Source organism: Corythoichthys intestinalis, chromosome 19, assembly GCF_030265065.1.
Source record: "Corythoichthys intestinalis isolate RoL2023-P3 chromosome 19, ASM3026506v1, whole genome shotgun sequence".
NCBI classification, from domain to species: Eukaryota; Metazoa; Chordata; class Actinopteri; order Syngnathiformes; family Syngnathidae; genus Corythoichthys; species Corythoichthys intestinalis.
The window spans coordinates 336,270-459,742 of record NC_080413.1 but is presented as its reverse complement, the minus strand read 5'-3'; the positions used below and the strand labels follow the sequence as shown (position 1 = coordinate 459,742).

At 43.9% G+C, this 123,473-nt stretch overlaps 3 protein-coding genes across 21 annotated transcripts; 1 reads left to right on the top strand and 2 right to left on the bottom strand.

Moving 5' to 3' along the window:
- Positions 1-16,237: 16,237 nt before the first annotated feature.
- On the bottom strand, positions 16,238-27,411 carry rfx6 (regulatory factor X, 6). Of its 7 annotated transcripts, none has more exons than XM_057822222.1 (22): positions 27,326-27,411; positions 26,992-27,023; positions 26,804-26,923; positions 26,585-26,703; positions 25,745-25,895; positions 25,548-25,671; positions 24,946-25,007; positions 24,797-24,874; positions 24,699-24,726; positions 24,313-24,420; positions 24,081-24,158; positions 23,904-24,017; positions 22,548-22,597; positions 22,333-22,492; positions 21,518-21,826; positions 20,723-20,840; positions 18,231-18,353; positions 18,028-18,165; positions 17,745-17,958; positions 17,236-17,450; positions 16,700-16,831; positions 16,238-16,638 (listed from the first exon to the last, which is right to left on the bottom strand). In XM_057822222.1, the coding sequence occupies exons 4-22, from the start codon at positions 26,700-26,702 to the stop codon at positions 16,493-16,495; spliced, it is 2,466 nt and encodes an 821-aa protein (XP_057678205.1). In that variant the 5' UTR covers position 26,703; positions 26,804-26,923; positions 26,992-27,023; positions 27,326-27,411; the 3' UTR covers positions 16,238-16,492. The 7 variants fall into 7 exon arrangements, with proteins under 7 accessions (XP_057678205.1, XP_057678204.1, XP_057678208.1 ...); XM_057822221.1 differs by having other exon boundaries at positions 26,992-27,070; positions 27,326-27,364; XM_057822225.1 differs by lacking the exon at positions 24,313-24,420 and having other exon boundaries at positions 21,518-21,627; positions 21,700-21,826; positions 26,992-27,070; positions 27,326-27,364.
- Positions 27,400-36,474, top strand: tdrd15 (tudor domain containing 15). The gene is made up of 5 exons (XM_057822219.1): positions 27,400-27,534; positions 27,957-28,026; positions 31,086-35,798; positions 35,866-35,969; positions 36,329-36,474. The coding sequence occupies exons 2-5, from the start codon at positions 27,995-27,997 to the stop codon at positions 36,340-36,342; spliced, it is 4,863 nt and encodes a 1,620-aa protein (XP_057678202.1). The 5' UTR covers positions 27,400-27,534; positions 27,957-27,994; the 3' UTR covers positions 36,343-36,474.
- A 5,832-nt stretch (positions 36,475-42,306) lies between these two features.
- afdna (afadin, adherens junction formation factor a) lies at positions 42,307-109,632 on the bottom strand. Of its 13 annotated transcripts, none has more exons than XM_057822206.1 (38): positions 109,282-109,632; positions 93,629-93,824; positions 89,712-89,824; positions 89,478-89,635; positions 89,257-89,417; positions 89,041-89,198; positions 86,607-86,691; positions 86,232-86,369; positions 83,693-83,737; positions 82,493-82,587; positions 82,170-82,420; positions 81,733-81,802; positions 81,536-81,665; positions 71,962-72,167; positions 71,541-71,570; positions 67,371-67,516; positions 67,202-67,296; positions 66,426-66,691; positions 66,173-66,316; positions 65,907-66,105; positions 65,438-65,544; positions 61,382-61,462; positions 55,791-55,856; positions 55,648-55,721; positions 55,368-55,486; positions 55,099-55,299; positions 54,946-55,037; positions 54,303-54,485; positions 54,109-54,235; positions 53,511-53,871; positions 53,227-53,444; positions 51,934-52,172; positions 51,693-51,872; positions 50,469-50,507; positions 49,256-49,393; positions 47,138-47,654; positions 44,083-44,167; positions 42,307-43,041 (listed from the first exon to the last, which is right to left on the bottom strand). In XM_057822206.1, exons 1-38 carry the CDS (start codon positions 109,381-109,383, stop codon positions 42,867-42,869), a joined length of 5,790 nt encoding a protein of 1,929 aa, XP_057678189.1. In that variant the 5' UTR covers positions 109,384-109,632; the 3' UTR covers positions 42,307-42,866. The 13 variants fall into 13 exon arrangements, with proteins under 13 accessions (XP_057678189.1, XP_057678195.1, XP_057678197.1 ...); XM_057822212.1 differs by having other exon boundaries at positions 47,351-47,654; XM_057822214.1 differs by having other exon boundaries at positions 47,555-47,654.
- Positions 109,633-123,473: the final 13,841 nt, after the last annotated feature.

The window sequence follows — 123,473 nt, the reverse complement described above, 5'->3', positions numbered from 1 at the left end:
CTCTCGCCGCGTTTGTTGGCGCTCGCCGCAAATATTCATTAAAGGATCTAATTAAACGCTTTGAATGGTATTGAGGACATTTTATGGAGTGGTGTTGACTCCTTGTAAGCGTTAATTGTACTCAACTATGTGGCTATGTGATGACGCCAGGGGACAGCCCGCCCGCCGTAACCGAACGGGAAAGACGAGCAGGGGTTCCGTGGGAGTCAGAGACTATTATTATTAGAGCTGGGAATCTTTGGGCACCTAACGATTCGATTACGATTACGATTCAGAGGCTCCGATTCGATTATTAAAACGATTATTGATGCACCCCCCTCCTTTTTTAAAAAAAAATGTTTTGTACATTAGTTCCAAAATTGTTCAAAAATACTCTCAGGCTAAACCAAACTACTATTTCAGTATCCAGTTAACATATAGCAGTAAACAAATATACAAAAATAACAGTAAATAAAAATCTCCAGTCCCCATTCTGTATCAGCAGCTTTAAACTACATTCAATTAATTTAACGTTGTGAATCAACCGTTAAAGTTGTTAAAATTGCTCCCGTTATTCCATAATTTCCCTTTTGTCTACTTTCGACATGTGAAAGTTTTAAAACTATTTTAAAGATAGATTCAAGTCAATATTTTACCGATTTAGGAGTATTTTAGATAAAAAGTTAATTAGGTTTGTTTGGAAGGTTCGCTCAATAGCCATGCAGGGAAGTGTACTGCTTTAAGATGGCGGCCGCTTACTAACGCCCGCATCTAGCTTTTTGTAGGTGTGCTGCTAACGCTACCGAATCTGTATTGCATCTAGTCCTATATAAATGATATCTACCGTACCATTATGTGGATGTACTTTGTAGCAGCTTTTCGGCAGCAGTCAGGTATGTTGTTGTGTGTTTTTTTATCTCGTGGCATGAGTTGAGCTAGAGCCGTGAGTTGAGCATTGGCATTATCCAAGGGGCCGGGTAACGAGAAGCATGATGTTTAGCTACTCTCGCTCCGTTCCTCATTGACCGAGCGGCGCGCTGAGTGTGTTGTACTTCCGCTTTACTTGGCATATTTCAATAATCGGAATTTGGATGTTTGTGAATCGTTCTCGAATCTTCCACGGCCGAATCGCGAATAATCTAAGATTTGGAAATTTTGCACATCTCTAATTATTATTATTCTGTGTTTGGGACTCGCTGGCTCTTTCTAGCTACGCTTAGCAAGGATACACCAGGTGGGAGTGGCATAGAACAACAATAGTTCAGATTGGGGGGTTAGAGGGCAGGGTGAGTGCGCAAGCTATGTTTATGATGTACAGTGGTAAAAGCAGTATTAAAGGGTGTTGCCCCCAAATGTCACTTGCATGCGCATTTAATCACGCTACGACGTAGTCATTCTTGGTTAAAAACACAGCTTTTCTTCAGCCTGCCCATGCGCTCAGAAGTACCTAACTCTCTTTCCCTACCTCCTCCTCTGCTGTGATGTGCGCCACAATGCTGTGAATTGATCACTAGGGCCTGGCAGCTGTTGTCACGATACTCAAATGGTCAACTCCATATCCATACTAAAAAAAAAAAAAAACAAAACTTTTTGATACTACGTGCATTAAAAAAAAAAAAAATCAAATGAATGAGTTTTTTTTTAAACTCTTTCTGTGCTTCTCCATTGGCTGTCGTTATTTTTGACAACAGTTCCTGGAATTGGACAAAATGGACAGCAAGTGACTCGCAAATGACCCTAAATAAACAGGAAGTCACACTATAACGTAGTACCTCATTATGAACAAGATGTGACCCAAAAAGAACTGGCATGCGAGTACCACGGACGACGTTCGTTCATTCGCCTGCTCCGGTCAAAATAATAATAATTATTATTATAATACATTTTATTTAAAGGCACCTTTCTGGCACTCAAGGTCGCCGTACAATCATTTAAAAATATTAAAAGTGAGAAAATGAAAGTATCTAACGTATAAGGAAGTTTAAAATACTAAAAGTGATATAGGGGCAGTTAAAAAGGCAAAGAACTAAGTGATTATTGTGTATAGGCTAGTCAACAGGTGAGTTTTGTTTGAAAAAGGGGGAGGGAATCTGTGTTCCTGAGGTCGGGTGGGAGTGAATTCCCAAGTCGATGCTAAGGCGAGCAGGGAGGGGGGGGCAGACAGTTGTATGGAGGAGGAGGATCTAAGGGCACAGGAGGGAGTAGTAACATGAATGAGATCGGACAGGTATGGAGGGGCGAGGTTATGGATGGCCTTGAATGTGAGGAGGAGAACTTTGAACTGAATTCGAAAGTGGGGTCCGGGTAATGTTATTGATGTGCGATTGAAAGGAAAGTGTGTTGTCGAGGATTACTCCTAGGCTCTTGACTTCGGGGGAGGGTGAAACAGTGGAGTTGTCGATGGTAATGGATATGTTATGGTGAATTTAGAGCCAATGAGGAGCACCTCAGTTTTATTACTGTTAAGTTTTAGGAAATAGTGGCTAAACCAGATATTTATTTCGGTGATGCAATCAGTCAGAGATGAGGGCGGGAGAGAGGAGGAGGGTTCAGAAGTGAGGTAGAGTTGGGTGTCGTTGACATAGTGAAAGTGGATGTTGAATTTACGAAAAATTTTGCCAAGGGGAAGTAGGTATATGATGAAGAGTAGGGGCCCCAGGACAGAGCCCTGAGGCACACCGGAGGTAACGGGAGGGTGTGAATTTAAATGACTTTAGTTGGATATTTTGGCTGCGCTCAGAAAGATAGGAAGAAAACCAGTTCAACGAGGTGCAGGTGATGCCAATAGTGGAAAGCCGGTGGAGGAGTGTGGTGTGACTAATTGTAATTGTAATTGCTGCAGATAAGTCTAGGAAGATGAGGATTGAGAACAGGCCAGAATCAGCTGCCAAAATGAATTAGACGTCAATGGCGGCAATGCGGAAAATGCCAATATATCCTCGGACCAAATCAAATTGTATCGCTACTTTTGCGATTAAAACGGCACGACAATTCAACAGGGATAATTTTGCCGACCCTAGAACGTTGGCTCTCTTCCGACGGATCAGCCGAGTTAGCGCAAGCCGACGCCGACCGAACGGCGCTCGCTTTCCGGCAGCTGGCGGACCCTGAATCCTCTTTGAAGAGGAGTGAATAAGAAAATTGTAAAGTGCATATTGCGAACGCCTTTGAGCCGCGCGCTGCCCTTGCGTTAGCGTGCACTCGCTCGCTGATAATAAGCTTGAGCTGAGGCCAAATTAAATGTGAAAAGTGACACACACAAAAAAAAAAAAAAGTCCTCCACTGACTTTGACCTTCCTTTTCTGAAAAGTTGCCTCTTTGTGAGCTGCGCAAGTGTTGCTATTATAAAGCCTGGAAGCCATTTTTGTTTTAATTAAATGACGGCACGCTCGCTTTTCCAGCACTTGGGGGGGAAAAAAAGACCCGCCTGACCTTTTGTGTTGCTTTTTCACATTGGCTTTTCTTCTTATTTGTGCTCTTTGCGAATTCTTTTTCTTCTTTTTATCTTTAGAAGGGAAAAGAAAGCCTTTCAAATCTTTAAAAGAATCAAAATGAAAGAGAACGCCAGCACTGTTTCTCCCCGTTTTTAATTCAAAATACATAAATGAAAACAAATATTTTAGAAAATTGAAAAAGTGTTCTTTGTTGTTTTAATGAATTTTTTTTTTTTTTTTAAAGCAGCATTTTTCTTTTTTTTTTAAAAAGGAACATTTTGAAGGACATAGTACCTTTTCTCATAGTCACCGTCTGTTTGTATTATTCTAACACACTTAATATATAATCAATCAGGGAATAGTATCTTTTCTCGTATTTACCGTTCGACTGTTTGTATTACTCCAACACATCCAATATAAAATAAATAGCACTTGTACTATAGTTTAAGGAACGCAAGCAGAATATAGGGCAGGGGTGGGCAAACCGGTCCTCGAGGGCCGCAGTGGGTCCTGGTCTTTGTTCCAACTGACACAGCACAGATAGTTTAACCAATGCGGTTTCAGCAGAAATGAGAAGCACCTGACTGCAATCGACTGATTGCACGTGTAAAACAGCAGATTGGTGAAAAGGTGTCCTCTTAATGGGTTGCAACAAAAACCCGCACCCACAGCAGCCCTTTGTGGAATAGTTTGCCCACCGCTGATATAGGGCATACGAGATACATGACGCTTTCTTAGCACGGAATCCTACGTGTGCCCCATACAACTGACTGAGCAAGATTGACGATGACAAGCCCACGTCTGCACCACCAACTCTTGCAATCAGTTCTCCCGGACAGGTCAGAACAAATGGCGGGATGCCCAGTCCCAACACGAGGAACCCTGGAGAACGCCCGATATCCAACTGATAACACGACTTCTAAGAGTCCAAGAGCCCCTTTCACGCTGAGGTGGCAAAATCCACAACCCTCGTTGCCCTGACAACAGTAACTCCCGAATCCTCCTGTCCAATCCAGAAACAGACTAATCCTAAACAACGCCCAAGCACACCCTTCTTCTGCACACGGCCCGCCCCGCGAGAGCCTTCCAAAAATGGAATGTTTCAACTAATCGTGGCCATTTTTTTCCTCGGGAACCTTTTGTTGACTTGTGATATGATGACATTGGATCCTCACCTGGGTCCCTCTGTGCTGTCGACTCAGAATAAATTGTCAACTTGTGTTTCGAAGCCTTTTTTCAGCTTTTAAAATGGAGTCAGTACAAAGGGTTAAGACTAAGGTGAACGCGCGGAGCTTGGCCTTTTGGCCGGGTTACCGGAGTCTCGCGGGCCCGGGTTGCTGGAGCTGCGGCAGCACCGGTCAAGCGGTTCAGCTGGCGTGATTCAGGCAATCTGGCTAGAGGGTCAGATTCCTTCAATTGGATTATTCATTCATTCATTCATTCCACGCCGCTTTTCCTCACATATATATATATATTTTTAAGTAAAAATCAAAGAGGAGAATATTGGATTATTTTCCCTTTCTTTTAATCAGTGTTGTTTTTGGCAGCCCTTTTAGATTTTGTCTTAGTATTTGGGACCAAAATAATTTTAAGTCTTAGTCATTTCCAAATGGTTTTGTCTTGTTTTGGTCAATGAGATCTCATTCAAATTTTGTTAGTTTGAGTTTGTCAAAATATTTTCGTCTGTAAAATTCAATGTTTTAGTTCATGAATAAATAAAACAATTTGCAATGAAAATGGATACAACCGTACATATTGTAGTGTCTACAAGGACAACGCCACCTTGGTGATGATAATACACAACAAGCAGGAAAAGCACTGCATCATGTTCGATTAAACCCACTTGTAAGCCACAAACTGTATTGTAATTGTCCAAGCATTTAACGCTGGGAAGTCTGGGATTATTTTTATTTTTTGCCGTTCTAGCAAGAATTTGCAAGCAATCGGTATTTCCCAGTCATTGCTCAGTTACCAAACAAAACCGCTGAAGTGTCTTTTGGCCAACTGGCTCTCCTCTAGATTTACTGACCATAAAAGCCAAGTGGCTCGGCTTTAGACTGTACAGTCTCTTATGAGGATGCTCCCTCGCCATCTGAAGCTAATGCGAAGAGTTACATTTAACCAAGGGCGTAGGTTTGCATAGGGACGGGAGGGACAAAACACTAGCAAATTTTCAGGATGCTCAAATTGTCCCACCAACTTTTAAGCAACCTTATTTGCGTTACATAGTGACTTTTGTCATTTAGCTTGTCTTCCCATAAGTTTTCATTTTTGTAATTGACCTCACCGTTATTAAGTGAATTATTTTCATTATGTTCAGACTTACATGTACCTCTTTTCACTTGCTGAACGTGCCAGTCCATTTTCCCCTCCTGAACGCTTATTTGATTGTTGGGGGCATCAAGTCATCAGCCAAACAAACACACACATTAGATATCGCGGATATTAGAAGTTTTTTTTCCCAGCCAGTAGCAGCCACTGTAAGAAATGCAAAAAGACATCAATGTTGTGGAAGTGGGGAACACACCACTAATTTTGCTACTGAAAGTCTGACCTGCATCAGAGTTGGCATAAAATTAAACTGTTTGAACTTGCTAACCTGCAAAACTCGAGTAGGAAGCTGCTTAGAGACAAGGGTCTTCTTGCATATGTTTTCTACTGTTAACGTTACATTAACTCTGAGAAATGTAGTGAACTGAGGTCTACCCCCTTCTCCCCAAATTTACTTTTCAAACATTTTTTAAAAAAAATTTATGTGGTCTTAAAGCAGCCCACAGGTGCTTCCATTTTTTTTTGCTTGTGGACAAAAGCAGTACTGTTTTAGCTGAAGGACAGATCCATTTTTATTGTATTTTTTGTTATTCCCTGACAAAGAAGTTTTTTCAGTTATATTTCATTTCTTTATTCAGACAATGTTGAGTGGTCTTAAGACGAATGTTGTTATTAAATTCCTGGATCGTTAAGAGATAATTAACAAGCTTGTATTTATTTTGTATTTGAATATATTTTATGTTCAAATAATGCTATTTAAATTTGCTCTTAAAATCCGGACATTTTTTCTGGAAGATTTCAAAATGTTTCTTTAGTAGTTTTTGAAAAAGGTTTGAATTGAACAGTGTAGGCTGAAACAATACACATGAACGTTGGTATGAATCAGTACAGATTTATTTTGCATTGATCATTATAAATGTCCCGTCCCCAGCAAAAAGTGTATATGCAGGTTATATGGTCCCTACCATTGTTGAGACCAAACCTACGCCCTTGCATTTAACATCTGATGATCACTCAGCACCGACCTGTAAAGGCTAAAGCAGCCGTGTGTCCTAACAAGCAAGATGGAGCGCAGGCAGCCTCATCCTAAACTTGATCCGGTTTTACCCCTCTTTAATTTAAAATGAAGATACAGTATATATTTTGAAAACAAAAAAGAGAATAGTTATTTTCTCATTCAGTTCAAAATATCAATACAAACTTCCTGCGGTCACTTCCTTCTTTTTTTTTCTTCTTGTTTTTGGGCAACGCATCCATTTTTGTGCTTTGTCACATAAAGCTTCTTTCTCGCTCTCGAAATTAAAAGATAATGAAAAGACGCAGCCTGTTAATGAAGGAGCTCGCTCCTCTTCAAGGCGAGCGCAAATGTTCCCTCCCGGGCGACCCGTCCCGAGGTCGGCCGGCCGGCGCTCGCTCGGCAACCGGAATGCCACGCCGCTCTCTTTGGCTTTTATCCTCGCCGTCCATTCGACCGAACTGAACAAAACATCCGGTGCCGCATAGAGACATTTCTTAATTAAAAACGGCATCTAAAGATTCTGCCAATAAAAAGATAACGTTTGGTCAATCAAGTCTCGACGACGATCGCCCTCTCTGCCCAAATAGAATCTTGATCGGAACAACGATGAGCGTAACTAAAATACTTTGTCGACTAACGAAACCCGATTTTCTGAAAATGACGCGATCGGGCCCGATTTCCGATCGGATCGGGGACATCCCTATCTGTGACCGTCCATTCCGCGGACCCGGGATAACTCCATTTGCTCAGTTATAAAATAACTATTTTAAAATTTGGATGGGGTTCAAGTATATTTACGTGCTCCGCGGAATCCGTAATAGCGAGGCGATCGATGCGTACGGCCGTCTCCTTTTGGCTGACCTTCTATTATGAGTTGCTTAGAGACTCTGGGAAGCGCCGTCCCTCAATGTGCCTTAGCGCCGGGCCCTTCTTTTATTCCTCCCGCGTATTCGCCGCACGGTCTCGCCGCCTTCGTGCCGGCGCGATTTCGGCGGTGTCAGGGAAACGGGGTACACGCGCACCTTTATTCACCGCCTTTTCATTGTCCCCTCTTCATTCATTCATCCGCGTCTTTGGCCTTGGGACGGATACGTCTCCGTTCATTGTGTTCCGGCGCGTACCCCCCGCCCCCCGTCGATCGCGGCGAGCTGACAAAACGGCGTATCGATCGGGCGAGCCCGGGCCCTCATGCGCGCTTGTGTTTTTTTGTTTTGTTTTTAGGTGAGCGCTTTAGCTAGCCGTTGAACGCGGTGACGCCTCGCTCCTAACGAGCCAATTTGTCGGGTGGCGGCGAGGTCCTCTGAGGGTCTTTTCATCGCGGCGTTGAGGAGAGGGGAATAGGGGGGAGGAGATGTGACAAACGCACAGCTGTCAGACACCATTTCTGTCCTCATTAGGGTGGCGGAGGCAGAGGCGGGTAGTAACGCGTTACATTGACTTGAATAACTTTTGGAGTAAAATGTACTTCTAAGATGCCACTTTTCACTTTTATTTGAGTAGATTTGTAAAGAAAACGCCGGGACTACAGTCATTACATATTAGATTTGCCAGTTTCACAACAATCATCCCGTGACTCCATGATAGCCGATCGGACCTAACGATACTGCCACGTGACCGCACGCAAGCTTGCCGCCGGAGGTCCTACGACGTCTAACCCTAACCCTTTGACAGGAGGATTCGGGAGTTACTGTTGTCAGGGCAACGAGGGTTGTGGATTTTGCCACCTCAGCGTCAAAGGGGCTCTTGGAGTCTTAGCAGTCGTGTTATCAGTTGGATATCGGGCGTTCTCCAGGGTTCCTTGGGTTGGGACAGGGCGTCCCGCCCTGTTGTTCTGGACTGTCCGGGAGAACGGATTGCAAGAGTTTGTGGTGCAGAAGTGGGCTCGTCAGCGCCAATCTTGCTCAGTCGGTTGCATGACGCACACATTGGGCTTCCGTGACAAGAAAACGTCATTTCTTACGTCCTATGTCAAATACATTTTGGTTGTTTTCCTTAAATTGTGATATACAGTGCCCTCCATAATTATTGGCACCCCTGAAAAAGATGTGTTTTTTTTTTTTATTCAAGTCATATGGGACCTTAATGGAAGAAAAAAAAAAAAAAAGAGAAAAATCCAACCGTCAATACAAGTGCATTCATTCAGTGGGGAAAAAAATCCCACATAAAGAAAAAATTTGACATCAAATAATGTGTGTCACAATTATTAGCACTCCTGGTGTTAATACTTTGTACAACCCCCTTTTGCCAACAAAACAAGGTCTGGGGACTGAGATGGCCATGGGAGGAGCTTGATTTTTTGTCTGGTGAACCATTCCTGTCTAGATTTGGCCATATGTTTAAGGTCATTGTCTTGCTGAAAGGCCCAGTGACGACCCATCTTCAGCTTTCGGGCAACAGATTTTGATTTAAAATGTCCTGGTATTTCAAAGCATTCATGATGCCATTCACCCTAACAAGGTTCCTAGAGCCTTTGGAAGCGAAACAGCCCCACAGCATCACTGACCCACCCCCATACTTCACAGTGGGTATGAGGTGCCTTTCAGCATGCGCATCTTTCGTGGCACGCCAGACCCACTTAGCGTTTGTTTCCAAAAAGCTCAATCTTGGTCTCATCTGACCAAAGCACACGGTCCCAGGCTTCAACTAAACATATGGTCAAATCTACTCAGAAATGGTTCACCAGACACAAAATCAAGCTCCTCCCATGGCCATCTCAGTCCCCAGACCTTGTTTTGTTGGCAAAAGGGGGTTGATGTCAATGCACATGTATTGAAGGTTGGATTTTTCTCATTTTTTCCATTAAGGTCCCATAATATTTGAATTAAAAAAAAATATTAGAAGCTAAAAAACACATCTTTTTCAGGGGTGCCAATAATTATGGAGGGCACTGTAAGTGCTATCTATTTTATATCGGGTGTGTTAGAGTAATACAAACAGTAAATACAAGAAAACATACTATTCCCTGATTGATTGTATTAAGTGTGTTAGAGTAATACAGTCGATTGGTAAATACGAGAAAAGATACTATTCCCTTAAACGTGCAATTCACTTAAAGCAGAGCGAGGAGCTTGGAAATGGGAAAAATGGCACCCTCGTCTGAAATGATGAAAACAGTGCAACTTATAGTCCAGAAAAAACAGAAGACTTTTTGAACTCTCTCCTCTCTTGCATGATGGGGCGTTTGTCAAGGCAGATCTTTTGTGGCCTTTGAATGAGAAGACGACGACGAAGAGGCGTTGGAACGCTTTAGCGCGACGGTAAACAGCAACAAGGACAAGGATCCACAATAGAGGCCAGGAAGGCAGCAGGCAGGGAATGTTGCCACTCTTTTCAAACGTATTCATAATCATCTTTCTACGACACTTGTTATTGAATAATTTGTTCAAAGACGCACTCGAGAGGCTTGTTTAAAAATGAACGGCAAGGCCGAACGAGCGACTCCGCTCGAGTGGGCGGGGCTTCGGCGGGGCGCGGAATGCTTTTGTCGCCGTTTGTGTCAAAAGAGCCAAAGGGAAAAGAAAGAAGCGGGGAAATGTTTTACCAAGGCCTTTGAATCAAAGTATTGTCGCCAAAAGTCACATTTTCATTTGCCCCCAAACAATGTCGAAAAAAATACAATTGTGTCTCCCAATTCTTATCATATGTACACACATACATATAGGTGTTATATACTTGTTTTAACTAAACAAGCATTAGTCATTTAAAAAAAAAGCATTTTTTTTTTTACCACATTACCATGAACCATAGACTTCATAATACTTGACTGGACACGGGAAACAGGGCCGATCCGTAGGGGGCCCATTTTCAAGAACTTCAAATATTTTAAAAACCAAAACTGCTACCGACCTAAAACCAAAATAGGCACCTACCTTAGCCATATGGGAGTGTCCATGAGCAGCGGCATACATTTTTTAAAAGTCGTTCCCTTATAAAATCCTGATTATTTTTTATATAAGTATAACAAAACTTTAAATTCTCTGATTTTTCACTGGATGTACAAAAATCACCAAATGGAGAGCAATATTTTCAGGATCAAGAGCAATATATAACACGTTTTTGACCAAAATATCAACTTTTTTTTTTTTTTTAATTTACTGCAAGTTTTCAACAGCTAATAAATCACTCAATTTAACATCAGAAACTTGAGGAAAACATGCAGAATCAATTATAAATATGATGTAAATAGATTATGAATAAATTCTATATGCAATCACAACTTATTATACAATAGAAAAGCCCTTTATTATCATTATACAGTTATATAATGAAATTGTGGGGCATCCCTTTACAGTGCAGGGAAAGTTTAAATCACAAAAGTGACGTGCAAGTATGAAATCTTAAACATAAATACAAAATGCGTATGAGATAGTCCCATAATTCAGGCTGTGCAAACAATCGATGTGGTGTTACCAGGATCTTTCAGCAATCACATAGCCGTTTTCTATGCCTTGTCCCCGTTCCTCGCAGTCTCCTTTCTGCCCTACTCGACTCCGCTCCTTTTCCTGCCGGCCGGCCAGTCCGAGGCCGTGTTCTTCCTCGCTTCTGAAGTCACATCCTTGGAGAAGTTAACACCAAAACAGATGAAGAAGGACCACCGGGAACTCCAGCAGGTGATCTTGTGCTTCCTGCACATCAGGGAGTCCCACAGCGACATTCCGAAGGACGCCATGTGGGCCACGGGGAGAGATCTCCAGGTCTCCCTTGTCCTCCGGAACATCTCTGGGATGTCGGCCCCGTATGTCCCCGTGTTCCCCCTTGCCCGTGCGACCGTGTTAGGATTGACGACCGCCACGATGAGCCTGACGCTCTGCTTCTCGACCGAAGAGCGTGTCAGCACCTTCTGGGTCAACTTGTGCCGGCCTTGAGAGACTTTTAGTTCTCCCACCTGGCGAGCACCTTCCGGCTCGAAAACATTGGGACGTCCTCATCCTCTCGGGCTCCTAAAAAACATGTTTTAGAAAGATGGTGTTTGGATTCATCTTTTTAATAAAGTGAATAATGCTGGCCACTTACTTCTGCCCCAGGACAGCACCATACAGCCGTTGTTGTGGAAGCAGCTGTAGATGTTCTTCCAAAGGTGGACGGGGGTCAAAGTAGACAGATCTGCTTGCAGCCATTGGCGTAGGGGTTGGTGTAGGACCATGGTGTTTCACTGAAAGTTATTAGATTGGAATATTACATAAAATAAAACACGTAAAAGCTGATTGTTTTAATATGGATGCAGAAATGTCTAAAATAAAATCTAGAGATAATAAAATCCAACATGGCCGCCGTAGCAAAACAATGAGCTTTTTCCGTTGAAAATTGTTGTGAATAAATGCTTAAATCCCTGAATTTTTTAATAGATATGGACGTAAAACATTCTCGATTCCTACGTTAAAAGCAAAAAACAAACAAACAAACAAAAAAAACGTGCAGGTTGCATTTATTTTACGTAAATATGGTGAATGTGCAGCTCATCTTTAAGATCACTGTGGCACCGCCTTACCCCAATTCTACAACAAGGAGCTTTTTCCGTTGAAAATTCTTGTGAATAAATGCTTCAATAACTGAATTCTTTATAGATGTGGACATAAAAAAGTCTCGATTCTTGGTCAAAAGCACAAACCGGTCAGTTGGCAGTTATTTTACGTAAATATTGCGAGGTATGGAGCGGCTAATTTTTCCAATGGATTTTTTTCACGTTTCAAAATGCATGCACGGTACCAAAAATATAAGACTTACCTTGAATCCTCGACCAAATCACTCCTGAGAATCCTTCTTGTTAGTATGCGGTCCAGATTTCGTACTTTTTGAATGTGAACCCGGCAATGTGCTCAAAAGCACTTGTAAGAGTTTCACTCCCACCGTTATCTAATCAATAAAGCTGAGTCACACAGCCCCCTACGGGCAGGCGGGCGCAGAGAATGACGAAAGCTACCAGTCAAGTATCTTGATGTCTATGCATGAACATATTTTGGTGCCAGTGACAGCAAGAGACATCCATTTTGAGTTGGAAAAAAAAAAAAAGTTTAGTTCTGGAAGCACAGAGCTGCCAATGTTGGTAAAATATTTTTACCACGGCTTTCTGATTTCAACGTATTATTAATGTCTCACTTTAACGTAGTCTCAACCTAGTTTCAATGTATTGGAAACCTGGTTTCAGTGACTAGTTGGTGGCGAAGGCGAAAAATGACGACTGAGGTAAATAGTACACACTGTAAACTGCCTTCTATAGTTACATCCTCGCGGAAAGTCTATTAAAAAAATATTGAAGCTAATCCCTGTGTGAGGAAAAAAAAAAAAAAAGGACTCTGCAAGAAACTTCAATTTAACTTCATTATTGTGTCATCAATATGTCGACTTCAGCGCCATTTTGTCTCGAGTTAAATTGACCTTCTTCGGATGCAGCGTGCTTATGACAATGGGACGGAGAGGAGCTTCTGTGGCCGACTACAACTGCGTATACCTAAAGCTTGAGGAACTATGGGAAAAGGTCATTTTTTTCCTGCAGTATTTAGCTTTGGACACTCACTAGTCATTGAAACAACTTAGCAAATAGGAGGTTGGCATTACGTTAAAACGAGTTGCCAATACATTATAACGAGAAAGCCCTGGTAGAAATGATTCACTAAGACAGGCAGCTCTTTGCTTAGTTTTAGTAGTTTTCTTCCCTTAGAGACAACCACTTAAGTATTTGCCACCCTTTTAAATGACAACTTTAAAAAACATGATCATTCTAATATATTTTCTTAACAAGCATTACCATGAAGCAAGGACGTAGGTTTGGTCTTAATACTGGTAGGGATGATATAACCTGCATGTACACTTTTTGCTGGTGATGGAGACCAAACATATTTGGTGAATGTGGGTCAGGGCTACATTTCTCACCAATATGAACCTAATTCATTGATAGGCTAAATGATTCATGCAAAATAAATCTGTTTTGACCTATATTAACTTTCACACTGCAAATTTATAACATCTTAATCTGATCATTTTTGTTCAATTTAGTCAAATAATTTTCTCCATCTTTATTTGAGTGTTAAAGGCTAATTAACAGATTAATGCGTCAGATTCTTCCACTTACTTTAAGTAAATATTACTATTAGTTTGTATTGAGCCCATACATCTAAAAGTGTTTCATTTTTCACCTAAATCAAGAAAAAAATTCTTTCAAATTATGTTTTGAACAATATTCTTGAATGAAGAACATTTCTGACGAACACATTTTTTTTAAAGAATAATTTTCAGCTAGCTGTTTTTATTTCAAGAAATTTCCGGGTAAAATCGACTTGAAGTGCTGTAGCAGTAGCGAAATTAGTGAGTGTTCCACACCTCCACAACATTGACGTCTTTTTAAATGACAAACAGTGGCTGCAGCTGGCAGAAAAAAAAACTTCTAATAGCCCTCGTCTTTAGAGGGGGGCGGGGAAGGCGGCATGTTGTATTTCTGTCGGGCTGTGAATGGGTGTGTGTGTACAATTCATCAGCCAATCAAACGTGCGTTGTAGGGGAAAAAAATGGACTGGCACATTCAGCGAGTGAAAAGGGGTCAGTGTAAGTCTGAACATAACAAAAGTACTGCAATTCACTTTATAATGGTAGGATCAATTCTATCCTTACAACATATAGGAAGATGGGAAGGATAGATAGGAAGAAATGACCTATATACAGTAACTGAAGTCATTATATAATGCAAATACCTGTAAGGTTGCTTAAAAGTTGTTGGGGATAATATGAACACCCTGAAAAGTTGCTAGTGTTATGTCCCTACCGTCCCTATGCAAAGCTACGCCCTTGCCATGAAGATATTTTGCGCCACTGACAGCAATCCAATTTCAATCGGAAGGCTGGAAGTGAATGGGAAAAAAAAATGAATTACTGTAGTACGATGATGAGCTTTTGTTATTTTGATTGCTATCAGCAGTAACTTCAAAAGTAAAAATGAATCATTTGGAAAAAAAGCTGCAATAAGGGAGGAAAAGTCATGTTAATGAGTTTCATGAAGGCCAAGTTGACTTTCTTGAAATCAGTCGATGAGCGAGCCACGTGTTACTTTTCTTCTTTGAACGATTTCTCACTTTGCAACCTTGAAGTACTTTTCTTTTCCCTATCGTCCAACTCGTTAGAACCGGGAGGGCCCGAGTCGACGTGTGCCCAAATGTCGTATCCGGATAAGATACGCGACGGTCGATACGCCGTTACACATTTGTTTTTGCATTAGCGCAGGCCACGTACGTACGTTCGTTCGCTCGCTGTCCCCCTCCCCACTTCAAACTGATTGGACGTCTACTTACAGAGGAACGATTGGAAAGCTATTCCCGTCAATGGCACCGAAAGGGTTATTGGAGACATTTAGATCCAAACCGGTCCTCAAGGGCCGTGGCACGTCCTGGCTTTTGTTCCTACCGATCGAGCGCATACAGTTATGTTATGTGTGTACTTATGAGGTTTCTGCAGCACCTGACCGCAATCAACTGATGGCACCAAATTGGTGAAAAGGTGTGGTCTTGTTTTGTTGGAATGAAATCCTGCACCAACTGCCCACGGCCCTATGTGCAATAGTTTGGAGAAGCCAGTTTTAGATGAGAGGAGCGTTCCTGACGAACTGACGGATGGGAATAGCACTTTGACGACCCCTGGTGGCAAAGAGCAGCAGTTGTAAACTTCAATATCTTGACCAACATTTCACCTTTTTATCCCCTCCAAATAAAAAAAGATTAAATAACCAATGAATTTACATTTAGTCTTGCAACCCAAAGCCAACAATAGCCATTTTTATATACATTTGACCACATTAAAAAATCAAATTCGTTTTTTTGTTTTGTTTCGTTTTTAACAAGACTTCATTTAAAGGATGAAAAGAGCCGCACGATTGGACGTTCGTCATCGTCGACGGCGCCGAAGCGAGAGCTGCGGCCATTTTGCGGTTAAACATTGTCCCAAAGTTTGTCTTGGGCCTTCTGTTGTTTTCACGCCGGCCAATCGCGGCCGTTGTTGACCGTGGAAATAAAAGTACTTTGAGATGTAACGCACGCGCCACCATCTGTCGCCTCCAAAGACGATAAGATTATTTGGCTTCGTCGATGCAGTTCAGAGTTAGGAAAAAATACAGAGAAAATGTCAAATTGCACTAATAGCGGATTCAATTTTCAAGCTGTGCTTTTGCGCGGTAACAATTTGAGTCACTCAAAGTGTTGATGTGAAAATGCAATCATTTCCTTTTTTATTTTTACTTTTTAGTTTGTATGTAACCTCATCGACAATGTTCAATCCATTTGGAAAGGTGAAACAAGTGATTGTTTTGCACAGCTATTTAAAAATAAATAAAAGCACGACTAAAATTGCCAAAAATATCTAATTTTTTAGAAGAAAAAACATTATAATATCAATTTCAATTCCGGTGCCATTGACATCCAATCCATTTAGACTGGGAGGGTCATACAGTATTCATATGCCATTTAAAAAAACAAAACAAAAAAATCAAAATGGTTCAAGAAAATGTCTGCATTTTAATTTTTGAAGAAATTGAAATGTTTCAGTGCCAGTGAATGATCATGTTTCAATGCCATTTTATGAATTAGTATTACAAAATTCTTAGAATTCAAAAAAAAAAGCAATTTTATGGACAAATATGACATCTATTAAAAATCTGAAGTCATCATCATCATGATTTTATTCTATTTCCAAGCGCATCTACTGCTTGGTTTAGGTGCTTCCAGCCAGTCTGCCAAAACTTGACCTTTATTTTGAAAGGCCCACCGCCAAAAAGTCAAAATGTCGCGTACGCCCGGCCTACCTCCGAGCGTCACGGAACCCCCGGGGCGCCCGTGAAGACGGTGTGGATGGGAGGCAGCGAAGAAACGTTGTCCCGCCGCCGGCAGGGCGAAGCGTCCCGCGGCGAGAACGGCCAAGACGAGCCGCCGCCGCCGCCATACATGCAGGCGGACGAACCTGCCGGACCGCACGTTGACGTACTAGAACGCGGGAAGGCGGTTCGGCGGGAGAGTCTGACCAGCCGCGTGTTGGACGTCGCTGAAGAAGGTACCGCTTTTCCTGCCGGGTCTGTCCAGGATGTCCAATGGGTCGCGCACGTCCGAGTACGGCGAGCGCTCATCTGTCGCGTAGGCCACGTTTCCGAAGTAGGCTAAGGCAAAAAAACCCAAAAAGAACATTTTTTTCCAACCATTTTAAAAAGTATGCATTTTTTAAAATTTCTCAAATAAAGGATTTGTGAATGAATTCCTCCTTTGTAGTTTTATTATGATTTTTTTTAATTGCGGATTTTCCCCATTTTCATCTGTATTTTTCAATACGTTTTTGTTTTATATTTGTTTTTTTTTAATGACAATTTATGTACTTATACCCCCAAGGCTTTTTGATGTGCAGTGAATGTACTGGCATCAGGGGTTCATACAACTTATTTATTGTGGTATTAAAGTCCATATGTTTTTGGGTTTCTGTAAAGTACTCATCTTAAAATAAAAAATGGAAGACAAGATTTTAATGATTTAAAAAAGTAAGCGAGTCAGTGTTTTTCCTCGCGCTTACCGCTTTGTCCAGCAGCAGAAAACGTTTGTCCCTCGCCCCCGCGCTCGTGTTCAAAGGAAAATCCGTCGGCGGCGTCCAGAATCGGAGCCTGCGAGAAGGGATGGGCTTCGGCGTAGAAGACGTCCTTGGCGGACGGCGGACGCCGCTCCTCGGGGGCGGCGTAACGGCACAGCTGGTAGGCGGACGGAGACGAAAAGGCGCCGTCCGCCTCGGACCTGCGCGGGCAAAAAATACCACAACGTCTTATCAACGACCATATGACAATGTAACCCCGATCATATTTTTTTAAATTGAGGCAAAGGAAAAAAAAATACATCATATATGATCAGCTCTAAATTATCTGAAAATTTTATCAAAAGAAAAATAATTCCTAAAATTAAATATTTCTTTGAAAAAAAAAAAAGGGGAAAAAAACCCTGTAAATGTCAGCCCTAAAAGATTATCATTAAAAAGTATACTGTATATGTATTTAAAAAAAAAAAACTGTAAATAAATATTGTCAGGTCTACCTCAGCGCAGGCTGGTAGGCGGAGGATGGCGTCGGGAAGTACGGCGAGCACGGGTATAAGGTCTCCTGGAAGAGATCGGGCTGGTAGGAAGAGGACGAGGAGAAACTAGTCGGGGCCCGGGGCCCCTGGTTGATGACGGAGCCTCGGTGCGCCAGCTCCGCCGGGGAAACCGGCGGCGTCATGACGGAAGCGCAAAAGTCACCGCCGCCGCCGCCTGTAACGACAACATCGGAAGAATCCGTACATCGGGTTTTTCCAAAGCGGAGCGCGGCGGCGATATTACCGGAGCCCGCGGAATCGCCCGTCTCCACCTCTCGCCGTCCCGAGGACTCGCTCTTCACCGACGGGTCGACCGCGGCCTTGTTGCGATTGGCTAGGAAGCAGGAACTGGGAGACGCGGAAAAGGCCGCTTTACTGGCACCTGACGGCTCAAAAGTGGATTTTATTCAGACGGAATAAAATGAGCCATTTCCCCCCCTCACCTACCGGCTTTTTTCATATGTTTGTCCAGGAGATTCTGCAGCTCTCGCTCTTTGTCGTTGTTGAACTGCGTCTCCAGCGCTAGCAAAATGTACTCATCCAGAAGCATGCGGATTAGATGGAAGGAGCCTACACACACACACACACACACGCACGTTCCTTTGTCAAATGATTCACATGTATTACAAAGTAAAAAAAATAAATAAAAAAATCAAAATATTAATTTCATATCAATTCATAAAAAAGTCAAAATATTACTTTTCCAATTAAAATGATAACATTATGGTGTAAAATAGGTCATAAAAAGTGAAAAATAACAACATTCAAAAGGAAATGACAAAATAATGCAATTCCAATTCATAAAAAGTACAACTATGAAAAATGGTTATAAAACTAAATCGACACAGTCTGAAATAATGATTTATACATATGGCAGAAAACACAGACAAGACTGAAAAAGCAGTTTCTGCTCTTGCACTTGTCTTTCAAAGCAACTGCTGTATTTTAAGCCAAAAGAACTGTTGTGTTTGATAGAACAATATGTCTATATGCTGCCATAGCAGATTCATGGCGCATGAAGCCCCCGAACTATTTTGAATTTGTCCGTTTTACCCTGGAAACCCCCATTTACAGACGTCGCACAACCGTTTTTGTTTCAACCCAGCCATGAAAACAAGGTAATTATATTTATTATTGAAAATGTCTGTCATTTTTAGCTTAGAATCATTCATTGATGTCTAATATTTCATTAAAAAAAAAAAAAAAAAAAAAAAAATTATTCACTCGCATATTTTAACCAAATTACGTCACAATGAAAAAAAAAGATGATAAATAATCGATCCAAACAAATAAAATTTGGGGGGGAAAAAAAAAAGTTTAAAAGGGTAAATATTTGAAAAATATCTCCTCGATGTCTGCGATTTCTGCATCGCGACTCTTGTTATATTACCATGTTTCAGCCATAAACTCCCCAAAAAATCCAGCTGCGGCCATTCACATCTGTGTCTTGACACTCGATGATACGTGCTATATGGAGTTTTTGGATTGAAACGAGGTACGTACGCGATAATATCTCGTTAAAGTCGTGGCATCTTTAATTCTGCTCTTTCATGCTCTCGCCTCCAGATAGGGTTTTGCTGTCTAAAAATAAATAAATAAATAAAAATGCCCTCCTGTTCAAAATGTTTATTTCCCCAGAAAATTTAGATTTTAAGTAGGGCTGTCAAACAATTACAATTTTTAATCGAGTTAATTACAGCTTAAAAATTAATCGTAATTAATGGCAATTCAAATCATCTTTAAAATATGCCATATTTTTCTGTAAATTATTGTTGGAATGGAAAGTTAAGACACAAGATGGATATATACATTTAACATACAGTACACAAGTACTGTATTTGTTTATTATAACAATAAATCAACAAGATGGCATTAACATTATTAACATTCTCTTAAAGCGATCCATGGATAGAAAGACTTGTAGTTCTTAAAAGATAAATGTTAGTACAAGTTAACGAAATTTTATATCAGAATCCCTCTTAATGTTTTCGTTTTATTAAAATTTGTAAAATTGTCAATCAAAAAATAAACTAGTAGCTCGCCATTGTTGATGTCAGTAATTACACCATGCTCACTCATTGTGCTGAAAACCCATAAAATCATTTGGGCCCAAGCGCCAGCAGACGGCGCCAAACACCAAAAAACAAGTAACAAGCGGACATTACACTGCTGTCATTTTAATTTGTTTGAGCAGGGCATGTGCATTAATTGCGTCAAATATTTTAACGTGATTAATTTTAAAAAATTAACTACCGCCCGTTAACGTGATAATTTTGACAGCCCTAATTTTAAGCTTTCCAATGATGTATCACACACGCATATAGGACAATTTTGAAATTTGGGCCAAACTGGGGGTCTCAGAGTGAAACTTTTGGTCACCTGAGTGTTTTCCACCATGTATATTTTGGTGAACAAGAAAGAATACATTTAAACCCATTACCATATAGGGAAAAAAAATTATACAGAAATGAAGTCTCATGTGACGATGTACCCGACTTTATGACGCCGGAGTCTCATCTGCCATTTTGTCTCCAGTCTTTTCTTTTTGTTGATTTAGGGGTAGATAAAGCATTCATTTCAATTTACGCGGAAATTCAGATGACGTCGCCAGCGTAGGAACGTTATTCGTTCGTAACCCGGAGCCTACATAGTTTCCGACAAAAAATCATCCGTCTCCCACGCCATTGACGCCCAATCCATTTGGACCGGGAGGGGCTAGTCCAAAACGGATTGGATATCTATCGCCGTCAATGAGTCGATTCCATACCAAAAACTGCTGGACAGAGAAGAAAATGTCGACTGTGTTTGAAGAGCCAGCGCCTCCGGATAAGACTGTGTAATGATTACTATTTATGGCTCCATTGTCGGTGTGAAGAAGTGCACGGGCACAAAACAGAAAGATGGAAGCCGCGGCCGCCATCTTGCACGCGGCTTCTCACCAAAGCTGGCGGCGTTGTTAAGCGTCAGGTTGTGCATGACTCGGGCGCCCAAGAAGCTCCAGCGTAGCAGGAAGTCCTGGGCTCGTTTCTTCAGCGAGCGACCACTCTGCTTGCTGGCCTGACAGAAAAAACCCAAAAAACTAATAAGAGTCTTTGCCCACAGTGTTGGCAAGAAAATCATGTCAACCTCTCTCATAAAAAGACTCTCACCAAAAAACGTACACATGACAAAAACACAGATTTTTTCATTCTCATGCAAAAAAAAAAAAAAAAAAAAGACTCCCCAGGAATATGATCAAAAACACAATAAAAAATATACTCCTGGAAAACACAATCTAAAAAAAAACACACCAAAACCTTTTCTCAAACATATTCATTCACATAAAACACAAACATACCAAATAGGCTACAACATACATGTACTAAAAATAAATTACAAAATAAAAAAAAAACTGTCATACACCCCAAAATCTCACACATTGCAAAAAAAAAAAAAAAAACACTGAAAGATTGTAGTTTGTAATGGTAAAACTGACCCAAAACTCTCAAACCCTAAACAGGACATGCTCAAAAACTTGATACTACCAAAAACTCACATGCAATACAAGTAACACACAGCAAAAACATCTCCTGAAAAACATGCACAATTAAAAAATGTAAAAACTTGTTGCAAAAAAAAAAAAGTCTCTATAAATACAAAAAAGCACCTCACCGGAAAGAAAAAAAGCCACATACCAAAAACCAAAAAATAAAGGTCTCTCACACTAAAAACTGATTGGGTGTCAAGACAAAGACCTGGATGACTTTGCGCTCGACGACAGTGTCCAGCCACTCGACGAAGGACTCCACCGTCGCGTTCTTCCTCAGAAGTTCCTTCAGCTCCCGGAAGACGGCCGCCGCCTCGCCTGCGGGAAAAAGCGCGGAGGCGGTAGGGCAAACCGAGCCGCCGCCGCGGACGACGTCGAACGGCCGCTCACGGTCGGAGTACGGGTCGGCGGCCGCGCCGAGCGGCGAGCGCAGGCCGATGCCGTTCAGGTCCACGTCGTCCATGTCGCTCACCATGTCGCTCACCACGCTTTGGTCGAACAGCGCCGGACGGGCGATCTGCGAACAACGGCCCGGCCGGTTAGCCAGTGGTTAGCCACTGTCGGCCATTTGTTACGTGGCAGATCTGAACGCTAAACTATACTAAACCAAAGCACGCTCACTTGAATGCTAAGTCATTGCTATGACAGGCACCACTTTAACCAGTCATCTGCCACCGATGGCGCTAGACGTCCGATGCATTTCAAGTGGGAGGGGTGGCGACAAATCAACCAACATTTATTCGCTGCCACCCTCGCAGTTATAATGGATCGGACGTCTACTAGCGATAAACTTACTGATATTAACAGCTGACGGTGACCGGAACCTAGATCTCGAAGAGTACATACCGTATTGTGCAGTATCGGCACGTTCGTACCTTCCGCTTGTTTTAATGCCGTATCAGAACGCGTACTTATCGGGGCAACACTAGTGCATACACGGTGGCGCGGAACCTTTTTAGGAAGGTAGATTCTTATCTTGTTCGGAACGTGAAAGACAAACCTCGGCGGAGGCCGTCACGTTACCTGCGCCAGGTGCAAGAAGGACGTCTGCCGCTTGAGGGAGGACACGAAGCGGCGCGCGATGGGGAGCTTTTTGGCCGCCAGGCATTGCGGGAGATTGTCCAGGGAGGAGGCCAGCCACAGCTCCCAGTGCTTGGCGAAGCAACGGATATCCGCCAGCAGACTGCCGAGTGTCAAGTTAGCAAATGCCTGCGCCTATGGTCAAAATGTTTGCTCACCTGTCGGGCATCTCTTGCATGGTGGCGGGAATGAGAACATCAGTCAAAACCTGAACAAACAAGACAAAAGCACCTAAAGCAGGGGCGTCAAACTCATTTTGGTTGGTTAGCGGGCAACCCCATCTCATGTAGGCCCGGCTATTTGTTTTTGGCCAAATATGACATCCGCCCCATTTGAATTGGAATCAACGTAAGCAGTCCTTCCAGTATAAGTGAATTGGACGTCCATCGTTGTCAATGGCCGGCAGTTTTGTGTCACTCCCATGTCATTTTAAGATAGTTACGGGTACTTCCTCTCAATTTTGGTCATTTCCTACCGACTTCTGGACTGCTTCCTGTCAATTCTTTCCGTTTGGTTTTGGGTCACTTCCTTGTTAACTCATTAGCTGCCACCGACGGACGCCGCTAGACGTCCAATCCATTTTGAAACGGAGGTGGCGGATCGACCCATGTAACAGCGGACACCACAGCGAGCCGGCGATGTGCCGAAAAATGCACCCCCTCATTTGTACAGCGATTAGACTCGAAATTCTTTCGAACCAATGAAGCTACCGGTAATTAGTTCTATGATTGCCACCATTGTTTGGATTGTTATCGAGCATGTACAGAAATGATAATAAACCGGACCTGTTATAATAAGCGACCCGTCAGGCACCGCCGAGCTACAGGACAGATGTTAAACTGGCAGCCCTGGGGCCAGATCTGACCCGACGCGTCGTTTTGTGCGGTCCGCGAAAGTACCGTATTGGCCCAAATATAAGACGGTGTTTTTTGCATTGAAATAAGACTGAAAAAGTGCGGGTCGTCTTATGTTCCCGTCTAGACATTATACCCATTCACGATTCACTAGATGGCGCCAGATATCATTGAAGCGATTTTCTGTCATGACAGATTTCAGCTACTCTCAAGTTTAACCAGTTTGCATTATTTTATTGCAGTGTTTTTCCTTATTCAGATTTGTTTCAAGACTACAGTTACAGTTAAACCTCACTTTGATGGTTAATGCAGTTATTGCAATTTTGTTGTTTGGTTTATTTACATTTCAAAAACCAGAAGCCATTCATATACAAATGTGATTGCACTTTAGTTTGCATATTTAAACGTTCAGATCTGAATGAGGCAAAATAACATGCTTTTTCTCTCAAATATGTTGTTATAATCATTTGTTTCAGATGTACTGTAATTATTTTCTGTATAAAAATGAATTTGGTGTTCAAAAGGTCTTTTTTTTAAACTTGAGTCTTGAAAAAGAGGGGGTCGTCTTATAATCAGGGCCGTCTTATCTTCGGGCCAATATGGTAAATCACGCACTCGACTCGACTTCCCGTTATCGCGGCCCGCTGGCTCGTGTCTTACCTTATACAAAATGGAGTCGCACACGCACAAGATGTCCACCAGCAAAGGGTTGTCAAGCAGGGGCAGCAGGTGGTCCGGCATGCCCTGCCAGAAGTGAAGCAGGAAGTTCTGGATCTGGAACGGCGTCACAAGAAGTTAGCGGCGCAGGACCGCCGCCGCCGAGGCGAGGGGCGTCACCTCGTCAAAGTTGACGTTGATGGCGTTGTCCAGGATGCACTGACAGTGCGTTTTGTACATCATGATCAGCGTGTCCATCTGCAATCAGAAATATTAGTAATACTGCAGTCCTAGCAGGAACGTCGCGGTTTTAAAGACACTAAAACTAGCCTAGCTAACATCTGTTTGGGTGATAGCGCCGTATTCTTATGATCAAAACGTGACGATAGAATGTCATTTTTGACACGATGACCTTTTCCCTGGAGACGTTTCCCTGCAGGAGGAGGTGCCGAGCGCTCGGGAATTCCGGGAGCAGCGTTCCAGTTTTGGAGCTGAGAGAGTATTTCCTGGTAAAGCCGCCCTGCGCGCGACATCCACGGTTAAGGTTATCCATAAACTGCTCATGAATAAATTTGAATGTCAACGCATCGACTTTGACTACCAATGTCTTTTTATGCTTCTGCCGTCAATTAAAATGACGTCCAATCCATTCGAAGCGCCTCAAATGCATTGGACGTCTAGTGCCGTCACTGGCAACCGATAAGTTCAAACTTATCGGCAGCCATTGACGGCGAAAGGCGTTAGTCTGAACAAATTGGAGCTCAATAGAAACGTGATCGTTCCTCGCTAGCCTCCTACCTCATTCTTCATCTTGCTTCCAGAAAATCTGTCAAAAAAAGCAGAAATGACACGTTTCGGTCAGTTGGTGTATGAAATTTTAGGATGCTTTCAAGTACCTGGTCAAACCTTTCCCAGAGTAGACGGAATGATAGTAAGCGCTGCTCTCTTTGATGCCGATGCCATAGTAATGATACCTGTCGTATAGTCAGAATTAATAACCGCTGTAGCAATCTTTCATTTTTGCATTCAAAAAAAAACTGCTTACTTGGAATGTCCCCTGGTTCCTAGTCTCCTTGTGGTGAGGAGAGGGAACTTCTGTCGGATGGTCTGATTGTTTCAAATAGGGGACAAAAGACAAAGTGGACAGCAAGGTCATTCAAGATCTGATTTTATGAAGAAATGTGAGTTACACTGATACTACGGTGCCGATATGGCACTATAATGACGTCATCGGTATCGGTGATGCCGTACTCTTGGGAGATTTGCTCACCAACCCTTGTCGCTTTCGTCGACGTAAACGTTTCTTGGGCGGAACGTTTTTTTTTTCAAGACGATGACGAGCTAAAAACACGTCCGGACACGAGACGATAATCGGTTCGGGCCGACGAAACAAAATCACGACAACCGCGTCTTCACAATGCGTGACATTTGCTTAGCGGAAATGCAGCGTACAATAGTTAGTCACCCAGCCCGCATCGTAGCAGCGTCCTGCGTTCGTCCTGCCACCCCGACTGCCAGGCGGTTAATTCGTTCAATACCAAAGGTGTATGTTACTCAAGCTGGGCTGCCCTCCAGGTTTGTATTTTGATGGCACTTCGTGTGTAAAATATGAGAAAGACTGATGAATGAAGATAAATGAAAAAATACTTTTCCAAAAGTGGCGGCGCAGGCGGGCTCCAGTTTGACTTTCCGGCAGAAGTCCAGGTAGTGAGCGTAGAGAATGCAGCGAGGGAGACACACGCCCTCGCACACGATGTAGTTCTCCTCCAACCTGGCACCGGTCGGAACAATCGTCGTCTTTATCGTCAGTGTCACAAACGATAGCGTGCCGTGCAGGCGCTTACCACTGCAGCGTGAGCAGCGTCTGTTTCTTCTTGTCCTTGCTCATCTTGCTGACGTTTTTCCTGGGGGAGGTCAGGTCGGCTTTGGAACTCGAGTCTTCATCCGGGTCTTGGTCTTCCTCAGAGGACGCCGTTTCGTGGCCGGCCTCCGTCTCTGTTAGTTGGTTAAAACGTCACCGCGCGACCGAGTGGATGCCAATACGGCGTCCCGATAACGCGTGACAAGACGTGCGATAGACGTCCAATCTAGTAGTTTTTTCCCCACCATTTTAGGGGGGGAAAAAAAATCAATGAAGGGGAAAAATTTGGCCGTAAAAAAAAGAAACAAAATATATTGTTTTTAATAAAAAAGGGGATAAACATTTTATGGAAAAAAAATGTCGTTTTACAGTTTGACTTTTGTCTCCGATATAGACAAAATGTGTCGTTTTTCTAATAGAATTAGTTAAATGAGGATAAAAATTTCAAGTTTATTTCGTTTTATTGTACTAGTTTTTGTTTGACATTGAATTATAAAACAAAAGTATTTTTCCCTTTTGTCAAGATTTTCCAATGAATTTGACCCCCTTTCTAACTTTGACTGCCGTCGACGGTGCTAGGTCCAATCCGTTTTTCGTCTCTTTCCGTCAAACGAAACTCGAAATTCGAATTTGAAGTACTCCCGCGGCCATTTTGTGCTTACAATGAGTTAAAATACAGGTAGGCTATCATTTTCTTGGTTGTATATTTCATTTCACAATAAGCAAAACATCCTAAAGCCTCATTCTCTGAACTAAAATGTACAGGTTTTTGCCGTGAGAGACAATGAAAATAATTGTATACGGATTTTTTAAATGTTTTTACCTGATTTGATGGCAGAATCGTCCTCTGGCGAAGCGCACACATTTTGGGCAAAAACGCCGAAAGGAAAAAGTCCGTCGGCAGCTGAAATCTCACGACTGCGTTTCATGGCCGTGGTCATGCTGAACACGGGGGACATTTGAAAAAGAAGGAGAAGAAGAAGTGGCGTCAGCGCCGAAGCATCTTTTGTGCGGTGCCCGAGTGTGCGGACATGATATTTACAGAAGAGCTTCTTAATGATTAACCGGGGAGGGAGGCCTCATCCATCTGTCTCTCCGTCCGTCCCAACACCGGCCGGCAGCACCCCCACATCACCTCCACCTCCATGCAGTCAGCTGCTACCTGAAACCCACCAAAACAAACAAAGGTTAAACTTGTGTACACAGCTTATTCTTAATGATGTGACTCACCATTTTGTGTGGATTTCTTTGCCTGTCAGTGGCTTTCAAAATGAGAAATAATTAAGGCAGGAAAAATAAATGATCATTCCTGAAATTTAAGAAATAAGTAAAATCCTTTATCGGCAGCAAAATAACTGTAAAACTAAAGAAACGCGGAATGAAGCTAAAAGGTCACAGGAAGTAGCTGACTGGTCCACGTTAAACCTAAATAACTACAATTTGAAGACTTTATATTGACAGTTTGTGCTAGTATCATTGAAATATCGTCATTTATGATGACACTAACCTGGTTTTATGTGGCTATAATTCCCCGGTGTTTGCAAAAGTATCTTTTAATACCTACCGTCACGGAGTTAAACGAAGGTGTTCACGCCGGGGGGCCAAATAACCGGGTAACAACCATTAGTACGTCCGTGTCTGATTGGTTCCTCTTCGCAACTCCAAAATTGTCGCTGACCAATGGGAAGGCGTCTTCCGTCAACACAGGCCGCCGTGATCCTCGTTACCTCTGCTAGCCACTTGTTCGTATTAGCTCATGTGACCGCTCGAAAGGTAAGAAAACGGACATAAAACGTGGGAAATTATTATGTCGCGCATGTTCAATGACAAATAAAACATACAAACAGGTAAAAGACGTAGGTGCAATTTGATTTGAAGCTCTAGTTAGCAACTGTGGCTGATAGAAATCGCTACCTAGTAGCTTTTAATTCAAGAGTGTCAAGGGTTACTTTTTTTTTTTTTTTTTCAAATGTCGGGAATTTTTAATTTCGCTCCCGGTAACGCAACTGAATCTTTTTACTAAAGTATGGCGGGTGAATAAAAGTCACAAGTATTCCTGAACTGAAGATGTCAATGAAAGTGTACAATGTAGTGCAGATTGTCCTTGGCGGAGGTCATCTCCGTGGCAGGCATGCTTGGAAATCAATGTCGGTCTCTCTCTAATTTGAATATTTTTCCATTGCTGTTTTTAATAGGTTGCCGTTGAAATATAAACATCCCTAAACCAGCAGACATGCTGTCAATGTTGAATCATCAGCCTCTCCGGTAAGAAACTGCATGGCCTGCCTATATATTATGGCTATATTTTTCCATTGTTTACATATAGTAGCTCCAATTTTTCCTTGAGAGTCAAAGTGAAACATTGACAAAATGACAGCTCATATGTCTAGAAAACTACAGTAAGACACGTGTCTCAAGGTTTTATCGTATTTTAGTTGTCTAAAGGGGCTTTCTTAAAAATAAATACATACGTAAAGAGGCTTTTTTTTGACCGTGTAACATTTACAACTGTAGTAAGGTATTTTAAAAAGGCATTTGCAACAGACGGCATGTTTAAAAAAATAAACGCCCCGCATAGAGCTGAACGATATTAGAAAAAAGAAATGGAATTGCGATCAATGTTTCCATTCACTATTTTCTTCAAATTGAGCTGTCGCGCAAAAGTCACCGTCGTATTCACAAACTGGACATTATACCACTGAAACATTGTAAGCTACGCTTTTAAAAAATTGGTAGTGAAAAGAGCTGATGTTTGCTGCCATCCATATCTGAATATTCAGTAATACTGTATGTCAAAAATATTTGGAACCAAACATAATTTCACTTTTGCCTTAACGCATGTGGTTAGAGCACACAATTGTGCGAGCGTACTTACCGTCTATTTGGTCATTGCTAACTGCATCAAACAAAGAGTGATATGGCATGAAATTCATATCATGGGATAAATGAATACTTTCACACCAATTGTGGTCATTTCTAAATGAAGCCTTTATTGAGCACTCATTTAAATGCAGGTAGTGCCCGGTTTACGGACGAGTTCTGTTCTTGCGCTGGCTATGTAACCCGGTTTTAAGTCGGAATGAACCCTTAAAAACCCCAAAACACCCTCTAAATTAAAATATCCAAAAACGTGTATTACAAGTCACAAATTAGAGAAGCATCACATGATTTTTCAAAGGGTGCCAATGCTCTTGTCCGGGCCATTTTTGTGTTTTGAGTTTTGTGTAAAATGATAATGTTTTTTTTTTTTTCTCATTCTCTTTTGTGTTTTTCATTGCAAGCAAAATAAATGAAGATAGTACTTTTGCCCAGCACTGTATCAAATATATTGTGGCTTTGCCATGTCGAAATTCTCCGTTTTAATGTAAAGTCAATTCATCTCACAGAAAGATACCTTGTTGAAAGATAGGATGCCCTTTCACACTAGCACTATTTGGACCAGAGTTCTTTTTCTCGGATTGCCCGCTTCGTTTTGTAAATGTGAACGTGCACCGAACCCTAGTTCGGACCAAACAAACAAACTTTGGTCCGCTCAAAATTCCTGGGTCTCCGTCCGCTTTAACGGTACTCTGCTTCGCTTGTGAATGCAACCGGAGCAGGGTGCGTTTTTGCTACTTTACCTGCAGCGTCGCAGCGCGGAACTGTCACACTACACGCAGTGCATCCTCGGAAGCGGGAGTACAACGCGCGCGCTATTCAAAATCAACAATGCTAAGAGGACAGACGATGGACTGTGGCCAAATGTCATTGTGCTGCAGTTGCATTTGATACACAGAATTGGCTTCCAATGGGGTGGTTGTGTTTTGCATGCTGTGAGATGAAGATGAAGAGTGGGGCGGGATATTTTTACTATGTTCTGTTGTTGTTGGCGTCACCTACGACGGACGGTATCCGTGTTGTGTTGCACAAGTTCTAAAATAAAGGATTAAACACCTGACAAAGCCGGCGACTTCCTTGTCGTTGTTACAGTATAAAAGAAACAAACGCCTGTACCAGGGGCTCCGTTTTTCCGTTGTTGTTTTTTTTTTTTTTTTCTGCAGGGATGGGATAGTTCGGTTGGCGCGGTGTGACCCTTTTCAACAAGTCAATGGCGTACCGCACGCAGGCTATTTTTAGACCGTGACGTCACATCGTAAAGCGGAAGTAAAGCCAAAGTGGGACATTATAGACCCGCCCTCGCACAGACCCAACGTAATTAGTGCTACTTTTCTCCGGTAATCTTTCAAAAACGAACATGCCGATCACGCATTGCTTTTTTGGAACTTCTAGAAACAACTGTAGACATTACGACACATGAAGGATATTTTCTTCCTACGTTTCCGGAAGCCAAAAACTCGGGAGGAAAAAATGTGAAGACCGAATCAACTTGCGCAGAGTTTAACACCAGCTCGGCGAATCCATTCACGTTTCATATGCAGTAAACATTATGTTGGGTTGGCATTGTCTTTCAGAGGACAAAGAGGTAAGCCATTTTTATATTTTTAACTTCTTTTTTTAGCGTAACGTTGTGCCGTACTGCTTCTGTCTGACAATGAATGACCTGAAAAGAATTACAATGGTATCTGACTGCCACTGTTACCGTTTATGTTATATATATATAGATAAAAAAACAACTTCAGTAAGGGCGAAGTGTAAATAAATTATAGAATTAAGATGTGTTATCAATGAAAAAATGAAAAGTGTTCGTTGGCTGTCACTGAGTAGCATTTGCGATCGCTACACAAAGCTAACTAAATTACCCCCAAGAACGGTAAGAGACGTAGGACAACCAGAGGATATATAAGAAAGACAGGGCTGATGGTAAAGGATAGCTTGTTGAAACAGCAGAATGTCATTGTCAGTCACGTCGATTAAAAAAAAGCTAAAGCTATGCTTAGGTCGGCTCGTTTTTTCGTCTTTTTCAGCCTTCGACACTAAAGCCATCTCTTTAACTGAACATTTTTATGTTCTTCCACAGCTTAGCCAGTCAATTTGGTACCAGGCACATCAGTTTCGGAGAGAATTGGTAGGTTTAGCTCTGTAAACATCTCCTTCGTACACGATTTCCAATAATTTCCTATTAGGGACAAACGGTGGCTTTTCCCTACTTAGCAACAGTAGCTAATGTCATGAATATTAATGAGCGGAAGTGACGTGTTGCTTGCGGTACGCCATTGTAAGTGTTGTTGCGAAATAGCTCTCCAACCGTACCTGGTCCTCTTGGTCTAATGTGAAAGTGCCCTTAAAACAACATTCCCCTCCCCCCGCCCCCCCAAAATAAAGCTAATGCACAAAAAGGGTTATTGTGTCAAAAACAAATGAATAATCCAAGCCTTTATCTCCAGGTCTCAGGATTGGGGTCTATTCAGGCCCGGTGCCCCCGCTAGAGTGGACCTTAAGATAACCCACCTGGAGTGGAGCCCCGAAGACACTCTGATCTCCTTCCAGGGTCAGTCCTCCACCGTATGCGAGCTGGACTACGTCATCCTGCACCAGGAAATCCAGTACACGGCCAAAACCATAGCTGAGGTGGAGGTGGGCGAGTATTGCCTGGTGGAAGATGCCCAGGCGGCCGTCTGGTACCGAGGTAGGGTGCGGCGTCGCCATGACGGCGAGTCGGAGGTGTTCCTCGTCGACCGCGGCGTCATCTTGACCGTGGACGCGGCTCGCGTATCGTCCTGTTCCGAGGAATTCTTAAACCTGCCTCCCAAGACGGTGGGCGGATTCCTCGCTAACGTGCTGCCGCTGGCCGACTCCTCCGACGTGTCGGGCTTCCTTTCCGGCCAGATCGGGAAGAAGGTCACGGGCTACCACCAAGCCTTCTCGCCGATAGGGATCCTCCTGCTGGACGTGCCCGACGTCAACGACGAGCTGGTCCGGCGCGGCTTGGGAAGGCACGTGGACAAGGACACCTTCCGTCTGTTGTTCAAGTTGCTCTCCAAGTCGCGGATCAAACAAATCGACGGCGTCCTTCCCGACCTGCTCGCCGACGAGCGAAGCGAATGTGCCTCGTCCGTCTACCAGGAAATCCCGTCTTTGCGCGAGCCCAGGTTTAACCGCGGCGCTCGGGCGAACGTCAGGGTGACGGCCGGCGTTCACGCGGGCCTCTTTTACTGTCAGATGTCGAGTCAGGAATCCGATCTTCGGGGCCTGTCGAAGACGTTGGCCGCGGTCAATGAGCGCCAGAGCAAATCTCTCCGGCAGAAGAACTTGGGTCCGCTCTGCTCGGTAAAAAGCAGAAGCGGGAAATGGTACCGAGGCTTGGCAAAGTTCCTCCCGGATAGCTCGCGGGTAAGAGTCTTGTTGGTGGATTACGGATTCTTCGAATGGATCAAAGTGGACGACGTCCACAGCTTGCCTCCCGATTTGCACTCCGCGCCCGTCGCCGCGTTCCCGTGCTCGCTTTCTTCCCTGAAGGACGAGGAGGTCACCGCTCGGCAGTTGAGCTTCCTGGAGGCGGGCTTGCTCGGCGGGGTCTTGGACGTGAAGATCGACGCTTTCGATGTCGAGCGGCGCCTCTACTTGATCACCATATTCGGCGCCGTGGAGAAACACGTCGCAGAAAAAGCGCGGCCCGTACGGGAACGAGACCAGCCGCGTTCCGCTCCGGAAGACCGAGTGAACCCCGTCTTCTGCGAGACCCTCATCGGCCGGGAGATGGTCAAAACCCTGAAAGAAGAGAAGCTGCGGCAGCACTCGGTGTTCGAGGGCTACCTCGAATACGCCCAGGATCCGGAAAACTTCTGGATCCGAAGCCAAAGCCGAAATGACGACTTCCAGAAAATGATGAGCCAAATATCCCGGCACTTTGCCGGCGCCAAGCCGGAAGACGACGTTTTGCCAGAGCCCGAGCCCGGGGCGCTCTGCTGCGCGTTGTACGAAAAAGACATGCGCTTCTATAGGGCGCGGGTCACGGACAAGCTGGAGCGCGGCGCCGAAGTTCTCTTCATCGACTTCGGCAACCGGGAGAGAACTCCCGCCGCCTTGATCAAGAAGATCCCCGAGACATTTGCCGACATTCCCGCCTTCGCCTTGCCTTGTTCTCTAGTTAACGTGGTGCCCGCGGACGAAGTCTGGACATCTTCCAATTCCGACTTCTTCAGAGCGGCGCTGTCCGACAAAGCGCTGCTCGTCCGCGTCGTGCGGATCGCCAAACGCAAGTGCCTGGTCGATCTGTACGAGGCGGAAGGCGACCGCGGTTCCGACGTCGGCGAGCTCATGGTGAAAGCCAAACAAGCCGAATACTGGAACAGGGTTCCGCTCCGGCCCTTGGGGCAAAACGGGAGAGGCCAGAAGACGGAAATAGAAATTCCGCAAAAGGACAAAGGTGAAGAAGAGCGCTCCTCCGCTCCTCTGGGCTTCAAGACGCCGGATATCCGACCGAATTGCGAGTTGGCGGTCCGGTGCTCCCGCGTCAACTCCCTGTCTGATTTTTGGTGCCAGCTGTTGGACAAAGTGCCAGATTTGGAGAATTTGATGAGCAAAATTCAGCATTATTACAGGTGGCGTGCAGTCCCGCTCCGAGGCCAAGAATTGTGTTGCGTCGCTAAGCCGCCTCAAGACAGCAGATGGTACCGAGCCTCCATCCGAGAGAAACGACAAGACCGCGTGGAGGTGCTCTTGGTGGACTACGGTATCGGCGCTCAAGTAACCTTCGACCGAGTCCAGAGAATAATACCGGAACACCTGGAACCGGAAGCCCAAGCTTTCCGATGCAGCCTCCTTCACCGGATGGAACCGCTCGGAACCGCCGAGCAGCTGTGCGGCCGTCTCAGAGGTTTTGTGGCCGACGGCCCCCTCGACCTGAGGTGTAAAATTGTGTCGCAGTCGCACGACGACGCCGGCGACGTGTTGAATTTCGTGGAGCTCCACAACGCCCTGACCCGGCAGAGCTTCCTAGACCAGCTGCTGGAGCAAAGTCTAGTCAAAGAGAGGGAGTTTGTCTACTCGCCCTTTGACCTGGCGCCAAACGACGAGGTAGAAGTCTACGTGACTCACGTCAGTAACGAATGGGACGTCTACTGTCAACTGAAGCGCAACGCCGACGCCGTCAAAGACCTGGAAACCGGCATCTCCGAGCAAATCGGGAAAATGAAGCGAGCCTGCGCGGAAGACTCTCCGTCTAAACTGTGCTTGACAAAATACTCGGACGGAAATTGGTACAGGGCCCTGGTTCGTTCCGCTCCTTCCCCGCTGCACCTGGACGTCTTCTTCGTAGATTACGGAAACGCCATGATTTGTGAGAAGTCGCGAGTCCTCTCCATTCCCGGACACTGCCACCGTTTGTTGTCGGTGCCCGCGCAAGCGTCAAAATTCCGCCTGGCTTCCGTGTCTGGGAAAGATCTGGACGCGGAAGCCAAGAAATGGTTGGATAAAGCGGTCCTCGACAAAGAGCTCAGAGCAGTCATCGTCGACGAGAATCCCGACGGTTCCTTTGACGTCGTGCTCTTCGACGGAGATCTGAACATCAACCGGGAGCTCCGGGGGCTCATTGGCAAAGTTTCGTCCGGACCCGGCTCCGCCGAAAAAGAAACTCCCGCTAAAGCCAAGGGGGGCCCGGTCGAGGTGAGACCGAAGCCGCAGAAACCTCCCCCGTCTTTGCCCGACAGGAAAGAGAAACGAGGCGATTGTTGGCCGTGTTTTGTTTCCCACGTCGACTCGGCCGACCGATTTTTCCTGCAGCGTTCGGACGACGAAGCCGCCCTCTTGAAAATCAACCAAGAAATCAACGCGACGGCCGAACGTTTCTTGAGACCCGTTTTCTGCGTGCGACTCCACCAAGTGGTGCTGGCGCGCTACGACCGAGACGCCGCTCTCTACCGCGCCGTCGTCACGGCTTACAAGAGAGAGTCCCGCTTGGCGGTCACCTTCGTGGACTACGGCAACACTGCCGTCGTCGAGAAGAAGAACCTTTACGCCCTGCCCCGGGCTTATCTTTCTCAGCCGGCGTACGCCATCCGGTGTCGGCTGGCGGACTCGGATCGCTACCGAGACGGCGATTTCGGCGACGCCGTCGCGGGGAAAATGCTCGCCGTTCAGTTTGTCCGTAAGACGGAAACATCCTGGGCGGTCGACCTGGAGATACTCCGAGACCAAGAGGAAACGGATGACCGTGTAAAACCTGCACAGAAAGTCATAGCTGAGACCACGTTAACAAACTTGACCGCCAAGTCATTCAAAAGCAAAACGAAGACATCCAACAAGATCAGGCACAGAAGGTGTAAGACTTACAAGAAAAAGTCAGTATCTGTGGTCGGGAAGAAGCCGGACTCTGCCGGCACGCCGTCGATCTCGCGGGGCGAGCGACCGCCGAGCCCGCCGCCTCCGGAAAGCCGTGATAAGGAAGTTCTCGGAGAAGCGGGCTCCTCGCCGCCGTTAGTTTCGGCGCCCGTCTCTGTCATTAAAGAGTACGCGCCTATGGCCGCCGCCGTGACATCAGAGTTCTCGCCGCTTCTCGACGACGCCGGCTCCTCGCCGCCCGTCTCTCTCGTCAAAGAGTACGCGGCTTCGGCCGCCTCCGTGACGTCGCCGTCGGAGTTCTCGCTGCTTCTCGATGACACTCTGCCCCTCCGGCGCGCGCTATTCTCCATGTTGGAGGACCTCTCTCGGTCCGAGTTACCGCTTCTTCCCGAGCGTTTGCTCTCACCCGGGACCGTCTGCTTATTCCGGTCGGATCTGGACAGTTGGCGCCGCGCCAGAGTCGTACGCCTCGACTCGACCGGGGCGGTCCTCGACCTGGTCGACGACGGCTTCCGTAAAAAAATTTCCCGCGGAGACTGCTCCGACTTGAGGAGAGTTCCGAAAGATCTGCCGGATCTTCCCGATACCTCGCGCCCCTGTGTCCTGAACGGGGTGAAGCCCGCGAAAGACGGGCGCTGGAGCCCGGAAGCCGCCGTGTGCCTGCGGGAGGTTTTGAAGCGCGACCTCAAGGCGGTCTTCCGAGGTCTTCTGTCCGAAGGACGCTGGAGCGTCGACGTTCTAGCGGACGGCGTTCACGTCGCTAAAGAGCTGGTCGACGCCGGACACGCGGAGTACACGGACGCCGTTCTGGGCCTCAGGTAAACCGTCGTCGTCCGTTCTTCCGCCGACTCGTCGGAAAGCCTGACTTTTGTCCGACGTGTTTAGATTTCAGATGCAGAGCTGCCGCCGGATCGTCGCCGACGCAGAAGAACAACAGGAAAGGGCTCGCGGGGACTCGACGGTGGAGGCGGAGTCGGGAGATGCGCGTTGTAGGAAAATTGAGCCGCCGTTTGCGGCAGCGTTGCGCCGATACCGGTCTCATTCTTATAAAATGCTCTATATTGAGGTGATTGGACCTCCCTGAGATGACCGCCGTATAAAATGGCACGGTGTCCGGTCGTCCCTCTGTTGCGAATTTTAATTGAAATGGATTAAAGTGAAAAGAATCATTTGGTTTGTCGGCTACCGACCCTCCCGCTTCAAATGGATAGGACGTCTAGCGGGAGACGATGACCAGGCCGTGATAGCAAATATTTTCGGTATCGGTGCAATGCTAGTTGTTAGCATGGGTTGATATTCAGCAATCAAGCCAAAGGTTTTGACTGTTATTTTGTCTCCTTTGGGTCAGGTGTTGTTTTGTGATGTGAGCAGCCAGGACCAGAACCAGAACCAGTACCAGGAGTGGATGTTTGGATGTCAAGAAGCTGGAATTTGTTGTTTTCCCACTACCATGTTATTAAAGTGTCTGAGTTCAACCCTTTCAATTGATTTATTGATCTCAAAAGGGAACATTAACAAAAAAAAAAAAATTGAAAACCTGGAAAAAGTTGTATTCAATTTATTTTGTGACAAATAGAAGTCAATAAATGTTCTACTTTATACACGGCGGAAAACACTCGGGTGGCTTGCGGTTCCGCTCCGAGACCGACCAATTTCAAAATTGTCATTGCATGTGTGATTCATCATCGGAAAGCCTATTTTCTAATGGAAGAAATATTTTGAGCAGGTGGGCATTTTTTGACACTTGAAAAGTAGTTCAAATCATGCCAGTTAAAAATAGGCATTGTTGAGACCTTTGAAATGTCCTTTAAGTTTTTCACTTCAAGGTTTTGAACACCCATCCTAGTACAAATGTAACAAAACTTAATTGAACCCTTAAAGACTTGACACATGAAGCAATTAGAAAATCCCAAAATTTGAAAAAAGCTTATTTTCAAATTTGTAAAAAGAATGTCAAAATGAATATGTGTAATAAGCGCTCTAATGTCTAGAACCCTAGCTAAATCCGGTTTTTCTTCTCATGGGACGTGCAGATGCTTGTGTTGACTTGCATCCATCATTTTTTCCAAAAAGAAATGTCAAAATTCTGAATGACTCAAAATCATGAAATTCTAGGTGTATCAAATGTGATACATTTGGCAATAAAGGGTTAAAGATGAATTTTTTTTTTTTTTTTTTTTTCCTCCTCCAGAGTGCCTCTCTGAGGGCCTGGGAGAGGAATTTTAATCTGTGCAAAGAAAAAACATTTCCACGGGAATTTTAGGGGTTAAATTCCAATACCGTAATATTTTAATTTTTCTAGTGGAATCCTACAACCTAGGCTTTATAATTTAAGCATCTAATTTATCGAATACATCCTATAATAAGCAATCCAAACGGCAACACGGGTCCAAAAGATCACGGCTAGCACGCTAGTAATTCAGGTTCGCGTTTGTCGGTCCTGATCCCGACTCCGCTAAGTCGAGGTGCGAGCATAATGGAAGACGCACAGATTTTATTGATATTATCGTGTACTTCCCTTGTTTTGAACCAAAAACTTAGTGTAGCATATATTACAGAGTCAGCTGTGAATGGCCAAAGCCAGGCTTTGTGTTGCTTTCAGGGCTAAACATGGTAATATAGCAAGGAACACGATGCGAAAGTCACAGGCGAGAAGGAGTCAAGATTTGTTTAAACGTTTTTCAATTTTTCTTTGTTTGGATCAATTATTTATCCTCTAAAATATCTGAGGAAATGCGATGATAACCAAAAAACAAAACAATTAAGCCATGGTTATGAGGTAGATATCCATGACCTATTTATGGACACCAATTTTATCCATTGTGACGTCATTTGTTTCAAAGTTTAAAATATGCAATTGAATAACTTCTGAGTTGTTTTTTTCTTTTTAAAACTAAATACTGGACATCAATGAACGATTCTAAGCTAAAAATGACAGATTTCAAATAATAAATACGATTACCTACCTTTTTAAAGTTGGGTTGAAACAAGCGGTTGCGCGACGTCTGTAAACGGGGGTTTCCAGGGCAAAACTAACAAATTAAAAATAGTATGGGGGCTTATTGCGCCACGAATCTCCTATGGCAGCATATAGACATATTGTTCTATCAAACACAACAGTTTTGGCTTCAAATACAGCAGTTTATTTCAAAGAGCAGAAAGTGCTTTTTTCAGCCTTGTGTGTTTTCTGCCACATATATTTAATGATTGAATTGAAAATAAAATGTTACCTTTGTTTAAATAAAGGAACTATTTGGGGGGGGGGGGGGGGGTTAGAGAAACGTCATGTAAAAACGTTTATATTTTTTCATTTAATGAAACATTCAACTCAAGGACAATTTGTTTTTAAAGATTAAAATTGTTACATTTCAATTCTGATGACGCATAATGTACTTTGGAGTAAATGACATGGAACTTCTAAATAAAATTGATTCAAACAACACAACAAACAGGTCAAACATTGCTTACTGATATTCTTAGAATAAATGAACCAATGTGCAAAAGTATCAATGCATTACTACTTTTTTACAGAAAAAAAAAAAAAAAAAACTAGCTGTGAATTAGAAGAGTTCCCCAAAAAATCGATTATAGGATGCATCGCGATTCAACACGTGACGATTCGATTACGATTCATAAAGGTTCAAAAACGAGGTTTTTCCCTCGTAACTTTATGGCAGCCGCTCGTAGCAGAACGAAATTCAAGACACATCTGCCGCCGGGCACCGTTAACAGGCGCGTGCACGTTATGATGGATGCTGCTGGTTACTGAGAGAGCGAGAGAGAGAGAGATTTACTCCTTTTTAAAAGACCGGAAAATAAATTTGTGTACGAAGTACAGAAGCGCGACTTTGTGCGCAAGTTTTTTATTTTTATTTTTTTTAGAGCAAGAGGGGAAGAGAGATTGTTCGTTGCTCCTTGTCATTGAGATGTCCAGCAGCAGTTTTAAGGCATTACAATTGAAAAATGTCCTAAGAGGTGAGTACACAAACCCTCTTGTACTGTTAGCCTTTACTGTTGTTGTTTTTGAGATGTTAATAGTTAGCGCCGAGCGCTTAGGTAATTAGCTAACATGTATTTCATATGCAGAACATGTAAAACCACTATTAAGTACAGCAGTAACACTACAAACATGCGAAATAGTACAGAATTCTGTGAAAACAAAAGATATTGGTGAAAAGAAGTTTTATTTCTTAGAGCACTTTGTTTACAGAATATGTGAAATTCATTCCACCTGTGTACATTATATTGTTGACAGTAATAAGCACTCCCTTTAAAATGGTTCATGTTTTTGCACTTTCTTGTAAAAAAATACATGTAAAAGGCAGCTTAAGGCACCATCATTCCTGTTGAATCATTAGGATATTTTAAATGAATAACGGACATAAATTTGTTTGGCTACTGTATTAAGTAGTAATGTACGATGCATCGATAACCGCGATTATCGTTTAATAAGCAGATGGTAGCACCCTGAATCGGAATTGAATACAATCGTGGGGTGCCCAAGATGGCACACCTCTACTGTGAATCATGACTAGGGTTGCCAACTCCCTGAAGGAGGGGACACCTCATTGGTAGAGACGGCCAGCGCAAAAACCTTTTTATTATTAATTATTTAATGTTGTATACGTATATATATATATAATTAATGATTTTTATTATTAGACCTTTATTTTTTTGTATGTGAAGTAATTTTTTAAAAATAAATTTTACTCAAAATGCAATGATTTGGTAGTACAGTAATATACAGTGCCTTGCAAAAGTATTCGGCCCCCTTGAATCTTGCAACCTTTCGCCACATTTCAGGCTTCAAACAAAGATATGAAATTGAATTTTTTTGTCAAGAATCAACAACAAGTGGGACACAATCGTGAAGTGGAACAACATTTATTGGATCATTTCAACTTTTTTAACAAATAAAAAACTGAAAAGTGGGGCGTGCAATATTATTCGGCCCCTTTACTTTCAGTGCAGCAAACTCACTCCAGAAGTTCAGTGAGGATCTCCGAATGATCCAATGTTTTCCTAAATGACCGATGATGATAAATAGAATCCACCTGTGTGTAATCAAGTCTCCGTATAAATGCACCTGCTCTGTGATAGTCTCAGGGTTCTGTTTAAAGTGCAGAGAGCATTATGAAACACACCAAGCAGGTCCGAGATACTGTTGTGGAGAAGTTTAAAGCCGGATTTGGATACAAAAAGATTTCCCAAACTTTAAACATCTCAAGGAGCACTGTGCAAGCCATCATATTGAAATGGAAGGAGCATCAGACCACTGCAAATCTACCAAGACCCGGCCGTCCTTCCAAACTTTCTTCTCAAACAAGGAGAAAACTGATCAGAGATGCAGCCAAGAGGCCCATGATCACTCTGGATGAACTGCAGAGATCTACAGCTGAGGTGGGAGAGTCTGTCCATAGGACAACAATCAGTCGTACACTGCACAAATCTGGCCTTTATGGAAGAGTGGCAAGAAGAAAGCCATTTCTCAAAGATATCCATAAAAAGTCTGGTTTAAAGTTTGCCACGAGACACACCAAACATGTGGAAGAAGGTGCTCTGGTCAGATGAAACCAAAATTGAACTTTTTGGCCACAATGAAAAACGACATGTTTGGCGTAAAAGCAACACAGCTCATCACCCTGAACACACCATCCCCACTGTCAAACATGGTGGTGGCAGCATCATGGTTTGGGCCTGCTTTTCTTCAGCAGGGACAGGGAAGATGGTTAAAATTGACGGGAAGATGGATGCAGCCAAATACAGGAACATTCTGGAAGAAAACCTGTTGGTATCTGCACAAGACCTGAGACTGGGACGGAGATTTATCTTCCAACAGGACAATGATCCAAAACATAAAGCCAAATCTACAATGGAATGGTTCAAAAATAAACGTATCCAGGTGTTAGAATGGGCAAGTCAAAGTCCAGACCTGAATCCAATGGAGAATCTGTGGAAAGAGCTGAAGACTGCTGTTCACAAACACTCTCCATCCAACCTCACTGAGCTGATAGTAACATACCCCAAGCGACTTGCAGCTGTAATTGGAGCAAAAGGTGGCGCTACAAAGTATTAACGCAAGGGGGCCGAATAATATTGCACGCCCCACTTTTCAGTTTTTTATTTGTTAAAAAAGTTGAAATTATCCAATAAATTTTGTTCCACTTCACGATTGTGTCCCACTTGTTGTTGATTCTTGACAAAATTTTTTTACATCTTTATTAGGTGTGAGTGTGTGCGTAAATGGTTGTGTGTCTCCTTGTGCCCTGCGATTGGCTGGCAACCAATTCAGGGTGTCCCCTGCCTACTGCCCGAAGTTAGCTGGGATAGGCTCCAGCACCTCCGCGACCCTCGTGAGGAATAAGCGGCATGGAAATGGAAATGTTTGAAGCCTGAAATGTGGCGAAAGGTTGCAAGGTTCAAGGGGGGCCGAATACTTTTGCAAGGCACTGTAAGTACATGAAAAACGATCAGCAATGTATTTTTAATACAAAAAAACCCCCCAAAAAATTAACATCTGTCAGGCCAAATTTAAATCTGTATAACTTAACCCTTATGGTCCTGAGCCTTTTTGTGTTTGGCTGTTAAAAAAAATGTAAATATGCAAACTGAAGTAGATTTTCAAAGTCCCTCAGCAATAAGTTTGGCGAATGATTACTCCTATAATGTGGAAATGCAAAAGAAATTGATAGGACACAGTAGTGTCAGTAGTACAAATAGTGAAAAAGTACACACAGAACAAATGATCATTTTGAACATGCTTTTTACTCGCACTTCACTCTTATGTCGTCTTTCAGTTTTCCTCATGGCAAGCGATCGACGAAACGAGCGGTCAGAAAGCCGGAGAGGCGGCGGGATGCTTGCCCGGTACGCCAGATTCACCGCTGTTCCAGCTATAGAGTCTGGTGACCGTTCGGCAGATCAAATTCCCAGGGCGGAGCAAGCCGCAGCAAACGGACAGCGGCGTGGACCAATCGGCCAACTAACCCGTCGAGACGGCGACAAGAAACTAGCGCAAGGGAATAAACATACAAGGAGAGCAGAGAAGTTATTTATTTTGTTATGAAATCCTGCACCCACTGCCCTATGTGGAATAGTTTGGAGAGCCCTGTTGAAAGGCACCATACTAGTATTCGTCAGTTCTACAAAGAAAACACTAGATGGATTTTCACCATCATACAAGGGATGCGCTTTGTCCCGTAAATTTAATACGGGACGAGGCTTACTTTTATATGTGAATACGGGACCGTTCCATTTTTCGAGGGACGGTCGGCAACCCTAATCCCGTGCACCAACGGCGGCCAATAATGACACCGGACGCACCGATTGTTGGAAAATCTGTATTTATTAATAACCATTTACAAAAAACAGGCTTCCGTTCTGACCGGGAAGTGATGCGCGAGTGAACGACAAAACGCTGAAAATCTTCCTTTGTCCGCAAAGAGGAAAATATATATTTTTTTTCGCGTCTCCAATGATCGGCTCCCAAAACAAAACAAAAAAACGGACTTATTAAAAACAACGTTAGTGAATGTCAAACCTTTTAATCATAATAGTTAGTGTTTTTGAGCTTGTACAGTAGTCCGAGTGAAAAGTATTTACACTTAAGTTGTGCACTTGGAGATTGAGGCTTCCTAAAACGCCCCCCCCCCCCCCCCCCAAAAAAAAACAAAAAACGAAACGGAACCAATTAAAAATGAGTCCGATAAAATATCAGTGGGTCAAAAAGAGCTAACTTAAAACCTCGCTGAGCTAAAAGCTTCCGATTGGGGGGGGGGGGGGGGACGACTCCCTCCCTTCCCGCAACAGAGACAAGAAAAATAGAATGACAAGGTTTGTACAGTGCTTGAGGGAGGGAGAGGAAAGAGGGGCGGGGCCCGCAGGAGTTACTGCTTGGTGTTGAGCTCGTTTTCCAGTTCCATCAGCTTGCGCGACGCCTTGACCTTGTTGGACACTTCCTTGCCCTGAGAGAAGAGGCGCTGGCGCTCCTTGAACGTCAAACTCTCGGGGTTGGCGCCGCCCGTTTCGCCGCCGCCACCGGGGATGTTCTCCTGCTCCTGACTGCGTGCGAGCGGAAGGAAAACAAATCACGTATTGTGACTTGCAGTCCTTTCAAATACAGCGGTACCTCGACATACGGCCGCTTCGACACGCGATCCTTTCGACGTAAAAATTTGACTCGGCATTTCTTTCTACGGCCGACGACACGCTCGAAAGATGATTTATGACGGCGCCCGCCGCAGTTACTTTGTTTTCCCGCGAGACTGACGCGCAACGGATTTTCTTGCGAGACAAATCATCACGGGTTCCGAGAATGTTCGCGTAGGTGGCAAAAAAAATAAAAAAAGGAAAAAGGCCAGGCTTCACCATGGAAACGATACAAAAATATGAGCGCGGTGGGCCGACTCGACAATACCGCCGTAGAATGTCTAGAATCTCGACGGTCGTCCGCCAGTCTTCATAAGCGTCAATTATTATTGCGGTAACGTGGCCAAAAAGTCTCCGGCTTCGTCAGGTTTTTAATCATTCATTTCAGAACTTGTGCAACACGACATGCCTATTGTCCGCCCCAGCCGATCAAAGTGAAAGTAAGCGTCCTCCCTCTGTCAATTCAGCCACGTGGTGCGTTCAGGTACACCCCATTCCTTACATTATTACAGGTATTAATACGATTATTCAGATTTTTATTCGTGATTTATTTGTTTTGCTCCGTGTCATTGCCATTTGCAGTAGTACCAGCAGCATTTGTTAAGGATTAAGTGTTGGCTGTGGAACGAATTCATGGGATGATCATGCATTCTTACGGAAAAATTCTGCTGGGCATACGACCATTTTGAGTGACAAACAAGGCCCTGGAACAAATGAACTTCGTATGCAGAGGTACCGCTGTATAAGGAAACTGGAGAGCTTAACAAACAGGAGTCAAGGGATAGACTAGAAAATAGTACAAAAGTACATGCTGGATTTGTTTCAACCCTGTTCTCAAACCATAGAAACATTTCAAAATGAAAAGAAAAATACATGAATCTTTTTCCCCATTGTTTTCGGTCATTAAAAACCATTTGCGGCAGAAATAAGAATTGAATCGCGCGCGCAACTCACCTCTTGGTCCATTTGTCTTGGGGGTCCTTATACAATTCTGCGGCTCCTACAACTCCTGCCGACTTTCCAGTGTACGAATTAAATCCTGCGGGCGAAAGCCACACCGGTCAGAAGCGGTCGGCGTCGCGGGCCGTTCTCGGCAAAGAAGCGCGAGCCGCAAGGTTAAAAGAGAGGAAGGAAGGAAGGAAGGAAGGAAGGAAAGCGCCGTCGTGATGCAAAATGGACACTTTCGTCAACTACGTTTTTGTGTCTGGTGCTCGTGTCACTTTACGTCAATAGAGCATTTGAACGTCAGAAAGATATCCATTTGTCTAATCAAGGGGTGCCCCTATCCGGCTCCCTCCTTGAACACACCTGAATCAAATGATGATTATTCGATTCAGGTGTGTTGGAGGAAGGAGCTGGATAGGACCGGTCTAATCCGGCTAAGTGTTTTGACGGACATGAAACTCCCTAGATCTTTTCCAGAAGAATGGTGGATTGGATTTGGATGAAAATGAACAACAAAATGAGATCATTTTGGAAACAAAATATTCACGTCACAACTTCTGGCTTCCCGTGAAGAAATGAATTACAACACACAAAGATGAAGACAAGAAAGAGGAGTTGGATGAGGAACAAGCAGCATCAGTAGCAGCAGCAGCAGCAGCAGCAAAAGCCCAAATTTGTTTCAAGAAAAAAAAAAAATAGCAAAAGATGTCGAGCCGATCGTGCCGTCGGCGTGCGCTCGGTAGGCCGGGGGTGGAGTTAGTGGGACGGGCCCCGCTCGGGTCCGACTACAAGCAATGTCCGGCTCCTCTTTGTTTGCTGCCGTCTTTTCCACCGCTCATTTTTTGCCTCTATATTACACGTAAGTAGTCAACCGACCCATCAAGAAATGAACATCTAAAATGGTGTCCAAAGTCACATTTGGGGAAGGAAAAATGATTTTCATTTTTTTTTCTTCAAAAATGACACCGTTCTTTCTTCTATTTCATTTCATTATTTAGGCCAGTGTTTTTCAACCAGTGTGCCGTGAGAGATCGTCAGGTGTGCTGCGAGAAATTATCCTATATCGTTTTTTTTTGTTTTTTTTAATTCGACGTGCCGAGTTGCAGTAAGAAGGAAGGATTAGATAGAAAGTTCCAGTAGTGTCCAGATAAACCAAGTATTGCCAGTGTCACGTTCAATCACTGCTCGGATTTCTAGCCATCTGCAACCTTTCCTGTCCTTTCCATTTTATCCATACGTGACGACCGTCAATCCTCCCCGTGTTTTATTCTAACACATTGCCGAGGACAGCAAAATGGCTGACGGCTAGAAATCCGAGCAGTTCTTGAACGTGACACGAGCAGCTATCCTAAATGTCATCTCCAAACGAAACATCCGTCATTTCAAAACTAGTTGATGGACTATTTTGTTGGCCTTTGTGAAAACACAGAAAAAACAGGCAACTTTTCGAGAAAAACTACACAGGTAAATGAGAAAGCCCCCAAAGCCATTTACCTTGTTGCTTAATCCAAAGTCGCACACTGTGGCAAAGACCTTAATACTACCTGGCTGAAAAGCTATTGTCAGCGAGATGCTCGGCTCTGATGCGGTTAAAGACATTGCTAAAGTCCCCCTGTCTGATCATTCTGAGCTTTTCAAGCCTAACTTCAATAAAAAATGATAACAAAGAGAGCGAGACTGAGAGCTGTTGACGATGATTCCTGCTTTGTGTTCATCTAAACAGGCACAAGTTTCACACTGAGTAAATATAAGAAATTATTTTAAAATTAAATATACTGTACAGAAATGAATTTTGGAACATTTTCGGTTTGTGGTGTGCCACAAGATTTTTTCCAATGTAAAATGTGCCGTGACTCAGAAAAGGTTGACAAACACTGATTTAGGCAACATTTTAGGTGGGGGGTTGTCACGAGCCGTCGCCAGCAGACAAAGACGAGCGCGACGGAGACGCGCGTGCCCCGAGCGGCGGTAGCGACAACACCAACAGTACTATGACGGGTCCGTCGACGGCCGGCCGGCTCGCCGTCCATCTTCCGGGAAGACGATTGGCGTGGTTATCCCTGGTTTTTTCTTGCGTTTCGGAGGAGACCAAAGTAGGAGGAAGGGAAGGGAAGGGAAGGGAAGGGAAGGGAAGGAGAAAAACCACCCTGACCGCTAAAAGAAACCATCACCGTCTATTTGATTGGCTGCCAAAGTGGGAGGAGGAACATTTCCAGCCAAGCCGACCCTACACACAAAAAAATGAACCCTTGGCTAAAGAGGACCGGGCTTTTGATTTTTTTCTTTCAAACGAAACAAATCTTTTCTTTTTCATTTTTATCCATATATACACATTTAATGAGCAAAAAGTCAGTACTTGGTGTCATTTTAAAAAAACAACTTTTTATCCATTTATTTTTAGATCAGAGGTCTCCAAACCGGTCGTCGAGGCCCGCCGTGGGTCCCGGTTTTTGGTCATACCGATCAAGCGCGGACCTTTTAACCAATGTGGTTTCTACTAAAACAAGCAGCACCTGACTGCAATCAACTGATTACACTTCTAAAACACCAGATTGGTGAAAAGGAGTGAAATCCTGCACCCACTGCCCGTGGCCCTATGTGGAATAGTTTGGAGACCACTGCTTTAGATATTTAAAAAGGGTTAGGGGGAAAATATTCTCCATTTTTTTGTCAAATACAATTATGCCATTTTAATCCAGGTATTTTATAAATAAAGAATAAAAGAGGAAATTGGTTATTTGATTTTTTTTCTTAAAAATCAAAACTCAATTTTGGAATTAAAAAAAATTAGAATTTTTTTTTTTTTTTTAAATTAAAATTTTCCATAAATTTTGTTTTAAAAAAAACTAATATCTGATCTCCAATTTTCATCGGGGACTACAAAAAAAAATTTTTTTTTTGAGGTAAGCTAGAAACACGTCACACGTGATTTACTTTGGCGGGCCCACGGGCCACCCGTTTGAGACCTGCTCACGAGAAGCTTTTGTGTGTCGGGGGCTTGTCGGGCGTTCAAAGATGAAGAAGAAGAGGAGGAGGAGCTACGAGACTAGAAGGACGCTTCTACCTTTGACCGCGCCGGGCTTGGCGGGGAGCGGGGGCGGCCCCGTACTGTTGGAGTTGTTGCGGACGGGCGGCCGGAAGGAACTAGACAGGAAGACGCCGTCCGAGAGCGGCCGGGGTTTGCGCGCGGCGGGCGGCGGCGGCCGGGCCCGGGGCGCCGCCGCCACCGCCGCTGCCGGGAGGTCGCCGTACGAGCGGCGGGCGGGCGGGGGCTGACCTGACTGCCCTCCGCCCTCCTCCTCGTCCTCCTCGTCGTCGGCGTAGGCCACGAATTTGGCCGTGTAGAGGGTGTCGGGGGAGGCCGCCTGCGTTTTGAGGTAGGAGGCGTTTCTCTGCGGGGGCGGCGGGGGGGTGTTAGTAGGGTCGTGCGAGGAAGGGGCGGGGGGCCGGTAGTCCTTGGGCAGCGGGGGCCGATACAGACCGGCCGGCTCGTCCGGCGTCAGCAGCTTGCGCTCGGCCTCCTCGTGCTGCCGGCGCCGCTCCGCCTCCAGGCGGGCGTAGTACTCTTCCTCCTGCCTCCTCTAGGGGGGGGACGACCACCACCACAACCCGTTAGCTCGCCCGCGGTGCTCACCTCCGTCACGTCGCGCGCAATTTTCAACCTCTTTGCGGCCGATTCGTTTGACGCGGGCGGGACCTTTGCGGGCGTTCCCGCTTCAAACGGAGCGGCCGTCATAAACTCATTTGATTGGACGTCGACGTATTTGCCTATCGACGACACCCAAAGGTCTGGAACTCGTGGCTCCGACGGTTACGGCTCTTCCGTCCTTTTAGGTCTGACGACTTATTTTTGGGTGCGTCATTCAAAACTGATGGGTCTATCGTACCAAGTATTAACACATAAAAAAATGCATTTTTTATTGAAAAAAAAAATAGGGGGCAGTACATTTTTTTGTTCAATTTAAAAAATATTTTAAATAAAAAACAAACGGGAAAATCTCTTTATTGACCTTAATATGTGTCATTTAAAAAAATGTTTCAAACCAAAATATCTTTTTTAGCATTTTTTTAATTGAAAAAGAAGCGAAATATATATTTTTTAAAAAATCTACTTTATAGCAGATTTGACAACCATTGCGGTCAATGGTAGCCAATGAGTTAAGTATTTTTTTATTATTATTAAAAAGTAATAGAGGGATTTGAAAAACTGGGATCCAGTTTGAATGACGAACGCAAAAAACCGAGTTTAAAGCAACTGGAAAACAACGGTATTTGATTTGAATTGAAATGACTTTTCAAAACGGAAAGAAATCATTTTCTCTGGAGCTGTTGCTTAGATGCCAAATGGTGATTTTCTCTTCAGGAAGACACTTCAAATGGTCGATGAAAATGGAGAATGTATGCGGGAGGCGGGCGGGGATCGTCAATGCGACAAAACAAATGACTTTTGACATGACCACAAACATGCCGGAGGTGAGCGAGCCGAGCGCCATCGCACGGGACGTGCAACTCAAATGATGATCAAATGATAAGACAACAATAGGCTACGTCCGCACACACACATGAAAAAGCAACTATATTCCATCCACGATCGAACGTCATCAACTAGACGATTGGTCCGATCCGTTTGAAGCGGGAAGCTCCGTCTGGCGACGAATCGGCCCTCCCGCTTCAAATAGATAGGATGCGATGCGATGCGATAAAACTCAATAGTCTTGCCAGAGGAAGAACATTTTCGAATCCGTCGGCCGCCAACCCTTCGGCTTCAAAGGGATCGGACGTCTCGCGAGCCGAGTCGCTTTGACGTGGACCCGATGATCTTTTAAAAATGGCTTGAGAAATAAGCCGGTTTTGACTTCATTTGATCGGCAATGTATCGACTGACGGGTAACGTGGCCTCAAGGCGGCCGTGTCGGTAGGGGCAACGAAAGGGTTTCTGCCGTCCATTCCGACGCGTTTGTCACGAGTACGTGTCCGATCCACTTAAAGAGGGAGGGCCGGCCCTTCTGCTTTAAATCAATCGGACATACACTCGTGATAAACGGCAAAGGATAAAATCGCAGTCAATTAACTGGATCGATCGATTCGTCTGGTCAAAAATAAGCTCCATAGCTCATAGCCCCGGTGATAAAAGGACACGGAAACGATCGACGTCGGGGAAGGAAATTCCAGTGAGAGGGACCTTTTCCGCCGCCGCCTCCCGCTTGGCCCTCTCGTCCTCCCGCCAGCGTCGCTCCTCTTCCTGTTTGCCGCGCTCGTCGGCCTCGCGCTTGCGGATCTCCTCCAGCTGCTGTTTGCGGCGACGCTCTTCGTCCTGCAACTGAGAGGGGGGGAGGAGACGGTCAGCGCGGCTCCCTCCAGCGCCTCCGGGGGGCGGCGGCGTGCGCATGCAAATAGCCGGCCGGGCGAGCTCGACCGCTTTTGTTGACGTAGCCCTCGATGCCCGGATTGACTTTTAACAAGCAGCAGTACCTCAAGATACGAAACGGACCGGTTGCGGAGCGGCTTTTGTATCGTGATCATTTTTAACATGACCTCCAAAAGTGCCACTCAAAACATTGCATCAAATTGGCACGCACATCATCCGATCGCCCGTCTTTACTGGTAATGTTTCGTCGCTCTCTAGAGGCACTCGACACCATTTTTTTTTTTTTTGGGTCTCGCTCGCTCGACAATCGGCGCATCAGATGACGTGACGTGGCATGGCGGCCTTGCGTGACCGCTCCGGCTCACTTGGGCGGCTGTTGCTTGCCATTTCATCTTACTGTTTATTATTCCTCTTTTTTCCTTTTTTGACCTTTCTAGTTCAACGTAGATCTATCATAGTACGTGGTAGGGGGAATGATTTTTTTGCTTAGAAAAAATTTTCAGCAAATGAATTTTTCGTGTACCGGTGCTTTCGTATCTCCAGGTACCGCTGTATACATAAAGCTTTGGAGGAGTATCTATTTTCCTGTTATTTATTCTTTTTTTTTATATATTTTTATACTGGAGTGCCACGTCAAATTTGATTGTTGACAACGTTCTATTCTAATACATAAGTCCATCTGTAAAAAATGTTATTCATCCATTCAACCGGCAATTGAATCAACAACTACTCCAGTAATTCATCTCAGTTTTTTCTTTTGCAAATGAAGAAAATTGAATTTGCCGTCGCCCGACCCTAACCGACACCACGCGCATGCACCGTCACCGATGTATGTATGAATAGATGGTCATGCATGGAAACGCGGCAGCAAATGCCTTTCAAAGAAACAAACAAAAAAAAAACACCACGACAGGAAGGCCCTCCTTAAACACAATCACAAGGATGCACGGCGGGCGGGGCAAGCGGAAGTGAGGCGGGGTTAGCGGGCGGGGAGGCGGCCTTTGGATCATTAACGGGAACAACATACCAAGTCTAGAACAGAGATAGCTGGGACAGCAGTCTGCTGCTGCACAACGACAACAAGGAAGAAGAAGAAGAAGAAGAAGAGTAACAGCGTGAGAGGGGAAGAAAGGGGGAGGGGCCAGTGCGGGCGGACGGGAATGCATCAACTAGCAAAAAACAAGGGAGGGAAGAGGGAGCTGGGAATTAGAAGCAACAATCACCAGTCAAAAATATTGCCTGCACTTTTGGCTGCCGATGACGGCAATAGACGTATAATTCCGCCAAGGAGCTACTAGGAAATATCGTCTGATTTAGTTTTCTAATTATTGAAAAGAAGAAAAAAAAAGGAAAAAAAGAAAAATGGAAGGGGGAAAAAAAAAAGTATATTTTTTTAAAGGGGGAAAAAAAGGATAAATGATCTTATTTTACATTGTAAAAGTGACAGATAATCCTTCAATGTCAAACGCATAACGCTCCGGCTGCTTTATTTTCCCTCCGAAAAAAACGAAGCCGAGCCGCCCCCGAGCGCCCTCGGCCAATCGCGCGGAAGCAGCCGAGCGTGGCGAAGCGATGGCAGAAGCGTGTTGCGGATGCACATTCATCGCCTCCCGGAGCGCCTTTTTCCATAGATATCACATGTCAATACAACTAGATGAGAAACGTAGTCGGCGGCCATCTTGGAACAGTGGAATTCTCAAAAAAGGCAAATCATTTTTTTAGCAGAAAATATTATTCAAAAACATAAAATATGCTCGTGTATGTATTTCTTTTTTTTTTTTAATTAAGGATGAGCATTCATCACGCAGCGAGTTAAATACAATGAAAAATGGACTTTTATTATTTAGACTTGGGGCCGTAACCAGAGTGTATTTGTGCTTTTATTCATGTAGCTTATTACAAAATGTTATTAAAACGATAAGACGATAAAGATGAATCCTGAAAAAAAAAATGATGGCTTCATTTTTTTTTTTTTGAATGACCGAAAGAGGCTTCAATTTCAACTTTTGAATAGCGGTGTTGTCCCTCAAAAGGTTAATCACGCAGTTAATTTATTGTATCTCTGACGCTGAGAACGTACCAAATGGGTTGAAAATGGAGCGTTTGTTTCAAAGTACACGCTGGCTCCTTTGACTACAACGTTACGTTTACGTAAAACATCTAGCTCAATTCCCATGTGATATGGATGGCTTTTTGGGTCTTGGCTAGCTTGGCTTGTTCCCGCCCCGCCCCCGCGTCGGCCGGCGCTCACCCTGGCTCGCTTCTCTGCCTCCAGCCGCTGCACGATCATGGCGGTGTCCACGTCTTCGTCGTCCTCCTCCTCCTCGTCCTCGTCGCTCTGTTTGGACTCCTGCAGTCGCTTTTGGAACTGCCACTCCAGCATCAGCTTACGCAATCGGTCGCTCTCCTCGGCCGTGCGCTCCGTTTTGCCCTGACAACGTTAGCGTTTAGACCTTTGCGGCTTTGGAGCGCGTCCGGCGAGGGGCGCCCACCTGGAGCTCTTGGATCTCCTTGTCCAGGAGGTCCACGATGTGGAGCTGCTGCTGCTTCTCGGCCTTCTCGCGGGCGTCCCGCTTCCAGGGGTCGGGCGAGAGGCTGTCGCCGGTCAGCTCCTCCTTGCTGATGGTGATGTACTGCAGGTCCCGTCGCTCGATGGTGCGGGGCTGCTGCTGGGGCAGGAGGTCTCGGATCACCGTGTCGGCGCCTGCCGAACGCTCGTTCGTATAAGCCGCTAAAACGCGGAAATGCTCACAGATCAACGGGTGGTAATGATTCATTTCCAACTTGTAATATTTGGGGATGCAACAATACTCTGTTTCAGGGCTGTCAAATGACTTGCTGAGGCCCGGGGACAAAAGACCATTATACCCACCCCTGCATACACAGTACTTTTAACGCTTTGCAAGCAATGACAGTGTAAATTTTCAAATTATTTTTAAGATGGATGGTTAAATTTAACAGACTGTAATGTGATGTGACAATATAAACAAACAATTTCCATCTATTGTCCCATGTAGGCTACAATACTATACAACTGAGAGTGCTATGCCAGCCCGCTAAGCAACAAAACAGTCTAACTAAACATTTCTAGCATTTGCTATAATACACAGCGGGTTCTACACCCAAGATAAATCCAGCCGCCCGACCAGAGTCTGTTCAGCCTTCCCACAGACTAACATGTATCCCTGATCTCACCTTCTCTCTCCTCGGCTCAACGCGAACAGCACGTCTTGCTCAATAGGCTACAAGCGGCCGGTGACGGACTCGAATCGGGCTTTGGTCACGGTGATCGCCAATGTAAACGCTCAGTGTTAGCGGCTGTTGTTCACTTACCGACATCACCGTCCACAGCCAACTTTAGCCCTAATTCACTTTTCCATCACTTTTTCTCATTCACCTCAATGATCTTCATCTCTTTTTCTTTTCTTTTCTGCGCACCCGATCAATGACGATATGCCGTGTTTATAACAATGAAACATTTTCATTTCCCGCAAAAACGGGGTCAACCCATTCTCTGCTAAGACAGAGGGGGGAGGGGCGTTGTGCAAAGAAACTAAAAAATATATATTCGTATACTTATTATGTTTAAGTTTTTAAGTATATATTGAGTAGAACATAATTTTAAATTTTTAATCAGACAATGATTTAAATTTTTTTTAAAAAGCGATCCGAAAATCGTGTCCCTCGTATCGAAAACAGTCTCGACTCGACTGCATCGTTGCATCCCTAAAGCCGACGTAACGCCATCGCATATGAGTTACTTTAACCGGCTCGGGGCACTCTACCTGGGGGGTTGGCGGAGGGAGGCGCGGCCGAACGGGGAAGGCTGGCTAGCTTCTCGGGTCTGGAGGGGGGAGGCGGCTGACTATAGGCGTGCGCGGGGGCCGGAGGTTGCTGCTGGGGGTGGTGCGTCGGCACGCCGCCGTTGTGAGGCGGTACGGGCACGACGGGATTGGCGCGGATCTGCCCAAGCTTGCGCTCCTGCTCCCTCCTCTTCCTCTCCCTGCGGGGATACGGCGCGCGGCGTTCGGGACTTTTTGGAAATTCGGGGCGCGGGGATAACGACTACCTCTCCTCCTCCAGACGCGCTTTCTCCTTCTCGTACCAGCGTTGTTGCTCTTCGCGCTTCTTGCGGTCGGCGGCTTGCTGGGCCGCGTTAACGGGCGGCGGCGGCGGAGGCATCTCGGCGCGGGCCTCGTACGGATCGTAGGCGGCGTCCGGGTAGGAGGCCGGCGGCGGGGGAGGGGGCGGCGGCAAGTCCGAGCGCGACGGCGGCCCCGGCGGGGTCGCCCCCGACTGGTGCGGCGTCTTCCAGCGGCCCGGCCCCGTCCTCTGGTTCTTGCCGGACGAGGAGGAGAAGTTGAGGTGCTCCTGGCTGGACGTGGACGACTCCAACGAGGATGAAACCTGCTGCTGAGGAACCCAGTGCTCTGCGCCCGGAAAAAAACAAGAACGGGGAAAAAAACGTCAGTTAACTTTTTTGCGGCCGTCGACGAAGAAAGACGTCTGATCGTGTGGCGTCCTATCGTCCTTCTGCTGCCAGTTTATCACTAGTAGACTTGAAACGAACCGAATCCTATCCACCCATCAATATCTCCCCGATCCCGACGATGTCATTTTGCCGCCATGTCGGAATCGATCGGACGTATTGTCCCACAAGTTCATACCCGGAGGACCCCTGTGGTAGTCCACGTCTCGGTGCTGGTATTCCTGCTGGTAGTGTTGGTGCGGGCGCTCGTCCGGCCTCGGAACCCCGGGCGGAGGGTACGTGTCCTCCTGAGAGCGGTCGACCCGCTAAAACGGGGGAGAAAGCAAAGTGTCGAAGAAGCTTTCGGCCGGGACGGGCCGCCCGACGACGGACCTGCGCGCCGTTGTGGACGCCCTCCGCCGAGGGGAGCCGCTCCCTGTCCTCCGTGACCTGCCAGTGCTGCGAGGGGCCCGCCACGCGGTCCTGGCTCTTGGACGCCGGGATGGTGAAGTACTCCCTGGCGTAGGTTTGCGTGGGGATGGGGTACGCCTCCGGACGCGGGGGCGAAGGCTCGTCCTAAAAAAAAATATATATATATTAACCTTTTTATGGAAATAGAGATTTTATGGGAACTTTTATTCATTTTTTTAAAGACTTTCAACAGTTTCAATTAAAATGGCAGTAGTTGGGAGTGAGTGACCCTTTTTTTTTTTTTTTTTTTTTTTTTTTTTATTTATTAAAAAAAAAATACAGATAGGTAGGTAGATCTGGCAATGATTTACCAATTAAAAAAACATACTGTAAGTTAGGATTTCTTTATTTTTAAGCTTTTTAAATATATTTCATACAATAATTAAAAGTCCATAGATGTTCAACGAATGTAAAAAGGCAGACTGTAACTGGCAGTGGGTGACCATGCTAAAAATAATAGAAATGATGTCATTTTTCATTGAAATAACAGTTTTTATGATTTTCCTTTAACAATAATAAAAGTTTTGTAGCCATTGACAGTGATAGACTTTTTTTTATAACTCACGTCGGCGCACAGGTTGCCGGTGGAGACGGAGGTGATTTTGGCGCCGGGACCGGCAGGATAGACGGTTTTGCCGGCGGGACTCTGGCCCTGATCTGAGGAGAGAGCGGTCAAAACGGCCAGGGAGAGGCGGCGGCGGCGGCCAAAATCTCTCACTGGCCACGTTGGGACTGGAGCGGTGGTCGGCCCGGTTCTTGAGGAGCCGGTCCTCGCCGCTCATCTTCTTGGCTTCGGGGTAGGCGTCCCAGCCGGCCCGCGGGCTCTCCGGGGAGCCGTTCTGCACCGAGTTGTTGTACAGCTCGAAGCCTTCGCTCTTGGGCCGCATTTTGCCGTTCTTCTCGCGCCCGCGCTCCGAGGCTGCGATGACCGGGCCCCGTTCGGTCAAGAGTCGTTTGTCAGTTGTTTTTTTTTGGGACGGAGGTTACCTCGGGCCATGGCGGGGCTGGGCTGGTTCAGGAGCGTGGCCAGGCCGTGGTAGATGGCGCCCTGCTTGGCCACCTCCAGCGTCACCACCGAACCCGTCCGCGTCATCAGCTCGGCCGCCCTAATCGAGGAATTGCGCGTGAATGAATTGTCATTTCATTTCATTATACACTGTGCGAGGAAAGAAAAATAATGCTTAGTCGGCCTTTTGAATGGCGTCATTTATTTGCTTTGCATTCCCAGACTTTTGTGAGGGGCGTGCGAAGGCTCCGTCTCTCTCACCTCTCTTGCGACAGGCCCACCAGGCTGCGTCCGTCCACGCTCAGCAACTGGTCGCCGGCCGCCAGACGCCCGTCCTACGCCCAAACAAATAAGGGTTTACGTCGGCCAAATTTCCTCACCTCGCCGCGCAACTATGTACCGACCATGTCGGCGGCTCCTCCCTTGACCACCGACTTGATGTAGATGCCCAGTTTCTCCTGGCCGGCGCCCTGCGACCAGACACCATACCGTGTTATTTTGGCTCCTCATGCCCATCCGGACACCCGGCCGGGTGGTATCAGGCGGGACACGTTGTACCGATACCATATTTTTGAAAAACAATGTTTACTTCTAATAATAAATAAGTGCATGTTCAGACACCGCTGAACTCGTTGGCTGCCATTTGTTTACTAGCCGTAAACTGGTGAGAAAGCCATTTCAATTCACAGCACACCTAACATCATCAATTATTATTTATTTTTACGTATAATTAGGCATGAAAATGGGTCAGGGGTTAAAATGGTTAGAAGGGTGTGGAGGAAATATGTTCCGGTACACCGTACAACCCAACAAAATATCGAGCTCCGTCGACCCACACCGTGTTTCAGCGTTCTGCGGGAGGCACCCCCCCCCCCCGATTCGATTCGATTACGATTCAGGGTCCTACGATTCGATGATTGAACGATGATCACGATGTTGACAATGATCATGATTATCGATGCATCATACATTACTTATGAATAAAGTAGCCAAACAAATTTATGTCCACTATTTATTTAAAATACCCTAATAATTCAACAGGAACGATGGAAACATGCCCATTCAACAAAAAGCTGCCCTCAAACTGCTTTTTTTTAAACAAGAAAGTGCAAAATCATTAACCATTTTAAAAGCAGTACGTATTTCTCAACGTGCCTTTTCAAAACAAGAGGTGCAAAAACATTAGCCGTTTCAAACAGCAGTACTTATTTCTCTCAACAATACAATAAAATTTACACTGGTTGAAAGAATTCCAAATTTTCTGTCTTTAGAAATGAGACTTCTTTTCACCTATATACTTTGTTTTCACAGATTTTTGTACTACTTCGCATGTTTGTAGTGTTACTGCTGTACTTCATCTTGGTTTTACACATTCTGCTTCCGGAGTAACTTTTGTACACCACCAAACAACGAACGCACAACTCGACATGGAAATACATGTTAGCAAAGTCACTAATTAGCATAGCGCTCAGCGCTAACTAGTAACAACAACAATAAAGGCTAAACAGTCCAAGAGGGTTCGCGTACTCACCTCTTGTAGACGCACACGGGACTTAACAACACACCAGGGACATTTTCCAATGAACACGACTTGAAGCTAATGTTGGACAATTGAAACGCAAGAAGCAACGAACTATCTCTTTTCCACTCTCGCTCTAAAAAATAACGAGCACAGATAATAATCGATTTTTGGCACACCCTTACTAAGTTATTCATGTGATAATAATACCGTATTGGCCCGAAGATAAGACGGCCCTGATCATAAGACGAGCCCCCTCTTTTTCAAGACTCAAGTTTGAAAAAAAGACTTTCTGAACACCAAATTCATTTTTATACAGAAAATAATTACAGTACATCTGAAACAAATGATTATAACAATATATTTGAAAGAAAAAGCATGTTATTTTGCCTCATTCAAATCTTAATATCTGAACATTTAAATATGTAAACTCAAGTGCAATCACATTCGTAAATGAATGGCTTCTGGTTTTTGAAATGTAAATAAATCAAACAACAAAATTGCAATAACTGCATTAACCATCAAAGTGAGGTCTAACTGTAGTCTTGAAACAAATCTGAATAAGGAAAAACATAGCAATAAAATAATGCAAACTGGTTAAACTTGAGAGTAGCTGAGATCTGTCATGACAGAACATTACTCCTCAAGTTCAGCATTCGCTTCAATGATATCTGGAGCCATCTAGCGTCGTGAATGGGTATAATGTCTGGACTGCGAATATAAGACGATCCCCACTTTTTCAGTCTTAATACAATGCAAAAAACACAGTCTTATATTCAGGCCAATAAGGTAATTTTTAAAAACTCTCTCCTCCGATCTACAAAATTCAAATAGGTCACCCTTTTTGACTTAAAAATGGCAAATTTTGCCGAAAGGTGAGAGATTTTCATGCCTGATTTTTGCATTTGATGAATGGGGGGGCGGGGGTAAATGTTTTGGGTCGTTCGTTTACCGCCTGCCTCCCGCTTCCAATGTATTCTCTCTCACTGGTAGCCGATAAATTCTTCCTTTTTTTTCCCGCTTCTCGTGACCTCGCAACAATTCTTCAAAATGTAAAAGAATCCTCTGACGCACACAAAGAAATCATTGTCTAAATTTGGAAGTATGTCACACCGAGTTGCTTTTTCTTCTTTTGGGCGCCCGGACAGGAAATGAAGCGCGTTTAACAGTAGCACATTTCGCATGGGAATTCTGGAGTCCGACCCGACCCGGGAGTTCACGACGATAACTCGCACCTGTGCCTATTTGCGTTGCGTGTTCAAACAGGAACCCGTCTTGGCCCGAGGCTTTTTTTTTTTCTTCTTTCCCCCCTTCTTCTTTTCATGCACGCCTACAAGCCCGACTTTCCATTAAGACCGCCGCGACAGTCAGGCTGAGGGGGGAGAAATGCATCAAGTCGGAAATCAGACATCCCCCTCATTGTTGCCTACCACGCGGGCGGGGCTTTTTCCAACCGAGCTATTGTTGCGCTTGTTCCAGCCAAATAAACAAACAAACAAACACTAGCGAGACTTCAATGACGCTCACTTTTGGCATTCTCTTATCGTTTCTGCACTTGATGTCCGACTAAACAGAGGTTGTGTTTGGGGGTTCTTTAAATAGTTTTTTTGTTTTTATTTCAACTCCCCGTTTAACTCTTTTGCTGCTATTGGCGGTACCAGACATCCAATCCATTTTTGACTTGGTGGGAGGGGCGAATGGACGTTCAATATTAATTAGCAAAAAACATTATAAAGGAAATGGTTCATTTTTACCACTGGGTTAAGTTTGGTGTGGAATTCATCATAAATCCAGTTGTGTACTCGCAAAACAACTAGTTTTTGATAACATATTATTTAAAAAAAAAAAACACATCTTGTCTTGAAATTGTTGATTTTGACTCCTAGTTCAAGTTTTGTGGCGAAACAAAGCAAGGCAAACAAGTGTGTATCAAAACAACCACTAGCTTGATGTTAGCGTTTGGTTAGGTATTCTTTGGCCTCCATTCATTTTTGATTTCAATACGGGGAATAAGACCAAAAAAATATTCTTTAGCCACCAACTCCTTTTTTTGTGTCATATATTGCCAAGTACAGATGGTGCAGTTTGTGTGCAGAGCAGTTGAATCATTAGCCAAGCGTCTCTGACAGTGCAAACAGCGCCGGGCAGAACATCTGCGCTTCATTCAACCTGACCTCCGACCTTCAAATTCACATAATCTACATTGAGATGAGCACAAACGAGGCTGCCGCCAACAACAGACAATCGACCAATTGATCATCAAATAAATCACTAACTATTCCACAATTCGTTGATGGACATCGTTGACTTTAAAAATCCCCCTTTTTAGCCTCTTCATAGTCAATATTCATTTATTCTATATATTTGCCGTTTTTTAACCTTAAGAAGAAAAGTAAAGATTATATTTTTTAACACTTATTTTATTTAATAGAACAAAAATTGAAAACAATCTGGAAAAAATGTTAAAAATGTCATCATAAAACATTTTTATTGGCAATGTTTTTATGATTAAAAAAAAAAAAAAATTTCATTGACCAAAAAAACATTTTTTTTTAATGAGTAAGTATCCCTTTTGCTTAGAAGTAAAAAAATAACCTTTATTTAATTGATGTTTTTTAATATTTCATTTCTTAAAAAGGATATGCCAATAAAAAAGAGGCGCCCTCCCATTTCAAACGGATCGGACGTCTACTAGCGATACAAATGACGAGACGTCTATTGTCGTCGAAGAGTTCATCGGTGGCGGCGTCTTACCTGATCTTTCCTGCCCACCACGGAGAACCACATGTCCGCTCGGCTCGAAACGCGAGCGGCGCCGGCTTAAAGGCGCCGCATTTTAAGCGCCCCGCACCTCAAACGGCTGAAAAAAACAGAAGACTAAATTCCAAACGGCGGAGAAATTCCTCCACCGCTCGGACGGAGGCGGAGCGTGACGTAAGGCGGGGCTCACAATCCCGGCAGCTGTCGGACTACCTGACGTTCGCAAATAAACGGAGGCCGGCTTCCTCCCTTTCCTTCCTTCCCTCCCACCCTCCAGCGCGGGAAAGGAAAGAGCCTTTATATTTATACTTTAGCTCACTCCCGAAACATGCGGGGGCAGTGGAGCGACGCCACTGCCTCTAAAACTTGTACTTGTACGTGCAGATATGGCCAAAACAATCTTGAATTGCCGATCAACATTTTACATGTCACCCATCCGGTTGGCGGGCTGCCAGAAAGGAAAATCCTGATGCCCAGTTCATAAAAGCAGCCCAATTGACAAGCGCCCGTTCAAGGTCAAATGTTTCCCTTTTACCATCCTATGCATATTTTGTTTTATAAGCAGAAACGGTATTGTCGTTGGTAGCCCTTTTCATTTTGGTCCATATACTTATTTTTGTCTTTCCAAACTTTGTCTAGTTTTAGTGTACGAAAATCAAGATGAATTTTGTCTAGTTTTAGTTGACGATGACTCAAAATGTTTTAGTCCAAAAATAATCCAACGATTTGGAATAAACACTGACAGATAAGCACATATCGTAGCGTCTACACGGACAACTTCCTGATGATAATACGCACTCAGCAGGAAAACAGCACACTATTTTGAATGAATGATACCGACCCACTAACTACATGTAAAAAAAAAAAAAAAAAGTTTCCGAGAGTTTAAGACAACACTAAATGCTAATGCTAACATGAACAATATGCTAACACTATGAGTTACATTTTGGGTGTGAAGATCACTCGGCACAGACCTTTAAATGCTAAAGCAACATTGCATATCCTCGCTGTGCAAGTTAAGAAAACCAATCTTGCCGTGTGTTTAAAAACAAGCAAGTCTGGAGAGGACACCGGCGTGTGTGACTTGCAGCACGTATATGAGTGACAAATAAACACTTCCATGGTGCAGGCTCACTACATATGCAATAAGAAATTGCCACAAATTGTGAAACTGGCGCTCTCGTCAGATAAAAACTGGCACATTTTTGTCTCGTTACGTTTCGGTCTCGCGAGACACGTCCTGAGCTCATTATCGTCTCGTCATGAAAAAATTGTTCGTTGACGAAATATTTTTGCGATCGTCACCGGTGACGGAAAAAACAATGCTCCTGACCAAGGGTGTTGTCTCCGTAGAGCTGTACCTGCAATGCACATTTCGGCCAGAAGACGGTGTCCACTTCGCACCGACTTTTCACATTTTGTGACAAAAAAAATACCCAATAGCACAACACACACACACACAAAAAAAATACAACTTCCCCATAAGCAACCAAAAGAAAGTGACCCAAAAATCACCAAGTGACCCGTAAATAAACAGTTAATGATCCAAAGTGTACAGGACGCGGGCCCAAAATCAACAGGAAGCGAGCCAAAAACAGTTGCCATTGACGACGATAGACATGCAACTTATTTCAACTGTGACTGCTCATCAGCCAACGAATGAAGAAATATCCTCCATTACCATTCTGAAGAAAAGCGGGCGTCGGCGGGTCTTACCTTGGCGGCCACGATGCTGAGGCCCATGCCGTTGTGCTTCTTCAGGGTCACCGTCACCACCTCCGGCTCTTTCCTCATTGGCTGACGCGGCGAGGAAAGAAAAGAAAGGGCAAAAGTAAGCTCGGGCTGAGAGCGAGCGGATTCCGGCGCCGCGCGGGGGAGGAAAGAGAAGCGCTGAGGAACTCTGAGCTCTGTCGGGAATGGAAACCGCGCCGCAGCTGCGCGGGCTATGACGCACGCGTTCACAAACATGCACGTGAGGGCTGCCACAAACCACTGTAGACTCATGGCCGAACAATCTCATCACCTCACATTGAAATAAATCCTGTTTTCTATTCATCTGGGCTTGACACTTAATCTCGAAATGTGCTTTTGAATCACAAAAGTCGGAATACGAATACTAGCGTCGCATCGGTACCGATACGGCACAAAAATTGCCGGTATCGGGGAGTCGATAGAAATAACGTGCCAATGCTGCGCAGTACGGACTTTTTAAAACTTAGTTTCGAGCAAGCTACGCGTGCCGCATTAAAAAATGACGACCGTTGACGTCCAATCGTCCTTCTGCCGTAGTTTATCAGTAGTAGACGTCCGATCCATTTGAAGCTTATCCCTCCCACTTCAAATGGATTAGACGTCAAGCACCAACGGCAGCCGCAGAGTTAAAAAAAAATGTTTCGACATTGATCGAAAAATCTTTTAAAACTTGTTTGAGAAATAAGCTAGTTATGGCTTTATTTGAATGATTGCCTCTACCAACATGGCTGCCCTGAGCCCACGTTGACAGGGGCGATGAAATGACTCTCACTTGTATACATCCATTCCATTTGAAAATAATATTAGGTCAATGTTTTTGACTCAAAATAAGGTTAAAAATGAACAAAAACTCAAATGAATATTTACTATTCATTGATTAGCTGTTAGCCGTACCACACACACACACACATACTTTCACTTCCACTTAAACTGACTCCAACACACACAGGCACCCGCTTTTGACATATGTAGACACTTAAAAAGCCACACACGCCTTCTTTTGATTCTCGGCACGGCGACAGATGTGCCGTTGGGTGCGGAGGGCGAGCGCTAGCAAGCCTTCCCACATCATAAGAGAAAACATAAATGGGCAGCTGAAGGAAAAACAAAGTCTGCATCCAATTTGTGCCCGCCCACGTGTTATTTTCCCGCTTGGAGCGGCCGTGCCGGTAGGGACGATATTCCAATCAAATCAAGTCACAACTAGCTTATTTCTCAACAGATTTGGATTTGATCAATGCCAAAGCACCCACGACAGTCCTGGCCAAAAGTATTGGCACCCCTGCCATTCTGTCAGATAATGCTCCATTTCTCCCAGAAAATGATTGCAATGCTTTGGTAGTAATATTGTCTTTTTTTTTTTTTTTTTTTTGCGATGAAAAAAACACAAAAGAATGAAAAAAAAAAAATTAACTCATGATCATTTTACACTCCAAGACTCCAAAAATGGGCCGGACAAAAGTATTGACACCCTTTGAAAAATCATGTGATGATTAACAGCACCTGTGGCACATAACAGGTTGTGGCAATAACTCAATCACACTTGCAGCCAGTTAAAATGGATTAAAGTTGACTCAACCTGTGTCCTTGTGTGTACCACATTGTGCATGGAGAAAAGAAAGAAGACCAAAGAAGTGTCTGAGGACTTGAGAAGCAAAATTGTGAGGAAGCACGGGTAATCTCAAGGCTACAAATGTATCTCCAAAGACCTGAATGTTCCTGTCTCATCAATAAGTGTAAAGCCCAAGGCACTGTGGCTAACCTCCCTAGATGCGGACGGAAAAGAAAAACGGACGAGAGATCACAACCCAAGATTGTGGGGATGGTGGATAAAGAACCTCGACTAACATCCAAACAAGTTCAAGCTGTCCTGCAGTCCAAGGAGGGTACAACAATGTCAACCCGTACTATCCGTCGGCATCTGATGGAAGACCCCACTTCTGACCCAGAGACATAAAAAAGCCAGGCCGGAGTTTGCCAAAACTTACCTGAGAAAGCCAAAAATGTTCTCTGGTCAGATGAGACAAAAGTAGAGCTTTTTGGGAAAAGGCTTCAACATAAGAGTTTACAGGGGAAAAAAACGAGGCCTTCAAAGAAAAGAACACAGTCCCCACAGTCAAACATGGCGGAGGTTCCCTGATGTTTTGGGGTTGCTTTGCTACCTCTGGCACTGGACTGCTTAACCGTGTGCGCGGCATTATGAAGTCTCAAGACGACCAACAAATTTTGCAGCATAATGTAGAAAGCTGGGTCCGTCTCTCTTCATTCTCTTTTGTGTTTTTTCATTGCAAGCAAAATAAATGAAGATGTTACTACCAAAACATTTGTCATTTTCTGGGAGAAATGGAGCATTATTTGTAGGGCTGCAGCTATCGAATATTTTAGTAATCGAGTAATCGACTGAAAATTCTATCGATTATTCGAGTAATCGGATAAAACAAATATAATTTTAGGTGAAGAGCAATTATAAATATACATGAGAAAACAAGACATTTCATCTAATCTTGAACCATTTTCAGTCAATCAATGTCTTTATTTTCGATGTATATTGTTGAAAACAGCCAACAATTGCATCTCAGATGTAACTAGAATTTAAAAAAAGACTAATTCACTGCTTTCACTCAAAAAACCATTAGATCTTATTTGAAAAAAAAATATATATACCTAAAAATGCCGTTACGCTTGATAACACACGTCACTTAAAAGATTTTTTTACCACGTGTTTCAATTGAATTTCTATTTGTGTCAAGCCATTTTTAAGTTCTAGTTAAGTTTTAAGTTAGTCTAAACTGTAAGTCCTGATAGGATTTTGAGTTTTTGCAGTGTTCAAAATAAATGTATGATACAGGCTGTATTGGAGCACATTAGGGACCAGTGCTACTTGGTGTTTTATCCAGCAATGACTACTGAGCTAAAATTGATAGTTAGCATTTTTGAGTTTTTATTTTACACCCTCATCACTCCACAACGCTATGTTATGTTAAAGCCTGTATGTAAGACACGTTAGCCACGCATCGACAGTGGTCATAATTAATAGAAACCCAGCCCTCCGCAGGGCTAACGTTACGTGAGCTAAACGTTAATCTTATGTATTGGCGCTAAGCGCTCTTTATTAGCGCTTAGCGCTCTACTGCTTTAAGATAGCGGCTGTTTACTAACGCTGCCCAGACGCGGCCGAGTCTGTCACCCCGCATCTAGTTCAACATACATGTGATCTCTATGAGACTCATCAGATGCTACCTACCTATCAACTAGCATCGTGCGGGCTAGTATTTAGCAACGTCGGCGCTGTTTGTTGCGGCTGTCGGCAGATGTCAGTTTTTTATTTATTTTTTTGCTTCTTCCTCTACGCACGTGACATCAGCGCGTTGTCCCGCATTTAAAGTAGTCCGAGCAAAACGTGATGCTTAGAGCTGTCAAAATAAACAATTACTCGAGGTGAATAAAATGACTCGGATCAGTTTTTAAACTCGAGTTGCTCGAGTATTCGTTTCAGCTCTAATTGTCTGACAGAATTGCAGGGGTGCCAATACTTTGGGCCAGCACTGTATTTACTCAGTGACTGCCATTGATGTTAATTTCAAGTGAGAGGGCGAATGTACATTCGAATGGATCGGACATCTACTCGTGATAAACTCATTTGGAATTCACGGCAGAGCGATGATCGGACACACGATCGCACGTCTGTCATCATCTTGGGAAGGTGCGCGTAGCGTGCGGCCATCTCGGACGGGGCCACAAGCGTTTGGAAAGCGGATGTGGAAAAGGACGGCGTAGGCGAGTTATTTTTCCCGATGACCTCCTTTTAGTGCCGCATCGGTACCGATGACATGAATATGACTCACATAGCTAAAGTAAAACCTCTCCCCTTTTCAATAGACGTTTCTGAGCGAGTCATGAAATAGTTCAAAAGACGGGGCCATTAAAACAGCGCGTGGCTTGACGCCCTCTCATTTGGCACTACTTGCTGTGCGTTTCTTCGCTTGAAATAAGAGCGCCCACGAAACAGGCGCTTCGTACCATGTCGGAATTGTCAACGGCAGAGAAGTGGCTGTCGCAGTCGGCGCCCTCGAAGTGCACCGTCCAAGTCCCGGGCGAGCGAGGGTGGGGCGTCAGCCGGCAGAAACCTGGAGGCCGGAAAGGGGAAAAAATAGTCAATATTTCAAAAATATTTGATTTTAAATTAAAAAAGGAGAAATACTTGATTTATTGATCTTTTTAAATGAAAAAGACTGTTGACTGTTTTGTATTATATATATTTAATACTTTTTGTAATATTTTAGTTTTTTAAAGGGGAAAGAAATCCATTTTCAATTTTTTTTAAATTTGAAATAAACGTGAAATAGACCATATTGTCTGACTTTTGATTTTGAAAAAGGGCAAAACAAGAAATATTCTCTTTATTTGAATATTGTTTAAAACGGGGAAACAGACAATATAGTTGACTTTTAAATAAAAAAAAAAAAAGTCACCGACTATATTCCCGTACCTCTTTGGAGCAGCGGGTCGAGGAAGTCCTGCAGGCCGTTGGGCAAGCTGCGCACCACGTCGCAGGAGTAGCCGTCTTCGGGCAGCAGGAAGGGCAGCTGCAGGTCGGGGTCCTCCTCCAGCTGAACCTCGCGCCCGTCGCTGCGCGCCAGCTCGTCGGCCGTGTTCTCCGCCACCGCCACCACGTGGTCGATCAGCTCCTGGGGGCCGGCGAATGAACGAAAGCCTTCGGGGAATCTCCGCGCGTCTCGCGGCCGATCGACTCACGGGCGGGACGTAAGGCTCGTCGGGAGCGCAGTGGTAGTTGGTCATGAGCGCGTGGAGCTGCAGCGAGTTGAGCTTGAAGCACGTGCTGTGGATGTTCTGGACGTCCTGCATGGAGTACTTGTCCATGGTCAGCAGGGTGGTGGCCTGCGTCGGACAAAGGCGGCGGCGTTACGCGGAAATCTCCATTTGGAAATCATACGACTCGGGCTAGGACGCCGTGTACAAATTGAAATCAATGGGGGAAATATTTGACCTGCACGATGCGACTGAGGTGGCAGTCGGCGGCCAGCTCCAGGCCCTGCTTCTCGGCCCAGGCCTCGATGTGGCTGAGCTGCTGTCGCAGGATGGCGCCCCAGTAGTGGCAGCACAGGCCCGACTCGCTCTCCGTCACCAGCTTGTTGAAGAGCCACATGTTGATGAAGTGGAAGAGCTGAGAGAAGAGCTGGATGGTCAGCGCCGCGTTCACCCGGCAGCGCCGCAGCAGCGACATGGCGCTGGTCAGCGTGTGAAGCACGTCCTCTGGAAACAAACAAACAAAAAAAAAAACCTCAGCAAACCCCGCTCGTTGGCGATCGACGTCCAATCCGTTAGGAAAGTGAGGGGCCGGCGGCCACGGACTGGAGGTCGACGCCCAAAGTATAACGACGCTAACATGGAGCGCACTGTAAAATGGTCCACTAAACGACATTTAATGTCTGGCAGTGAATGACTTTTGGAAAAAATGTAAAAATAAAATAAAATAAAGAAATAACACATGATAAAAAAAAAAAAAAAAACTTATTCAACAAATGTTGAATAAGTTTAAAATCAAAATGATTAAAAAGAAATGCAACGAAAAAAAGCAAAAAGTCACATACACTGCCATTCTAATTGAACTGGGAGGGTTGGCAGCAATCAAATAATGTCTGACAGTGAAAGAGTTAAAAAAGAAATCCAAAAAGTAAAAACAAATGTTAAAGTCATATACCTGCTGACTGGCCAAAATGCAATATTTGCTGACCAAAAAAAAAAAAAAAATCTTATTTGCACCTATTTTGGGTCTCTGGGGATTGTGTTCCTCCGGGTCGTCCAAGAAGGCCGCCATGTAGTTGTTGAGGTCGGCCTGCAGGCAGTGGACCAAATACCTGCCGGCAAAAGCCACAAACCCTGATGAAAACGGCCGACGGGTGTTAAACGGATTGCGTGCGCGGCGACCCACTTGAAGGCCATCTGTACGAGGTGAGCGAGGACGTCCTGCGCGTCCAGCGTGACCCGGCTCAGGTCGCGGTCCTGCTTGATGAAGTTGAGCAGCTCCGAGGCGTTGGCCATCCAAAAGGCCAGCGCGCCCGCGATGTTCTTCTGCTTCTGTGACGTCGCACACACAAAAAAGGCAACGGAGTCAGAAATGGACGGCGCCCGCTCGCGTGGACGCCGAGGTGTTAGGCGCTCGCCGGTTTCAGTGGCAGCCAAGAGCAAGTTGTTACTTGAGGGATAGACCGGCGCCGCTCTCGTCCCCGCAAGGATCGGTCATTGCCGTCGGCCGATCGATCGAGGGCTAGGCTAGTGACCGGTCCTTAATTCGAGATATCAAGTCAGCAGAAACCGCTCCTCCTCCATTCAAGTTGACACTAGCACCACCTTGTGGCCATGGCCGCAATTGTTCATATTCCATCCAATAGTAGTGTTTCATTGACCTGTGAAATGTGCTCCAACATGAGAGTTTCAATTATTTTGCCTGGTAACCAAGCAAATTTATGAAAAATAGGATGAAACCGATGCGTCGGCAAAAAATAGGCAGCGTCAATCGAATTGAATAATAATACGATACGTTAATTGTCTGCCTTTCACGAGACTGGACACGATTGTTTTGGTGCCGTTGACGGTGATAAGACGCTCAATCCATTTGGATTTGGGAGGTGCTGGAGGTCAATTACCGTTTTTTTAATTTAAAAATAAAAATTAAAAATAAATGCATACGTTTTTTAAATTAGCAAGTGACAATTAAAAAAAAAAAAAAAAAAAAAAGTATATTTATACATGGTACTCTGTACCAAATTTCTGCGCAAGTCCAAATTAACCCTTTAAGTACCCCAAAATACCCCCTAAATCTCAAAATAACTATCCAAAAACATGTATTATACATCATTGTACTGTCCACGCCACCATGAGCTAAACTGTAATTTTCCCCCTCTCTCTCTGACTTGGCTACGCGACATTTACATTTGCGCAAATACGTTCTTCTTCGAGTGTAGGTGCGCTCCATAGACTTCATGATGTATTGACGGGACACAGGGCGCGGGGTCGATTCATAGGGGGCCTATCTCCGTCAAAGCTGACCGAGCAGAAACACAGAGCATTTTCCGTTGAAAATTCTTGTGCATGAATGCTTAAATCCCTGAATTCTTCATAGATATGGACGTAAAACTGTCTCGATTCTTGGTTAAAAGGAAAAAAACGTGCAGGATGCATTTCTTTTAGTAAATATTGTGAACTATGAGGATAGTCGGTAAGGAAATTAGCGGCCGCCAAATGTAAACCGAGCCTTTTCCGTTGAAAATTCTTGTGAATAAATGCTAAATCCCTGAATTTTTTATAGATATGGACGTCTCGATTCATTATGAAGTTTATGGGGCGCACTTACTCACGTGCGGAAGTATTACCTGCGCCAAAATAAAAGAATGCATCACAAAACTAAAGTCACCATTATAATCAAAAACACCTTTCGCCAGAAGAGTCATTCATTAAATAAAGTCAAAAATAAGATACTGTAAGTTACTGTTAACGTGACTTAAAAAAGAAAAAAAAAAAAAAAAAAAACGACTGGAGACAAAACGTCGGACGAGACTCCGGCGTAGAAATCACTCATGTCAGGTACGTCGTAAATGACAATAGGATTAGGGTTATAAATAAACGGATTGACATCTAGCACCGTTAATGGCAACCAATGAGTTGAGAAGTCAAGTGGAAGCACTCCAACAAAAAAGTGGGCGTATTTGAGGAGGACAAGACACGGTATCTGCCGAGTTGATCGGCCAATCAGAGTGGGCACTGCTCTATCCCTGCGCACCTTGGGGGGGAAGAAAAAAAAAAATGAGACAAACCAAAAAGAAGGAAATTTTTTTTAAAAAGGCAGCCCGTCGGTTGTTAAGGAGGAGCCGAGTGCATCCAAAATGAAAAGAAAAAGGAGCAACGTGAAGCGACGTCTTTCATACGCAAGCGTCACAACTGCAATTTCATTTTCAAGTGGCCATTCTTGGCTTTTAGTGGCTGGCAGGCAGGCAGAGCAGGCAGGTCCTGAACAGACGGACTTATTAGTTTGGGATGATTTTCCAAGAAAGGAAGAAGGCTGGCTGGCTGGCTGGCTGGCTGGCCGGCTGACATACGTAAACTAAGCTACATACAGTGGCACCCGCACTTATTCACAACTTCCATCTTGTCTTACTCAATCACTGTTCCCTTCTTCAAAAAGTACTCCAAATCATAAATGCATACTGCATAAGGCTGCCACAAACCATTTCTAGTTTTCCTTTTTTCATTCATTAAAAAATACATAATAGTAAATATGCTGTTATTGTACTTGTTCAGTGGCTAAAAAAAATTGGGAAAATTAATATGAACAATTAAGAGGCTCCAGAAATGAGGTTTAGGCAGAGGTGGGTAGAGTAGCCAAAAAAATGTACTCAAGTAAGAGTGGTTTTACTTCAAAATAATATTACACATGCTAAAGTAGTCAACCAAAAATTGTACTCACGTAAAAAAGGTATTTAGTGAAAAGAATACTCAAGTAATGAGTCACTGCTATTACATAACCGCAATACAAATACACAAAAAAAAAAAAAAAAAAATCATTGAATACCTGCGAGAGAACTAAAGCATCATTTGTCTGAAGGGCATGAGTGACCTCTAGCGGAGAAAATAGTTTGAATATTATGATATTAAAAGGATCATATCTCCGGTTTTCTGCGGTCAATCGGTGCCAAGTAAAAACTGGGAGTTTAGTCAAAATCCGTGATTTCGGGTCACGTTGACGGCAGCGCTCTGTGTTAAATACTTCATTTCTTACGGCGCTTTACAGACACCATGCGATTGAACAGGCTGGCGTGATCGTAGAATGGCAAGCTTGAGCCTGATTAGTATAATGGAGTCATGTGGTTATTGTTGCGACGTCTCATTGGTGAAACTGGTAGCGCTACTGTTGGCATTGCTAGAAAGGGAAAAAAAAGAATAATGGTTATGACTAGTGTAGCCCAATGTAGCAAAGTAAGAGTAGCGTTTCTTCTTCCCAAATCTACTCAAGTCAAAGTCAAAAGTATGGGTGAGTAAAAAAAAGTTGCTCAACTATATGTAACAGATAAATGTAACGCCTTCCTACCCACCTCTGGGTTTAGGATCATTTTTAGGTCGATAATGATGTATCAACAATTCCAAAAATTTCAATTTGATGACTTTTGACGAATTAGATAATTCGCCGCGGCTGCCCGTTGTTTTGATTTTTGAAGAAGTCGAGAGAAAAAAAAACTGACCGGCTATGGCGACCGCCAAGATGTTTCATTGAGATTGTTAGCCCAGTAAATCATTTCAAATCAATATTTTTTTCCTGGAAGAAAAATCCACTAGTGCTGTCCAGTGTCCAATTATCTTTTGACATTTTTCCTCGATTGTCATTGTCGCCATAAATAGACCTATTCCTGTCATTTCCATTTTGAGTGAATTGCTTTATTTTGGGCCGGCCCATGCCGTCGACTTTTTTTTAAATTTTTTTTTTAATCATTTTATGTGAAATGAGGCAACAATTACAACCCATTTTTTGTGTGGTCCTACTGTTGCGTTTCAGACACAGCAACCCCCTGTTCACGTGACGTAAAAATAAACAACTGACTTTGATCTCCTACCATTACGATTTTAAGCCCGTCATCATTATATTAAGACTTTCCTATTCTTGTAATAATGCCACTTTCTTTCCTAACATTGGGACTATTCTTGTACTCCTATTATTTTCCCTCCCTATGTTGGGAGTTTTGTCGCCTGCACATTGAGGAAGGTTCGTCAACTGAAGTCGCGTCAACGAGCGACCTTGGCCGATCGGCCGCTTCCCCGGCCGGCTTCTCTGCGGTGCAAAAGTTCGTCGCGCGACATCGCGGCCTATGTCGTCAAACTGGCGACGCGACCGACGCCCTAGGCGAGGCCTTCTGTCGCAATGACGTCGACTTTGTACGGGAACCCGTGGAAAATAACGCGGCCGGTCTGAACGCGGCCTAGGTAAAAATACAAGAACTCCAAAAAGAAAGGCAAGTAGAACTAAACTGCTCATTTTGAAATGGCCCGCCTTGAAGGGGAGAAAAAGAAAAAGAGAAGGAGCTGTAGTGAGCGAGGTGATGCTCTATCCTACCTGATCCTCTTCAGGACTTTCCTGCATGGACTACGGAGGAGGAGGAGGAGGAGGAGGAGGAAGAGGAGCAAGGACACGTTCAACCAGGACAGAGAGAGAACACGTCAACAGCTACACTATGGCAACAAGCACGCACACGCACACGCGCACGCGCACGCACAGCTGACGACAACATTCAAAGATGACGAGCGGCATTTTGCTCGAGCGGACACGCCTTTCCAAACCAAGTCTGTGACTGTGTGACAACTGTGGTCACTTTGTTTGTATGTATGAGAAAATATGGTTAAAAATCAATGAACATCTTGATCTGTGTGAGAAATGAGGTCAAGAATAGTTTTCTTTCTCCAATCAATTGTTGAAAGTTGAATTTTCCACGGCACGCGCGCACGATACCAAGGACAAAAGAGTGAAAAGCACTGACCTGGATGACGCCCTCCATCATGCTCACCATCTTGTTGACGATGGCGATGACTTTGTGCGTGCGCTCCGACGGCGACATGTCGGGCCGGTAGGCGGGCGACAGCACGTAGCGGCACGCCATGTACAGCACGTACGTGGGCGACAGCTTGAAGTGAACCGTCGAGCTGTTGGTGTAGTTGATGATGGCCGACAGGAACGTGTCTTCGGCTGAGACCGAAGAAAAAATATTCAGCCCGATCGCGTCATTTTCAGAGGATTGGAATCGGGGTGTTATACTACTACCTACTCCAAGCAAAGGTGTAGATTTGCATTGGGACGGTAGGGACATAACAATACCAACTTTTCAGGATGCTCAAATTGTCCACACCAACTTTTAAGCAACCTTATTTGTATTATATAATGACTTCAATTAGACAGTGGTGCCTCTACATACCAAGTTAATATGTTCCAGGACCTTGTTTGTAAGTCGAAATGGTCGTATGTCGAGCAGGAATGTCCCATAAAAATACATTATAATCCCATTAATTCGTTTCAAAGCCCCAAAACCTAGACTAAATTCTCAATAAATACTGATGTTACTATTGCAAATATCAATTACAAAGAGCAAAACAAATACATTATGAATACAAATTGGAACTAGGCCTGCAAGCAGGACTGAACGGGCCCTCGCAATCTAGCGCAACTCGGACTATGTGCAGGTCAGGGTGGTGGCAGATCCTCCTCTCTAATCATCTCATTAGAACCTAACAAGCTCGAAAGTCGCCTCTTTACATTCACACACCTAACAGATTAAAAAAAAACCTAGTGGAGAGAGTACTACAAAAAAGGAGGTACTACTGAGCTGTGCAGCCAAGCCCTTATTCAAAACCAAAATTAATATTCTAACTGGGCCAATTCGACCAAGTGTGCCAAATATTGTGGCTCTATAAGCTGCCTGAGTCTCTGAAAAAAAGTATTTCCTTTAAATGGCGAATAAAGGGTCGTCACGGCAACAGACAGAGACACGTGGACATGGGCCGTAAATAAGTATTTTAATAGGTCTTGAAACTACAATGACCAACCTGAAAAGAACTGGACATCTATTGGAAAAACGAGTGACTTTCTATTGCCACTAGTTGGCGCTGTAGGGTTGATGCAAATGACCCCTACAAGGCCCTTCAGGGTATGACTCTCAACAAGCACGGGAAGTTTGGCGCAGATATGTTGTATATCTGCCAAGTTATGACTGTTCAAAGTTTTTGGAGAGAAAAATTGTTGACAGTCATTTTCACTTTCCTGTTTGGACCCCTCCGCTTCAACGAAACTTCAATATTTTTTATCAGGCACCTGAAGACAGGTCTTAAGGCTTCCCTTATGCAGCTTTGAGGTAGATTGATTTTTTCCCTTTAGAGGAGGAGTGTGTCCCGTAAAAAAAGGGCATTTCCTGTTCCCACTAGGAGGCGCCAAGCACAAATGGTAAATTTTCAATCCAGTCCTGCTCAGGCTGGTATACCTCACACACATGCCAGATTTAAAATAGATTGAACGTTGTATGAGGGAGTTATCAGTCATTTTCCGAATTCGGTGTTTTGGCGAAAAAATGGCCGACTTTGGCACCCCGCCCAGGTCAGGCCCGTGAATGAAAACACACCATTTTGATAACTTAAGATTTCATATGCCTCATGAACAGTCTCGCCAATTTTGAGAATGATCAAACTAATTCCCTAGGTGCCAAGGTGTAAAATGTGCACACTGTAAATCGATAAAAATTTCACATTCAATCCAAAATACCCGATTTCCTGTTGGGTTTGGAATACGCATGCAAGAGACTTTTTGGAGCAGTTTTGTACAAGGTATCGACTCTCCGAATTTCATACCTCTACGTTGAAAAAACCTAAATGGAGAGGCCTTTTTGAAAATTTCAAGGGGGCGCCACTGAGCCATTTTGTTACATGTTTTTGTAACGTTGCAAGATTATTGAACGTTATCCAAAGCCACATGTATGTCCAAATTTTTGTGAGTTTTCGTGCATGTTCAAGCCTCCAAATGTAAACTCCTACTGTGAACCGATAAAAATTTCACATTCGGTCCAAAATACCCGATTTCCTGTTGGATTTGGAATACGGGTGTAAGAGACTTTTTGGAGCAGTTTTGCACAAGGTATCGACTCCCCAAATTTCATCACTCTATGTTAAAAAAACCTAATAGGAAACACCTTTTTGAAAAATTCAAGGGGGCGCCACTGAGGCATTTTGTTACATTTTTTCGTAACATTGCAAGATTATCGAACGTTATCCAAGGCCGTATGTATGTGCAAATTTTTACGAGTTTTTGTGCATATTCAAGCCTCCAAATGTAAACTCCTACTGTGAACCCATGAAAATTTCACATTCGATCCAAAATACCCGATTTCCTGTTGGATTTGGAATATGGGTGCAAGAGACTTTTTGGAGCAGTTTTGCATAAGGTATCTACTCCCCAAATTTCCTTGCTCTATGTTGAAAAAACCCAATAGGAAAGGCCTTTTTTAAAACTTCTTTCTGTCGCCACTAGTTGGCACTGTAGAGTTGATGCAAATGACCCCTACAAGAACCTTCAGGGTATGACTCTCAACAAACACGGGAAGTTTGGCGCAGATATGTTGTATATCTGCCGAGTTATGACTGTTCAAAGTTTTTTGCGTGACAAATTGTTGACGTTCATTTTCACTTTCCTGTTTGGACCCCTCCGCCTCAACGAAACCTCAATATTTTTCATCAGGCACCTGAACACAGGTCTTAAGGCTCCCCTGATGCAGGTTTGAGGTCAACAGATTTTTTTCCCTTGGAGGAGGAACCTGTCTCGTAAAAAAAGGCATTTCCTGTTCTCACTAGGGGGCGCTAGACCTAATGGGTAATATTTCAATGCACTCGTGTTAAGGGTGGGATACCACACATACATGCCAAATATGAAAAAGATTGAACGTTGTGTCAAGGAACTATAAGTCATTTACTGAATTTGTCATTTTGCCGAAAAAATGGTCGACTTTGGCACCACGCCCAGGTCAGACCCGTGAATGAAAACGCACCATTTTCAAAACTTAAGATTTCATATGTCTCCTGAACAGTCTCACCAATTTTGAAGATGATCCAACTAACTCCCTCGGCGAAAAGGTCTCAAATGTGCACCCTGTAAATCGATAAAAATTTCATATTTGATCCAAAATAACCGATTTCCTGTTGGGTTTGGAATATGCGTGTAAATGCTTTTTTGGAGCGGTTTTGGACAAGGTATAGACCCCCCAAATTTCATTGCTCTACGCTGACAGACCCTAATGTTATAGGCCAATTTTAAAATTTCAAGGGGGCGCCACTGAGCCATTTTGTTATATTTTTTTGCAACGTTGCAAAATTATCGAAATTTACAATTTTCCGGACGTATGTGCAAATTTTGGTGACTTTTCGTGCATGTTCAGGCCTCCAAATTGGCCGTTTTCATTTGCCCTGAAAAAAAAAAAAAATAAAAAAAAAAATAATAATCCTTTGCAAAACAATAGGGCCTTCGCACGCTTAGTGCTCGGGCCCTAATAATTCAATTGCAATAATAATTAGTGCTGTCAAATTTATTGCGTTAACGGGCGGTCATTCATTTTTCTAATTAATCACGTGCATTTAACGCATGCGCGGATTGACCCGCTCATGCATTGCCTCAAACAGATTACAATGACGCCGTTTTTTGCACATTGACAGCTAAGAGGCAGAGAAAGGCAGTGGACACAGGCGTTCATTGGACCGCGCCGTTCGTTGGCAACTCCTTCACAACAAACATAAGTATCATTTAGTCAAAGCTAGAGGCATGCGAAATTTCCGATTCTTAGATTATTCGCAATTCGGCCATGGAAGATTCGAGAACGATTCACAAATATCCAAATTCCGATGATTGAATTATACCAGGTAAAGCGGAAGTAAAACACAGTCAGCGCGGTCTTTGGGACGCAATGAGGAACAGACCGGGAGTAAATATCATGTTCAACTCATGCCGCTAGATTAAAAAAAAAACAATCATACCTGACTGCGGCTGACAGCCGCTACAAACAACGCCCAGTTGCTACAAACATACGTCTACAGTAGATATTATATTTATGTAGAACTAGATGCAATTGACAGACGACGTCGGTGTTAGAACACGTATTATTGAACAGAGATGCGAAATGACAGACTTTCTGGCGTAAGTAAACAGCCGCCATCTTAAAGCATATGACCTCCCTAGAAGGCTCTGTTGTCGCGAACCTAATTAACTTTTTATCCAAAATACTTCTAAATTGGCAGAATCTTGTCTTGAATCTATTTTTAAATGATGAAATAGTTTTAAAAATTTGACAAAAGTAGACAGAAGGGAAATTATGGAATAACGGGAGCAATTTTAACAACTGTAACAGTTGATTCACAACATTAAATGAATTGAATGTAGTTTAAAGCTGCTGATACAGAATGGGGGCTGGAGTTTTTTATTTACTGTTATTTTTGTATATTTGTTTACTGTTATATGTTAACTTGATACTGCAATAGTAGTTTGGTTTAGCCTGAGAGGATTTATGAAAAATTTTGGAACTAATGTACAAAACATTACACACACACAAAAAAAAGGAGGGGGGTGCATCAATAATCGTTTTATAATCGAATCGGAGCCTCTGAATCGTAATCCTAATCGAATCGTTAGGTGCCCAAAGATTCCCAGGTCAAAGCACAACCAAAATAATATTCCTATCTCTCAAAAAAAAAAAAATGTTCACAAAAAGAAAATCTGGTATTCCCGATCAAAATAGCTATGCAAAATACACATAAAACTTACTCAGACTTTGGTCAAACTCTATTCAAACATTTCCTTTAGCTCAACAATTACACTGGATGGCAATATTTAGTTACCATACACAAACTATCAGTGATCTCGTATGTTGTGAAGCCAGCGCTCAAATGATTGTGAATCACAATAGACCCAGTCTAAAAAAAAAATAAAATAGGGAGCTACGAGGGACAAAACACACTCATTGGCTTGATTTCTAAGAAATTTAAAACTCGCCACAGACACCTTGCGGTGTAATTCAATCACTACCTTACGTAGTTAAAGACACTGTGGAAGAACGGCTGTGACGTCACCACTCGGCGACGTCAACAATGGCGAGCTATCAGTTGATTTTTTTGATTGCAAATTTTAACGAAAACATTGAGAGGGGTTTTAATATAAGATTACTATAACTTTTACTAACGCTTATCTTTCAAGAACTACAAGTCTTTCTATCCGTGGATCCTTTTAACAGAAAGAATGTTAATAATGTTAACGCCATCTTGTGGATTTATTGTTATAATAAACAAATACAGTACTTATGTACAGTATGTTAAATGTTTATATCCTTCTTGTGTCTTATCTTTCCATTCCAACAATAATTTACAGAAAAATAGGGCATATTTTAGAGATGGTTTGAATTACAAATAATTACCATTAATTAATTTTTAAGCCGTGATTAACTCCGTTCAAAATTTTAAACGTTTGACACCCCTAATAATAATACCTGTAATAATGTAACAAACCGGGTTCTAATGTGGCGAATGTGTTTGTGTAGTGTACCTGAACGCATCGTGTGGCCGACTTGATAGTGAGCCCTTTTAGTTTCACTTTCATCTTGTTTACTTGCTGTGAGGGATACTAAGCACAAGTTGATGGAATAAATAATTAGAAACCTGACAAAGCTGGCGATTTCTTTGGCGATGTTACCACAATAATAACTTATAAAGACTGGCGAACGGAGGAGGACCGTCATAGACCGTCTACGGCTGTATTGTTGAGTGCGCCATAACACGGATGCGCACCCCACGCTCATATTCTTCTATCATATCTACAGGCATGAAAATGGGTCAGGGGTTAAAAAGGTGAGAAGGGTGTGGAGGAAATATGTTCCAGTACACCCCAACAAAATATTGAGCTCTGTCGACCCACACTGTGTTTCAGCAGGGCCGTGCAGAGACCGGTGGAGGGGCGGGTGCTCGTAGATCAAAAGGGGCACATGAACAAGTATTTAATACACCTTAAAACAACATAACTTCCATTTTAACCAGCTTTAGATAAAAATTGGCTGCGACTGTGACATACTTTAATTGGGAGGGGGCAACAGTGAATAGAAATCAAAACTGTCATCAACACTTTCTGCTGTGACTCAGTCAGTCTGCCTCTTTTCTTCCTTCAACCTCTGCGTCAAAACTTCCTTCCTCAACTTGTTCATCTGAGAACAAACCACAGCAGATGGTCACTGAGCCACCAACAGCACAGTTTTCTTAAAACTATTATTTCATTATTATCCATACTTAACAACTCTAGCACCTAATGATTAATAAAGCAATGACATAAAAATCTTAACATTGTAATTGTGTTTATAATTGGATTTAATACCCGACTATCCTTGCAAACTTGTTCTTACCAGGTCTGCTATTCACCCAACTGATGGGGTATCCACTGCCTTTAGCAGCCTCATCTAACTCCTTTTTTTATCCCTCAATCTCCCTTCCCTACGACGCATGTCTATGTAATGAAATATAAATATTTAAAAAAACAAAAAAAACAGACTCGCCGGTGGCTTTTAGTTTTAAAGCTTTCTTAATTTCTTTCTCTCTCAATAACGATGGAGGTAGATTTGTGTTTTTATTATTCAATCAAAAAAAAAAGTTACTTCTATCAAAAACAAAGTTGCTTCAATCAAAATACAGTACATGCTTTTAATCTCCAGAAAGTCACTTCAATAAAAAAAATTGTTTTTGATTGCAAAAATAAATTTGAGACAAAAAAAGCATTTGAAAACTATTTTTCTTGATTGAAACAAATTTTTCCATTGAAGTAATGTTGTTTTGCGTTTGGGCCACATTTTGGCTAGGACATTTGTGTATTTATTATTCAATCAAATAAGTTGCTTCAAACAAAGAAATATATATAAAAAGAAAAACTTTGCACCGTTTACCAAAGCCTGAGAGGGTTTGAGTAGACTCACTATGAAGCATTTAATAAAGCCAAGTATTTTCTTACTACTTTATTCTTGTTTAAAAATAATTCGGTGGGGCAGTAACATGTTTAAAACTTATCATAATTCTTAGATTTTGAAGTGCTTGAAAACCATTTATAAATGATACTTTGGTGAAAAAAGTGAAAAAAAAACATGTCTTATATATCTTTTCTCCAATGTAAAATCTGAATAAATGCATTGAACACGCACAAAAAAATGGGGGGGGGGGGGGGGGGGGGGTGCTACTTCGCGGTTTTAACTTATTGCGGCGGGTTCCGGTCCCCATTAACCGCGAAAAACGAGGGATCCCTGTATTTCTGAAAAGCTTTAAGAAGCAGGACTCATTCCCACCACTCGTCGGGCCGGTGTTGTGCCGACACCGGCCGTCAGCTCAAATCCAAGCCGAAAATAACGCGTCTCCGGCGGACGACGGGAGCGATGTGAGGCGCCCCCTCCATCCGAGAGCATGCCGCTTAATTTGACTCAACAGTGTTTCTTCGTTTATATTACCGCTAAATACACAAGCTTGACGCCAATTTAACGGGAGCTATTTTTTTTCATGGGAGATTTGGCTAGCTCTGGCAGTGTTCAACGCAAGCTGCAACGAATGGCAGTAACTTTTTTATATCGCAAAATGTGAAAACGATTGAAACCATTACTCACCAAATTCAATCTGCTGGCAAATACAGGCAAGTGTGTATGCTGCGCTCTGGTCTGCCCCGGTGTGGATAAGGCCTGCTTTTTGTTTTCGCAGCTTTGCAATTCAAACAAAGGCTCTCCGAGCACTCCATTTACAGCAGACATGTCCAAAGTCCGGCCCGGGGGCCAAATGCGGCCCCTGGTCAAATTTCATCCGGCCCCCAGCCTCTGTCATAAAATCAATGATTTCTGGCCCGCACACAGACTTAATAAATTGGTCAGCAGTACTGCTACCGTCATATGAAGTAGCTTACACACTAAATGCTGCTCCTCATTTACCCACTAAAAGGCAGCAGCACTCTAAACAACAGTACCCCATGTGACCCTTAACTCCCAATTTTCTAAAATGGTGACAACACAAAAAAGAAAGTTGACTGCGACGGCCGACGCTTCAGGGATAGGTGGAAATCGGACTATTTCTTCACTAAAATGTGCAATAACTGTGTCTGCCTCATTTGCAAAGAGACAGTCGCTGTTTTTAAAGAGTTCAGTGTGAGGCAATATTACCAAACAAGAGACGCTGACATGTATGACAAGATTACAGGGAAGATACGCAGCGAGAAATTAAAGCAACATGAAGCTAGTTATATTCCACACCAGCAGTATTTCGCAAGAATCCGAGAATCGAAAGAACGCCTTGCGAGATTTATAATAATAAAAATAATTTCAAAAAATAATAAAGCGAATGTGACACACAGAATGGCTTGCTAAAATTTGCTTAAATATCTTGTTCTACGTAAAGAACGTCAACCAAGGTCGGCCCCCCACATTTTTACCACACCAAATCTGGCCCCCTTTGCAAAAAGTTTGGACACCCCTGATTTACAGTAAGGAGTGCGCGCGTTTGGAATAATGGAACGCAGCTTGGGCCGATGATTGGTTCTCGTCAGCGAAGCATCTAGAAGGATTTGCTGACTGTGTTCTTAAGTGCTCAGTTTACGTACTAAGTTAATCACATGATGATAATAATAATAATAATTAAATAAAACCTCCCGACCCCCCCCCCCCCCCCTCCCAAAAAGAATTTCTCCTCGGATCTACGCAATTCACGTAGGTCGCCCTTTTTTACTTCAAAACGGCGAATTTTGCCGAAAGGTGAGAGATTTTCATGCCTGTATCTATCTTCGTGTCAATGGTAACGGTAAGCATCATCTTTTTTCACCACTTGCACTAACATTGTTGGAACCAATGTTGATTTCTCTTACTGCCGTGTGTCCGTCTTGCCGGAAAACAAAGAAACTGCGGCGCCGTCATAGATCGTCGTATTTCGAGCACGTCGTCGGACGTAGGAACAAATGGAGAGTCAAATTTTACGCCGGATGTCGAAAAGATCGTGTGTCGAAGCGATCGTATGTCAAGGTACCACTGTATAGGTCATTTTGATTGTCTTTCCGTGGTGTAAGGATAGAATTAACCCTTCCATTATCAAGCCAATTACAGTACTTTCAATATGTTCAGACCAATTATTTGAGTCATCGTTTCAGCTCTTGATTAAGGTGTGAGGGAGACATGGGAAAACAAGTCGGATAGGGGCTTTAGAGGACCAGAGTGGGGCCTACTCCTTAGCTGCCACTGCAGTCCAATGATCGCCGCCGGTCCTCCAGTCAAACTGGATTGGATGCTTATCGCCGGCAATGGCAGTGAAACGTGATCGCTCCATACTAGCTATCCCAGGTGAAATGCATTTTGATTCGAAATCCCCCCCAAAATTTTTGATCCTACAAACATTTTAATGAACTCTTTTAGTGTTTCTCTACTGGTAGACATAATTCACCCCCCGCCCCTCCAAAATGAACAGGAAGTGAGCCAAAATTCACTGAAGGCGACCGCAGATTGCCCCACAATGTGATGCAAAATCAACAGGACTCACAGTTTTCTCTGAACTCTATGCCGGCCGGCAGCGTCAATTCGGGCCTCTCCTCCTGAGTCCTGGCATCCTGCGGCTCGCCTCTGATCATGGGCTTGACCATCCCGCGCTCCATCTCCAGCTTCCCTGAGCTCTGCGCGCGCAGGTGATGTCATTCGCTCGACGTGTTTACAAAGAGTGCGTGCGCGCGCGCGCGTTACCTTGCTGGCGGGCAAGGTGGCCCCGCTGTGGATGTCCCCCTGAAGGTCAAAGTTGGTTTCGGGAACACTGCTGAAGCACACAAAAACACGCAACTCTTGGCGTCGTCCTTCTTAACGGCCGCTCTGGTGTGGGAACAGAGGAAGAGGAGAAGGCCACGCCCGGCGGAACGCCCACGCGCTCAGAGGCCGTGAGCAATCTACTCCTGCTCTTTTCCCTCACACGTGGCCGGCATCTCTCACAACAAGCCCGACCAAACCGCGAGGAGCACTAGAATTATTCAAAACCACGTCCAAAGTCGAAATTCCGACCGAGACGACGCACCAGAAAGCCAATGTTTCGGTGCCGCGAAAGGACGTCGTCAACGGCGGCCAGACCGAACAATTAACTAGGAAAGGGCGGGGGGGGGGAAAAAACAAGTCCACGCCACGAGCCTTACCCGGATTTATGCCTGGCGCGCATAGCGGCGGCGGGGTCCCTCTTGCCGCCCTGGTCGTAGAGCGGGTCGACGAACTTGAAGACGTGCGCCGAGCCGAAGCGCAACGTGGCTCCCGAGCGCAAGACGGCGACGGCGGCCACGCGCTGCCCGTCCACGAAGGTGTCGGCGTCGGGCCCGTGCGGCGTCACCGTCACCAGGCCCTCGCTGTGCGTCAGGCTGCAGTGGCGGGGGAGCACGCCCGGGCCGGGGAGCTGACGGAAGAGACGGACAAAGTCGGCCGAGGGCGAGGAAATCGGGCCGGGCAGGCGAGCGAGCGGGCGTACCTGGATGGCGCCGTCCTCGGTGCAGTCGGAGCCCACCTCGGTGACGCTGCGCTGGAGGCGGTACAGCTTGGGTTTGTCCCGCGAGTCGGACCCGTCTGCAACGCAAACGGGGCTTCAAACGGTGGAAGAGCACCAAAAAAGAACAAAGTCTCGCTCGCTCTGCTCTTGTCATCAAGTGAACAGGCCAAAAGTGGCCTTTGATAATCATTCGTGGGTGTTGCACCGACACGGCACTCAAATCTTGTCATCTGTATCGGGTAGTTCTAAGAAATATGTACAAAATATAGCTTCCAATAATTGGTCACCCTACCAAGGATACTCGCCAGCTACGTGCGCCGCCACCAAAAAACGGAGCATTTGTCGCCCTTCCTAAGACGATCATGTCCACACAATAATCCATTCTGATGGTGTTTTTTTGCACAGCCAAATGAGGAAGAGTGCGGAAAAAGGAGAAGTTGACTTGTCCGGGGAAGGGAAAAAAAAAAAGGAGGTTTTTCTGATACCCATTCATTAGTGCGGAGAGCCGCATCTAAAAATAACCCCAAAACAAGACGCAATGAGCAAAATAAAACTCCATTTAACACCTAGACTTGAATTTTGGCCATTTCAGTGCCAACCCTGCATCATCTGGACACACAGGCTAGGTTCATACCGCAGGTCCTAATGCACGAATCCGATTTTTTGGTGTTTTTCCGACTCGAGCGAGGCATTAACTTGACGGTCTGAACGTGACAAGTCGCATAGAAGTGGACCATTTCAAATCCAATCTGGGTCACTTTCATATGTAGTTTAAATTCGATCTTGAACACGGCTTTTGGGGAAGGGTCGGGCTTGACAACGGTCCTAAAAAAATAGAATGGGGTGAGGATAAGCCTGAGAATGCTGGGTTTTCTCGCTCCTCCAAATGAGCAATATTTCAAGATCGCTTACACGGCCGGGAGTCGGGGCAAACTGTCCATGTGTGTGTGTGTGTGTCATGTGTAGTCATTTGTTTTGATGCTCCTGCACACGCGGGTCAGTTGCTCAGCACGTCTCGACTGTGAATTAGTGCGCATGCGTGATACTTGAACGGACAAAGGCCGTCTGAACGGGCACACCAAAAAAAACAGATATGACCAAAAAAAGCGGAATTGTGCATCACGACCCGTGGTATGAACCTACCCTTAAATACACGTGGGATGCACTTTTGTTTTTCTTTACCTTCGTGATGCCGATAGGCGTAGTAGGCATAGTGATTTCCTCGCCCTATGGCAGGCAGTAGAAGGAAGACATGCACGCCGCGAAAGCGGGAAAGGAAGGAAACAGACACATAGCAAAGGATGAAAATGCAGCGGAAAATTGTTATTATCGGGTGAGTGATTAGACAAGGAAACCAAGGTCGTTAGGGGAAAATACATTGATCATCTTTCAGTGCGTTTGACATGACGGCTAATACTTGTTCATTTAAAAGGGACGTCATTCAATTTTTCACAGCGATAAAACCGTTTGAACCGAGGTGGCTAGCACTGAACGATCGCCGCCAGACCTCCCGGTCCAAATCGATTGGACGTCTATCGCAGCCAATGTTCATTTATCATCAAATAAAAGCCCATCTGACTGGAGGGAGGCTGTTGATGCGCCGCCTGAGGTGGACTGTCGCAAGTGCTAGTAGGTCGGCGTTACGGTGTGATCAGTGTAAAAAAAGTTGATTTTTAAAGTGCCTATGACAGCAAAAAGCATGTTTATTTCATATTTCACGTGGTATTTCCTGCTCCTGAATGAAATGGACCGCTTGTATGTGTGTGGAAGCGACCGATTTATATATTCAATTTTTTGAATCCCGCACCATGAAAATGAGTGACTTCCTGGATTGAGGATGATGTCACCCGGGTCAGCATCTCGCAATACAGCATTGCTTTATAGCAGGGCTGCCCAATCCCAGTCCTCGAGAGCCCCTATCCAGCTTTTTTTCCATGTCTCCCTCCTCTAACACACCTGAATCAAATAATCAGCTCATCAGCAAGCTCTGCAGCAGCCTGATAACCATCCTGATTAGTTGATTCAGGTGTGTTAGAGGAGGGAGACATGGAAAAAAAGCTGGATAGGGGCTCTCGAGGACCGGGATTGGGCACCCCTGCTTCATAGCATGCAGATGGACTACGGATTCAGCTGATTATTTGTTTATTTTTCACATCATGTCTGCCAGATGTGATGCAGGGTTGTTTTGCTGCACCCTGCTCCCTTGGTTTGGGAGAGGCGTGTGAGCCTTGTATAGGTTTCACAAAGTTCCCGTTCACCGCGGAGATTAGCCAAAACACGTCCGATAACTGTGGGACCATTGAACTTACAAGGAAGTGAGTAAACGACCTGTTTTGTATTAGGTCAAATACTGAGATCATGGCACATGTTTTAATAAGGAGGTGGCCGATTGTTCACCGAGAAGGCCGCTCGGCCAATGACCGGCGGCTTGTCCCGCACCCCCCTCGGTCCTCTTCGCGTGCCTGCCGGTAGAGCGCTACACTTGGTTTATCCTCGTGCGGTTCTCCGTATCGTCCAGAATTCCAGCCCCCTCTGCCCTCCTCGCGTGCCCGGCAATAGACCCACTATCCTCGGGTCGGGCTCGGGCAGCGACGCGCTCCTCTGACATCGGCCGGTTCGTCCGGCGGTCATTCTCCAGCTGCTGCCCCGGCACTCCTGCCCGCAGCAAGGGAACGGCGAGCTACAACTTGCTCGCCGCCGGGGGGGTTGCCGATGGGCGAAGACGATCAACAACCCTGCCGCCGTGTGATATGGTCCGGGGTGGTTTTGTGTGATTTTTCGCTTCCAAAGGCGAGATTAAGCCTTGAAAACTCCCGCTCGGTTGGGGTTAGCGTGTCGGCTAGCTGTCACGCCTCTTGATTTATTTACGCTCTCCGAAGCCGGGGCAAGGAAATGACAAAAGCGGGACTAACACCGGTGGCGTAAAATATCGTTCGGGAGGTTATGGAGTCATTTTGCCATGTCGTACTGAATAAATGCATTTTGAATATTTCATATTCCATTTAGCACAAGACTGCTATTTGTCATGACCATACCATTTACAGTATTTAACAATTGAGGAAAAACTTAGATAAAAAGAATATCTTGTAAAAATATTGGAGTCGAGAAATTGAAACAATCATGACATTTTGCCGCTCTCTGTCATATTTTCCTCGTTCCGAATCTCCCCCCTCAATGGGCTGAATTCTAAAACGGATGAAATGGTGACCCTGCCGACGTCATCGGGACGATAAAGCGCTATAATGGCAGGCGGGTCTAAACGGCAGATTAAAAGACTGATTTTTCATCATCCGTGCTTTGCCAAATTGTTGTACGGTATATAGTTGAATTGTCTCAAAATATGATTCTAATTCACATAATAATGCTATTTGAGATTTTTTTATGCTGTCACAGGCACTTTTAAGGGGCTCTGGTTGGTCTGTCACCTTCAATGGCAGCCATTGATTGATTATATAAAAATATTTGGCTCTCTTTCTTGTAATTTTGAATTCTGTATATACAGAGATATTTTTTTTTTTTTTAAATAACTCTAAAGCTACCTCATAAACATTCGTATTGCATTCAAGACTAAGAAAACAATGGAGAGTTAAAAGACAGGATCATAAATTCATAGGGTGGGACGTGCAAAAAAATTGTGATCAGGACATCCCTAATTCAATCAGAAAAACAAGACGCCCACCGGCCGGCGGGAAGCGTTGTATTGAATGAAATGTGTGCTTACCCGGGCTGAGCTCCACCAAATAAGGCAGTTTTTCAGGCGGCAAGCCGTCCTTCCCTTGCAGGCCTCTGTCGTCCGCTTTCCTCATCTTCCTCCCCTGGTAGTCGGGCGGTCGCTTCTTCAATTGGAACTCCAGCGCTCCTGCGCACAATGGCGTGAAAAACAGATCATTTAGACAGACGTCGCCGTCTGAAATAGGACCATTTGCACCCATTTCAGAGCAAAAAAAAAAAAACGAGCTCGGTGAAGAGAAACATTTCAAAAGGTGTCTTTGATCTTACCATTTCCCGCTTTTATGATGACTCACAATGCAAAACAACAGTAACCAGACTGAGAGAGCGGTGAAATATTGGAGACGCGAAGCAGCACGGATCTCACCTCTGTCGGCCGGCCAATCCCGGAAGATCTGCAGCGGACACTCGCCGTCGTCCAGGATCACCTCCTTGCCGGACTTGTCGTCTTGCTGCGTACGCAACAACAAACTCATTGACATCATCTCACAAGACATTCCCTTCGTTCGTGCGCCACATAATATTGCGTTCTATGGCTGTATAAAGGCAGAATTTACAAAAAAGGAAAATTCCAGTCCCATCTTTCATCACAAAAAAAAAAAACAAAAAACTTTTTTTTCCTAGTTGGGAGCAGTTGAACATGTCTTTGGGAGATAAATATTTGCAATTTGTTTTTCATTATTATTTTTTTTTTTACACTTAAGACCTTTACCCTTTTATAGGGCAAGACAATGAATTCAGCAATTACTATTACTTTGTAAAATTATGAATCCTTATTTTTTCATCAGGAAAAAAAAATGATTGAAACGGATGATGGCAATCTTTCAGTGCCATTGACGGCACTAGACGTCCGATCCGTTTCGACTGGGTGAGCGTGTGCCGTGTAAGGGCATTGTGTTTTGTTGATTGTGACGAGCGCTCACTCAACTAATGGACTTTTGCGGCGCGGCTTCATCAGCAAATTGCAAATAAAGCAGCGGGTGTCGAAGACTCGGCATCTGCTATCTCTGCGTAAAAGTCATTGGATTGTTTGGCTCCCAGAGGTGGCTTTCAATAGCGGCGCGCGCGTGCACGCGTGACCTCGCTCGCCCCCGGGGGCGACAAAAGGCTGAGTTTCATGTTATCTCGCAACCACAGCGAGCGCCGCCGCGCTTCCATTGTTATTGTTAACCCCTCTGTGCTTGGATTTACATTGAACAAATATACGTAAAGTGAAAGGAAATGAAAAAGAACCACCTTTTTTTCTCAACTGAATTTTTTTTGCCACATTCATTAAAAGGCACAACAACTTTTCTGTCTTAAAAAATTAAAATAATACATCATTTATTTATTTATTTTTAATAATAAGGGTTCAGTTTCACCTTAATCATTTTTTGACAAATTATTAAGGTGGACATTTTTAGCACTTGATATATACTTGTCCGATGTGTCATTTTCCGCACTATAAGGTAAGCCTGTCGCGATACACAATAAGTCAATTTATTGCATGGGGGAAAAAAAAAATAAGGGCGGTCATTTTCCCAGCTGCGATTTATGGCAACGTGCGTGCGTGCACTCGGCACACGTGCGTGTTGATTGCATATGAGACTCCAGTAGCTTTCATGGATGTTTATTGGTCATCAACACACAAGTTCAGACATACAAAATAAGGAAACACTTCAATTTTATATGTTGTAAAACGTTAGCATTGCTACGCTGAGGCTAATGGAAAAAAGACAATGTAACATCCACTTTAGCCTGCTATCAAATATTGGTAGTCTTCTCTACTACGCAAAATTGTAGTTAAAAGGTGACACTTCAAACATGAAAACTCGCTGGATTAAAGAATTTGCAAGTGTTGCGAACAAAACAAAAAAAATCTATTACTGATACCACGTGCATGACGAGAGCAAAGTGCACTTTGTTTCTTTTTACTGAGTGTAAAGCTTACGGTTAGTGGCTTAGCAAAGGGACTTCCGGTGAACATTTCAAAATAAAAGCACCTCATGTTCAGATTTCAGGCGCTACACCAAGAACAAATTCAAAATGACACTCATCATGAAAAATCTGATTGGCAATGATTATATGTTGTCATAAATGATAATAATTTGGCTTCCAATTTGTTGCGTGTGCACTTTGCAGGACAAGATGACAGTCATTTTGGATCAAATGAACACTTTTAATGGCAGTCAACAAAAATGACATTCTCACCTCTTTCATATTCTACACCTAACTAGCTTTAAAATGACTCGTTATGCATTGTGTGTTTTTTAATATATAACTGTTAATATAGTTTGTGTTTTACTTAAGAATAACTATTTACTGCATTTGAATAGGTGATTTTTTAGCATGTATGGTCGCTATATTTGTGGTTGAAGAGGTTTTAAAAAAATAAAATAAAAAAAAAACACAGGAAAGAACATCGCATATCGGCAATATTTTATGAGACAGGCCTATCGCCTACCAAAATTTGTTATCGCGACAGACCTATTATAAGGCGCACCTAAAAGTCTTCCATTTTCTCAAAAGCAGACAGCGCACTTTATAATCCGATGCACCTTATATATAAGGATCAATATTGGTTAACCATGGCATGACATTCCCTTTAACGCAGCACCATCTAGGGGATGTATAACACCACCCCAACTACTACTACTGCGCCCTATATATGAAAACAGTTTTAAAATAGGCCGTTTATTGAAGGTGCACCTTATAGTGCAGAAAATACAGTAAGCGTTATCCGTAACCAGACATATATATTTCTTTATTTGCTAATAACTAGTCAAAACGAATCGCAGTCAGGTTTTTTCCGTAGAGCTTACCCGAGCGATGCAGTATTCGCGCGGGTTCTCCTTCTCCAGGCCGTACTTGTCCAAGGCTTCCACCACGGCAAAGTCGGCCGTGTCCCTGGTGGACAGCAGGATGGTCTTGTAGGGGATGTTGGGCTTCAGGCCGTCGGCGTAGATCCGCAAGGTCCCGCCTGCCAACGGATCGGACGTCTGGCGACGGGAGAGCCATGGAGGCGAGAGGCGGCGTACCCGAGTCGGGGCGTCCGTCTCCGCTCATGAACTCCTGCATGCGCTTCTCCAGCTTCTGCTGGCGCCGCCGCTTCATCACCACCTCCGGGTTGGAGATGGTCCTGGTGAAGCTGGTCTCGGGCATGTCCTTGTAGACCTCGGCGGCCAGGCGGCTGTTCTCCCTGCCGAGAGGCCGATTTGGTAAGAGGCGCCCGCTCCCGGCGCCGGGAGCTCGGCCGTACCCGTCGTCACGATGCGGCGACTGCTCGTCGCCGTCGGCGATGCGCGCAAACTCCTTCTCCCGCTTCTTCTCCTTCTTCTTCTCTTTCTTGGACAGGGTCCTTTTGAAGTTCTGGATCACGCCGTCCTTCTCCTTCTCCGGTCCGTTGCTCTGACTCTTCTATAAGGGAAAGGAACGGATCGACTCCGTTCGAGTTGGGAACGGACGGAGCCTCGGGCGGCCGACGGACGCTCACCTTGGGCAGGATGTCGTTCTCGTTCTTGAGGACAAATCGGCCTTCTCGGTCGTCTTTATTCCAGTTGAGCTGAACCACCAGCGGCTTCTCGTCAAAGTCCAGCTGACGCTCTTCTAAGGCATTCAAAGGCACGTGTCATTAGACCACTTGGTATAATACAGGGCCAGGAACGACAAAACTAACCCATACCGTTTAATGCCGATTCCACCCGGCCGTGTGGTATCGGTATCAGTGACACTGTACCGAGACCAAGTTTTTTCCAAAAAGATTTTATTTTCTTGTAACTCGAGTTTAAAAACTGAGCCGACTAATTTGATTCATCTCGAGGAATCGTTTCATTTTGCCAGCTCTAAGCATCGCGTTTTGCCCGGACTGCTTTTCATGCGGGACAACGCGCTGACGTCACGTGCCTAGAGGAAGAAGCAATAAAAAAAGCCCTTACTGCAGCCGTACAAATTGCGCCGACGTTGCTAAAAACTATGCCCGCATGTTGCTACAGTGGAAGCAACATGGTAGCAGGTAGCGTCTGATGCGTGTCGTAGATATAACATGTACGGTGAACGAGATGCGAAATGACTGACTCAGCGGCGTTGGTGAAACAGCCGCCATCTTATAGCAGTACACTTCCCAGCGCTCATAAATAAGATTAACGTTGCGTGAGCGAGTGACAGTAACATTATGCCTGCGGAGGACTAGGTTTCCATTCATTATGACCAGTGTCGATGCGTGGCTAACTCATACATACAGGCTTTATTTAATCTGTGAAAAATGCGCTGTCGAGTGATTAGGGTGTAAAATAAAAACTTAATAATGCTTGCACTCGACACAGACACTTGAAGGCGAAGGACGCATTTCTGCGTCCTTTATGGTATACTGGGGACGGGTTTCAATAAGCTTCGGCTTCTCCCGTCAGCCCTTTTCTTTTCGGGTTGAATTAAACACATATAAATGCTGTATGTTTGTTTGGATTTGTCATGCCTGAAGGGAAAAATAAATAAAATAAAATAATAATGCTAACTGTCCATTTTAGCTCAGTAGTCATTAGAGGCGTGCGAAATTTCCGATTCTTAGATTATTCGCGATTCGGCCGTGGAAGATTCAAGAACGATTCACAAACATCCAAATTCGACAGGTAAAGCGAAAGCAAAACACAGTAGGCGCGGTCTTTGGGACGCAATGAGGAACGGACCGAGAGTAAATATCTTGTTCAACTCATGCCGCTAGATAAAAAAACAATCATACCTGAATGCGGCCGACAGCCGCTACAAACAACGCCCAGTTGCTAGTTGCTACAAACATACGGCTACAGTAGATAACATATATATGTCGAACTAGATGCAAAATGACAGACAACTGCGGTGTTAGAACATGTATTATTGAACAGAGATGCAAAATGACAGACTTCCCAGCGTTAGTAAACAGCTGCCATCTTAAAGCAGTAGACTTTTCTAGATGGCTCTTTTGTAGCGAACCTAATTAACTTTTTATCTAAAATACTCCTAAATCAGCAAAATCCTGTCTTCAATTCTATCTTTAAATGATGTAACAGTTTTAAAACTCATGTAGAAAGTAGACAGAAGGGAAATTATGGAATAACGGGAGCAATTTTAACAACTGGAACGGTTGATTCACAACATTAATTGAATGTAGTTTAAAGCTGCTGATACAGAATGGGGACTGGAGTATTTTATTTACTGTTATTTTTGTATATTTGTTTACTGTTATATGTTAACTTGATACTGAAATAGTAGCTTGGTTTAGCTTTTTTTTCCCCAATTTTGGAACTAATGTACAAAACATCTTAAAAAAAAAAAAAAACAAGGAGGGGGGTGCATCAGTAATCATTTTATAATCGAATCAGCGCCTCTGAATCGTAATGGTAATCAAATCGTTAGGTGCCCAAAGATTCCCAGCTCTAGTAGTCATTGCTGGATAAAACACCAAGTAGCACTGGTGCCTAATGTGCTCCAATACAGCACAGCATTTCATTTGAAAACTGCAAAAACTCAAAATCCTATCAGGACTTACAGTTTAGACCAGGGGTGTCCAAACTTTTTACCAAGGGGGCCAGATTTGGTGTGGTAAAAATGTGGGGGGCCGACCTTGGCTGACATCCTTTACGCAGAACAATATATTTAAGCAAATTTTAGCAAGCCATTCTGTGTGTCACATTTGTTTTATTATATTTTTTAAATTAGTAATTTCAACAATCTCGCAACTAGCGTTCTCTTTCGACTCTCGGGCTCTTGCGAAATACTGCTGCTGTGAAATTAAACTAGCTTCAAAAGTTGCTTCAATTTCTCGCTGCATATCTTTCCTGTAATCTTGTCGCACATGTTAGCGTGTCTTGTTTGGTAATATCGCCTCACATTGAATTCTTTAAAAACGGCGACTGTGTCTTTGCAAATGAGGCAGACACAGTTGTTGCATATTCTATTGAAGAAATAGTCCAATTTCCACCTATCCTTGAAGCGTCAGCCATCGCAGTCAACTTTTTTTTTGTTGTTGATTGTCGCCATTTTAGAAAATTGGAAGTCAAGGATCACACGGGGTAATGTTGCTTAGAGTGCTGCTGCCTTTTAGTGGGTAAATGAGGAGCAGCATTTAGTGTGTAGGCTACTTCATATGCTGTTAGCAATACTGCTGACCAATTTATTAAGTCTGTGTGCGGGCCAGACAATATTGATCTTATGACAGAGGCTGGGGGCCGGATGAAATTTGACCACGGGCCGTATTTGGCCCCCGGGCCGCACTTTGGACGTGTCTGGTTTAGACTAACTTAAAACTTAACTAGAACTTAAAGCTTGACACAAGTGGAAATTCAATTGAAACACGTGGGAAAAACACCTAACTATTAAGTGATGTGTGTTATCAAGCGTAATGACATTTTTAGGTAAGAAATTTTTTATAAGATCTAAAAGTTTTTTGAGTGAAAGCAGTGAATTAGTCTTTTTTTTTGTCACATTTGAGATGCAATTGTTGGCAGTTTTCAACAATGTACATTGAAAATAAAGACATTGATTGACTGAAAATGGTTCAGTATTCGATGAAATGTCTTGTTTTCTCATCTATATTTATAATTGCTCTTTACCTAAAAAAAAAAAAAAAAAAGTTTTATCCGATTACTCGATGAATCGATAGATTTTCAGTCGATTACTTGATCGCTAAAATATTCAATAGCTGCGGCCCTATTTTCTTTTAACACTAAAGCAAGACCGTACTTCCCGATGGATCGTGCAGTAGCGTCTCGCCAACCTCAACTGCCTAATCTTTTCCCAAGTCATCTGATATTCCAGCCAATCAGGAAAAAAAGGCGGGACGTGACCGAGAAGCAACTATCTGCTTCCATAAAATGTCGGCGTGCAAAGCGGTTCATCGGAAGTTCACTTTTCCTCATTAAAAGAAAGCACATCCCCGAAAGCTTTTTATTTTTGCTCTTCCGCGTCCTACTGTGGCTTCATGTGGGTTGGTTGCCTTCTGATGGTAAGCCAATCGGGGAGAAGTGGCGGGAGCTGCAGACGTGACCGGGAAGCAACGATCTGCTTGAACACTATGGCGGAACGCAAAGTGCTTTTTGTCCGTTTCCCCAACTTTTGTCTGAGATATACTTGATTTCCTCATCACCAAACGCTCTTTTTGACGGGAAACAATGTTTTTGTGAAACTGACCTCAATAGGACTTCCCCAGACTCATATGTGGAATATCTATATGAATACTTGGATCGGACAACGCTTAACTAATTGCCATTGACGATGCTAGAGGACCAATCCATTTGAAGAGGAAGGGCTAACGGCAAATGAGCAAACGTTCACAAACGGATCTGCTGTCTACTGGCCATGAACTCATTTAACGCCGTTGATTATTTGACTTGAGCACCCGCGCTTTATGTTACATTAAAAGGGGCGGAGGCAACTGACCGCCGCTGACGTGGACCTCGTAGAGGGAGTAGCGAGGCGAGGAGAGCATCCTCATGTCGGGCCGGAACTTCTCGGCCAGCGTCTCGATGACGTCCTGAGTGGTGGCCGTGCTGGACACGCGGATGCACTTGGTGGCGAAGTTGCCCGCCACGCGGTCTTGGAAGTAGAAGCGCATCACGCCGTGGAACTCCAAGTCCTGACAAACAAACATAAAAACTCTGTCAGTTCAGTCACGTCCAAGAGGTCCCGTCGGAGTAACATTTGTTCTTCCGCTGGCCAAGGTGCTCCCGGCCCGGAAAACAATAGACCATGCCTCTTAAGTAAAAGACAACAATATTAATACCGCACAGAAAAACAGAATAAATAAAATGTGTTTTTCAAGAAAAAAAGATAAATTTGCGCTTAATAACATAAGCAAACTTCGGCAAATTAAAACTTTTCCCCTCATAGCTTCTGCTATGGTGTTCCATTGGGATGCAACGATACAGTTAAGTCACAGTTCGGTACGATTTTCGATACGGGGGACAGGATTTTCAATCTGATTCAATACATTTAATGCTCTGGAAAAAAAAAATAACAATTGTATTTTTTGCTTCGTTTTTTTTTGGGGGGGGGGGGGGGTATTTTTTTGCTAACGAGCAAAAATTAAATTGTCATCATATAAACATGCATTTTAGTGCATAGTATTTATGTGCTTACTTCTTATTGACCTAAAGAAATTTTGTATAAAAGTGCTGAGAACAATCTTTACCGTTTGTAAAGTGAGGCGACACTGACACTGTTGATTGCTACAGCTCTCTTAGCAGCTAGGTTTACTACACGAGCAAGACATCCTATTTGTGGTCCCAATCCATCTGTGTCACGTACTGAATTAACAATATTTGCAGCATTATCTATAGTCACTGGTATGGATTGATTTGGCTTTCTTAACTTCCATTCAGTCATGGTGATTTACAATTCATCGATGTAGTATATGGACTATGTGTCCCATGATAACTCTGGGCTCACGTAGCCACGGCACGGGACGTAGCACATCTAGTTTGCTATTTCATGATATCTAGTGTGTGCGCACATAAAAAAGTAACGCCACAGTCACGTCTGCTCATTACTGCAAAATACCAGCATATGACAATTGACTTTCATAAACAGGACGAGTTTGACGCACAGCGCTCTTAATTTGCCACTCAATGTTCATCATGTCAGCTGTCCGTTGTCAGAGCGAGGTTGTTCGTAGCAGCCAAGTCAGTAACCATGTTTTGGCGGACTTCGTTGTAAATATCCGGTGTTGTGCCGAAAAATAGCAGCCCTGCGTGAAAGGCCATCCCCGACGGGAGCGCCCACACGTGAACAACACCGGCACGCCGGAGATGGTCCGCAGTCAATCCGGAGCACTGACGCGGCCGGTATACGTTGAACAATAGGATGCACGCACGTGCACGCGAGGCGATAAATCGCAGCGGATAAATTACTGCCTTCATTTTTATTTATCGTGCGATAATGATGAGATAATGGCATGAAAACATGCCAGTCGCGATAGATTGAATGTCAATTGCACTCATTGGCATTTTTGAAATTGAAATAGTGACCATAAATTGCCCTAACAGGAATTGACCCAAACCTGATTTTAGATCCCATTGCAATTTCTCCAGATATTGCACTTTTTAGTTGTTTTTTTTTTGTAAGTATATATAATTTATATTTGTTTAAACTATTAAAATTGGCACTAAAATATGATTGCTGCAAGCCCTCTCTTTCAAAACAGATTGGCTGGAGAACAGTTTTGCTTGCCTTGGAGTTGAGCGCAGCGCTTTCAAAAAAGCATAGGAAGACTTTTGCGGTGGCCACGCCTTCTTTTCCCGAGGGTCGACACACTCCGGCCCGGTGTAAGGAAACGGCTAGCGAACGAAAGCGAGGGCGGAGTCGGTCGGGAATGCGATTTACTGCCGGAATGTGGGTCACCCGGGGTTGCCCTTCTCCGACTGGCGTAACCAACGGCAACTGTTACCGCGGAAACTCCGCAAACACACGCACACAAAAAGGACAAGGCAACGTTCAACAACAGGAAGTCCAACACGGGTGGACTGGCCAGGGGGCGTAACCGTGCAGGGTTCAAAGAGTGAACTTCCTACGCCATTTGCCGTTTTTTTCGTTTCCAGAAATCATTGGGCCACTTTACAAAGGTGGAGGAAGAGGGGGAAAAAACCAATTTTGCATTGAACTCATTGTGTGCCATTGAGGGCAATAATCATCCAACCCATTGGACTGGAATGGCAATGATCAATTGATTTCAGATGAAATCGAGCACTAAATTGTGATAGTAATTCATCGTTTGGGGAGCAAAAACCTCCTTTAGAGTCCCTTGAAAATTAATATTTTCTTATATAATAATTTAACTGGGCGGCACGGTGGCTGAGTGGTTAGCACGTCTGCCTCACAGTTCTGAGATCAAGGGTTCAATCCCGGGCTTCGGCCTTCCTGTGTGGAGTTTGCATGTTCTCCCCGTGCCTGCGTGGGTTTCCTCCGGGAACTCCGGTTTCCTCCCACATCCCAAAAACATGCATGGTAGGCTGATTGAACACTCTAAATTGTCCGTAGGTATGAGTGTGTGCGTGAATGGTTGTATGTCTCCTTGTGCCCTGCGATTGGCTGGCAACCAGTTCAGGGTGTCCCCTGCCTACTGCCCGTAGTTAGCTGGGATAGGCTCCAGCGCCTCCGCGACCCTCGTGAGGAAAAGCGGCATGGAAAATGAATGAATGAATGAATAATTTAACTTTTTTTACTGTAAAAAAACTCATTCGAAAAAGTCTCTTTTATTCATTTAAAACCATTTTAATTAAAAACCAAAAAAATATTCATGCACAAATACCTTTTCTTTAGGGGGGCTCCCAATTCCAATACCCAGCTGTGGGATCGGCCAATACCGATACCATACCGAGAATTTTTTTTTGAAAATGTATACAATTTTATTATTTTTCCCTTGAGAAAAAAAAAACAAAAAACAACAACGCATGGGTAAGGTATCGACAACGGCCGTTACCACAAAGCCCAAATTGAGAATCGGTCACAGGGGCCAAAACTGGTATTGTTGCAACACTACTTTTTAGGAAGCAAACAGTATTTTGACATTGAGTTTTTTCCCACATGAACACAGAAGTATGAGAAGGAGGTTGTAAATGCTCCACTTGGGTGTGAAGTTCAACAACACCCGTCAAGTTGAAGGTAGGCGTGGCTGTAGCGAGTTGAAAACAACGGCCGTTTTATTAAGGACACTCCCAGTAAATACCACCATATGAATCCCATTATTTCTATCCTCAAGTGCAACACGTGGGGGCGCCACCCTCCCTTCCCTTCACGACATCACGTTCCTGCACTCTGGTTCCATTTTGGTCATTCGCGGCCACCCCTCCCACTTGAAATGGATTGGACGTCCATCCCCGTCAACGGCAGCCGATGAGTCAATAGCGGATGCTTGACATTGATCAAATAACCTTTTAGAGAAATAAGATGATTATAACTTTAATGTTAATGGATCGACTTTGATGAAAACGTGGCCTCGGGGTGGCCACGAACGCTCTTTTCATGCTTTGGACGTCATTTGAAATGAGTTCATCGCTAGTAGACGTCCAATCCATTTGAAGCGGGAGGTTGGCCGCCCCCGGCCCTCCCACTTCGAATAGACTGAACGTCCGTCACCGTCAATGGCAGCCAATGATTTCTAAGAAAACGTGAAAATAACGGCATTAGGAAGATATGAAAGCCTTACTCCATTACGACAATGACGGCAACTCGACCCGGCCGCGACGACTGTCGGACGGCGTCGGGTTTCCCGCGACCCGCTTCTCAGGTGTCTCAGGTGGACAAACAAGAAATGAAAAGTAGTCCGCTTTTGACTTGAAGGATGAAAGCAAACCAAGTCTGAAAATAGTATGGGCACGTGTTGCACCTGCTCTTTGCGAGTTCAAACACTGTTTAAAGTGGCCGTCAATGGGCCGCCACAGACAGTGGTTTAAAAATGTGTCAACTGTTTTACTTTGACCGGACATCTTAAAAACTGAAAAACCTTCCTACCGTTAAAGTGTATACAACACCTAAAATGAAATCTTAAATAGCATGATTATTGGACTTCAAATCATATCCTGAGGCTATTGAAGTACAGTGGAATAAAAAAAGTATCTAAACTTTTGGAATTTCTCACATTTTTGCATAAAATCACCATCAAATGTGATCTGATCTTTGTCAAAACACACAGACCTAAAAACAGTGTCAGCTTTAACTAAAACCACCCAAACATTCATAGGTTTTCATATTTTAATGAGGATAGCATGCAAACAATGACAGAGGGGTGGGGGGGTGGAGTACTGTATTTTTAGGACTATAAGTCGCAGTTTTTTTCAGTTTGGCTTATGTGTAAAATTATTAACACATTGTTACATCATTTCACATGGTATTTTGGTGTTTTGAAGTGACACTGATGGTTTGGTAAACTTGTTAGCATGTTCTTTATGCTATACTTATCTGAACAACTCTTAATAGCTATGTTACGTTAACATACCGGCCACATTCGCATTTGGTTGTTCATTCATCACGTACCATTATCATACTGTACACTTATTCGGCATGTTGTTCTCTATTGTATTTTTATTTTAAATTGCCTTTCAAGATGACATATCTGTTCTATGTGTTGGATTTGATCAAGTAAATTTCCCCCCAAAAATGTGACTTATACTCCTGTGCGATTTATGTTTTTTTTCCCCTCTTCATTGCGCATTTTTGGGCTGGTGCGACTTATACTCAGGTGCGACTTACAGTCCGAAAAATACAGTAAGTGAACCCTCTGTCTAAGGAGACTTAAAGAGCAATTGAAACCAATTTTTACCAAACATTTTAAGTCAGGTGTGTGCCCAGTCACTGATGAGTAGTTTAAAGCTGCCCTGCCCACAATATAACACACACCTGGTAAGAATTGTCTTGATGAGAAGCATTGTCTGATGTGCTCGGTCAAAAGAACTGTCTGAAGACCAGCGATTAATGATTGCTGATTTGTATAAAGCTGGGAAAGGATACAAAACCATCTCTAAAAGTCTTGATGTTCATCAGTTGACAGTCAGAGAAGTTGTCTACAAATGGAGCGAGTCTGGCACTTTTGCTTCTCTCCTAAGGAGCAGCCGTCCACCAAAGGTGACGCCAAGAGTTCAGCGCAGAATACTCAAGAGAGGTGAAAAAGTGTCTACTAAAGACTTACAGAAATCACTGGCACAGTCCAATATCTTTGTGCACACATCAACTATATGTCCAAGAATGGTGTTCATGGGAGGACTCCACGAAGGAAGCCACTGCTGTTGCTCATTTAATGTTCCCAAAAAGGCACTTGGGCACACCACAGAAGTTATTTTGTAGACTGATGAAACCAAAGTTGAATCATCTGGGAGTCAACACACAATGTCATGGGCGGAGGAAAACTGGAACAGCTCACCAACGTCAACACCTCATCCCCACCGTGAAGCACGGTGGAGGGAGCATCATGATTTGAGGCTGTTTTGCTACCTCAGGGCCTGGATAACTTGCAATCATTCATGGAAGAATGAATTCAAAAGTTTTGCAGGAAAACCTGAGGCCGTTTGCCAGACAGTTGAAGCTAAAAAGAGGATGGATGCTGCAACAAGACAATGTTTCAAAACACAGAAGTAAATCAACTTGAGAAGAACAAAATACATATTCTGGAGTGGCCAAGTCAAAGTCCAGACTTGAACCACATTGAGATGCTGTGGCATGACCTAAAGACAGCGATTCATGCCAGACATCCCGAGAATCTGACTGTACTACAGCAGTTTTGTAGAGAACAATGGGCCAACATTAGTCCTGATCGATAAGCCAGACTGATCTGCAGCTACAGGAAGCGTAAAGTTATTGCTGCCAAAGGGGGGGGCCACAAAATATTAAATGTAATGGTTCACTTATTTTTTCCCCCTTATGTCATTGTTTGCATACTAGCCTCATAAAAATATGAAAACCTATAATGTTTGGTTGGTTTTAGTTAAAGCACACACTTTTTTCATCCGTGTGATTTTGACAAAGATCAGATCACATTGGATGGTGATTTTATGTAGAAATGTGAGAAATTCAAAAAGGTCCAGATACTTTTTCATACCACTATGTATATACAACAATTGGGCGTGGCGCGGATGAAAGAAGAAATCCGTCCTTAAATCGGCTGTTTACCTCCTCCAGTCATCATAGCGTCATAAAATGCATTTTTTCAGTATGACAGGGCTAGATGACCGCAGACTGGTCAAAACCGCCGACTCGTTGCTTCTCCCGAACCATTTTTATGCCACCGGACTACAACGGCTCTAGTCATTTCCCTGCTGCCGCCACGGGATGCGGGGGGGGGGCTCCTCTTTATTTTGAATGGTCAGTCGTTGCCAGCTACAGCCAGTTCAGATAGACGTCCATCGCAGTGATAGTTTTTTGTTCAAAATTGTCAAATGAGATTTTTTTTTTTTTTTTTTTACAATTGTCTCATATTTGACTCATTTTTTTGAAATGGTAAATTGCTGCCGGCTACTTCCGGTTCTAGTGCCGTCCGTGGCACCCACGGATTAATAGCAGATGCTTCGACATTGTTCAAATAATCTTTGAAAAATCGGTCAGAAATGAAGTTAGAAACCCTTGTTCGTAGAGCTGGGAATCTTTGGGCATCTAACGATTCGATTACGATTACGATTCAGAGGCTCCGATTCGATTATAAAACGATTATTGATGCACCCCCCTCCTTTTTTTTTTTTTTTTTTTTAAATAAATGTTTTGTACATTAGTTTCAAAAGTGTTCAAAAATCCTCTCAGGCTAAACCAAACTACTATTTCAGTATCAAGTTAACATATAGCAGTAAAAAATATACAAAAATAACAGTAAATAAAAAAACTCCAGTCCCCATTCTATATCAGCAGCTTTAAACTACATTCAATTATTTTAATGTTGTGAATCAACCGTTAAAGTTGTTAAAATTGCTCCCGTCATTCCATAATTTCCCTTTTGTCTACTTTCGACATGTGAAAGTTTTAAAACTATTTTAAAGATAGATTCAAGTCAATATTTTACCGATTTAGGAGTATTTTAGATAAAAAGTTAATTAGGTTTGCTTGGAAGGTTCGCTACAACAGCCTTGCAGGGAAGTGTACTGCTTTAAGATGGCGACCGTTTACTACGCTCGCATCTAGCTTTTTCTAGCTGTGCTGCTAACGCTACCGAATCTATATTGCATCTATTCCTATATAAATGATATCTACCGTAACATTATGTGGATGTACTTTGTAGCAGCTTTTCGGCAGCAGTCAGGTATGTTGTTGTGTTTTTTTATCTCGTGGCATGAGTTGAGCTAGAGCCGTGAGTTGAGTATTGGCATTACCCGAGGGGCCGGGTAATGAGAAGCATGATGTTTAGCTACTCTCACTCCGTTCCTCATTGTCCCGAAGCCCGCGCGGCGCGCTGAGTGTGTTGCACTTCCGCTTTACTTTGCATATTTCAATCATCGGAATTTGGATGTTTGTGAATCGTTCTCGAATCTTCCACGGCCGAATCGCAAATAATCTAAGAATCGGAAATTTTGCACACCTCTACTTGTTCATTTGCTGCCGACCCGCCAACTTCAAATGGATCGCACGTCACTGTCAATGAGCTAATCGGTGTCTCATGGTAGAATGACTTTACTTGCATTTGGTATTTGAAAAAAATGTCTTTTCGTCAAAGGACGCGGTATCGGTACAGTACCGGAATCGGGCGATACCACTCGGCCGGGTGCCGGAATAAAACAAATAGTATCGGTGCAACGCTAATTCATAGACTGACATTTCTCAGCCCCGGCCAAACCCATTGAAAAATACATCTCTGGCCATGTGACCAATCAAAACATCCATTTGCCACGCAAAATGAAGCATTGTTTGCAACTGAATTTGGATACGCTCAGAAGTCCGCGCGCGCTGTGACTTTTGGAAAGTCAAGCGGCGCGAGCGACTTATCTGGAAAGAGCCAAAGTCCGTTCGCATTCCGGGCATTCCTTTCACTCGGCATGGAAGCGCCAAATTGTGACACGGCTCCTTCCACCCGGAGTAGAGTAGGAGGACTGCTTAGGGAGGAGATTTTTTTTTTCTTCTTCTTGTTTTGGTTTCCATCGTAGCCAGAGAAATGAACTCATTCAGTGCCATTGACGGCGCTGGACATCCAATCCGTTTGTACTGACAGCGAATGAACAAACGTGCTGAAATGGATTTGACGTCTACTCGTGATAATTTCAATAGACACCAGAAGAATGAAAAAACCTTACATCGCAGGAGACGTTCACATCACAGTGACGTGAAAATGAAGTTCTAACGAGCTTACACTGCTGGCCCCCCTGCAATTCTGGTAAATGGTGTTTTTCCACCTTTCAAGGCCCTCAAAACTACATCGCCATCCACCTACTGGTGACGCAGCACCAGGAGCAACGTGGGGTTCAGTGTCTTGCTCAAGCATACTTAGACAAGTTCATCAGGGCAGAGAATCCAACCAACAACCTCTGGATTGGGGAACAACTACTCTACCACTGAGCCACGCCACCCCCGGTCAGATAATGCTCTTTTTCTCCCAGAAAATGATTGCAATTACAAATGCTTTGGTCGTAATAGCTTCATTTATTTTGCTTGCAATGCAAGAACACAAAAAAGAATGAGAAAAAAAAAATGAAATCATAATCATTTCACTCCAAAAATGGGCCGGACAAACGTATTGGCACCCTTTGAAAAATCATGTGATGCTTCTCTAATTTGTGTCAATAACAGCACCTGTTATTTACCTGTGGCACATAACAGGTGGTGGCAATCACTAAATCACACTTGCAGCCAGTTAAAATGGATTTAAGTTAACTCAACCTCTGTCCTGTGCCCTTGTGTGTACCAAATTGAGAAAAGAAAGAAGACCAAAGAACTGTCTGAGGACTCGAGAAGCAAAATTGTGAGGAAGCGTGGAAATCTCAAGGCTACAAGTCCATCTCCAAAAACCCGAATGTGCCTGTTTCTACCGTGCGCAGTGTCATCAATCAAGTGTAAAGCCCACGGCACTGTGGCTAACCTCCCTAAATGTGGACGGAAAAGAAAAATTGACGAGAGATTTCAACAAAAGATTATGCGGATGGCGGATAAAGAACCTTGACTAAAATCCAAACAAGTTCAAGTTGTCCTGCGGTCCGAGGGTACAAATGTCAACCCGTACAAGCTGCCGGCGTCTGAATGAAAAGGGACTCTACCCAGGAAGACCCCACTTCTGACCCAGAGACATAAAAAAGTCAGGCTGGAGTTTGCCAAAACTTACCTGAGAAAGCCAAACACGTTCTCTGGTCAGATGAGACAAAAGTAGAGCTTTTGGGAAAAGGCATTAACATAGAGTTTACAGGCAAAAAAGAGGCCTTCAAAGAAAATGACACCGTTCCCACAGTCAAACATGGCGGAGGTTCACTTTTGTTTTGGGGTTGCTGCGCTATCTCTGACACTGGACTGGTTGACCGTGTGCATGGCATTATGAAGACTACCAAAAAAATTTGCAGCATGGTGGAGGGCCCAGTGTGAGAAGGCTGGGTCTCCCTCAGAGCTCCTGGGTCTTCCAACAGGACAATGACCCAAAACAGTAGAAAATGGTTTGAGGGGAAAGCACTAGAGACTTCTAAAGTGAGTCCAGAGCTGAATCCAATAGAACACCTGTGGAGAGATCTGAAGTCGGCACCCTTTAAATCTCAGACCTGGAGCAGTTAGCCAAAGACGAATGGTCGAAAATTCCAGCAGAGAAACTCATTGATGGATAGCAGTTATTTCGTCTAAAGGTTGCGTTACAGAGTATCAGGCTGAGGATGCCAATACGCTTGTACAGCCCATTTTTTGGAGTTTTGTGTAAAACGATCATGATTTCAGTTTTTTCCCCCCCTTTCTTTTTTGCGTTTTTCCATTGCAAGCAAAATAAACAAAGATATTACTATCAAAGCATTTGTAATTGCAATCATTTTCTGGGAGAAATGGAGCATTATCTGCAAGGGGTGCCAATACTTTTGGCAAGCACTGTATTTCTCAATCCGTTATTTGAACCGCATCTTCTATTTACACAGTGGATGCCGTTGACGGCGCTAGACGCCCGATCCGTTTGAAGCGGGAGATCTGGCCGAACGGAGTTTCCGCTGAAGCAAAGCGTTTCTCTTGAAACGAGGTCGGCCTGGCGTTCCTGTGCCCTGATTGGTCCCCTCTCTTATCTCTTTTCATTCCTTCCTCTTGTGCTAAAACAAGAAGTGTATTGTGTGTGCTCAGCAGAGCAACCCGCCCCTCAAAAGATAGAGCGTCGTCGCACGGCGTTAATCCCCCTCCCCTTCTCCCCCGATTGGTTTGCGCGCCCGCCAATTAGGTCCGCCCTAACCCAACGTTGAACTGCCGGGATCGGACGGCGCTCGGCGGCGGCGTGAGTCACCGCCGTGCGAATGACGAGAATTGTTCATGGGATATTTCAAGACTCAATTTTTCCATTAACAGCATTAGATGTCCAATCCACTTCGACCGGACCGGTTCCTGAAACTAAGTGCTGAAACCTGATTAGAAATAATCAGAATAATGACAGCGTTTATTGTTTTTTTTTTTTGTTTTTTTTATTACTTTCATGTTTGGACTACAAAGCGCACCTGTATAGAAGCTGAATGCACCCAATTTGACAAGAACACCGTATTTGTTCACATATAAGTAGCGGTGGCAACCTGCTGATACAATTTGCGATACAAGGCTCACCATAACAATTGTCACCGTTTGGTGATAGAGTAAGGGTTAGGGTTAACCTAACCTAACCTAACCCTAATGCACGGGTCAGGAAAACAGTCTTGAATATTCGATGACAGAAACTAGCTCATTCCAATGGAAAGATGAACCAAGTTTTGGCTTTTTTTGCCTGAGGAGTTAACTTATGAATTAACAGAGGTAATTATTTTAACTCATGATGAGTTGATATAGATTAAGGTGACAGTGCCTTTAAAATAAATGCTACTATTGAATTATTATACAAAATGCACTGAATCACAGTTGATCTCATTATTTTCACTGCGCATTAACTCAATGCTTCCCACTGACGGCAGTAGACGGCGAATCCGTTCAAAATGGGAGGCAGCCTCTCCTGATTCAAATGGATCGGACGTCTATCGCCGTGCAAGGCAGCCAATGAGTGAAAATAGATTCATATCAGAGTACATTTAAGATAAGTCTGCTAATGACCACTTTACAGTGTTGTTTTTTGCAGCCATTTTCATTTTCGTCTTAGTCTTTTGGACGATAATACTTATTAGTTTTAGTCATTTCAAAATGTGTTCGTATTTGTCCAGTTTTTGTTGATGAAAAACTCATTTCATCTAGTTTTAGTCGACATTTACCCAATATTTTTGTCCGTAAAATTTGAAATTTTCACTCCAAAAATACATTTGAAAAAAAAAAGGTTTCCAATTATTTCGAATGAACATTGACGGACGAGCACATATTTTAGCATCTACAAATCTATTATGTGATATTACACACTCAGCAGGAAAACAAACATTATTATCAATGAATTATACCCACCTGGACGCCACGAATTGTTTATTAAAAAAGTTGTCCGAGAGTTTAAAAGGACGCTTGCCGTTAGCAATACCCTAATGCTAACGCAAACGTGAATGCTGTACTAATGCTACGAGTTACATTTGGTGTGTGAGGATCACTTAGCACTGACCTTTTAGGCTAAAGCAACATTCCATATTCTCTCTTGCCAAGATAAGAAATACGCGTGTGTCTCAAAACAAGCAATGGGGAGACTGGAGACGCCACTAGTGAGCGAGTTGGGGGGCGCAGCACGTCACATGAGTGACACAACCAGACACTACTACGATGTAGGCTAACTACACATAAAATCTGTCATTGTGAACATGTGAGTGAAACTATGGTGCATTTTCATCTCGTTTTAGTTTCTTCAGACAATAACTGGCATTCGTTACGTATTAGTCTCCCAAGACACGTTTTTAGCTCGTTATCGTCTCATCATTGTCATGAAAAAACTGTTCGTCAATGAAATATTTTCGTTAGTCATTGTTGACAAAAACAACACTTCTACTTTTGTATTCATTTTTACACAGAACGCGATGAAATTGGTTGCCATTGCCCAGCCCTAATTTCTATTGGCATCGTCACGGACAACCTGTCAAAATTTTTGTCTTCCTCACAGACAAAGAATACTTCAGTGTAAAATTTCTGTCAATAAATACAGCAGCACTACATTCATGTCAACAAATGAGTCTTTCTTTATCGTGAGCCAGGAATGACCCAAAATCATCAGGTGACCTCAAATTAACAGAGCGCCCCCAAAACCGACAAGAAGTCACACGGAAATGTCCCCAAATCAACGGGAAGTAATCAACAAACAGGAAATGCCCTAATATCCAACCCAGAGGTTCCCACCCCCAGTAATAATGTACAAGTATGCTCACTAATAGTCCTTCACATGCAATAAACCACTGCGTGTTAAAAGCCTATAGTTCTGTTTTTTTTTATACAGTGAAAACAGACCACGGGAAGCCCACAATCTGAGCACAGCACACACTTCCTGCTTCCTGTGCGGGAGGGCGTCACAGCTTCCAGGTTGGATAGCAGGTTTTAGTTCACACTTGCCGTAGTTGCATTTGTACACGAGACACGAACTCTTTAGCTGCCGTTGATGGCGATGGACCTCCAATGGTTTGGGCGCATGCCTCTCCCTATCCAAAATACCAGTCTTTGGCAGACAATGAGTTGAAAAATGTGTCCCTCCTCTGACCAAGATGCACAAATGAGTTTATCGCTCGCAGACGTCCAATCCGTTCAAAGTCAGAGGGTGGCAGCGAAAAAACGTTCGCTTGGCTCATTTCCATTGTGACAACACATTTCTGGTGACCTGGAGTAGCGCAAAAACAAATAACTGAACATGGATACTTTTGCTATCAAATATCACATTTCAGTATCAATACTTTCGACGAGCTCGACATGTGTACGACGTCTAAAATGCTACCTGGAATTCAACATTTTCCATTAAAAAATATATATATATATTGGCAGGCGGCCCGCCGGATGAATTTTCTGGTATTTTTATAACAGGCTGGGTGTGAAGGGGATGTTTGGGATTAAGCAGCTGACATATGGGTGGGGTGCGGCACCGCATAGCAGGGGGGTGTCATGCATCTGTTTGCCTTTAATGGGACACCGCATTTTCATTTGTTTTTTTTTGTTTTTTTTAATTCATGCTTAAACCTTTCTTTTACTCTGAATTAGAAAAGAATTTTTGGGGTCCAAATATTTGTTCAACTTATTAAAGATTTCATTCCAACAAAATTATGGTTTTGACAGTGTTTTATGCTGCTTTTTTGGATGCATTTGATCAAACGTTGAATTACCATTAATCAAATTAACAGTGATGTAAAATGTGAAAAATCTTCATTTTAAAGTTATGACGCTTTTTTATGTCATAAATACAATGATGAATTATAATAAAATTATTTTAAAAAATGCTAATATGTGAGTTTTTATTAACCCTTTCATGCACAAATTATGATTTTTTTTTCTCTTCATGTTTTTATTAGATTGATATACAACAGGGGTCTCAAACTTGCGGACCATGGCACAATATTTTGTGGCCCCCCATTTGACATACAATTGTAGTATTAGTGTTGCTCCCGCTTATTTGGCAATGAGTAATAAAATAAATATGGATAATTAATTGAAGGATCCATTTTGGAAAAAAATCCTTTATTCATATAATATTATTTTAAAAAATAAGGATAGGGTTTCTTAAAAATTTTAAAAACCGTACTAAAAATAAATAAATATTTCATTCTAAATTTCTTGTAACCTCACATAACTTGTTGGCTGCCATTGATCGAATGATCGCTACCAGCCACCTCACAGTTAAAATGGATTGGACGTCTATTGCCGTCAATATGCGTTTTCAGTATCAATGTCCCTTTCTTACTAACTACCACAACGCATACTCCGTGACCTAGGCAGGCAGTGAATGCTAACTTTTCAACAGACGTCCACTGTAGTCATCGCTGTTCCTAAAAGGGTTAAAGGCAACCTTGACAACTCTTCCTGTTATCCGGCGGTCCAGGAACAGTCATATTATTGTACCAGTGGCCCCCGCGCCGCGCCGCGCCGCGCCACGCCGTAACGGACTCATTATTGTCGCGGTGGCCCTCGTGTAGTAACAGACTTACGAGAGGCCTTGAGCGCTGGCGGCGTGTCAGTTAATCATCGGCGTACACAACTCTGGCCGGCCAGCTTCAATCCCGATGAATTAATCGGCTCAAGGGGAGGGGACCCCGTGACCCCCCCCTCTCTTTATCCAAGATGGAGGAGGAAGGAAGGAAGGAAAGAGGGCGGGAGGGGTAAGGCATCACCCGCCTAAAACACGGCGGCTGACAAAATCCCAATCAGGTCCATAAATCAAAAGCGCTCAGGCGTAAGATGTTCAGGTTCGGGGGATATTATTGATCAACTTGTTGGATGCTGCTGAATAAATAAGATGTGCACCCTTGTTGCTTCAGGACCTGCGAGCCCACCAAAATGATGTCATTCTATAATAATATTAGTGAAACAAAATGTTGTTGTTAGTGGTGAATTGCCAGGACAAATGAAGTGGCAAGCGGGGTAAGGGTTAGCGTGTGAATTCGCCGATTCTCATAAGTAAAAACTATCATAAAATGTTTAAAAATGAACACGATCCTCTTGACTTTTATTTCCATCTTTGCTCCATTTCTCGTTAATTTTATGAAAACCCTGGCTATGTCCTTGCAGGGTGTGCTAGACGCTGCTACCTACGCATAGCTTGACGCCTATCAACAACGTGAATTGCTTGCTAGCACGTCACTGAATAAGGCTTTTGTTGAAAAAAATGGTTGGAGCTGTGGACATATTTACTATGAAATGTTGAACTCCTAAGCAGCATAACTAGCCGTCTAGCAAGTGGCTCGTCGGTGGTAGAGAACAACACAGCCAGACTCGCTGGAAAAATATGCCGATATCAGAACTACGCAGCCTCGACTGCGTCCAACATGACACCTGAGCATTTTTCATACAAGTGGCTGCGGTTTTCTTCACACTCGGTAGGGTTATTTTGCTCCATACACGCAGACAGCCGCCTTAAACCAACTTGTTGGCGGCGCTGAGGTTGGGAAGGGTGTTGTTGTTCCTTCTTCACCTCCAGAACGCACAGCTGTGTCCGGTAGCTAGCTGCTACCTAGCTACGTCAAATCACAATTCGCGGGTGATTTACAGTAAAAATACGACGCTAATATGAGCCAAAATGCTTGTTTACATTTTATTTTATAGTTGAAAATGCGCAAATATGTCAGGTTGTTTAGTTTAAGGACTCTAGACGCACGGCGTAGTAAATTCCCAGTTTTCCCAATGGAGTCTGGTGTACAATGTCTTGTACCTAGCGCGGAACTTGAGGGACTTCCCAGGGAGCAAAGCGACCAAACCACGCCGCCCACCGCGGTTCGTCATCGGCATTCCCGAGGCGAGGTCGGTCGGTTAGAAGTGGGAGGGTGACGAGGGCCCGCTGAACCGCGGCCTAACGTGACACCCCAACGCCGGCCTCCTACCTCTGTGGGCCGGCTGATCTCGAACAGGTCGAGCCGGTTGGCGTTCCAGTGGTTGATGATGTCGGCCAGTTTCCTCCGCTCCTCCTCCCTGTTGCCCGACATGGTGCACCGTCTCAACGACACCCTCCGTGTAAAAATTGCTTTTTAAACAATATAAAAGATAATATCATCCAACGGGGGCGGGGGTGCCTGCTCCAGACGCTGACGTTTTAGGAAAACCGAGTGCGTCTTCCCTTCCCGTGTCCCGGCCTCGTCGCGACTTTTCTTGCGTGTGTGCGTGCGTGTGCTCGCTTTCGGCCCCGGTGAGGCTCGGCGCGCTCCCGATGCAAGACAGGCGCGCCACCGGGCTTAACCGTTTCAAGTCCAAACGAAGGATGACGACACAGGGGAAGTGACGTTTGAAACCTAGTGGAGTCCCGCTTTTTCGCGGTTTCGCGGATTTCTTTGCTCCCTAGTTGATTTTTTTTTGGGACCTGTGAATACGCCATTGCAATATTCCACTCTACTAAAAATGACTACATGGAGAAGTTTTTCCATGTCTAAAATCTTTCTAAAATCTAAAAAAGAAATTGAATGGTAAATTTCGGCTTTTGAGGGACTGTTTTGAGGTGATCTCATCTAACAGTGGCACTTGTAGTGGGAAAAAACAGTTAGGTCAAACAATCGAGTGCGCTGATTTTTCTTCCACGAGAAGTGGCAAACCCGCAAAAGGAAACCGCCATGGCTAGATAGCGCCACCGCTTCCTGTGCGATGATGTCACCGCGTCGCACTGATAGTACGCACTGACTGTACAAGAAGACCTAGCCAATGTTCTTTTTGGCATTCCAAACATCACATCATCTTCTTTCATCTTTTTGCATTTGGGTTTCTTTATCAATTATTTTGTCTTCCTGTTTTAGAGCCGAGCTGCTTACCTCCTTCTTATCTGTCGTCACACTCAGCACAGATAGCAAGTTCGCTCGCGCAGCTTCATTTCTTATCGTTTCCAAACGGCAGCAGAAGCAGTTTGTTTGTTCGGATACAGTGTAAACATCGCAGTTATTAAGATTAAAGTTTTTAATTTGCGTTTGATAGCAAAAAAAAAAAAAAAAAAAAAAACACCAAAAAGGCCACTCTATTATACGGCACTCATTTAAGACACCGCATGGCCCCCATTGAAGGCGCGAGACATTCAATTTATTTTGACAGGGTGGGGTACTGAATTGATACCAGGTGTTTTTTATGTGTGTGTGGGGGGGACTTTTAATACTAAATTACTGCATACCCATTTGACTGTAAAGTAATTGCTATGAAAGGCCGGTGTTGTGCCGAAAAATGCCCCCCCCCCCCCGCGTGAAATGTCCCCCCTGACGGGAGCGCTTATTTATGAGGCTTTATTGAGGTGAAAACGTCAAATGTTTTCATGGACGTATTACAGTAATGGATTTACGACTGTAAAATCAGTTTTAAATAAATAAATCACACAAAATACTAGTAATGTATTTTGGTAACAAATCGCGGACTGGGCCACATAACCATCTTTGAACAGAAATGTATTAGTTTACAGGTTTTCACGACCATATCCCGATGACAATCACACAGGTATGACATTTATTAGTTCAAGCAGAGCAAAATAATACATATTCACAGTACAAGATTAATTAGTTCAAGCAGAGTAAAATTATACATATTCAATACACGGAAAGTCGTTTCCGTGTCCATCGATTGGTAAGAAAACGCTGTTTGTACGAGTGACGTGGGGCGCTTCCGTCAGGGGGGACATTTCACACGGGGCGGCTATTTTTCGGCACAACACCTGTACACCGGTCGACACTGATTAACTAATTGTCTACCATTGACGGTGCTAGACTTCAAATTCACTTAAAGTGGGAGGACATTCATTCTCTCTCCTGCTTAAAACGGATTGGACGCCTACGGGTAATAGACTCCTTTTAATTGATTTCAAAATCATGACAAGACCTGTAATGGCCCCTACCAACACGGCTGACCTGAGGTGCCGTTCCAGATCAGTGTCAAAGCATCTGCCATTGACGGTGCTAGCTACTCCGATAAACTCATTTCAATTCACAGCAGAAGGATAATGGGACGCCACACGATTGGACAGCCATCATCTTAATAAGTGCAACAAGTGCTCCTTTAGTTACGCAGCCATCTTGGGTAGGTCGACTAGTAGTTGGACACTTAGCTAGAGCTCAAAGAGTACATACAGTGGTATGAGAAAGTATCTGAACCTTTTGGAATTTCTCACATTTCTGCATAAAATCCCCATCAAATGTGATCTGATCTTTGACAAAATCACACAGATGAAAAAAACTGTCTGCTTTAACTAAAACCACCCAAACATTTATAGGTTTTCATATTTTAATGAGGATAGTATGCAAACAATGACAGAAGGGGAAAAATAAGTAAGTCAACATAGACATTTAATATTTTTGCCCCCCCCCCCCCCCCGGTAGCAATAACTTCAACCAGACGCTAGATCAGTCTGGCACATCAATCAGAACTAATCTTGGCCCATTCTTCTCTACAAAACTGTTGTAGTTCAGTCAGATTCTTGGGATGTCTGGCATGAATCTTTGGGTCATGCCACCACAGCATCCCAATGGGGTTCAAGTCTAGACTTTGACTTGGCCACTCCAGAACGTGTATTTTGTTCTTCTGAAACCATTCAGATGGCCTCACGTTTTCCTGCAAAACCTTTGAATTCATTCTTCTGTTAATGATTGCAAGTTGTCCAGGCCCTGGGGCAACAAAAGATTCCCAAATCATGATAGTCCCTCCACCATGCTTCACGGCGAGGATGAGGTGTTGACGTTGGTGAGCTGTTTCATTTTTCCTCCCCACATGACGTTGTGTGTTACTCCCAAAATGTTCAACTTTGGTTTCATAAGTCCACAAAATATTTTGCCAAAACTTCTGCGGAGTGTCCGAGTGCCTTTTTGCGATCATTAAATGAGCAACCATGTTTTTTTCAGACAGCAGTGGCTTCCTCCGTGGTGTCCCATGAACACCGTTCTTGGCCATATAGTTGATGTGTGCACTGAGATTTTGGACTGTGCCAGTGATTTCTGTAAGTCTTTAGCAGACACTCTAGGGTTCTTTTTGACCTCTCTGAGTATTCTGCGCTGAACTCTTGGCATCATCTTTGGTGGACGGCCACTCCTTGGGAGAGAAGCAACAGTGCCAAACTCTCCATTCGTAGACAACTTCTCTGACTGTCGATTGATGAACATTCAGACTTTTAGAGATGGTTTTGTATTCTTTCCCAGCTTGATACAAATCAACAGTCCTTGATTGCAGGTCTTCAGACAGCTCTTTTGACCGAGCCATGATTCACATCAGATAATGCTTCTCATCAAGACATTTCTTAATAGCTATGTGTTTTATAGTGAGCAAGGCAGCTTTAAACCACACATCAATGATTGGGCACACACCTGACTTAAAATGTTTGGTAAAAATAGGTTTCAATTGCTCTTTAAGTCTCTTTAGGCAGAGGGTTCACTTACTTATCCCCCCCTTCTGTCAGTGTTTGCATGCTATCCTCATTAAAATATGAAAACCTATAAGCCTTTGGGTGGTTTTAGTTAAAGCAGACACTGTATTTTCATCTGTGAGACTTTGACAAAGATCAGATCACATTTGATGATGATTTTATGCAGAAATGTGAGAAATTCCAAACGGTTCTGATACTTTTTCACACCACTGTATTGTACAGCATCAGCGCGTTATTTCTCGGTACCGACGATGTCATTTTGGTGCTGCCTGTATCGATATACCGTTACTAGGCTTGCACAATATATCGTTTAAACATCGCCATCGCAATGTGTGCATGCGCAACAGTCCCATCGCAGGACGTGCAATTTTTTTGGAACACTCAACTTATGATTTCTTCATAAAAGCAGCAAGGGTGCAAAGACGTGGCCTCGAGGATCCCTTTTATATACAGTACAGCATAGCAATCCTTATAGTTCACAGATGAACTTCCTTAACCTGGATTAAAAGGTATTATAGGAATACAATGTGTGCATGGTGAGTCACCTACACAGAGCTGTTCAAGTCATATGGTGAAAAGTCTTCTCGTTTTAATATCGCAAACCCCCAAAAAGTCGACCTGTCAGGTTTTTCCTTCAGCCCTACTAGGCGCAACACTAAAGATAAATGAATCAATAGATGGATACATAAAGAAAGAGCTGTTGTTTCGACTGTTTTTATCAAAATGGATTGAACGTCTACCGCCGTCATTGGTAGAGGAACATGATCGCTCAGTGGCAGCCAATGAGCTAAGGTGTTAAATTTGATGATTGCGAGGGTTTCTTTTCATCGGAGGTCATCGGAATGTGTACCTAATGAGGTGTCCGGGGAGCGGACTGAAGTGCACGTGCTCGTGTGTGTTTTGTGTCCAGGCTTTTGACACAATGTGTTTTGTTGCGCACTTGACAAAGGCTGACTTAATGTGCTGATGCTGGCGGCTGACACAGATGCGCACTGGCGTCATATCTGCCTCGGTCAGACGGCCCGTTCCAGCCGATGAGATGATGTCATTATATGCCGTAGAATAACCAAAACTTTGGCTCAAGTAAGAGTAGCATGGCTTGAAAATTGAAAACATTACTCTAGTAAAAGCAACAGTCGTCCTCCAAAAAATGTACTCTAATACAAGTAAATATGTATTCGGTGAAGAAAATACTCGAGTCATTGAAGAGTCAATAAAAAAGGGTATTTTTTTTTCTCAGCACAACATATCTATTACCTATTACGTGACCATATTTGGCCAAAAATATATACAGTACTGTAGAAAACTCTTTCAATCCCATCGGCGATAATAGATGTGGCGTCCAATCATCCATCTGGTTTGAACGTCGATGCGTTTGTCACTCTTAGACGTCTAATCCGTTTAAAGAAAGAAGGGTTGGCAGTAAATGTTCATTCACTGCCAACCCTCCCGCTTCAAATCTTCCTCTGGCCCTCCCACCAATTGGTTTATCACGAGTAGACGTCCGGTATATTTGAAGTTGGAACAGATTGGACGTGTTTTGCCCTCAATGGCAGCCAATGGGTTTATATTACATTACCGCTTACGCTCGTTGACTTTTAAAGGCGACAGAGACCACGTAAAAGGTCGAGCCAGTCAACGTGGCGTGACCCCAGCATTGCTTAACGGCGTCATCCGACACGCGTCACAAAGCATTTTGATCAAGAATATACATTGACGTCCAATTGGACCTAAAACGGAGACGAGGGTCGCTCTTGGTTTTAGCATCTGCAACACATCGGGCCTCATTAAGTTGCTTGTCCTTTCCAGTTATGTAATTGACACCGCAAACGACAAGCGTGACCGAAAAAAACACTCATAGACCAGTCATCTTCAGACCAGTAATCAGTAACCCAGCAATCTTCTCCCCATGAATCACCTTTAGGACACCTCAGCATGACAAGAACATTGGCGAAAATGTTTTAAATATAACCATTTGATGTTTGTAAATTGGGGGAGATCCTTTTGCATTTGATTTGTCATATTGTTCTTTGTTGATGTGCCATGAGATGTTTTTGACTGGCAAATGTCTCAGAATCTGGCAGTGAATGGAAGCAAGACTGGACTCAGGTGTGGGGAAGGGAAAGCAGTGCACAATTGCATCAATATCTTCATGAATAAATAAGCTACAACAAAGTTGATCTAGAATTAACCCTAGCTGACTAAGAGTTGTGTCGCTGCCAGCCTCCCGCTTCAGATAGATTGGACATCTACTATTTATAAACTCATTTCAACTGACGGCAGAAGCACGGAAAAAAACTTTCAAAATGGCTTCAGGACGGCCATGTTGGTTGGAAGGACATTCCCATTTAAGTGCCTATGACAGGATCAAAAAAAGTCTTAAATAGCATTATTATGTGAATTAGAATCATTTTTTGAGACGATTCGACTATATACGAAAATTTGGCAAAGCGCAGGTGACGAGAAATAAGTCTTTTAATCTGCCCTTTAGCCCCTGCCTGTCATTATAGCGCTCTAGCGAGGATGACGTCGACAGGGTCATGGTTTCATCTGATTTAGAATTCAGCCCACTGAATTATTCAGAACGAGGAAAATGTGACGAAGAGAGCCGCAAAATGTCATTGTGTCAATCTCTCTACTCCAATATTTTTACAGGAGATTCTTTTTATCTAAGTATTTTTCCCCAATTGCTAAATAAATGGTATGGTCCTGACAAATAACAGTCTTGTGCTAAATGGAATATGAAATATTCAAATGCATTTATTCAGTACGACATGGCAAAATGCCTCCATAATGGTCAAAACTGTCGACTTCTCGCACATTTTATGCCTTTTGTCATGTCCGGTTTCGGAGAGCGTCAACAAACCAGCAGGCGTGACAGCTAGCCGACATGCTAACCCACACCGAGTGATGTTTCAAAGTCTTATTCCCACCTTTCGAAGCGAAAAATCACACAAAACAAGCCCGGATCATGTCACACGGCGGCGAGGTTGTCGATTGTCTTCGCCGTTTGGCGACCCGACTGGCGGCGAGAACGTTACAGCCCGTCGTTCCCCTGCTGCGGGCAGGAGAGCTCGTTTGCCGGGGAAGCGGCTGAAGAACGACCGCCGGACAAACCGGCCGAGGTCGGAGGAGACCGTAGCTGCCCGATCTCAACCTGAGGATAATGGTCTATTGCCGGGCACGCTTAGAGGGCAGACGGGGGTGGAAGTCTGAACAATATGGAGAACCGCACGAGCATAAGTCCACTATAGCGCTGTCCCGGCGGGCACGCGAAGAGGACCGAAGGGGGTGTGCGACAAGCCGCCGGTGGTTGGCCGAGTGGCATTCTCGGTGGACAAGGAGCATTGTCAGCCGCAAAATGCGAGCCGCCTCCGTGTTAAAACGTATGCCATGATCCCAGTATTTGATATAATACAAAACACGATGTTTACTCACTTCCTCTTAAGCAAGGGTGAAAGTGGCTAGAATTTCTTGCCGGAACTCCCTGACGTGAAGGTCGCCACGGAGCAGAAATGTTATTTATTTATTTATTTATTTATTTATTTATTTTCTTGAATTCGTTTTATCTTTCTATGGGGGCCGGGGGGTCGTCAAACCTCTTAAACCACTGAAATGCAAAGAAAACTGTTTTAGCACAGATATTTCTATAACACATACAAAAACTGATTTTCATTCAAAATTGTATTTTTTCAATGATTTGCGAAATAAAGGTTAACAAAAACAGCAATAACCCCAACCTCCATCACCTAATGTTTATTTCCCCTCATTTCCTCACATACTAAATGGCAAATCTCAATTTTAACTACTTAAGAACATAGGATGTTTGTTAAAATTGAAGTTTATGTAAACATTTACTTTTTTTTTATATATATAATAAAGATACATTCAGAAAAATAAGTACAAATGAGTTATATTAATGCAGAGTGAAATGGAACATATTTTGAAGATCGCGCAAACATTGACTTTTTTAAGTCATAAGGAAATGAATAAGTAGCTTGACATAAATGAAAAAATATAAATCCAAAGTGCACATTGACAGCTAAGATGTTCTGAACCACCCCGTCAGAGCAAATAAAACTAAATATGATAAATAAGCCTCCTCAACTCTTTCGTTGCTCTTAAAGATTTGATCCATTTTATGTTGCATTGACCTTTTTTGTCGCATCAATTCAACAACCTTTTTTTTTTTGTTTGTTTGTTTTGCTGTTCCAGAAAACATGCACATTTGAACCAATCAGAGCTAACTATCTCTGCTGATCACATGTCAGTATGTCTGCCAATTGAACGGATAAATGAGTCCAGGCGTTTTGCTTTGCTGTGTGCTTTCGCACATTGACGTGACTCATCATTGTCAGACTCAGATAACTGCAGCAGCTGTGGAAACCTCCATGCCGTCCGTGGAATAAAATAAATAATAAATATTGGTGGAAACGGATTACGCTACACAAGCACTTCATTATGCTTGTTGTTAACCCTTGTGTATGTAAATCTGATGTTGGTAGATTGTTTTCTGCTTGGAGAAGAAATGCATGTGTGGCAGCTTAGTGGGTTTTTTTGTTTGTTTTTTTTTTCATAGCGTTTTGACAGTTGCCGTCATATTTTCGGAATCCAAGCACCGTGTACCAGAACAGCATTCCGGCCTGAATCTTATACCGGAACTGCGTTCCTGACCGTTCTGGCCCACTTTCACCCCTGTTCTTAAGTCCAATGGTCCCACAGTTGTTGGACTTGGGTTTTGGCCAATCTCGGGGTGAATGGGAATTTTTTGAAACCCAAAAAGGCTCCCACGCCTCTCCCTGGTGCAGCAACAAATCCCTGCGGCACATTTGGCTGGCATGATGCGAAAAATAAACAAATGAATCCGCAAAATCAGCTGAATCTGCAGTCCATCTGCGCGCTATATTGTGAGACGCTGACCCGGGTGACGACACATTCGCATTCGTCCTCAACCTGAGACTGGAGCCGGAAGTCACTCATTTTCATGGTACGGGATTCAACAATTGAATGAATAAAACGATGGCTTCCACACACATCAAAGCGGTCCATTTCATTCAGGAGCATAAATTACTGCGTGAAATATAAAATGAACATGCTTTTTACTGTCATAAGCACTTTAAAGTCAATGCAACGACAATAAAATAAAGTCATAACTATCTTATTTCTCAACCGAGATTATTTGATCAATCTCAACGCATGTGGTATTACCTCAATTGCTGATATTGACGGCTATAGCGTCCAATCCGTTTGGACTGGCAGGGCAAGGAGGCTCATTATGAAGAAATCCAGAGTTGTTCTCAAGTGGGCCAAAAGAGGGAAGCAAAGGTCTTTCTTTTGTTTTCCATTTCATAACGGGAGTGTTCCACTAACCTATTGTCACCAGCAGATGGCAGTAAATGATCACAGAACAAAGCACAAAATGATTCGTTACGCTCTAATAAACGTTTTATTTTCTTCATATTTTAATGAACAACGTAATCATGAATTTGTAGTAAATAAATATGCTCTAGCAAAGTATAGCAAAACATGGTGAAAAAGACTTTACAAGTTTTCCCTTAAAATAAAATATCAACGTTCTTTGTCTCAAAATGTCTTTGCCTGAATGAGAAGCAAATGAAATGATTTCCGTCCTTTCAAAAAAACCAAGGATTTCAAAATAATTACAGTTCAGATTAATATTTGGTGTTCCTTTCTATTACCACTAGATGGTGCCCGCGTACCACTCTTTTACGGGTAAATCATCTATTCCTTCTCCAGTAAAACATAAAGTGTCATCTAGTTCAGGGGTCCCCAACCGCCGGGCCGCGGACCGGTTGCGGTATTTTTGCTACCAGGCCGCACAGAAATAATAACTTACTAACGACTGCATTCTGGCCAAATTAACTTTGGCGTGTGACCCTTAACACACCAATAGCCCTCTCTACTCTAGATATAATACTACATGATAGAATGTCGTTATAGAAATCCATTGATTGGACTGCTAGCAGTACATCTTGTTTTGTATATCTATGCGTGCTTGTCCTCGATAATGATGTATGACGTAGTGCGGGCGCATCACATTTGTTCCCGAAAACAATTACCCCCCACACTAGAATGACTGAAAAACAGACGTCTTTGGACAGATTTTTCACGGGAAAAAGGGCACCTGACGAGCCAGAAGATGAGCCTACAACCTCGAAAGAAAACAAAATCTATGCTACATCCCAATCACTAAAGACCCACGAACTGCGAAGGAGTGTATTCGTAACCCATATGGGAATAAACCGAGTGATCTGAGCATGTCTGTGCAACAGGATATCAGCTTGTAAAGATGGCAAATCACGGCGACCTTAAACGTACATTTGAGACAACAACTCTACCGAGGTTCTGGATTAAAGTCGTTTCGGAATATCCTGACATCGCTAGGAGAGCACTGAAAACCGTGCTACAATTTCTAACATCGTATCTTTGTGAAGCGGGCTTCTCTCACTCTCCCATCTCGGGACCATCTCGTCTCAACGAAACAAGCTCAAGCTTTTCGCTGATTCAGCGGGTAAGTTGTATTTTCCCTGCACTTAACACGACGGGGCTAAAAACAAATGTTATTTTATAGTTGCTGTATTTTTCTGCCGCACATTGCCGGTGTTCTGACAAATTTGGCATGCGCGTCACATTAAAAATGACCATGAATGCAGCGATTCCAAAGTACACACGACAAACTTTCTTTAAAGAAAGGAATATTAACTTACGTTTGCCATGTTAGCTGCACACAACAACTGCACGCAGCTCTCTCACTTAACAACTTCGCCGTGTCGTTCATGATGAATATACGCCATTTTCATGTTGCACATGTAGGTTTATAATGTAATATTTTTTTAGCAACGTTGGATAATATTGAGAGTCCAACTGAATATAAAAGGGCATTTTTCACCGGCACAAAAGCTTTGGGAGCAACATTTTATAAGGGTGCAAAATTTAAACAGAACACCGGTCCGTGAAAAAAAGACCCCAATCACACCGGTCCGTGGTGCAAAAAAGGTTGGGGACCCCTGTTCTAGTTCATGTATTTCAAATCGACTTGTAATACAAGCACCAATAAAATCAAATAAAATGATGACATCGTTATTTCCAATGTACAAAAAACTCAAGTGTCAAGAGTATACTGAAATAATGATGATGTCATGTGATGGCGAATGATCACATTTGTGTGGTATCCGTGCAACATTAATTGACGGTGATACACGTCCAACGTTCATTCGCTGCATGCCACCCTCCCACTTCAAATGGATTCGACGTCTACTCCTGATAAACTAGGCGTTCTACCTCCAATCTATTTGAAGTGGCAGGGTATAGTGGACCAACCATCGTAGCCGGCCCTCCCGTGGTTGAAATAGACTGTCAAGGTTATTGCAAAAATGACCTTGATGAGTTAAGCTCCCCACCTTTAAAAGTGACTAAACGGCAACGAAAAGAGATATCTCGGCAAAAGAAACTTGCCAGAATGGTGCTAGCCGGCGTTTTGATGCGGTAACACTCGCCATTAACCGCCGCATCAAAGCCGGAGCGCCTCCCCGGGGGTGGGCCCGGGCCGAGGCCGCGTCGGGGGCCGGTGCCCTCTTATCTTTGGAGGCTTTTTAGCAGCTCATTTACAAACGAGTGGGGTCGGACTCGTTAGGAGGGAGGCGGAGAGGGGGCGGATTGACACCGAGCCCGCTCATTACCCGCGAGCGGGATGGCGACAAGAAAGGCGCTTGTTTGAGGACGCGCACACGCACGCGCCGTGTCCTTTGTGTACTCGTGCGTGGCTAGACGCTGATAGGCGACCCGTGTGCAATTTGTCCTTTTGTTGTCCGTCGAGCTTCTTGTTGCAAGTCGTCTGCGGCTAAACGCAACCTCTTCGGCTACCTTGATCACAGCAAACGTGATCAAAATAATGTATTTTTGGCAATATAAGATGCAATTTTTTCTTTCGCTTTGGACCGTTATTGATGGATTTTTTTTTTTTTTTAATGTGGTATCAATATCACACAGCTGAGTGTTGGAATCGGTATCAGGAATCAAAAATTCCTAACGGTGCAACACTAGTTTCAGCTAACGTAGAGGCACTTTTTAAGTGACTAGCTCCATCCAGTGTTGAGAAAGAGTAATGCAGCAGAATGTAGCCTGAACTCAAGCTTATTGTGCGGGCCATATTTAATGATATTTTCATCATTTGTTACAGGCCAATAAAAACTTGCCTGGTATACCAGACTCTGCATGGCGACCGTCCGGCGGATCAAATTCCGAGGGCGGAGCAAGCCACAGCAAACAGACAGGGGAGTGGCCCAATCAGCGTCGGGCATACGTGACGTTGTTAAAGCGACAAGTAATTAGCGTGAGCGGAGAATGGAGAACTTTATTCAACATGGCTAGCGCGAGCCATGTTGACTGTTGTCAATGACTTTTTTCGATGTGTTTTTGGTCATTTAAAACTGGTTTTACCGCGGATTGGAACATACTCTCTGCTCTCCCGTTCGCCATCTGTGTTGTTTAGAGCCGCAACAGTGACGTTACTCGTTAAGAACACGTCACGCAAACAAACGAATCTGATTGGACGATTGATTTTGTACCTTGCTCGAGAGGCCGTTAATGGGCTGGGTCCCGGACTATTTCTCAGTGTTTGAAAAATACAGGGAGAATAGTCTGGCTGTGCCAGGCAAAACAAAAACTGTCCCCAGGCCGTAGTTTGGAAAACCCCGGATTGATATAAATATCTGGGAAAGTTTTGGGGCATTTTGTGGCGTACACAACCACTTGTACTCAACTTTTGGCTACCTTAAAAACACAACACAAGAGGGATTGTGGGTAAACCAGATGGGAAAAAAAGGGCCTTAACGATCACTGAAGGAAGACCCCGTGGCCCGCTGATCATTTCAAAGGCGGTAAATCTCCATGGAGGCAAAACAGCGGGGCGGCTTTGAGCTCCTTTGACACAAAGCTGCCGCTTAAGTAGTCAAAACAACATTTCATCTCATTTCATCCGCAAGTCAAGACGTCACGTGACCGTACGCGTTTTTCTTTTCTTTCCTCTGATGAGTCCGCACGCTCGACGGACGACGACATGAAAAGCCCAGCGTGAAGTCACGCGGCGCGGTGTCCATTGTGATGCCCGCGGACGTGTTTGGTGAATCATTAGGATTGCTACATATATTCCTTCCTATTTCTGGAGTCATTAATTCGTTCAACGCCATTGACGGCGATAGACGTTCAATCTTTTTGAACTTTGAACCTCTCGGCGGGGAGCTTTTGACAAATAGGGAGGCCAAAGCGGACGCTTTGCGTTTCATGTCACAGACGCGCCGGGTTTGGCTGAAATGCTGTCAATTGCACTCTATATAGCGCAGTGTTTTTCAACCTTTTCTGGGTCACAGCACGTTTTCACATATGTAAAAAAATTGCGGCTCACCACAAACCAAAAATATTCCAAAATTACTTCCTGTACACTATATTTAATAATCCAAAATTTCTCAATATTTCTTCTAACTCCGTGTGACTTGAGCCTGTTTAGATGAACACAAAGCCGATATCCTGGCTGGAATTGAAGAAAGACGCACACTAAGCTCTTCTTCAACAGCTCTTTGTCTCTCTGTTTTAATTTTTTTAATCGCAGTTAGGTTTGAAAAGCTCAGACTTATCAGACAGGGGGTCTTTCAACCAAATCAGGGCCGAACATCTCACTGACAATGACTGTCAGACAGCCAGTATTAATTTCTCTGCCACAGTGAGGGACTTTTTGAATTTAGCAACAAGGCTTTGATGGCTTTCTCATTTGCCCTTGTAGTTTTTCTCCAAAAAGTTGCGTGTTTCTCTGTGTTTTCACAAAGGCAGACAAAATAGTCCATCAACTCATTTTGAAGCGACAGGTGTTTCGATTGGAGATGACGTTTAAGCTTGCTTGGCACCGTGGCGCTGTTGGAGAGTTGCTCGTGTCGCATTCGAGAACTGCTCGGATTTCTAGCCACCTCGCCATCCTCGAGAATGTGTTGGAATAAAACACAGGGGGAGGATTGACGGTCGTCACATACGGAAAGGACACTTTCGTGTATATCGACACTTGACGAGTCTAATCCAATGATGTACAGTAGACGTGCTGGGGTCCACATTGTCGCGGACAGCAAGGTGAATAGAAATCCAAGTGGTTCTTGAACTCGACACGAGCAATACCTCGCTCATTTGCACACAACCGAAACCTTCTACCTAGTCTACCTTCCTTCCTTCCTTCCTTCCTTCCTTCCTTCCTACTGCAACTCCGCCCGGCAACGTAAAAAAAAAATTTTAAAAAAATCTCACACACTAGTGTGCCGTGGCACACCCGTTGAAAAACACTGCTGTAGCGCGCATCTGACTAGAAGCCTAAATTTCAATTATTTGAAAACAAAAATATATATATAAGTATTGCTGCACCGATACCGATAGTATTGGTATCGATACAGCACTGAAATGACATCTTCGGTATCGGAGAAAATTAATAATACTGTATGTACTTTTCGTTGATTGCTGTGCCCAAGATGGCCATCAACTTTGCACGCTGCTGTAAAAAAGGAGTGCCATGCCGCTCTTTGCAAAATAATAGTAGCCATCCAATGATGTGGCGTCCAATCATTCTTCTGCTGTGGATTTTATCAGTTGTAGACGTTTATTTATTTTATTCCTTTAACTCAAATGGTCCAAATCCGTTTT

Excerpts from the sequence above, each read along its gene's own strand:
- tdrd15 (XM_057822219.1), top strand. The coding sequence starts at position 27,995 with ATGCTGTCAATGTTGAATCATCAGCCTCTCCG. Across the intron at positions 28,027-31,085 it reads TTGAATCATCAGCCTCTCCG|GTCTCAGGATTGGGGTCTAT; the intron begins GTAAGAAACTGC and ends CTTTATCTCCAG. Across the intron at positions 35,799-35,865 it reads GACGCCGTTCTGGGCCTCAG|ATTTCAGATGCAGAGCTGCC; the intron begins GTAAACCGTCGT and ends CGACGTGTTTAG.
- afdna (XM_057822206.1), bottom strand. The coding sequence starts at position 109,383 with ATGTCGGGCAACAGGGAGGAGGAGCGGAGGAAACTGGCCGACATCATC. Across the intron at positions 66,692-67,201 it reads TCCCCAGAGACCCAAAATAG|AGGACGTGCTTCACACGCTG; the intron begins GTGCAAATAAGA and ends GTTTGTTTCCAG. Across the intron at positions 55,857-61,381 it reads TCAGCATCGTGGCCGCCAAG|GGCGCCGGCCAGGAGAAACT; the intron begins GTAAGACCCGCC and ends GTCTGGTCGCAG.
- rfx6 (XM_057822220.1), bottom strand. The coding sequence starts at position 26,720 with ATGTCCCCCGTGTTCAGCATGACCACGGCCATGAAACGCAGTCGTGAG. Across the intron at positions 20,841-21,517 it reads TCGAGCGCAAAGTCATCCAG|GCCAGCAAGCAGAGTGGTCG; the intron begins GTCTTTGTCTTG and ends TTTTTCTGTCAG. Across the intron at positions 17,451-17,744 it reads GCCTACCAGCCTGCGCTGAG|GTCCGAGGCGGACGGCGCCT; the intron begins GTAGACCTGACA and ends TTGCCCGCGCAG.